The sequence below is a fragment of the Poecilia formosa genome, unplaced genomic scaffold (assembly GCF_000485575.1).
Source record: "Poecilia formosa unplaced genomic scaffold, Poecilia_formosa-5.1.2 Scaffold275, whole genome shotgun sequence".
Lineage (NCBI taxonomy): Eukaryota > Metazoa > Chordata > Actinopteri > Cyprinodontiformes > Poeciliidae > Poecilia > Poecilia formosa.
Window position 1 is genome coordinate 752713 of NW_006800214.1, and position 116574 is coordinate 869286.

The window sequence follows — 116574 nt, forward strand, 5'->3', positions numbered from 1 at the left end:
CGAGCCTCTTCTCATTCACCCGTCTTCTACTTCTCCCTCCACTGCTTGATTTCTATCAGCTTTCGTCGCTCTTTCTTTCCACTTCTTCATCCTAAGTGCTCTTTATCCCTGTATTGTTTCTCACAGCTCTTCCTCTCCACCTTCATCAGCTGTCTCCTGCTCTTTTTCATCTGATACTTCTGCCTCTCTCTCTCTCCCTCCCTCTCTCTCTCTCTCTCTCTCTCTCTCTCTCTCTCTCGTTCTTAACTTTGGCCTCCTTCCACTCCTTCTTTTCCCTTCTCTGTCACTGCCCCTCCCTCCATTCCCTCTCTGCAGCTTTCTTCTCTAGACTAGATATTTCTCTTTTGATATATTTTTTTATTTATTTCATCTTATATTTCCACAGATATTGAATGGTATCTCGTTGCAGGCGCTAATATTACACAACAGTGAATATCTGGCTGCTGGAGTGATTCAGTGTTGACAGTGTAGCAGCATATGGGCGGTGAAGGGTGAGAATCATTTAGCGGGATGTGGGCTGCAGCAGGCAGGATTACTGCGGAGTCCTCTGCATCTGTATGATGTTTGGAGGCGTGCAGCATTGTACTGGGGTTGCATCAGTGGAACTGTGTTATGTAACATTTGGGCTACAGAGAGGGACTCATGTTCTCCCTCAAACTGGCTCGCCCCCCCCTCCTCAGCCACTGCTTTAAATCATACTTCTCTTACAGAAAAAAGGAGTAACATTGATATAGGGAGTCTACTCCCTTTACTTCTTAATTAAACTTCCCTCTTTGTCCCTCCAGGCAGGCGATACAATCACCTTTTCCTTCCCTCCCCTTAGTCATCACTCCTTCATCACTTTCCATCTTTCTCTCTGCTGTCTAATATAGGATTTATATTGGACTGCTGTAGATTTGCTCCAAACACATCAGCCTGTATGTTAGCCACAGTAAAAATAAAAAATAGGGTGGATTCACACAACTGACACATTTGGTCCGCTATAAATGGAGCAGACTTTGTTTGGACATATTGTGCAGGTGTAAATGCACTCATCCTGGTGCGGACCAAACAACTGGAGCGAGACCCACTTTCTGAGAGTAGATCCATGTGGAGGTGGAATAAAATCCAGAGGAAAAGTCTTTAGTTGCATCATAGCAATCAAATCCTTTTTACTCGTTGACCAGCTGCTTCCATGTTTCTACTTCTGTTTTGATTATTTATTTTGTCAAATTTAAGCTTTAATGATATCCTAATATTTTTACATTTTTTGTATTTATTTATTTTTCTCTTGAAGTGAAATCAACCGGCTGGACCTTGGCCTGACAGTGGAGGTGTGGAACAAAGGGTTAATCTGGGACACCATGGTCGGCACCGTGTGGATTCCCCTCGGTAGCATCCGACAGTCAAATGAGGTTCGCCATGACCACCGCTGCATTCTTCAATGGTTTGTGCAATTTTCCCCCGGCCCCCCTGCATTACCTGCAATCTTTGTGTACACAGGAAGGTCCTGGAGAGTGGCTCACGTTGGACTCTCAAGTCATCATGGCTGACAGTGAGATCTGTGGAACCAAAGATCCCACTCTGCACCTGGTGCTGCTTGATACACGCTTTGAACTGCCACTAGGTGAGACTACCAAATGTGGGTAGAGTAGCAAGAATTGTTCTCACAAAAGAACAGCATTGTTTAAAAGTAAAAAGCATAGTGCAATATGTTTTTTGTAGTAGTTATTATCTACGTCTGCTCAGTGAAATCACTTGGAGTGAGTTTGGAACAAATAAATTATACTTGTCTGTATATTTTCAGTGCAGACAGTGACAAATGAGCAGCAAAAACCTGCCTGATTAATTACCCTGACCCACTTTTTAGTTGTATAGTTTGCACCAGGAGAAGTGTTTGTGTCCTTTTTCTTCTCGGTGATCAAGCTGAGTTCCTCTTAGCATTGATTAGGTGTCATTTCTATCCTGTTTCCTCTTCCTCTAATCAATAATGTACACCTGACTCCTCAATATGCACATCCTGCCTATTTATAGAGAGTTGGCTCTGAGACTGTAAGCAAAACAGGACAGTTTTAAATATAGAGTTGTGAGGTCAAGCCAAAGCATCTAGAGCTGTATTTCTGTTGTTTTAAAAAAAAAAAAAAAAAGACCATCAGAACCAGGCCAAAGTATAATTACAGCTGATGTTTTTCCACCATGTTTCAGTGTTATCTGACAGGTGATTTTGTGTGGGGTTATTCAAAGGGTTTCAGTTGGATGAGCCTTATTTTTGAGAGATTTTGTCACCTGGAGTTTGACCGAATGATTGTTTTCAGATATCCCTGAGGATGAGGCGCGCTACTGGGCCAAAAAACTGGAGCAGCTCAATGCCATGAGGGACCAAGATGTGAGCTGCCAGCCTGTTTGTTTTAACACCCCCAAATAATCCTGCAGTGCAGGCACAAGCCAGAGAGCAGGTTGCATCATACTTGCTAAAATCCTCATAACGCTTTCTTCACCTTCCACAGTGCTTTGCATAAATATTGATACCACTTAAACCTTTTCTTGACTTTCTGTAATTTGGAAAGAAAATTAGTAGCACTTTCTTTTGAAATGTCATACAAGCATGCTCAGCTTTTCCAGTTTGGAAATATTCTGGGATGCATTCTTGTTGATCCATTTCACAGTTAATATAAAATCCCAACAGAATAAATTGAAAGATGTAGACGAAATGTGAGAAAGGCTATTATTTTCCAAGATACTGTGTGCATAGCTTTATATATGACACATATTTTTGTGATCCTCAGCCAACTCCGTGTTTAACAGTAAGTTTTCATCTGTTCTGCTTCTGTCAAATGAAGTACTCATACCAGGAGGAACAGGAACGCCCTCTCCGTGTGCCGGGAACCCAGTGTTGTAAGTAACCTGCAGCTGATTGTACAAAACTGAAAATTATCCATTTACGTGTAATTAGATTGCTTTAACTCAGCCTCTGGTATTATGTTTGGCCACACATGGGTTGCTGTGCGTTAGAGGGGAAACAGGTCTTGTTCGCTGCACCATAAAGGATCAATAATCCTATCAAATGTCTGGAGTCAAGCTCCTTGAGATTGCCTGTGTTTTTCTGCTGTTGGTCCAGTCTGTGGAGTTCGCTGAGCCAGCTGTCTGAGGCAATTAGAGAGACTCTTTCCATTCACTGCCTGCATTGGGGAACATTGAAGCACCGATGGCGGGAATGCATGTTGGGAGTATGAGTACCAGTTCAGGTCAAGATCAATACAAACTCTCTCCTGTTTCTCTGCAGGTAACTGGAGTCTGTGGGGAGATCAGCAAAGTAAGTGCACCGTATTCTCTACTCAATGTTTTTCATCTCTAAATGAATATTTTTTTCATGGTCTTCTGCAATGTGGAACATAATCTGTTGACTTAGAAAGGGCTTTCAGGATGCCTCGTCAGGGTCTGACGTTCTCTGTTAATTAGATAAATCGTTACAAAGTAAAAGTCTTTTCTTTATCGCTTTTATTGCCTCACTGCATCTGAAGAATAAGTAGCAGCGATACGATTCAAAAGTAGATGCTAATTGTTGGCATATGTTGGACTTGATGGACTTTCACAAGCAGATTGCACTGCTTTGTGAATTTCCACTAAAGCGATTCAGAAGATATCTGATTAAATAATGCCTATTGAATACAGATTTATTTATTTATTTATTTTTTGATAGTTACGCAAATGCCTTTACCTACATTTCGGCCACTTATGGTTGTGAAAAATGGTATTTATTCTCCAGTTTTCACTTTATTTGATTAAACATCGAGTAGATTTAATTTTACGGGTGATTTAAAAGGAAGACAAGAAGACGCTTATAAATATTTCTTGCTCTGCCACAGTCAAAACAGAAAACTTCATAAATCTTGTGCAAAAAATGTCTGCTTTTCTCTGTCATTTCCCCCATTGTTGTGATCAGCGGATAGTGTTACATAAGTGCCTGTCAGACTCACCCACACAACTGCAGCTATTCATTTCTGTTAACTCAGAGGAAAAAAGAAAGAGCAGGGGGTAATGATAGACATTGAGCAGATTAAGTTTCTCACACATAGAGAAGGAGAGAGAGAGAGAACGATGCATGCAGGACCAGGGATGATATCTAAAACTTAGTCCGATGCCTTTTTAGGAGTCAGCAGTGGAACAGTCACAGACGCCATTTGGCTTTCAAAGTGCCAAAGATGAGGATTGATCATCATAAATGATTAATAGATCACCAGTTTGGCTTTTGACTACTTCACTCTGTACAATTGTATTAGCACTTTCCTCTGGGTCGGTAATTGTTGATCTATGAACACAACAGAAAAATAAAGCATCTCTTTAGCAAGCGCATCAACTTTATGTTCGTCATGTGTTTTACGTGTGAATGTTCTCTGTATGAAAGAGTCTCTTTCCAGTTTGGAAAATATTTGTTCATTCATTCTTTTCTCTCTTCCTTCTTTGCTCTGTCATTTGCTTTCTTTGATATTTAAGGCATATCGACTGCCATAAATGCATTGTGAACATTTATTATCTTAACCCTTTCATGCATAGTGGTCACTACAGTGGACAGCTATCTAAAAGCCATTTTCTTGTGCTTCTTGTGGATTTCTATGTCATAAATGCACACAGACCACTGAAGTGGACACTAATGCATCATAAAATACACCATCAACTACTGACCATCAGCTGGAAATGCAAGAAATATTTTTTGTTAAATCCAATATAGCCGACAGAAAAAAAAAGCATGCCGACCGACCCGGTCCCTCCTTCTACTGTAGACGACTCTGGCAGGTAAAAAAAATATTGTGACATCAGATAACTCATAAAGAACAATACTACTGATGTATTTTTCAAATAGCAACTTTGTATTTGGAGAAATTTACAATTTATCACCTAAAAATAAATAAATAAGTAAATAAATAAATAAATAAATACAAATTTCCTACCTTTTTTATGCCTTAAGAAAATCCCCAAAAAAATTGGAAAAAAAAAACCTGACACAGAGTATCATAATTCATGCATGAAAGGGTTAAAATAATTGTAAAGGACTGGAACTCCGGAAACTTGAGTCCTGAAATGTCTGAAATTTTTCATGAATAATGTGTAGAGGGTTCAATTGTGAAAGCGTGCCAACCAGTCAGAATCGGAAAGAATGGTTCGATTGGGATTAAACTCTTTTTTCATCTTCACCGTTATTATCACTTCCCTCTGCCTTTTATTTCTGTGTGTTTGAGTAGACGAGGACCCAGACAGCGCTGTTGACGACAGGGACAGCGACTACCGCAGTGAAACCAGTAACAGCATTCCACCTCCTTACTACAGCACGTCCCAACCCAACGCCTCCGTCCACCAGTATCCCATCAGCCACCAGCATCGCAGCTCCAGAAGCTTGTCGTATCCACGCTCCGGGAACAACCAAGATCTCGACTACCACCATCAAAGGACAATCAGGTTTGCGTCTTTCTTATTTAATCACATGTACTTTCATTATAACGTTTGTCTTTGCCTGTGAGAAAGGAAATCTTTTCAGTTCCCAAAATGACTAAAAGTTTGGTTAATAATTTGAAATGCAAAGTTTTGCAGAAAACATTCAGATCTGAGCTGCAATCAGGGAGAAGACTCCCACCATTCCTTATTTAATACTTGGCTAAATGCTTTACTTTTAAAAAAGAAATTAAATAATTATGTTTTATTTCATGTTTCCATCAAGTTTTTCTTGATGGAAACACTTTTGATTTTTCTCAATGATTTGCAACATGATACCTTGGTCTTAAGATTTATGCAAATATACATGAGTGGTTTTTCTACTTAATGACTGAAAGCGCATTCAAAAATAATAAAAAATAATATTTCACTGCTTTATAGGCTTCAGTCAGCTTAAAATTCAGGTTGAACCAGAGCGTTGTTCCTTAAAATTTGTTTGGTCAAAAGTGCAAAAAAGTGCAATTTTTTTAGCTATTTTCTACAAACTAAATAATGTTCACAAATTTTACTTTAATTAATTTGCATTGTTGGTCACTTAATTTCTTATTTAACAAATAGATTCAGATTTTGCAATAGGTATTCCAGGTGGAGAGATTTTTTTTTTTATCAATAAGGGTGTTAGAAAGTTTTATTTATACATTAATTTGAAAGCATTGAAAAAGTTAATTTTTGGTGATGTCAAAAGTGCATTTTGCTCAATATACTTCTACGACCATGACCTCCAAACGGCTCTAGAAGGAATGTCAATGAAAATATTATTTAGATACACAAAAAGCTATTTTTAACGTTACAAAAACAGCTGAATGGAGTTCAGTCAAAAATGAGCTTTACAGTTTCCACCTGTGTGTCCAGGTGACACAACTGAGCCTGGTTCCAATTAACAAATCCAACGGATTTGTGACATAAAACCTTATGATGTTGTCTGTTCACTGGTCAACTTTTCGTTAGCCCACCCAGACTGGTTTCTGTTTCCTTCTTAGTTATTTTCGGAGCTGTGTGATTTCTCAGCGTTTATTGATGGGTTTTTCTCTCAGACAGTGAATGAAAATATGCATCCACCTCTCGCTCCATGAATAATTCAACTGGCAGTCTAACGGTCAATACGGCACATAAGATTAGCTGCTTGTGTGAGTGTATTGGACAGGGGCTTCCCCCCTCTCTCCCCACACCTCCTCCTCTCCATCTCATCCACTCAGCTCTGTGCGCACCCTCCCTCTCTACCTTTCTTCCTTCTGTTTTGTGCCCACTGCTGCCTCCTTATCTTCTCTATCATCTTCCTTTCTCTCTATGAGCCTGTGCTCGGTTTTTTAATAACCCCCATTCATCAAGACATATAAAGCTAGTTTTTTGTTGTTGTTTCATTTCTTGATATTTCCTCCATTTTTTCTTTGTCAGCTGTCCAGCAGCATATTTCTGCTCTGCTGTGTTTCTTGCTGCTTGTCTGGTACCCTTGTACTTCCTGTGTTTTCATTGATTAGCCATCAGCAGTTCTCTCCACTGCTCTGAGATGCGCATAAAAGGTGTTTAGTGGGGAGCACAGCGTACTGGCCACAGTGCGTCAATGCAGCGCTCAATAATCATTTCTGACGTTACCCTCATAAAGAGGCTGACTGTTTACTACATGTTACTGCATTCTAACTTTTCCTTGCTGTCGTCTGTCTGCCTTTCCAGCCCTACTGGAAGCTATGCGTCTTCTGCAGAGCTCAGCCGGTGCAGCAGCCAGCTCAGTGAAGAAGACTACGGAGGAGAGTACGGGGAGAGGGACCCGTACGACGAGAATGACTCATACCACTCCTGCCACTCCTCTGTCAGCTACAGCAAAGGCTCCCCTGACTGGGACCCCGATGAGACCCAGGGGGCGTACAGTGATGAGGGCGGCTACAGCAAAGACGGAGGAGAGGAGGTCGCGCTCTACCAGGGAGATGACGGCGAACTGTATGAGGGGGAGGAGGAAGGTCTGTATGAGGATGAGGAGATGATGTATGATGATGAGGACTTGTACAACCTGGACGGGACCCTCAGTGAGGACCTTGAGCCGCCGTTCACTCCCACTCCAACATCAACCGTTCCGCCGATGCTTGAAGTGCCCAACTCCAGGCCTCCTCTGGAGAAACAGTCCTCTATACACCAACAGCCCCCAGGTAAAACGCCCAACCAAACGTCCAATCAGGCTCAGCCTCCCACAGCACAGCCCCCTGCTGCCCAACAAGCGGCCCAGCCCCCCAAACAACCCCAACCCCAGACACAACCTCAACCCCAAGCAGCCCCGTCTGCCACGTCCTTCTTCTCAATGGCCAAACCTCTGACAGCTGCAGTCACAGGCCTGGCTTCTTCGTTCCTGTCATCGGTTCCCGCTGCCCAGCCTCCACAGGCCCACCCACCAGCGTCAGCCGTTCCTCAGCAGCACCAGTCTCCTCCAGCAAACTCTGTCCCTCCTTCACACCCGGCCACCCTGGCTAATTCGGCACCCCAGCCGCCCTCCACTGCCACTGGTCCTCCATCCCAGCAGCCCCCGCACTCCGCGGTGCCACAATCACACGCCAACGATCCCGCTGCCACACAGCCAGCCAGTCTCGAGGATGTGGCACCTCCGATTGAGGAAGAGTGGTTAGAAAACGAGATGATGGAGGAGAAAGAGGTCAGTACTCCCCCTGCTCAGGAGGAGAAGCTTCCTGCAGAGCAGAAAGAGGAGCAGTATGAAGAGAGCAGACCGCTGACACCAGAAGAGCAACAGGAGGCTCCACCTGAAAGGTAAGAAATGTTGGGAATGGAAATGAAACTGATAAACTGAAATGTCAACAGATGACAGCAGTGTCTAGATTTGTGTCCGTTTAATAGGGGTGGGCGATAAGGACTTAAAGTTTTATCACAATATTTTGTGGTACTATTGTGACAGAAATAAAAGTGACAATAAAAACTATTTATTCCTTCTTGTTTTGGAACCTGTGTGGCTCTGACTGCATAACACAGCAATCGTAGCCCCACAAACAGATTCTGCTCTTGAAAAAACACACCATTTATTTGCTTCTTTTGGATACCAATCACATAAAAGTGTGATTTTTATCACTAAGCTACACACAGACAATTCAAGTAATTATATTTTTTAAATTGTTATAATTTATCAGTGGTCTAATGGAACAAACAGTGGAGAAACAAGTACAACTAATAATCCTGACGATCCAGATAGTTTGGGAGGGTTCAAACAGCATTAATGGGACTTTATTGTGACAACAATAAATATTTTTTTTATGAAATTTGAAATTTATGATGATAAATGATACAATAAGTGCCCACCTCTTCTTAATTTTTTTTCAACTGAATTAAATTCAAAGCAATTTTCAGAGTAAACCCAAGATTGATTGGGAGTATAGATAAAGTAAGATTTTAGGAGCCTGTCAGCAATCAGTAATCACAGCTCAACTAATATCCTCTTTGTATCAATCGTATTAAAAAATTAACGCATTAAATATTTAACATAACCATTAATACAGTCTACAAGAATGTAATTTCAGATGTGTTACATATACACTGACTGGTTGAGTTTCGTTAGAATAAAATTGTTCGTTGGTAGAGAAGTTTGTTGCATTTAGAGCTGATTAGTTTTGATGAACAGCCAATATTGTGAGCAGCAATTTTGTCAAAACTCCTAAATATCTCATTGACAAAGAGCATATTTCACTATCCTTCACTCTCCCTTTTCATGGCTCTTTTGTCTTACTGCAGCCCGAGCACCACGCTACGGTGCACTATTGCTTTTTCTTACTATTACATATAAAATATCCTTCCTTTAGTCCTCCAGTACCAGAGGAGCCGAAGGAGCCAGTGGATCCAGCAGCCAGAGCCAAGGAGAACTGGCTCAGGCTCTACAACAAGGTCTTAGACCAGCTTCGAGAGGTAAGCTCACTAATCAGCTTCCTGCTATTTTCACCACCATTCTTTCAAATTCAGTGACTCTGGACCCAGTTCTGTTGGTTTGATTCATTTAAGTATGCACCAGTTCAAGAGGCTCTACAAGTTTCTACCAAGTCTTTGAAATATTTATGCGCCGTGCAATATTGATGTGCAGGCTTGATATGTACGGCAACTTCCTCAAGTCTATTTTGATCCTGAGGTTTGCAGTTCACCAGGAAACAGACATGATGCCATATATCTTCTATAATTAATGCCTTTCAGCTTTCTTAAAATATTAATACTTGTCAAAAGGCAAGCTTTTATTTTAGTTTGGGCGAAGCACCACACAGCTTGATTTAGCTGAGCACTTTTCAGTTTTTGCTTGCTTGATTTTCACTTGCACATTTTGTTTAATCATTACATTTTGAATTCAGTTGTGCAAAGAATTAATCACTTGCTTCAATGTTCTGTTGATGTTTGTTTCTTTGCGTTTTATGTACATATGGCTTCCTTTTCCTTGTCTTTATTTTATTTTTTTTTGTTTATTTGTGCCGACCCACTTTGTTTTCTTTCCAGTTTCATGTCATTGCCATAGCGATACTCACATGCACTTTGCTCGGCCGTCATTGGAGCATGTTGACAGGTAGGTGCAGCCTGAACGTTTGCGAATCGGTGAAGTCCTAGTCCTGTCTGACATTACAGACGCTTTCATTTTGTTTATTCATCCTCATAGCAATTTGAATCCCTTTTGTTGTATTTTGCAAGAGCTGTCTCCACATTATCCTGATAGGCTGCATTTATATAAGAATTATTGATTAGAAATATAGATTATAAATGGAAGCTTTATTGCTTTGATGTTTGGGTAGCACAAGTAAGTAGCTAAAGTTTATATATGTAACATCTTACAGGTAAAAGCACAAAATATTTAGAAAACAAAACATATAAAAGTGGGTCTCAAGAAGCCATATATGATAAAACCCACTATAAAATATTCAATAAACATCTGGGATCAGAGACAAAAGCCCGTGCAGAGCCATCAAAGTCTTAAAAAGTGAAGGCTAAAATTTTAAAATGAACTTTGAAAGTCACTGCAAAAAGCCTATAGTGGGTATTTTGTTCTGTCTCTATGTTGTGGAAGTTAGAAACCTATCAACCTCATTCTTATTTAAATCCAAGAAAGTGTAAAGAGTTAAATGTGTAAAATGTAATCTCCTCTTCCAGGTTTGAGACAAGACTTTAAAGATTACAAATAGGAACCAAGACACAATGGATGAGTCAAAACTAACAACCAAGGTTTCCATAGTATGACTCTCCAGTTAAGCCCTGTTTGTCAAGGCGTTTCTTGATTACAGACTGGCAATATTTAGGGGCAATAATAAGACTTCCTGTCTCTTTAAATACAACTGTATTTTCAAGAAAGTGTTTAAAAAAACAAAAAAGCTAACATAAAGTCCATCTGAGGCTTTGTGTTTTTAGATTTTATATGTTTTACTGTAAAGCAGTTTGTGATTCCAACTGTGAAAAGTGATTTATGACTAAAGTTACTTACTTAATGATTCTTACAAGCAGCTGTAAGCAGCTTGATTCTGGTCAGGGCATCCATCATAAACAAAGGAAAGACGTGGTATTTAGCTCCTACGATTAAAGGAGCAATAAAGCTGCTTATTGTCAGCATGACAAATATTAAAAACGTTACTATTTCTTTGTGAGCCAAACTGTATTAGACAATGAAAAGATTACATCCCAGAGTTAAACCCTGAGAAAACCTCTAGATTCAGACTTGATCTCATCGTTTTTGTCTTTTGCCTGAAAGGTATGAATGAAACCCATTTAGAACCTGACAGGATGTAATAACCATATCATGGAGCCTGTCAATTAAGCCAACTGTGTCAAAAGCAACTGCAAGACCAAAACTGTGACATTTCTGGCTCAGCCCTGTTTTTCCCTCTTTAATAGTAACATGGAAAGCAAGTTTGTAAAATCCTGAAAAAAAGCTTTGCTATTGGATTCACACAGCATAAGGGGTAAAAAAAACAAACTGCACGGACAAACTTGAAAACAAAGTTTTTCTTTGTTTAACATTATTCTCCTTGTTCTGTTTTTGCAAAGGCTCGAGGAGAGACCTCCAGCTCGCTGTGGTTTGGCAAAGGAGGGTCAGTACTTCCTACTTATTTCCTCTGTCATGTAAAATATTGTACACACAGATTTCATATGCAATCTTGACTAATATTATATCCAAAATATATAATTAAAAAAAAAATGTTTCTGTCATTAATGAAAACGATTTAATTTGTGAAAATGTGTCTATTTTTTAGATATAGATTTCTTTTTAAATTGCATCTTTTCTCTTTAATATTCCAAGTCTGGCTTCAGGTTCAACATTTTAAGCACCAGTATTTTACTATTTTCATTACCAATTATAAAATAACACTCAAACATACACAGGACATGTCTATGAGTGTGTTTTTGGTCTTTTAGCAATTTTGAATAAAAATTCAAACCAGTGAAAATGTAGCTGTTATGTTGGGTCTAGTTTAGTATTCAAACTACTGTTTTTGAAATGTTTGCAAAAATGAAAGCCTGTCCAAATTTCGCAAGAGAGAGTTGATCTAATTTAATACAGATAATAAAAATCAGCAAAATCTTCCTTTACCACACTGTGAAATTTAAAGCTAGCTTCAGTGTTGGATTGTTTCAGACAATAAATCCCAATCAGTTCAGGAAAAATATATCATATTCAAATGTTCAAAAGATTATTAAACAATGCAAAATGTATGGGATTTTGAAATGGAAACTGTGTAGGAATCTTTTATATATATTGCAAAGCTACTCCAGTTCTATCAGCCGGGCTATTTACACTGAAGGCGGATCTAGTTGTGAAAACTGTAGATGCCTTCTGAAGAATTAACTAGTAAGCCCAAAAAAAAGCAATCATATAAAGGAATGGAGAGCTGTGATTAGTATTTGAGAGGAGGAGGCTGGGGTAATTAAATTTTCCAGTTAAGTCCTTGAGAAGTCCTCATGTTGCATAGCATTAGAAGCAGTGATTAAAAATAGATACATTAGCTTCTCAGGCTCAAACACTATTTCGTGGCTACATTGTTTTTGTTGTTTTTGACCAGCTAGAAAGAGCTGTTACCCTGTTAATGAATATATATTGATGTGGCATTGTGTTTCTACAGAATGGGAGGTGCGCTCTATAGTATTGACAGCATGCCTGACCTTCGCAAGAGAAAAGCAATTCCTCTCGTCAGAGATCTGGTGAGAAACGACAATAAAGCAAACACACAAAGCACTACATACGCCACACTTGTATTGATTAAAATCTTGAGGCAGATGGTAATACATTTTTCTTAATATTTAAAGATTTTATATTTATATTTTATATATCTATATTTTACATACTTTATATATTTAAAGAAACAGGTTTTAATCAAAGATTTATTCACATTTAGTTATGTATTTGACATTGTGTCTTTTCACAAAATCCCAGAATCTGTTCAAGGATAATCCATCCTCGCACCACGATGCTGCTACACCCTGCCTTAGTGTTGCAATCGTGTATTAAAAGTGATGAGAAGTTTGCAACACATGCAGTATGTTTCTTAATAGTCAGAAACTTCAGTACCAAGTGTCAGTTTTTCTTGATTTAATAGCCCAATAAGAAACTCTTATGTAGAGGAAAGGTTTAAAAAAATAGTTCCCCCTTCACCTCGCCAACTCTGAGCGTGTTGCCTTTGTCCTGTTTAGAATAGTTATGGGTTAAAAGTAAATCTTTTAATAATAGATTTTATGATACTCCATATAATGTTCAGTAACCTTAGTAACAAGTTTGTTGATTTTTTTTCTCGTAACTCTCAGATTGTCAGTGTGCTGTTTGTTTTTAAGTGTGTCTTGCTTTATGATATTTGAACTCTGGGACTTTTTACAACAATACAAGGAGAGTTTTGTGAATATTATGATATTGAAATTATGCTCTTAACATCTGCCGTTGAAAAAAGAAAATAAAAACAAACAAACAATTATCTCCTTTTGTTTTTCTGTCTGTGTTTCATCATGGCCTGGGCTCATTAGGCTATGGTGAGTATTTATTTATCATTTAGCATCACCCAGAAAAACACAACAGTTGTAGATATTCAGATGTGAGTTTGTGTTATTTTGCCTCCAGTCTCTGGTGCAGAACTCCCGCAAAGCCGGAATCACCTCGGCCATGGCTTCAACCACTCTTGGCAATGAGGAGCTGGTGGGTTTTCTCTCCTCAAAGCTGTTCATCACAGTTCTCAAGATTTTCCAGTAAATTATCACTGCGGGAATAAAACTTGTCCTTTCCCCCCTCCCTCCCATCATTGTGCCTGCAGAAGAGCCACGTGTATAAAAAGACCCTGCAGGCTTTAATTTACCCCATCTCCTCCACCACTCCACATAACTTTGAAGTGTGGACCGCCACCACCCCCACATACTGCTACGAATGCGAGGGACTGCTATGGGGGATTGCGCGGCAGGGCATGCGCTGCTCTGAGTGCGGCGTCAAATGCCACGAAAAGTGCCAGGATCTGCTTAATGCCGACTGTCTGCAGAGTAAGATCACACAGATATTTGCACATCAGCACACAAGTGTGCGCATCTTTAATTATGAGCATCCACCTTGTCCTCCACCCAAACTCTGCTTCCTTCTGCCAGATTGACATCCCATTATTCTTGTCCTCTATCCACTCTCACATTCTCCTCCCTCTTCCTTTCCAATTTATCTGCTGAGTAATGTGCTGTCACAACCCGGCCTCCTTTCTCCTCTCTCGTCTCCCCACAGACTTATCAAACTGTTTTTTTTTTTCTTCTAATTTTGCTCCACAACGAGAGACTTTTAAGCTGCTGCCTTGATTTTAGCGTCTTTTATGACGTGCTTAGTGAATTTCTCCTGGTTCCAAAGAGCTTGTTTTAAGATATGTTTCCCAAATTGTGCCACTATTTACAGCCACTCAATAATCAGATCTGGTGGTTAAGTGGGATAATTAGATGGTTTTGGTTTTGGAAGCGGCCAGAAGCTGCCAAAGACATTGAAATTTAATCTGTCCCTATTTAAACTCTTTCTTTAGAGAGAGTTATTGCTCTCTCTAAAGAGAGTTATTGCCTGGAAATATTGGATGAGGCTCTGTGCAAGAAATACTCACAATTGCAACTTGTCCTCCTGCGTTGCAACGCTTTTGCCACATCAGGAGCCGCGGAAAAGAGCTCCAAGCACGGCGCAGAGGACCGGACGCAGAACATCATAATGGTGCTGAAGGACCGCATGAAGATCAGGGAGAGGAACAAACCAGAGATCTTTGAGCTAATCCAAGAGGTGTTTGGATTGGACAAGACGACGCACAGCACGCACATGAAACAGATCAAACAGAGCGTGCTCGACGGGACCTCCAAGTGGTCGGCAAAGATTAGCATCACAGGTTTGTTTTAGACTCATTTGGTAAATAAAGTAACAGAAACCTGCATCTGTCTGAACAGGTGGTCCGGGTTTTAAGTCTTACCACAGTGTTTCAGTTGGATTTACGTCCAAACTTTCACCTAGCCATGCTAACTGCAGTCACGTACTCACCAACCATTTAGGATCCAGCAACTACTATTATTACTACTACTACTTTAATTGTGGGGCATCAAAATATAGATGACTGAACCTGCATGCATGCCACACATGTCAGATTTTTAACTGTGAAAAAAATTCAACATTATGTTTCCTTTTTGTTCCACTTGACAAATGTGTGATACTTTATGTTGGTTTCAGTTGTGTTATTGCCTTAGCGCTGATGTGGAAATCCACTAAAATGATACAGCAAAAAATCACCTGATTGTTGTTTTATAGTAAGACGTATCCTATACTGTCAGTGTGTTTAGCTGTGTCTTTATGGTCCCTTTCTTTAGTGGTTTGTGCCCAAGGTCTTCAGGCTAAAGACAAAACAGGCTCCAGTGACCCTTATGTAACCGTCCAAGTTGGAAAGACAAAGAAAAGGACCAAAACCATTTACGGCAACCTGAACCCGGTCTGGGAAGAGAGCTTTCACTTGTGAGCACTGCAGCGAACTATGACAGATTTAGGCATCATTCTATGCTCACTTTAAAAAGTATCGTTTTACTAGCATTTGAATTTAAGATTCCTAACTTCTGATGTTTGTGTTGCTTCGGTCTCGTCCAGCGAGTGCCACAACTCTTCCGACCGGATCAAGGTCCGCGTCTGGGACGAAGATGACGACATCAAGTCCCGCGTAAAACAGAGGTTCAAACGCGAGAGCGACGACTTCCTGGGTCAGACCATCATCGAAGTGCGCACTCTGAGCGGGGAGATGGACGTTTGGTACAACCTGGGTGAGTTACGCGCAATAACGCCGGGAGAAGATTAGAAACGGATGACAGGAGCAGTGAGTCACCAGGAGATAAGAGCCGGGAAAACATGTAGCCGAAGAGCTTGTCTGCTGTAGATCCAGGAGATTTCACCCTACTAATGAAGTGTGTGTATCTAATATTTATTTAACAGATAAGAGAACAGATAAGTCTGCCGTGTCGGGGGCCATCCGGATGCACATAAGTGTGGAAATCAAAGGAGAAGAGACTGTAGCTCCTTACCATGTCCAGTACACCTGTCTGCACGAGGTCAGAGGGACAGAGAAATAGCTTTGTTGTTTTAGCGACACCATTAAGCATGCAGCAGTAACATATTTTTTCACCAATACAACAGTTGCTACTCCTATTGTTAAAAAGAATATCTTCAGACATTAAAATGTATTAACGTTTTTATTTGTCTGCGTTCAGCACTTATTCCAGTACACCACTGAGGACCAAAATGGAGGCGTAGTAAAGATCCCAGAAGCCAAAGGCGACGATGCCTGGAAGGTGTACTTTGATGAAACTGCACAGGAGATCGTGGATGAGTTTGCCATGAGATACGGAGTAGAGTCCATCTACCAGGCCATGACGTCAGTACCTAAAGCTTATTCACACACTCAGCCACACGTTTAGTTTACTGGATATCTAAGAATAAAAAGGTGGGGAAAGAAGAGAAAATATTACTAAATGGCCTTATTACAATTTTTTCCCCAACAGCCACTTTGCCTGCTTATCGTCTAAGTACATGTGCCCAGGAGTGCCAGCTGTGATGAGCACCCTCCTTGCCAACATCAACGCCTACTACGCCCACACCACCCAGTCCTCCAACAATGTTTCTGCCTCGGACAGATTCGCTGCATCAAACTTTGGCGTAAGTCCCAGAAGAAAAAAAAAACTGCTATGGGAGATATGTGATAAATGGACGATGGTGCTTTTAAAAACTCTTTAAGAAACAAGTAAATGTGATTCCTCTCATGGTCAACCACATGTACTATGCTGCTCTTGACTTGGTTAAACTATGTTTCATTATATTTTGGTTCATAAAACAGTCAGACTAACAGTCTCTCAAATATCAATTAGTCTAATAACGTTAAAATGAATCAGAAAGATGAGCTACTGACCTTTGCATTGAGTAATCTCTGTAACATAGGAAGAAGCAAGGAAATTACAGTATATTTATCTGAATTCTCATTTATTTATTGTTTTTTAGTATTTTAAGTGTCTGGTAATCGACACTTAATTTAAAGATGGAAAAAAAATAACAAGAAGTGTATCAGTGGAACCCAGATCTACACCTATCTATTTACCAAAGATTAACAAAAAAATAAAAACTGAACAATTTCATCAAAAATAAAAATGATACATTACACTTTAAATCTACAGACTACAGCTAAAACAGAAGATTCTTGATGAGGAAACTGGATTTTTTTTTTTTATCTAAAGAGCTTAAAGAGCCTATATTTATTAATACTTTATGAATGATTAAAGAACAGGGTTTTACAGTCTAATTTATAACCTTTTGTTTATTTCGAGTGAGAAAAAGGTGACGAAATCCGCCTTTAGAACCTGCCTTGACCTGTCAGCTCTCAACCCCTGAAGCAGCACCATGAAAACAGAGGCAGCCATAATTTGTGCTAATTCATCATCTCACTCTTTACACAAGTTTGTGGGTCTGCTCACGCTGTTCCCGCCTTCAGACCAGCAGGCTGATTGTTCTGACCCGGGTCACCAGACGACTTGGGAGGGATTTCACTTTGGATCATTTGGAGAGCTAAAAAAGTACTAAGTAACCTTTAGCACCTGCCCATGACATTGAAGAAATAGAAAACCTTGAAAGAACTTGAAGCATCATGTATGATCCAAACAAGAATACTGTTTCCACAAACAAATTAGAAAAGTCCATCAGGTCTCTCTTTCTGACTCTGATGGGAAATTTTCTCTCTCAGTCTGGATTCAGCTACACTAGACGTTTGGTAGGTGGTGTCATGATGGAGCAGACTGAGTAATCACATGTGGCTTAGGATAACATCACATTAGACAGCTAAAGAAAAATCTGATTCCAGTACAGTTTCTACAACCACATTCTTTAGATTAAAAGAGACCAAAATGTCAAAAAGATTACACACTGGATATAACTCATTGCAAAAATAATTCTATTTTTAGATGCACAGTGATGCAGACTCTGATTCAATTTACAAATGTCAAAGCTCAGTTACCTTGTTGTTAATTGAAACAACAATTTAATTTAGAGGAACATTAAAAAAAAGCAGAAGTGAGAACAGCTGAAGTGCAGCCACTCAGAAAATTTGTGAGAATCAAATCCGAGGTGTTCATGTGCANGTAGCCCCACAAACAGATTCTGCTCTTGAAAAAACACACCATTTATTTGCTTCTTTTGGATACCAATCACATAAAAGTGTGATTTTTATCACTAAGCTACACACAGACAATTCAAGTAATTATATTTTTTAAATTGTTATTATTTATCAGTCTCATGGAACAAACAGTGGAGAAACAAGTACAACTAATAATCCTGACGATCCAGATAGTTTGGGAGGGTTCAAACAGCATTAATGGGACTTTATTGTGACAACAATAAATATTTTTTTTATGAAATTTGAAATTTATGATGATAAATGATACAATAAGTGCCCACCTCTTCTTAATTTTTTTTCAACTGAATTAAATTCAAAGCAATTTTCAGAGTAAACCCAAGATTGATTGGGAGTATAGATTAAAGTAAGATTTTAGGAGCCTGTCAGCAATCAGTAATCACAGCTCAACTAATATCCTCTTTGTATCAATCGTATTAAAAAATTAACGCATTAAATATTTAACATAACCATTAATACAGTCTACAAGAATGTAATTTCAGACGTGTTACATATACACCGACTGGTTGAGTTTCGTTAGAATAAAATTGTTCGTTGGTAGAGAAGTTTGTTGCATTTAGAGCTCAGACGTTCTTTCTGGCTGATTATTTTTGATGAACAGCCAATATTGTGACCAGCAATTTTGTCGAAACTCCTAAATATCTCCTTGACAAAGAGCATATTTCACTATCCTTCACTCTCCCTTTTCATGGCTCTTTTGTCTTACTGCAGCCCGAGCACCACGCTACGGTGCACTATTGCTTTTTCTTATTATTACATATAAAATATCCTTCCTTTAGTCCTCCAGTACCAGAGGAGCCGAAGGAGCCAGTGGATCCAGCAGCCAGAGCCAAGGAGAACTGGCTCAGGCTCTACAACAAGGTCTTAGACCAGCTTCGAGAGGTAAGCTCACTAATCAGCTTCCTGCTATTTTCACCACCATTCTTTCAAATTCAGTGACTCTGGACCCAGTTCTGTTGGTTTGATTCATTTAAGTATGCACCAGTTCAAGAGGCTCTACAAGTTTCTACCAAGTCTTTGAAATATTTATGCGCCGTGCAATATTGATGTGCAGGCTTGATATGTACGGCAACTTCCTCAAGTCTATTTTGATCCTGAGGTTTGCAGTTCACCAGGAAACAGACATGATGCCATATATCTTCTATAATTAATGCCTTTCAGCTTTCTTAAAATATTAATACTTGTCAAAAGGCAAGCTTTTATTTTAGTTTGGGCGAAGCACCACACAGCTTGATTTAGCTGAGCACTTTTCAGTTTTTGCTTGCTTGATTTTCACTTGCACATTTTGTTTAATCATTACATTTTGAATTCAGTTGTGCAAAGAATTAATCACTTGCTTCAATGTTCTGTTGATGTTTGTTTCTTTGCGTTTTATGTACATATGGCTTCCTTTTCCTTGTCTTTATTTTATTTTTTTTTGTTTATTTGTGCCGACCCACTTTGTTTTCTTTCCAGTTTCATGTCATTGCCATAGCGATACTCACATGCACTTTGCTCGGCCGTCATTGGAGCATGTTGACAGGTAGGTGCAGCCTGAACGTTTGCGAATCGGTGAAGTCCTAGTCCTGTCTGACATTACAGACGCTTTCATTTTGTTTATTCATCCTCATAGCAATTTGAATCCCTTTTGTTGTATTTTGCAAGAGCTGTCTCCACATTATCCTGATAGGCTGCATTTATATAAGAATTATTGATTAGAAATATAGATTATAAATGGAAGCTTTATTGCTTTGATGTTTGGGTAGCACAAGTAAGTAGCTAAAGTTTATATATGTAACATCTTACAGGTAAAAGCACAAAATATTTAGAAAACAAAACATATAAAAGTGGGTCTCAAGAAGCCATATATGATAAAACCCACTATAAAATATTCAATAAACATCTGGGATCAGAGACAAAAGCCCGTGCAGAGCCATCAAAGTCTTAAAAAGTGAAGGCTAAAATTTTAAAATGAACTTTGAAAGTCACTGCAAAAAGCCTATAGTGGGTATTTTGTTCTGTCTCTATGTTGTGGAAGTTAGAAACCTATCAACCTCATTCTTATTTAAATCCAAGAAAGTGTAAAGAGTTAAATGTGTAAAATGTAATCTCCTCTTCCAGGTTTGAGACAAGACTTTAAAGATTACAAATAGGAACCAAGACACAATGGATGAGTCAAAACTAACAACCAAGGTTTCCATAGTATGACTCTCCAGTTAAGCCCTGTTTGTCAAGGCGTTTCTTGATTACAGACTGGCAATATTTAGGGGCAATAATAAGACTTCCTGTCTCTTTAAATACAACTGTATTTTCAAGAAAGTGTTTAAAAAAACAAAAAAGCTAACATAAAGTCCATCTGAGGCTTTGTGTTTTTAGATTTTATATGTTTTACTGTAAAGCAGTTTGTGATTCCAACTGTGAAAAGTGATTTATGACTAAAGTTACTTACTTAATGATTCTTACAAGCAGCTGTAAGCAGCTTGATTCTGGTCAGGGCATCCATCATAAACAAAGGAAAGACGTGGTATTTAGCTCCTACGATTAAAGGAGCAATAAAGCTGCTTATTGTCAGCATGACAAATATTAAAAACGTTACTATTTCTTTGTGAGCCAAACTGTATTAGACAATGAAAAGATTACATCCCAGAGTTAAACCCTGAGAAAACCTCTAGATTCAGACTTGATCTCATCGTTTTTGTCTTTTGCCTGAAAGGTATGAATGAAACCCATTTAGAACCTGACAGGATGTAATAACCATATCATGGAGCCTGTCAATTAAGCCAACTGTGTCAAAAGCAACTGCAAGACCAAAACTGTGACATTTCTGGCTCAGCCCTGTTTTTCCCTCTTTAATAGTAACATGGAAAGCAAGTTTGTAAAATCCTGAAAAAAAGCTTTGCTATTGGATTCACACAGCATAAGGGGTAAAAAAAACAAACTGCACGGACAAACTTGAAAACAAAGTTTTTCTTTGTTTAACATTATTCTCCTTGTTCTGTTTTTGCAAAGGCTCGAGGAGAGACCTCCAGCTCGCTGTGGTTTGGCAAAGGAGGGTCAGTACTTCCTACTTATTTCCTCTGTCATGTAAAATATTGTACACACAGATTTCATATGCAATCTTGACTAATATTATATCCAAAATATATAATTAAAAAAAAAATGTTTCTGTCATTAATGAAAACGATTTAATTTGTGAAAATGTGTCTATTTTTTAGATATAGATTTCTTTTTAAATTGCATCTTTTCTCTTTAATATTCCAAGTCTGGCTTCAGGTTCAACATTTTAAGCACCAGTATTTTACTATTTTCATTACCAATTATAAAATAACACTCAAACATACACAGGACATGTCTATGAGTGTGTTTTTGGTCTTTTAGCAATTTTGAATAAAAATTCAAACCAGTGAAAATGTAGCTGTTATGTTGGGTCTAGTTTAGTATTCAAACTACTGTTTTTGAAATGTTTGCAAAAATGAAAGCCTGTCCAAATTTCGCAAGAGAGAGTTGATCTAATTTAATACAGATAATAAAAATCAGCAAAATCTTCCTTTACCACACTGTGAAATTTAAAGCTAGCTTCAGTGTTGGATTGTTTCAGACAATAAATCCCAATCAGTTCAGGAAAAATATATCATATTCAAATGTTCAAAAGATTATTAAACAATGCAAAATGTATGGGATTTTGAAATGGAAACTGTGTAGGAATCTTTTATATATATTGCAAAGCTACTCCAGTTCTATCAGCCGGGCTATTTACACTGAAGGCGGATCTAGTTGTGAAAACTGTAGATGCCTTCTGAAGAATTAACTAGTAAGCCCAAAAAAAAGCAATCATATAAAGGAATGGAGAGCTGTGATTAGTATTTGAGAGGAGGAGGCTGGGGTAATTAAATTTTCCAGTTAAGTCCTTGAGAAGTCCTCATGTTGCATAGCATTAGAAGCAGTGATTAAAAATAGATACATTAGCTTCTCAGGCTCAAACACTATTTCGTGGCTACATTGTTTTTGTTGTTTTTGACCAGCTAGAAAGAGCTGTTACCCTGTTAATGAATATATATTGATGTGGCATTGTGTTTCTACAGAATGGGAGGTGCGCTCTATAGTATTGACAGCATGCCTGACCTTCGCAAGAGAAAAGCAATTCCTCTCGTCAGAGATCTGGTGAGAAACGACAATAAAGCAAACACACAAAGCACTACATACGCCACACTTGTATTGATTAAAATCTTGAGGCAGATGGTAATACATTTTTCTTAATATTTAAAGATTTTATATTTATATTTTATATATCTATATTTTACATACTTTATATATTTAAAGAAACAGGTTTTAATCAAAGATTTATTCACATTTAGTTATGTATTTGACATTGTGTCTTTTCACAAAATCCCAGAATCTGTTCAAGGATAATCCATCCTCGCACCACGATGCTGCTACACCCTGCCTTAGTGTTGCAATCGTGTATTAAAAGTGATGAGAAGTTTGCAACACATGCAGTATGTTTCTTAATAGTCAGAAACTTCAGTACCAAGTGTCAGTTTTTCTTGATTTAATAGCCCAATAAGAAACTCTTATGTAGAGGAAAGGTTTAAAAAAATAGTTCCCCCTTCACCTCGCCAACTCTGAGCGTGTTGCCTTTGTCCTGTTTAGAATAGTTATGGGTTAAAAGTAAATCTTTTAATAATAGATTTTATGATACTCCATATAATGTTCAGTAACCTTAGTAACAAGTTTGTTGATTTTTTTTCTCGTAACTCTCAGATTGTCAGTGTGCTGTTTGTTTTTAAGTGTGTCTTGCTTTATGATATTTGAACTCTGGGACTTTTTACAACAATACAAGGAGAGTTTTGTGAATATTATGATATTGAAATTATGCTCTTAACATCTGCCGTTGAAAAAAGAAAATAAAAACAAACAAACAATTATCTCCTTTTGTTTTTCTGTCTGTGTTTCATCATGGCCTGGGCTCATTAGGCTATGGTGAGTATTTATTTATCATTTAGCATCACCCAGAAAAACACAACAGTTGTAGATATTCAGATGTGAGTTTGTGTTATTTTGCCTCCAGTCTCTGGTGCAGAACTCCCGCAAAGCCGGAATCACCTCGGCCATGGCTTCAACCACTCTTGGCAATGAGGAGCTGGTGGGTTTTCTCTCCTCAAAGCTGTTCATCACAGTTCTCAAGATTTTCCAGTAAATTATCACTGCGGGAATAAAACTTGTCCTTTCCCCCCTCCCTCCCATCATTGTGCCTGCAGAAGAGCCACGTGTATAAAAAGACCCTGCAGGCTTTAATTTACCCCATCTCCTCCACCACTCCACATAACTTTGAAGTGTGGACCGCCACCACCCCCACATACTGCTACGAATGCGAGGGACTGCTATGGGGGATTGCGCGGCAGGGCATGCGCTGCTCTGAGTGCGGCGTCAAATGCCACGAAAAGTGCCAGGATCTGCTTAATGCCGACTGTCTGCAGAGTAAGATCACACAGATATTTGCACATCAGCACACAAGTGTGCGCATCTTTAATTATGAGCATCCACCTTGTCCTCCACCCAAACTCTGCTTCCTTCTGCCAGATTGACATCCCATTATTCTTGTCCTCTATCCACTCTCACATTCTCCTCCCTCTTCCTTTCCAATTTATCTGCTGAGTAATGTGCTGTCACAACCCGGCCTCCTTTCTCCTCTCTCGTCTCCCCACAGACTTATCAAACTGTTTTTTTTTTTCTTCTAATTTTGCTCCACAACGAGAGACTTTTAAGCTGCTGCCTTGATTTTAGCGTCTTTTATGACGTGCTTAGTGAATTTCTCCTGGTTCCAAAGAGCTTGTTTTAAGATATGTTTCCCAAATTGTGCCACTATTTACAGCCACTCAATAATCAGATCTGGTGGTTAAGTGGGATAATTAGATGGTTTTGGTTTTGGAAGCGGCCAGAAGCTGCCAAAGACATTGAAATTTAATCTGTCCCTATTTAAACTCTTTCTTTAGAGAGAGTTATTGCTCTCTCTAAAGAGAGTTATTGCCTGGAAATATTGGATGAGGCTCTGTGCAAGAAATACTCACAATTGCAACTTGTCCTCCTGCGTTGCAACGCTTTTGCCACATCAGGAGCCGCGGAAAAGAGCTCCAAGCACGGCGCAGAGGACCGGACGCAGAACATCATAATGGTGCTGAAGGACCGCATGAAGATCAGGGAGAGGAACAAACCAGAGATCTTTGAGCTAATCCAAGAGGTGTTTGGATTGGACAAGACGACGCACAGCACGCACATGAAACAGATCAAACAGAGCGTGCTCGACGGGACCTCCAAGTGGTCGGCAAAGATTAGCATCACAGGTTTGTTTTAGACTCATTTGGTAAATAAAGTAACAGAAACCTGCATCTGTCTGAACAGGTGGTCCGGGTTTTAAGTCTTACCACAGTGTTTCAGTTGGATTTACGTCCAAACTTTCACCTAGCCATGCTAACTGCAGTCACGTACTCACCAACCATTTAGGATCCAGCAACTACTATTATTACTACTACTACTTTAATTGTGGGGCATCAAAATATAGATGACTGAACCTGCATGCATGCCACACATGTCAGATTTTTAACTGTGAAAAAAATTCAACTTTATGTTTCCTTTTTGTTCCACTTGACAAATGTGTGATACTTTATGTTGGTTTCAGTTGTGTTATTGCCTAAGAGCTGATGTGGAAATCCACTAAAATAATACAGCAAAAAATCACCTGATTGTTGTTTTATAGTAAGACGTATCCTATACTGTCAGTGTGTTTAGCTGTGTCTTTATGGTCCCTTTCTTTAGTGGCTTGTGCCCAAGGCCTTCAGGCTAAAGACAAAACAGGCTCCAGTGACCCTTATGTAACCGTCCAAGTCGGAAAGACAAAGAAAAGGACCAAAACCATTTACGGCAACCTGAACCCGGTCTGGGAAGAGAGCTTTCACTTGTGAGCACTGCAGCGAACTATGACAGATTTAGGCATCATTCTATGCTCACTTTAAAAAGTATCGTTTTACTAGCATTTGAATTTAAGATTCCTAACTTCTGATGTTTGTGTTGCTTCGGTCTCGTCCAGCGAGTGCCACAACTCTTCCGACCGGATCAAGGTCCGCGTCTGGGACGAAGATGACGACATCAAGTCCCGCGTAAAACAGAGGTTCAAACGCGAGAGCGACGACTTCCTGGGTCAGACCATCATCGAAGTGCGCACTCTGAGCGGGGAGATGGACGTTTGGTACAACCTGGGTGAGTTACGCGCAATAACGCCGGGAGAAGATTAGAAACGGATGACAGGAGCAGTGAGTCACCAGGAGATAAGAGCCGGGAAAACATGTAGCCGAAGAGCTTGTCTGCTGTAGATCCAGGAGATTTCACCCTACTAATGAAGTGTGTGTATCTAATATTTATTTAACAGATAAGAGAACAGATAAGTCTGCCGTGTCGGGGGCCATCCGGATGCACATAAGTGTGGAAATCAAAGGAGAAGAGACTGTAGCTCCTTACCATGTCCAGTACACCTGTCTGCACGAGGTCAGAGGGACAGAGAAATAGTTTTGTTGTTTTAGCGACACCATTAAGCATGCAGCAGTAACATATTTTTTCACCAATACAACAGTTGCTACTCCTATTGTTAAAAAGAATATCTTCAGACATTAAAATGTATTAACGTTTTTATTTGTCTGCGTTCAGCACTTATTCCAGTACACCACTGAGGACCAAAATGGAGGCGTAGTAAAGATCCCAGAAGCCAAAGGCGACGATGCCTGGAAGGTGTACTTTGATGAAACTGCACAGGAGATCGTGGATGAGTTTGCCATGAGATACGGAGTAGAGTCCATCTACCAGGCCATGACGTCAGTACCTAAAGCTTATTCACACAGTCAGCCACACGTTTAGTTTACTGGATATCTAAGAATAAAAAGGTGGGCAAAGAAGAGAAAATATTACTAAATGGCCTTATTACAATTTTTTCCCCAACAGCCACTTTGCCTGCTTATCGTCTAAGTACATGTGCCCAGGAGTGCCAGCTGTGATGAGCACCCTCCTTGCCAACATCAACGCCTACTACGCCCACACCACCCAGTCCTCCAACAATGTTTCTGCCTCGGACAGATTCGCTGCATCAAACTTTGGCGTAAGTCCCAGAAGAAAAAAAAAAACTGCTATGGGAGATATGTGATAAATGGACGATGGTGCTTTTAAAAACTCTTTAAGAAACAAGTAAATGTGATTCCTCTCATGGTCAACCACATGTACTATGCTGCTCTTGACTTGGTTAAACTATGTTTCATTATATTTTGGTTCATAAAACAGTCAGACTAACAGTCTCTCAAATATCAATTAGTCTAATAACGTTAAAATGAATCAGAAAGATGAGCTACTGACCTTTGCATTGAATAATCTCTGTAACATAGGAAGAAGCAAGGAAATTACAGTATATTTATCTGAATTCTCATTTATTTATTGTTTTTTAGTATTTTAAGTGTCTGGTAATTGACACTTAATTTAAAGATGGAAAAAAAATAACAAGAAGTGTATCAGTGGAACCCAGATCTACACCTATCTATTTACCAAAGATTAACAAAAAAATAAAAACTGAACAATTTCATCAAAAATAAAAATGATACATTACACTTTAAATCTACAGACTACAGCTAAAACAGAAGATTCTTGATGAGGAAACTGGATTTTTTTTTTTTATCTAAAGAGCTTAAAGAGCCCATATTTATTAATACTTTATGAATGATTAAAGAACAGGGTTTTACAGTCTAATTTATAACCTTTTGTTTATTTCGAGCGAGAAAAAGGTGGCAAAATCCGCCTTTAGTACCTGCCTTAACCAGTCAGCTCTCAACCCCTGAAGCAGCACCATGAAAACAGAGGCAGCCATAATTTGTGCTAATTCATCATCTCACTCTTTACATAAGTTTGTGGGTCTGCTCACGCTGTTCCCGCCTTCAGACCAGCAGGCTGATTGTTCTGACCCGGGTCACCAGACGACTTGGGAGGGATTTCACTTTGGATCATTTGGAGAGCTAAAAAAGTACTAAGTAACCTTTATCACCTTCCCATGACATTGAAGAAATAGAAAACCTTGAAAGAACTTGAAGCATGATGTATGATCCAAACAAGAATACTGTTTCCACAAACAAATTAGAAAAGTCCATCAGGTCTCTCTCTCTGACTCTGATGGGAAATTTTCTCTCTCAGTCTGGATTCAGCTACACTAGACGTTCGGTAGGTGGTGTCATGATGGAGCAGACTGAGTAATCACATGTGGCTTAGGATAACATCACATTAGACAGCTAAAGAAAAATCTGATTCCAGTACAGTTTCTACAACCACATTCTTTAGATTAAAAGAGACCAAAATGTCAAAAAGATTACACACTGGATATAACTCATTGCAAAAATAATTCTATTTTTAGATGCACAGTGATGCAGACTCTGATTCAATTTACAAATGTCAAAGCTCAGTTACCTTGTTGTTAATTGAAACAACAATTTAATTTAGAGGAACATTAAAAAAAAGCAGAAGTGAGAACAGCTGAAGTGCAGCCACTCAGAAAATTTGTGAGAATCAAATCCGAGGTGTTCATGTGCACTGAAACGACGTGAGGTCTAAAAAACCCAGGCTTTGTGCTTTCAGAAGGTAACAGCTGCTCTGTTTTTTTTTTTTCTCTGCAGAAAGAACGGTTTGTCAAACTGCTGGATCAGCTTCACAACTCCCTGAGGATCGACCTGTCCATGTATCGGGTACTTACTGCTGATTCTAATTTACACGCCGCTTTAAGCGGCCTCACGAGTGCAGTTGATTATCCGTCTCCCGCTGACCGCGTCTGCATGTGCTATTTTTAGGGATTCGTGTGTGTTTTTAGACTGTGATGAAAGCGTTGTGGATATTGATGCTGATGCTGCAGTTTCTTACGGCCTTTCTGTTTGTCTGCGCTACAAGAATAACTTCCCCGCCAGCAGTCCTGAAAGACTACAAGACCTTAAGTCTACTGTCGACCTGCTGACGAGCATCACATTTTTCAGGATGAAGGTGAGCACACACACACACACACACATCTGAAAGTTGCTATTTTTGCATCTTTTGAAAATATCAGCAGATCACAGCAGATCGATTTTTTTTTTTAGAAATTAGTCTGGAGAGATATATTCTGAATCAGTATAACTTTACCAAGCATGAAACTGGATCTCTACATGTCAATTGTTTCATTGAGCCTCTGGCTAAATCTACAGTGAGATAGCCTCCTGCTGAAGCGCTGTGAGTTTGACAGCTACTTTATGGCATTGTTTTGACTCCACCATATGGCTCTTCTTGTTTGTGTTCAGGTCCAGGAGCTGCAGAGTCCCCCCAGGGCAAGTCAGGTGGTGAAGGACTGTGTAAAAGCCTGTCTCAACTCTACCTACGAGTACATCTTCAACAACTGCCACGACCTGTACAACAGGGAATATCAGACAGACCCGGTGAGTTTATACATATGAAGCAGGTCCACGTTGCCCGGTCAGCGCTCATGCACATCTCTGTCCATGTTCTTCCCTCGTTGTCTTTATAAACTCCTCACGTGTGCTGCTTTTCTCCTTCATCTTTCTGTTTGCAGTCGAAAGCCGTCCCTCCAGATGAACAGGGTCCCAGCATCAAAAATCTGGACTTCTGGTCAAAACTCATCACACTGATTGTTTCCATAATAGAGGAAGATAAGAACTCATACACTCCTTGCCTTAATCAGTGAGTGTGTTTTCATTTGCATCTATTGTAGTTGTACTATGAAAAGTATTGTTAGATAGCAGCTTTATTGGAAACCGTTCACAACGGTGAACCCTCCCTAGTTTAGAAAGGAAACCAGTATAAAAAAAAGGACATTTATTTTAATATTTATGATGATTAATTTAAAGGAGCCCATGGGCTTTGTTTTAAGAAACAATGAGGATAATTGCAGCTTGTTTATTTCCTTATTCCTCGAGAGATTTTAGAGGTCTGTGGTTTCTAGAAAAAGTGCTGCTGGATATAAATGAGCCTCTTGTTCAGTAACACAGCACCATTACTGGATTTCAAGATTAAAATAGACACAACTGCTTCATTCTTATAGATTTCCCCAAGAACTCAATGTGGGTAAGATCAGTGCTGAAGTCATGTGGAACATGTTTGCACAAGATATGAAATACGCCATGGAAGGTAAGTTGTAAATATCATAGAATAGTATTTATCTCTTTGTTTCTTAAACCAAAGAAACAAAGATATGTTAATTATTAATTATACAGTGGCTTGCAAGTTACTTTGCCTCTGAAGTTTTTTGTCTTTTGTGATATAACAACCACTATCTTCAATGTATTTTATTGGGATTTTACCTAATAAACCAAGAGAAAGTTGCACATAATTGGGAAGTGAAAGGAACGTTTTAAAACATTTTAATGCATTATAATAAAAATCTGAAAGATGCGGCGTAAATTTGCGCTGCAAGTGTTACTGCAAATCTTTTGGGTTACATTTCAGATTTACCCGTTTAAACTGGAATTTTCTTCTGGGAGACTTTCTTTCACTTTTGCCAGGTCATTACTGTAAATATGAATTTGTTTTTAATAACTCACCTGGTTAAATAAGTAAAAAACTTGAAATAAAACATCTTTTGGGTTTCTTCTTGACTCGCTTCCATTAATGCCAGACAAGTAATAGTCAAATTGACAGATTTTTCCATGTGAGTTGTAGATCTCTGCAGCTCCTTCAGAGTCACGTATTTACTAATTTGTTGAATTTTGAAAGCAATTAATGGTCATGGGTTTTATTTAGCAGTATCAAATTAAGGATACTATTCATATTCCATCCATCCATCCATTATCATACATTATTGTACCTACTGGGGTCGCAAGGGTGCTGGTGCCTAGCTCCAGGGATCCTATTCATATGTTATTTATAAAAATATTGAATAACATTTTACATCTTTCTTCCGTTTCACAGTTGTGCACTGTTTTATCGCACAAAATCCCGATAAAGCACATTGACGTTTGACTGTAGCAGCAGAATGTGTAAGAAAAAGCCAGCGGGGTATAAATACTTTTACAAGACAATGTTTGTGTGAAAAGAAACAAAGCAAGGTGTGGGCTTCTCCTTATTCTGTCCTCCTGTGTGATATTCAGAGCATGAGAAGAACCGCTTGTGTAAAAGTGCAGACTACATGAATTTGCACTTCAAGGTGAAGTGGCTTTATAACGAGTACTGCAAGGAGTTGCCCACTTTCCAGAAGCACGTACCCGAATATCCAGCGTGAGTGTTTTCTATGTCGCAAGACACCTCTCCGGTCCTATTTGCCACCCTGACGGGAAGATTTATGTTGCACCCGTTTGCTCTTCGCTGTGCAGCTGGTTCGAGCCGTTCGTCGTCATGTGGTTGGACGAAAACGAGGAAGTTTCCAGAGATTTTCTCCACGGCGCACTGGAGAGAGACAAGAAAGATGGGGTAAGTGTTTCCCCTTAAAGAAACACGATGCAATGACATTTCTAGTTAATCAAACTCTAGTTTGTTTGTATAGAAAGTACGGTTTGTTTGGGGAGGTGTGAATCGAACTCTGATGCAGACCAAAACAGGGAACTCTGGTCCGCTTAAAAACCTAGGTCTCTACACGGTTACGGTGAGCTTTGGCGTGAATAAACTTAATATGTGGAGGCAAGTGGACCTCAGACAGGTCCATAAACAGGAAGCGAACTATAGGGAATTCTGGGTAAATACAAAACAAAAACTCACGCTAGAGAGAAGTGACTCGTGGTCTTTTAACTAAAGAGACTAAAGAGAAATCCTACAACCGGTAAACTCCATTTTTGATTATATATTGTGATGAAGGAAGATGCACTGAGCGTCTTCTTCTGAGGTTTCCATGTTGTTTCCTTCAGGGGAGGGGAACAGGTGGATTTGGTTTGTGTGACAACAAGCTGCACCAGCTGAAAATGTAACAATTGTTGCAACTTTGGTCCAAAATCGAACCCAGTCTACCAGTGAAAACACCCTATAATTCACATTTAAAAGCCCAGGCAAGTATCGGAAAGTAATATGTAAGTAATTTAAATTGAATTCTGCTGAGGCAGCAACTTGGATGTGATCTCCAAGATAAGTTCCCCTAAAAGTAAGTAAAGTAAAATATTCATGGTTTTCTCTTATGCAAATTCGATTCTGCTACTCCGCACATTCCAAGCTGTGAGCAACAGATTGGAGGCCTCAAGGCAATCGATGATGACTCGATAGCAAAAGCTTGTGGAAAACACTTCACCGTGGAACTCATCAGATGTTCCAGCGCCGGTTAGTGTAAACACACACGTACGATGCAATGGCTCTCGCTCGCCGTCTCACACCTACGTACCTGCACAGCAAGAAGATCGATACGACGCAGCTGAAGAGTCTCCCACATCATATGTCATAGATCCTTTGGGTCCAATTACCGTTGCCCAAGGCAGCTTCTGCTTTCCTGCGTCAGTGAGATGGTGGTCCCTGGGCTCAGTCGCGTACCATAACGCTATTCAGCTCTGGGCTAATGGTTGGGCTGCTAATGAGGGCACTTTTCCCGATCATAGCCCTTTGATTACCCACCCATCCCCTCCGTTTCCAAACGCTTTCAGAGAAACCGACCCACAAGTGTTTTGATTCCAGTCACAGCCAGCCGAGCAGGACGTAGTTTCATCATTGTTCCTGCGCTGGATGGAGGCCCTCGTGGGAAATAAAACCTCTCACTTATAGTGTTGGGAAAACTCAGATGTTACTACTGATAGCGTCCGCATCGCAAAGCAACTCCTTTAACGTTTCCCTCCAGTCCACCACCAACCTACGCCTCTTGATCTCCAGTTCCAGGTCACGTCAGAGCACGCTTTGTTCTCCTGTTCGGTGGTGGACGTGTTCTCCCAGCTCAATCAGAGCTTTGAAATCATTCGCAAGTTGGAATGTCCCGACCCTGAGATTGTCGGCAACTACATGAAGAGATTCGCCAAGGTGACTTTCTTCTCTATATCTGCTCTTTCTGAACATCTCTGTCTCAGTTTTTAATGTACCATGACTTCGTGTGGTTTCCTTCTCCTAGACTATCGGCAACGTCCTCCTTTCTTATGCGGACATCATAGCGAAGGACTTTCCAAATCATGTCAAGAAAGAGAAAGTCGTAAGTAATATCAAAATTTGGAAAAGACATAAATATATAGATATCTGATGGACGTTTGTGTAATCGTAGCTGTATTTTTAAGATGTTTGTGGTCACGTTAATTGATTTAGGTACATTAATCCACTCTTCATTTCAAGTACTGAGACTTAGCAGAGTGAATTAGGGCCGCTGTGTAATTAGCTCCAAGTGGTATACACTTGGAGGGGAAAGTACACTACACTCCCACAGAGACCAGAACCCCCCAAGAGAAGCAGTAATTACAGAAACCGCAGCTTCTTCTGCCCCAAGACACTATGCGGTTTTGCAAAAGAAGCATTTAGACGACCGTTAAAGGGACCTCAGCATGATTGATTTCAGCACATAGGTTGGAGCAGATGTGGAAATGGAAAAAAGAAACTATGGAAGAGAAGTAAGAGATGTGCATGTGTGTGTGTGTGTGTTTAGCTCTATGTGTGATGGTTTTCTTTTTTCCCTCCTTTCAGCCATGTATCATAATCAATAACATCCAGCAGCTTCGGGTTCAGCTGGAGAAGATGTTTGAAGCCATGGGAGGGAAAGATGTAAGTTTTCCATCTACAGTTTCTTGCAAAAGTTTTCAATCCTGTTGAACTTTCCCACATTTTAACCACATTACAACCAAAAAATATTTTTTTATTTCTTTTAATTTATAGGTATTTCATGTGCTAGACCAACACATTACTGAGGAATTAATAGATAGTCATACATGGTTTTAAATTTCTTTACATTTCTTTACAAATAAATATCTGCTCCTTTACTGGGATACCCCTAAATAAAATCCAGTTTAAACAATTGCCCTCAGAAGTCACATAATCTACCCGTGTGTCAATTAATCTCAGCATAAATACAGAGATCTGTGGGTTACTACACACTCAGAGTCTCAAAGTTCTGCAGAGACCCACAAACGAGCCATTATTTGATCCAGGTATATTAAAACAGAGAAGGACTTCAGCCCTCACTTTGGACACCCCTGAACTATTTGAAATCCCATCCATTCCTTTACTTCCACATCACAATCATCCACTACTATGTGTTGGTCGATTATACCAAAACCCTAATAAATACCCTGAAGTTTCTGGTTGTAATGTGACAAAATAAAAAATGTTTCAGAGATATGAATTCTTCTGCTAGGCACTCCGTACGCGTTTTCCTGTAAATGACATCCATATTGAACGTCTGTGTCTTTGCTGAAGCTCAACCTGGAGGCGAGTGACTTCCTGAAGGAGCTCCAGAACAAACTCAACAGCGTCATGGACGACCTCAGCCGTATCTTTGCTGTCAGGTGGGTATTTCTGCTTCTTTCTACATAAAACCAGCCACAAATGTTTTTTATGCCACCAACTTCAAAGTCTGTGCTCATGTTTTGTTTTGTTTTTTATATCTGGGGTGTCGTGATAGCTTCCAGCCCCAGATTGAAGATAACGTGAGGCAGATGGGGGACATCCTAGCCCAGGTCAAAGGTCAGACCGTCCCTGCAAATGGAAGTGTGGTTCAGGAGGCTGACAACGTCCTGCAACCAATCATGGACTTCCTGGACAGCAAGTGAGCAAGACTGGATTTTACTGTTTTAAACAAATAGTAGTCCTGGGACATGAGACTACTTAGGCAAAAGCTTTATGTTCAATCTAATATTTTTCATCTTAAGGAAGATAATAAAAACACTCCGTTCATTGATATACAAGATGATATATCTCAGAGGATGCCACATCTATGGCTTTCCAAAATTATTTAAAATGTTAACTTATCAGTCTGTGATCAATAACAGCAGGGTAAAGGGCTCACTTTCAGGAATTTTTTTTATTTGTTGACTTTATAACATTAAGTTACAACTTGCCATTCTGAAAGGAAAATGAATCTTTGCTGACTGTTTCCAGGATGGGTTTCTGAGTTCAGGCAGTGATTTTGACAACAGAGTGATGTGTATTTTATTTTACACAGTGCTGCCTCGGGGCACAATGTTCAATCATACATTGTTGATTGTCAGCCTTTTTTCTACTGTCTACTGAGATATTCCAGCACTCATTCTGTGTAATCTCTTCCGTTATGTAAGATTTTATTTTTGTAGCAGTAGGAAGGGTTTTCATATCAGTGCTTTCTCGTTTTATTAATACACCAAACCCTTTTCCCAGCTTGTTTCCTCAGACGTGCGACAAGAATAGAAATACAGATCTCTGACGTGTTTTGCTCCAGTGAGTTGACAGATCGTGTGATGTTGTGTTTTAGCTTGTCGCTGTTTGCAAAGATCTGTGAGAAGACGGTCCTGAAGAGAGTGCTGAAGGAACTGTGGAAACTCGTGATGAACACGATGGAAAAAACTATTGTGCTTCCAACACTTACAGACCAGACGGTATGTAAGAAACACACACTCACCTATGTCTTTTTATCTTCACCAGGACTTTGCATTGACTTCCATTTATTTTTCATTTATTTCAATAGCCTAACCCTAACGCTAAACCTGACCTAAACTCGATTCTCACTTCAGTCTTAAACCTAACCACGAAGCAAAAACAAACATCTCTGTGGGAATAGTGGGTCCTCATAACATAGTATTCATTGGAGAAATGGGCCATAAAATCTATGAAATACAACGCCACACACACAAATAAAATACTTTCATCAATTTTCCGTCTTGATGCTCTGTACATCTTAAATTCAATGGCTCTGTCAGTAAATATTCAACTATAATTGTACGGTAACCTATCTCTCCTGCCATTTTCTCATTTTGCTTCTATTCTCCTTCCTCTTAGGTCATTATAAGTATGTGTGAATAGCTTTTAAACACATGAAGAAATACTGCCTTTAACATGAACCTTCTACCTGCATGTGTAATTTCTGTCACCGTTGGCAACCACTCTCATCTTTTCTCTCACTGTTGTCTTCCTCTCTTTTCAGGGAACCCAGATGATCTTCAATGCTGCTAAGGAGTTGGGTCAGCTCTCCAAACTCAAGGTAACTCATGCAGATGGCAGCAAAACCAGTGAAATACCAGTGAAGTTTTTATATTAACGTATATATTAACTCTTTTGCCATTTTTGTCTTGCAGGAGCACATGGGCCGGGAGGAGGCCAAAGCTCTGACTCCCAAACAGTGTGCAGTCATAGAGCTGGCACTAGACACTATAAAGGTATGACACCTGTTTGGTGCTTCTTGTTCACCACCATTAAATGACAGTTAAGGGCAATTTTAAATCTCTAATTTTGAAATGCTACGAAACTCGCAGTCGTGATTTTAACCTATTCTAGTTTCGCTTGTCAGACTCTACTAAGACTGCTTTTAACACATTTCTGTCAAGCTCTTCTGCTATCGCAGGTCATATATTATTTATATCAGGATTCGAGGCGATGTCACACTCTGTGTGTGTGAGTAGCTACCGTAAAAATGAATTTCACAAGTTAAACAAAGACAAAATGATGGTAACATTTAAATTTTAAACAGTTTTTAGAATTTCGTATTGACCATTAGCACTGCTAACGTTGTTAGCGTAGAGAATATAGAGCTTCACTCCAAATGAAATATTTTCTAAAAGCTGACATTTCACATCAGCTTTGCTGCAGTTTGGTCAGTCCTCTTGTTATCTGCTGAGGTCAGATTGGATTCAGTTTCCTTTTTAACCAGTTCTTTATGAACTGATCTTTCTATCGTCGATACCTGCTATTGTTCTGAAAAAGTTGGGTGCAAAATGATGAAGACGTAAATAAGATGAAATAACCACCACTTTTACAAATAATGCATGTCAGTGTTGCCATTTCCATCAAGGGGACCTCCAGAAGAAAATAGAGTAAAATAGAATATGTACAAATGTGAATAAATAAATAGATTTAAAAAGAGAGAAATAAACAAATACTAATAAGCTGCAGGGATTTTGAATTAAAATAACTAAATAAAAATAATTCAACTTGTTGGGTGGGACAACATTTTCAGAGCTAATGACTTTTTTAAGTCATTAAAAAAGTCTTAAAACCCTTATAACAGTTTATTTAAAAAGCCTTTTTTGTGACAATACATTATGACTATGTCTTTTCACTTTAAACAAACCAAATAGAAGTGAGTCCTGGGACATGAGACTCTCATTCTGAGTTTTTGAGGCGTATCACCTGCATGTCTGTCTCAGTGCTCAGGAACTGCAGCATCAGCTCTCGCTGCATGTCAGATCTCTGTCTCCTTTGATGGATCTTTTTCTCCACAAAACACAAGAGTCCCACAGAATGACATTTTCTCTGTGACACATGCTGAGCATTGATTTTTAGAGCCGAGTATATTCCCTCCCCCCTCCTGCACTACAAATCCCCTCAACATAGACCCCTCTCTGTGTGTCGAAGTTTCCTCATTTGCAAAGGAGGCTCCGGGCTTTCCTCTCCAGCTTGTTTGTGTCTTTTCAGACATTGTCTGTCTTCAACTCAGCAACACACACCCAGCTCCTCAGCAGCGGAGAGGCACGGCTGATTTGCATATTAATGCATTCAATATTACTGACTGCAGAAAAAGAATTACATCTAACAGCTTTTAGACCCCAAACTGATGTCAAGAAGCAGCTGCTGCAAAAGGCCTCCTTCTATGTCTTATCACCTTGCCACAAACTGAGCATGGTAGACTGTCATGTCACTAAAATGACAGTCTCCCAGCGGGAAAGCCCGTCTATACCTCCACAAAAGAATGCAGCTTTTTGCAGAAAGGTGCAATAACATACATAATTCAATAATGTAAAGCGTATTAGGTTGCTATTTGATTAGTTTTAGTTAGTTTTTATTCCAAAGTCTGGACATAGCAAAAATGTTAGATCAGTTGTAAACAAAACAAAAGTTATTTACATGGTTTGCTATCTATAACTATATCTATATCTAGTACAGAGTGAACTTTCCTCAGTTCATAACCCTTCTGCACACTACAACACACGTTCCTTCTCTCTGCAGCTCATGTTGCCTTGGATGTCATTTTATCCTGTCCAGTAACGTGTGTGTGTGCGTGTGTGTGTGTGTGTCATATGTGTTAACAGCAATATTTCCATGCGGGCGGCGTTGGCCTGAAGAAGACGTTCCTAGAGAAGAGTCCCGATTTGCAGTCTCTGCGCTACGCCTTGTCCCTGTACACGCAGGCCACTGACAAGCTCATCAGGAAGTTTGTCCTCTCCCAGCATGCTCAGGGTACGACTTCAGAGAGCGACAACTCACACACAGACACACACGTAGACATTTTGGCAGAGAGAATAGCTCGCCATCAGTTTCTTCTAAAGACACTTTGAACTGCTGTCAAACAGCTCTGCTGCTTTAAGGAGTGAAAACGGATTGCTTACAGTGACGTGGAAAATAATTTATTATGCAAAATCCTGCTTGCTACATTTGTTTTTTACTGATTTTCGCCCAACTGATAAATAGTTCAAAAATATCCTTTAAGGATTCCTAACATGTTTGGATCTGCTTTATTAACAATCATGTGTGTGTGTTTGCTGATCCTTTTACTACTGTTACTCTTTACAATCTTATCTTTCCTTCCTTTCTCCCTTCAGTCCATGGAGGGAAGGGAATCCGATATACTACAAATGAAGACACCCCACCAGAGAAAGGTAGTGTTTAATCCAAACGTATTTTCACACTCTAACTGTGATCTAACGGTCAAGCTGGTCAATCCCGTCGAAGCATAAATATATGTTTACACTTCCTAGCAAAAGTATTCACAACACCACCTGTTTGTAACTTAATCTCAGCATAAATCCCGTTGTTCTGTGAAGACATTTGAGGTTTTTCTAGAGAACACTAGTGAACAAACAGCATCATGAAGATCAAGGCACACACAGAGGAAAGTTGTGGAAAAGTTTAAAGCAGGATTAAGTCATAAAACACCAACACAAGCGTTGGGCATCTCATAGGCAACATGTGGTCGTCCGCTTAAACTGACACCTCCAAGAATAAGAGTTGTAATATTTAAAGGAATGTGTGAGGACTTGCAAATTGTTCTTCTCAGATACTCTCCAGCTAATTTGATTGAGGCTGAGCTCTTTTGAAAAGAACAATGGACAAAAACAAAACCTTCAGACTGTAGATGTCCAAATCTGGTTGAGACATTCCCCAAAAGACATGCAGCTGTCGTTGCAGTGAATGGTGGCTATGAAAACGAGGGCTGAATGCAACAACATGCCACACTTTTTAGATTTTTATTTGTTAAAATCTGGAAAGCTGTCAATTCCTTCTACTTCACAATCATATGTCACTTCACTGTGTTGGCCTATTGTGAAAATCTCAGCAAAACCCAGTAAAGTTTTAGGTCATTGCATGACAAAAAGCAAGACATTGTGTCTAAGACTGTATTTGTAGAGCAACCCCCTCACACTTCTGTTTAAAATAGATATGTTGTTCGGTTCCTTTTGCAGCCTCTGGAGTGGACGCGGTCGGTGAGGTGGTCATGGGCGTGGACATTTTACCGCAGCCGAACGGAGAGCACAAGATCAGTGTCAAAGGTTAGAGGCTGTTGCCGCGTCCTGTGTCATGTGAGTCACGTTCTCTTTTGGTGCTTTTCCTTCTTTGCTCACTTCATGTTTCCGTCCAGTGGTGGCTGCCAATGACCTGAAATGGAAAGCACAGGGTTTCAGGCCTTTTGTGGAAGTCTACATTATTGGGCCTCACCTCAGTGACAAGAAGAGGAAATTTGCCACCAAGTCCAAGAACAACAGCTGGTCGCCAAAGTTCAACGAGAGCTACCAGTAGTGAGTGTCCACTGGCTTTCATCATCTTGCTTTGGCCAGACACTGAAAAAAAAACAAGCACAAAATCTAACTTAGTATTATTGGTAAATGTTCTAGTGGAAATATCTTAGGGCACTTGAGACAAAACTAACTGGGAGATTATTTAACTTATAGCTAGTACTTTTTCATCAATATTAAGGAATTATTGACTTGAATTAAGCTCCTATTTCTTGCTATAAAGTTACTGGTAGGTTAGTTTGAAACCACGTCAAAAATACTTGGTAATATTTTGTGTTTTTGCAGTGCAGATGAATGACGATGTGTGGCTGAAAATGTTGAGCGTGTTTGATGTGTTTCAGTTCGCTCGGCACCGAAGTGGGACCGGAGAGCTACGAGCTGCAGGTGTGTGTGAAGGACTACTGCTTCGCCAGGGAAGACCGCACCGTGGGAATGGCCGTGCTGCAGGTGAAGGACATAGCAAACAAGGGCAGCGTCACCTGCTGGCTGCCGCTGGGACGACGGGTCCACATGGACGAGACGGGCCTGACGGTGCTGCGCATCCTCTCTCAGCGCAACAACGACGACGTGGCCAAAGAATTCGTAAAGCTCAAGTCCGACCAGCGTTCAGCAGAAGAGGGCCGCAGCTGAGGCGGAAGAGAGCGACCACAAAAAAACAACAACAAAAAAAAACGTGTGCACAAAAACACCAGAAGCATACCCGACGAGGCATCGTGTTACGCACACATAACACCCCGCGCCTACATAGAAAACCACGTGCAATATACAAGCACACACGTGAAACTGCTCTATTGTACATATATCTGCATACATTATGCAACATCTACATTGTAAGGTTATCAATGCAAACACGGGGGAGTGAGTTTATATTTAAAAAAAAACAAACAAAGATTTTATTTAATTTTGAATATTTCTGCATCTGCACTAAGCTCTACGTTTGCCGTTACTTAATCTCCCCGACACTCTTTCTGCTACATCACACCTTTTCATATGCTGTACAATTAGTTGTGATGAAAAGCACCGCAGAACCGACAACTAAACTATGTGAATAGTTTGACCTACTTTGCACTTTTCCTTCTCTGCATCTTCAGGAGAGCCGTCCTCGTCATTAACTCCGTCTCTCTGCCCGTCTGTTTGCTCGTATGTCTGATTGTGTCGTTCGCCATCCCCACCTCCCGCAGCGCCATCCGTGCCGTTCGCTCTCCACAGTCTTCCTAAAATACAATGTGGTATGTGAGACGTTTCTGCCGAATAAACACCCCCCCACCCCAAAAAAAAAAAGAAAACACAAATCAGTGTCGAGGGGCGACATGTTTATTAGTCTTTACCGTAATGTATTAACGTCCTGCATGTTGACCCCAGAAACACTGTGACTCACCTCTCTATAACCGCAGCCCACCTCCCCCCAGTCCTCCGATGTGCTATCTGTTTTGAGCACAGTGCATATAACCCTGAAACAGCAAAGGTTTCGACTAATGCTCATTGTTGCAGAGAGGACAGGGAAACGGTTCTGAGCCGGAGCTGTGATGTGTCGAGTGAAGCAGAGGTTGTGGCCAGAAAGCGCATCACGTTAAACGGAGCAATACCCCAGACACCCTCCCCGTCGCCCCCGAGTGCACATTATCCCCCTCCTAAAAAAAAAAGAAAAAAAAAAGGGCTATAAGATCTGTGGACTGGATTGTCATTTTCACTAAAACATACTGTCAGTGCTTCTTTTGGCCAACTGAACACAAGATTAATCTCAGCTGCAGAACCTTGCATAGGTATTTATACACATTGAACTTTTTAGTATTTTTTTTATTCACCCACAATATTTAATGTATTTTTATTACAATTTGATGTCACAGATCAACACAAGTTAGCGAATAACTGCAAAACTGGAAAGAGATGGAAATGAGTTTTCTGCAAAGACGTTTTGAAACCATGTATCCTCTTTTCCTCCCACCTTACAATTCTTGCAAAGTTTTTTTTTTTGTTGTTGTTGGTCCATCCTCCCGATGAATACCAAGGAGTTTGAGAATGCAAAGTGACAAAATGCAAACATTTTCAAGAGGTTTAAATAGTTTTGCAAGGCGCAGTAGCTGCAGCAGGAAACTGCTTCGTAACACCATCCAATAAGGCAATACTAGTTTATGTATCCATAAAAGCACGAGAGCAAACCCTCTGTTCACACTGCTGTGTCTTCTCTTCATGTGTACATGCATGTGTGTGAAAGCGTTAGCGTGTCTGTCCGGGCGGATTGTCACTCCTACTATATGGGCTCTCTGATAGTGAGCAATATCTACACGCCCAAACTGTATGCGCTGTCAATGTTAGAAAACTACAAGAGCACCAAGGGCACTATCCACATCAAAGGAATGGGAAACTTATGATCACATCTTTTTTGTAAATCACTGGGATATTTTCTTTACGGACTCATAAACTCCCATTCCTGATGGAAGTGTATAATCTTTTTTTTTTTTACATTCTTGCCTAAGGAAAGTGTCTTGATTTTGCATTTTTCTTTAGGAACAGTACATCTCCAAGAACCAGAGCTCTTTAAAAAAAAAAAAAGAATGAAGCCATTAAAGTCACCGCCAAGCATTTATAAAGTTCATTATTTTAAGTCATAATGGTTGATAAACCGTTACCTTTTCTTGCAAAAAAAAGAAAAAAAAAAAAAAAAAAAAAGCAGACACTCATAGCCATAATCAAGCTCGTCTTGCAGTCTCTTTGTATCTCTAAATGTCAGTGACAGTGACTAAAGCCACCCACACATTGGCCTGTTACGTGTTGTCTTTACTTTGAGGCTAAAATCGACCAAAAATAAACCCTGTGAATGTCACTTGTCCTCAGCAGAAGCGTTTTCTCTCTGCTCTTGTGAAATCGAAAACCGTGACTTGCTTGGAGACACCGACTCATGCCTTTGATTTAAGCCAACCGATTCCACTTGACTCATAAGAATACAAACACCCCACTGGGTTTCTCTGTGAATCTTTGGCAACGCTTAAAGGAGAACTCCACTGATTTTTACACATCATAAACCTTTCCTGATTACCATATGAGAAAATGTGTTACATCCTTGTCTTTGGGATTTTTAAAGTGAGGTGCTGGTAGTTTGTTACACAAATCCAGATTATTTGGATTTGCGTAGGCTAAAGCTAACGGCTAATCCAAGAGAGACTAAGACCGAAGCCTGCTTCTACCTTCTTGAAATAACGTCGTACTGCCTTTAGCAAACAATATTTATCGAACCTTAAAGCCTTTTTTATGTGGGGATTGGTTGTTTGCAACACAAGAAGTGGAGGTAAGAGAAGATTCACCAGGAATCATCTTCCTATGTGAAACGTGCCAAGAACTAAATACGTTATGTAAATTATTTCTACTCAAAGTACCTGTTTAATATCCCCATTTTTCCTAGGTTCCCAGGATGCTTTGCAAGGATTTTCTTACTGGTTCTCAGACCATTTTTCTAACATGGAAGCAAATGGTTTCTCACAGAAAAACAAAAACAGTAGGAAAATCAGCTTGTTCGCTTTAAACTTGTATAGTTTCATTCTAATTACTGGTTCCTCTTCTAAAGACTGGGGAGAATGACATGAAGCAATGGAAAAATGTAGCGTCCACATTCGTATTGCTTCCTTCTCCATGGTAATCCAAAGGAAAATAATACACAGTTGAAAAGAATAATCATGTTTCGCTTTGAGTGCATGTCTAACACACACCTACTCAAGGCAATGGTGATTATAGGTGCAGCTGCAAACAATCAAACAGTTGGCATGTTTAGTTAAAGAGTCAAGAAGTTTAGCAAAAATGTAAACTGGTAAAAAAAAAAAAAAAAAATTAAAATTCTCCTCACTGCCTACAAATGGCTTCTGGTGGCTTACTGGACTTTGCAAACACAACCTCACAGCCAACAGGACAAAGGTGGATTAAAGTGAAGCATTAAAAAAATAAATCAGACATATTCCAATGTTTAAGTGAACGCTATTTCATAGATGTTTTACATTGTTTTATTATGTCTTCATATGCGTTTCACTCAGGAAGATCCACGGTGGTGCACCGCCTCCTACCTCCATTTCCTGTTTGTTTCCCTTTGTAAATAACTTCCCCATCCAAATGTGGTGACAGTTTAAATCTTTGAGAAATAGGATACATAAGTATGAGCCACATTTTGAGACTATAGTTGTTTTAGAAAGGTAGAAGTTGCTTTAGAAAAACTATTCTTATTGGAATAGCCGTTAGCTTTCCTCTCCATTTATGCTACACGATAAAACTATCACTTATTTACTGCAGTGACCTCTTACGTTTTAACACAACCTCACCTAAAAAATTCTGAACCTTTACTGTAGAGTTAGATTTTTTATTTATTTTTTTACCTCATCTTCCAGAATTTCTAACATTTGTCAAACTAAATTGTTGACTAAATCATTGCTTTGTTAGTCATGGGAGAAAAAAAAAGAAAGAAAAAAGAACCACAAATGATATCTCTGCTCTGCTACATCAGCTTGAATCATTTTTATTAATTTCTTTTCCTGTTTGCACAGCAGAAAACAAAACTAAAGTGCAGTGATAAATCGGTGGAGTGCTCCTTCAGGAGTCCCAGCAGGTTGCACTGTTGTCATGTGTCGTGTGTGTGATCTCAGGGCTCAAGACAAAACCTTTTTTCAGTCTGGATCTGAAAAACCAACAGCAGCAGCAACAGGCCTTCTCGGCTGACATGCAGACGACTCCTGCACACCCACACGCACAGACGACACACACACCTGCACACCGATCTCAGCTCAAGCACAAAAATGGGCACGTGAGACGACGACACATGCATGCATGCATGCACGCCGACACAACTCTGTGGAGACCAATGATGCCCACCCTGTGAATAAAGTCAACTAAAATTGCATGATGGGAAACTTAATTGTGCCAGCACGTGTCTCTTTGATGTTATTTGACCTTTTTTTTTTTTATTTTTGCTTACTGACTTGGTCTTACTTTCCCAAGCTGTGTAATAAGCCATCTGTGTGTTTTGTTTTTCAAAGAAAAAAAATGAAATCATGTTTTCAATTTGAATGTAGTGTGAACACAGAACTCGCATGAGAGAATTATTTTCTACTGAGGATGTTTGTAATTTGTTTCTTATCGTTATTGTTTAAATGAGGACGAAGCGGAGCTGGAATGCAGCCTGATTGTGATCTGCTTCCTATTAAAAGGATGTTTTTGTGTCACAAACTAAATGTCTCCCTGTGCCTTTACTTTAAAGCTTTTTTTTTTTAATGATTTTACATCTCTAAAGTGAATGGTGAGGGAATGCTAAATGCTGCTTCCCAGGTAAAATCTGTTCAAGTCAGAGAAAGTAACTCCATATTCATATTAAAATACATCTTTTAAAATTATTTAATAAGAGTTCTCCCTCATCGAATTGAAATACTAAGTTAAATAACCTTTTTACACGAGTCATATTTCTTAAAGCTTCAGCCATATCTTAAGGCTAATGAAGTGCTTCTGCAGACTACACACCCCTCCATTACACAGGCTTTGGTTTGGCTGCAGCTGTGCGTCTGCTGCCACCGTGTGGTTAAAGCTGCAGCTCGACGCTGGCGCGCCTCCACCCAACCGGCCCACGTAGAAATAAAGACAAGAGACGCGAGCTGGTATTTTTACAGTAAAAAAATGAAACCAAAAAACAAGACTTTATTAAAGAAGCATAAAAAATAAAACTCTTGATACATTTCTCATAACCGTTAAGTCAGCTCAAATTATACGATTATACAATTTCTCCGGCTCACGGTTAAAAGGTCCATAAACTTTCAAATAAAATATATTTCAATTTTAAAATTTCTTCAATAATTTTTCTCATTTTGTTATAAATTGCCTATATGTAGTACACAGGAAATAAAGGAAAACAAAACAAAACAAAAAAAAAGTGGAAAATAAAAAATAAAATTTTTTGAAGTAATAAAAAGGGTCACATTATTGTCTGGGATATTTAGGTATGCAAATAAAATCGTAAAAAATAAAACATGTAAAAACTTTTTTTTGTTTTTCATCTTAAAAATTATTAGCTAATGCCGGGTGGCTTTGAAGACATGCAGATGGTTAACTTACAAATAATGATACATGTTCTTTAGAAACTACACTTATCTTCAATTAAGTCCTTTTTGCTTTTGAAAAACAAGATCCTGTTGATTGTATCCAGGGTATTTACACACACAGGTTAGGCCTGAAACCTAGTTCGCCGACGGTTTAAACGTTTTGGTTCTGCATACAAAGAGAATTAAAGCAAAAATAGGAGAGAGCAGGGGGCTCGAGGGGAGTCTGTTACCCCCTTCCCTGGCACGGCTCTCTTAGCATCCCCCCTCTAATCACACACAAAAAAAGGTCAGAGGTCACTGACTAGCATGCCTCAGGAAACCCTGTTTTCAAACCTTAAAGGAAGGAATTGGGGGATGGGGATACAATTACCTAAAAAAAAAAAAAAGAAAAGAAAAAAAAAGAGAAAAAAAACAGTAAAAAGTCAATCTGAAAATAAAAAATTTGTACCTTTTTAACATTTAAAATTACTGTACATCAACCCTAACATTTGCTCGTTGGCCAAAAAAAAAAACAACAACAAACAAAACAAAACAAACCTCGAAGATTTAACATGAAAGCCCATCTGGCAGAATACAACAATTTATTCTTCAACACGTCAGCCTGGACAGTTTCAAAGGAAGGGCCTCAACAGACTCGCACCAGTCATCACAGATGTGCTCATTCAGACAGCCCGGCATCTGGTCCCAGTTTGAAGACGCGAAACAACAGCAACGGATCCGACAGGAAGGTCGGGAAAAGGAGCGGGGGGCGGGGGGGGCTTGTTTTCGGTCGGAACGCAACGAGAACGAGCGCGGCAGAACTGTCGGGTCTACGGTGCACCCAGGAGGGGGGCATCGGGGTGGTGGTGGTGGTTGTTCTGAGAAGTAAATGGCGGCCCCTCGCTATAACGAGCGGGTTTGTTCGTCTCTGAGACTCAGTAGGGAGTTGCACCAAAAGCACCATGGATGAGTCTTTGTAGAGACTTAGCAGGTTCCGGCTCCCGGGTTGCATTTTCTCCTACAGTTAAACAAACAAACAAAAAAAAACAAAACAAAAAAAAACAAACGTATATATAAATGTGAATGCGAACCTTTCGAAAAGCAGCAAAGAACTGCAATCACGCTGAAACTAACTGGAGCACCAAAAGCATAACTTGTATAAATCACTGTCGTCTCTTAAAAATAAAAATGTAAACCCTGCAACCCGTCCTGGTCAGTGGGGAACGTCACACTTACACACCGACAGGACCCGAATGAGATGAGCGCGCAGGGACGTCCGGAGAACCGATTAAACACAAAAACAGCAAAAAACATTCTGCAGCTGCTGGGATTGGAACACAAGAAGTGTCTGGAAGCCCTGGATGACCTAGCTACTAGCTGCCATAAAGGATAAGTTGATTCTTCCTATACGGTGTGAGCCTGAACATGTGTGATTATGTGTGTGTGTGCAGTCAGAGGAAGCCCTTGAGAATGTTTATTTTAGTTGTCATGGCTTGTCTCATTCTATGAGAGAGAGAGAGAGAAAGAAAACCAAAAAAAACAAAAACAAAAGAAAGGGGGCCACCGAAACAGACTCCGCCGCCTGAAATGCAGCGATTTTAACACTATAAGAGGCAGTTACTGCAAACTTGTTGAACTTTTTTTTTTTCCACCAAAGGAGGGGAAAAAAAAAACAAACACACACAAAACAGGACGTGCCTGCCTTATTAGAGTAATGCTATGAAACACAGGACGACTCAAACTACTAACTATATAGTGCACTACATTTTGTGGAGAGTACAGCGCTGTATAGATAGATTTAACACATCCGGGTACTTCGGGCCCCTTCGGGGGAGTAATGGAAAGTCGATGGGAGTCGAGGAACTTCTGGGGTCCAGGGTACAATAAAAGCATAAAACAAACAAATATCTTTTAGTTTTAGGTGCTTGGACACCATTTCAGACGAGGTCAAACATACTAGAGTGCTTCTTGTTGCCATTTGGTAACGTTACATTCATCACTTCAGCCAGCCTCCATTGAGGTGAACCAGTACATTGTAGGACTCAGCATTTAATATTTTTTTAGTTGTCATTTGTTCTAAATTGTATTTTTAATTCATGAGATGTGCAAACTGTAAAATACAATTGTTAAGCATGAAATATGCCAGTGTATATATTCTTTTTAAACTCAATGGGTTTCCTAGTGTTTTCTCACCGCTTTCTTTTATCACTAACTAATGTTGATCGTTCTAAATCACATGGAATATTAATTACCTGGAAAATACATGACGTTATGTCTACAAAGTCTCAGTTTCTAAAATACGAGCCATGAAGGCAGACCATTTTTTATTTTTTAAAAAAAAGCAGAGATAAGAAAAGGAGATACAACTTATCTTGGGTTTTCTATGGCTGTCATGCATGTGTAGTCAGCGGAGAGTTGGCTCCCCCTGGTTGCCGCTGAGAGAAGGGAGACCAGTCACATCCTTTGTGGGGGACTCCCCTCGAAATTAGAGGATTTCCTGCGTTTTGATTGGCTATGTGGCGGCAAGAAGATGAGCTCACCCAAGGCGCCATTAATGCAAGAGCTGCTGGTAGATATGAAGCTTCGATACTCCTTTTATAGACTTCAGTCGAGGCCAGCTACAGTCACGATATTTAGACCTGTTAACCTAAAAGGTTTTCTGTACGGAACTGCCAACCTACGTCTCCGAAGACGCAACACCTAAAGCCAACATTCGACATTTGTTTATTTTTACACTTTTATCACTATACAAGGCCCAGAAGAGATCCATTTACTCCCATTCAAACCGTTTCATCTCCGCCGCCAGCGCCCCCAAAAGGGGGAGGAGCCATTTTGCGGGAGAAGAAAGTGGAGTGACGTTGAATCCATCTATATAATTGCAACAGTGTCATCTGAGAGAGACAGCTTTGCTGTCCGAGAGGGGTGGAAGACGGAAACGAAAACAGTAAGAGCCGTTTCTCTTTTTTTGTTTTTCTTTTAACAAAGGGATTACAGTGCGCGAAAACTAAAATTCAAGCCCCTTGTTCGTCTTCTCTCCTCAACCGTGTTGGACTTAACATTCTCATGTGACATCAAAGCCCTGTCTCGTCGTAGAGTTCAAAATATGTCTTACCCACACACTACACAGACAAGAGTCATAAACTACTAAAAGAAAAACAACAACAACAAAAAAAAAAAACTAAAAAAACGAGTAGATCTAAGTGTAACAGACACGATTTGGATCAGACGAATGAAACGGCGCCCTCTCCGGGTGACGACGTACTGGTGCGATTGGGCATCACACCAACACAAACACGAGATGTGAAGGGATTGTCAGGCAGTCTAAACATACAAACCGACCACAATCACAGGCCGTCAGCGTCGCTAAAAATGGTACATTTCTCACTTATTACAGAATAATAAACAGCCGCACTAATTATGCGGCGAGGACTCATCCAAATTTCACCCAACGTGTTACCAAACTGAATCGAGGAGCATGTTCCCAGTAATCATTTGGCTTATTTATCGGATGGCTAAGTATTGTGTGGCATTGAGAATTCATCCTGAAGAGGTTCCTCGAGAAGTGTAGTGTTTTCCAATAGGTGCCTGACAAACATGCCAACCTAAAAGTAAAGAATAAGGATGTTCCAAGAACCATTTCCACTTTGTGTCACAAAAGGAATAAAAAAAAAATTTTTTTTAGCATGAGCGAGCGAAAGAGCGCGGAGGACAATCGGGGAGGAAGGAGGGGGGTCGAGGGCGTTAAAATGAGGAGTAGAAAAGTGCAGGCCTCGTTGACAGCTTTATCGAAAAATATCTGTTAAGTACAAAAGTGTCAAAAGGAAAAAAGGCTGTGAGACACAGAGAGAGAGAGAGAGCAAGAGAGAGAGAGTGAGAGAGAGAAAGAAAAGCAGGCAGAGATCTGAAGAAGCCAGAATGAAGACGCGTGGAGACGAACAGGCGGGCAGGCGGCCCGCGGAGGGGCCACTCCACGTCGAAATGAAGGCCTGAAGAGATATAAGACACTAGTTTCCTTCCATAAGTTCACCGCTGAGAGACAGTCTGAGCCCCGACTGTCTGCAGACAAGTTTCAATCCACTTCCCTCGGAAAATAAGTCATTATTATTATTATTATTATTGGTATTATTCATCTTGACAGTTATCAGCAATATATCAACATCCGTAAAGTATCATCATCTCTATTAATGCATTTAATATGGTCCATCATCTGTGTGAAGGTTATTAGTGTGATTCCTTCCATTTCCTCCACCACAGCTGGTGCCCGTCTGCCTCCCCACCCCTACCCCGCTACCTAACCCCGCTCCACCCACTCAGCTGCCCGTGGCATTAGGAGAAGATGCGGATGCACTGTGTGGTCGGAGTGTGGCAGACGGGGCACTCGGGTTCGGCCGACTGGCAGATTTGCCCCGCGCACTCCATGCAGAACAGGTTGTGGCCGCAAGGCACGAGGGCCGCCGTCACCTCGCTCTCAAAACACACAAAGCAGTCCCTGTTGACGCCGGGGCCGACGCCGACGCCGACAAGTGCCGCCACCCCGGAGCTGCCTTTGAGGCGGCTCAGCATCCCGGAGGTGATGCCCACGTTGCTGCTGCCTCCCTCGGAGTCGGTGGGCGAGCCGCCGGGCAGGGACGAGGCCGAGCAGGAGGAGTAGCCGGTCGACGAGCCGCCGGAGCTGGAGCTGGACGCGCCCGAGAAGGAGCTGCCGCCCGTGCTGCCAGACTGCAGCCAGGAGAGAGTGCTGAGGGGGTCGCTCTGGGCGCGGCGGGCCAGCGGGTGGTCCAGCGGGCCCACGCCCGTCTCCTGAGGCAGGGTCGGAGACAGCCGCGGGGTGATGGCGCCGCCGCTCAGGCCGCTGCTGTTGCGTCGCAGGGGCTGCTGCGGTTGAGAAGACGCGGAGGTCTTGCTCCCGGCTCCGCCGTTGACAAAAGGCGCCCAGATGTTGGAAGCACTGAACTCGAAGCCCAATTCGTCCGAGGAAGCGAGTCCCGGGGTGGAGTCGCCTCCGAAGGTGAAGCCGCCTCCAGCGCTGCTGGAGCCTGTGCTGAAAGGACTGGTGGGGCTGCCGCCCTCGGCGGGCTTCCTGTTGGAGCTGAAGCTGTCTGAGCTCATGCCGCCGTTGTGCGTGTGATAGGCGACCGAAGAGGACATCTTCCGGCTGGAGGAGTGGTGCATGGACATGGGAAGAGATGGCGGTGGGGAGGGAGGGGGAGGAGGAGGGGCAGGGTGGTGGCTTGTGGCTCTGGACCAGAGAGACGCCCCGAGACCCCCGCTGAGGGAGCCGAGGCCTTCTAGACTAACGTCGGTCCCGTTGGTGTGGAAGTCGTTGTCTCCCTGAAGGTCGACAAAGGTTCCAGTTCGGAGGGTAATGTGGGTCTCGATCTCCTCTCTCGCTCTGTCCACGTTCTCCGGCATTCCCGTCACCTCGAAGACGGGGTCTTTCTCTCGGCTAGGGGTCACGATGTAGGTGTGAGTCTGCTGCTGGATGCGCTTGATGGTTGCTCCTTTCGGCCCCACGACTAAACCAACCACTCTGTAGGGGACCCTCACCTGGATCGATAGAGAAAGACGTTATTCCCGGCCTCGATTTGAGCCGTTTCTGTTCTCCAAACCCCGGACGGATTCTGTACCTGTATGGTGGTCTGTCCCGGTAGGTGAGGAGGGCCGGGCAGAGAGCCTCCTCCGCCTGGCCCTCCAGCTTTGCAGCGAGACGCCCGGATCATGGAGAAATGCTCGGCTGCAGATACAATTTCACGCTTGGCCATTTCCACATCCTCCCTGCGCCCCGTCACGATGAAGACCGGATCCTCTCCTCTGACTGGAGTCTTTATGTAGGTGTTTGTTTTGGCACGCAGGGCCTTGATCTTACAACCTGAAAAAGAAAGAGCCACACAAACTTGTTTTAGGCCCACATTTCTCCTTGACCTAATGTATCTTTAACATATAACAAAACAACAACCTGAAGTAATAAATGACACAAAGTACTTGCTGAAACAGGGCTTAGAGTCTCAATCACATAATCTAAAAAGATTATTTTATACAATTATCTATGCACACATGAATAATTAAAAAAAAATAAAAAAGCTCAATGAAACTAAAACAAGTTGCCATACTGCAATTAATGTGATCCAGGCATTTATGACTTCTTCAACAGATGTCAACATTAGGTTACTTTCGTTTCCACGAGCACGAACCTACATCGAGTTTATTGCAAATCCAAACACTACAGGCAGACTTTTTCTGTCAAATACCAAACCGGTGAAAAAACAGAGGCCTGAAAGGGTGATTTGTCTGATTTCCTAAAAATAGGTTAAAGAGAGACAGTACAATGAGACACATTAATTAGCATCTTCAGAAGGATAGTACAATATTAACTGGCAATTTAGTCTGAAGCTATCAAAAATTACATCAGTAAAAGCAAATACATCACAGCATAAACACACTGTATAAAACACAAGTATTAATAACTTGTGTTTTTTTTTAAACAAAGGTTATAATAACATGCGTTTTTTTTTTCCAGGTCCATGTCTACAATTGCTCAATAAAAGCAAACAGTTTAAAATGTAAATTGCAATAATTTCAACATTATATATATTATATATATGTATTTCCTAATATAAGTGCTGAACGTGTTGATAAGGCTTTATACACTAGTGTTACTAGAAAACAACACCTCTCTAAAATATGCCTGAAGTAAAAACAATACTGATAATCATTAAAAATAGTTAAATCAGTAGCAACAGTGATGCTAATAAGGCGTTTAAGTTGACTTGCTCACACTGCATTAATGGCTTATATAAAAAACACATGCCTGCTTCCCCCCCTCTCCCCCAATTCATGTGGAAAATGCTCGACTTCCGATTGTTTGATTGGATACTAGACTTCAATCAGGACTACCTGCCGTCTGCCTTGTTTATATCCTGCGCTGTCTAAAACCGGCCATTACTGGCAATCAAATGGAGCAAGGGCGATCATGGCAGCAGGTATTCTAGCTGTAAGTGAGGTAAAGCGGGTAGCTGCAGCAGTGTCTGTCATGTAATGTTGGCCTCGGTAGCTCCGCCGCTGCTCTGTGTCTTTAAATGCGAGGGCTTCACTGTCGGCGACCAATGGGACGCACGGAGCGTGATGTCATTCTGGGAAGCAGAAAGCATGGCTTTTTCAAACAAAGAGAACAATGCCGTAACGCTGGCGCGGCTGCGACGAAAATACTGAGCCCGAAACACACATCCAGCCTCACTTCAGGTTACATGTTGATTAAAAACCGTAAAGAAATGCTTGGTTTGTGGGGGGGAAAGGGGGCTCGGCTCGCAGGCGCTCGGCAGCATCGGCAGACAGCGCTGGGTGCAGGGCGTTTACACCGCCCAGTCCCGTGTTTGTGCGCCTGCTTTGCCCCCGTTTGAGCTTCAAATCCGCGCAGAAATCGCGATAACAAGACGACACGGACACGTTTTCGCGTTCGAGGTGCGATGTCTGTGATGAAAGCGGCCACTTTTTATGCGCCACGCACAAGCGGAGCGGGATTTCGCTACGTTTTCTTTGTTTGGTGCAGGCTTCTAGACACGTCCAGACTCCCGACAATCTGCCGCTTTGTCTGACCCTCTTCCACCCCTCCCCCTCCATCCTCCTCATCAGCCACCCTCACTCTCCCACTCTCTTGTCAGATTATTGTCAAAATATTGAGGAAAAATAACGGCGGAAAACAGCCCAGATGTGCCACATTATGCTCGCTATTAAAAACCAAAACAAGGCGATCGGAGCAGCATGCTTAAAGCTCTGAGGGGGTTTAAGTTCAGGGAGCCCCCCTCTCACCAGACAGCCACCCAAACAAAGAGCCAGCCAGACTCCGGCACAAACACAAACACGCAATAATTATAATTATCAATCAGCATTCTTACCTTGTCTCCCCACTATTTCAGCGACATGCTCGGAGCTGGGGACAGGCACACATTCAGTCATGTTCACGCTTCTTTTCCTGTTGCAGAGGACGGAGCTTTGTTCCCCGTGGAGCATGGAGTGGGACCCGGCCATGTGGTACCCGCCAGAGCCGTAGTACTCCGGAGACGGAGAGCAGGACGTCGGCGAGTCCCGGGACCCGCTGGGATGCTCCAGCATCTGCAGATCCACGTAGCCCCCTCCGCCCACGCCATTGCAGCTCTCAGAGCCCGGACCCTGGGTCCCGTCCAGAGTGTCCACAAGCCCGTTGCCTCCACCGCCGCCGCCCCCACAGTCCACTTTATCCATGGCCATGAGTGACAGCTGGTCCAGGGCGAAGCGGAGAACTTCTTGGTGGTCCTCATCCCGGGAGTCCTGGTCCGTCTCCCGGGGCAGTGCCACGCCACTGTGCTGGCTGCTGATCACCACGTCGTGGTCCATTATCTCGGGGTGAAATAAAGGGCTAGGCATAGTCTCTCCGTGGATCTCACATCAGATCACGGATGCCAGTTTGTTAGGAGTGATCTCACCTTCAGCTGAAAAACACACACACAAAATAAAATGCATTAAAAGGGGGGTGGGAGGAAAATAAGGAGCTTCCAATAAATATATAAAACACGCGTGAAAGGGAGTACCAATCAACAGCAGCGAGCTCTACCAGTGTTGATTTGAGCGGCTTGCTTTGTCTGTTGTGGCAGCTTGTCTGACAACTGAGCCCATCCAGCAGGCTGCTTGTTGTCTTGTCCCAACACAAGTGAATTAAAGTATTTCTCAACATTAATGAAACTAGGAATTGTAGCCGTATCATCTGTCACTAACGCACGTGTCAGAATAGTTAAAATAAAAAGTAGAGAATGAACAGACGCTGTTTTTAGCATAAAGAAGAGAGCTAACAAGCTAGCTCCACAGTCGGCTCACAGTCACGTTGTCGACCCCTTTGTTTGGGAGCACCGCGGCTAGCTGCTTTAGCTCTGCTCTGCCAGTCGAACTTGTGTTCAATATAAAAAAAAGCCGTGTTGTTTTTTAAAATTAAACAAGCGCGGAAACATCACAAACTTACTTTATCTGACCGCTGATATCCTTTCTTCGCCTGTCGTTCAGTCTTGAGGGAAAGACGAGAAGCAGCAAGAAAGGAGGAGGAGATCAGTGCAGCGCAATGAGCTTAGCGCGACAGCTAACTAGCCAAGCTAAATGGGGGGCGTTGGAGAAGGGGAAAAAACGTTAAAAAGCAAAAAGGGGGCACCGATGTTGTTTTGTCTTCCCGGACGGCCACAGCACGCTCCTAGGAGGGCCGCTGAGTCTTCATTCTCCGTCTCGTCAGTGAGAAGCGTGGCTGAAACCCGAGGCTGGGAGTTCCCTTTGAGTTATAAACCAGTGATTCTCTGCTCCGCTCGGTGCTGCCGCCTGACCCCGCTCGCTCCGCCGCCTTTGTCTCACCAGGCGTACGCCGCTCCGTCTGCCGCACACACGGCACTGACGTCAGCCGCGACACAACAATGGGTTCAGAGGCCACATGCAGCATCGATGCGCCGCTCGCTGCCGCTCCGGCTCCCGATATGCGACACTCTGATTTAATTTGTTAGGGAATTTGTGTTTAACGCGTCCGGTTGCAGCGCGGGCAGATCAGAAAATGAATAGATTGAAATAAAAGTATATGGTCATGGTTGGGTGTGTTCATCATGGCTACCAATGAGGTGTTTGGGGTGGTCCAGTTACACCTCCGAGTGATGCTCATGCTCAGTGGTATTGTTTGCTTCATCGCTTATTTTATAACAAGAAGCATAACTTGGCAATGTCTGATTACTGACCTTAAAACACACCGAAGAGACCATTTATATGTATATATATTAAAAAAAAAATATTTGTCTCAAATACAACCCCATGTGTGCGTTGAAACCACACGACTCATAAATGAATGCTACGATTCCAGACCATCAATGCCTTTAACAATTAATCATAAATAGCAATTGAAATAATAAAACACTTGAGCTAAATTGTAATAAAGGATGGACCAGCAGCAGAGGGCGTTCCTCTACACCCTGATATAAATCTCACTGGTTTCCACTTTTTTCTTTTTTTGATGACCTCACTTAAGGTGAAACAAGGAGAGTTGATTCTGGGTAAAAGATCTTAAATATACCATCTCATGCAGTAAAGATATTGTTGAAAACATCCCTTTCTGCTGCTTCTGTTCGATTGATACATCTTATTTCATAATTTGTTAAGTGCTGTATGGGTGCTTGCTGCAAAAAAAACATTAAATGCAACATTTCAACACATCAACAATTACCTTCCACAGGATATATTGTTGTGAATCCCCAGTTATAGTTTATGGAGAAGGCACAGATCGAGGATTTTAGATTCCTGATCAATTATTGGTCAAAATACTCTAAATGTCCTACTATATATATATATATATATATATATATACACACACATTATTCTGACTAGTAATTAACAAATAATTACAGTGCCTTGTGGAAGTATTCACATCCCTTGAAACTTGAAGCTATGAAAATCTGAAAAAGGATAAAAATATTATTACTCTTTGTATTACTGTTTGTGTTGAAAGAAATAACTTGGAAGCCCATGGTAACTCTGGAGGAGCTGCAGAGAGCCACAGCTCAGGTGATTAGATATTAGACAAATCTGGCCTTTACAGAGGAGTGGTCTGATCCAGCATGTAAAATAATAATAATAATAATAATAAGCTTGTGGTTGCAATGTGATAAAATGTAAAAAGCTTAAGGTTTATGAATATTTTTGCACTGCATTGTCAGTGAAACAAACTCACGAGTTATAAAGAAGCTGCATTTATTTCACAAACAAAAATAGCATAAGGATGTACAGTACATCAGTGTTGTACAATTTCACTTGTCTTTCCAAATCTTTAACGTTACTCTCTAAACTTTAATGTTGTTGGCAAAAGAACACAAACAATGCAAATACGACGACTCAGGCTTAGTATCAGGAACAAAACTAACCGTAAAACTTGAAGAAGACAGCCACACGAGTGCTGTGTTCGTATAAAAATACTGCAGCTTTTCTACGCTTTCAGAAAACACACCGTATAACAAACCACCTACAGTATCGGTAAAATATAAAGCAACGCAATCTGGGAGAACAGTTAAAAATATACAGCCTTTGCAGAACCCACATTGACATTATAAAAAACACACGAATTCACATATGTGAGGTTTGTAACTTCAACACTGAGGTTAAAACAGCTGGAAACTAATGTAACTGCATTGTATTGAGCACCTTCCACAGCTGCCTTACATTAGTAGAGGTAAAACAAAACAAACAAAAAAAAAAAGCACCCTTTTAGGATTACATTACCAAGTGTAAAAATATAAAACAATAAAGATGACAGTCTTTGTTTGGGTTAGGGAAAATTTTAAGATCTATTTTTTTTTTTCTGCATTCAAAACAAAATGGAGTCTTTTTTTTTTTTAGTACATGGAGTTTATCAGCAAACCTGAGAAGAGATGAGAAAGAAATGCGTTACTCACTCGGGAAAGTAATACAGTCTATATTTCTGTAAACTACATGAATCAAATGGCTCTCGTGCTGAGTTTCCGTCTACCTCGGCTATAACTCCTCGTTCTCCAGCGGCTCGGTCTTCTTCTCCACTTTGTCGTCGGCTGCGTCTGCGGCAACATCTTCTATGTGAGCAAGAGAGTCGGCCATCAGGGCCTCTTCAAGTCGTCTCCTCACATTCTGCACCAGATCCTCCTGCCTCCTGCACACAGACACACACACACACACACACAATGTCAAAGATGACATGTTGTGGCTCTAAAGTTGCACTCCATCCCCCACGACGCTGTCAGAGACTGGCAAAATGTAAACACTTTCAATCCACCACAAAACATCCATCTTGTATATAAAGGTCTGTTGACTGATTAATCATGATTAATCGCACATTAGCCATAGATATCTTGTGATTAATCACAAATAACTGCATTTTAAAATATGCTTTAATGTACCTTAGCAGAATGTTTGTAGTATTCTTATAAAAATAATTAAATATAAATGTTCTTATATGGATTGAGATGGATTTACTTGTTTTATGCAAATTAATGTTTCTTTTATAATTGCAGCAATACCAGAAATGATAATTGTAAAGACTATTTTACAGAAAACTCTATAAAAGGTACTTTCTCTGAAAGATTTGTCAGAAGTACTCATACATGTACTCCTGCACAAGATAACTGCGCAGCAGTTCGGTTATTTTGTACAGTTAATTTTACTCCTGTCATGGAAGAAAATTTACAAAGGCAACAGATTTTAAATGGGATTATAAAAAGGAAATAAAGAGCAATGAATAAACTACAGCGACACGGAGTGTAATACAGAACTGGAAGCCATCCCATAACGGGCTGTTAATAAGACTTATTTTTGGGAAGTTCCTCCATTTGATTGACGGAAACCCCTAAAAACATCAAAAAGCTGTTATGGAGGAAATGGATCCATGAAATCGTGACAAGTTTTTCTTTCCTGAGGAAAATTTATTAAGAAGAGCTGATTAAAAACAAAAATCCCTGGAGTTGCCTCAGAAGTGAATGGCTTGCATATAAAACAATGCTTTGCTATGGTTTGTTTACAGCAGCCGAATAATTCTGGGGTTCTTCACCGATTCTCTGCCTCTCTGCTGTGAGTGAGGCTCACAGCTGTTGCTCTGCGCGCAGCGCTCAGAGCCGAATGAGAGGAGAGGTGGACAGGAGGGGAGAGAGAGTGGAGCTGTTTTCAGAGACAACTTTCCTAAGAAACGGGAGACCAGCCCCACAGCTGAAACAGAGAAAGAAATAACTTCACTCCACAGCGCAGACGAGGTTTACATAAAAAACCAGGCCTTAATCGTGTGTTAAACATGAAGGAGTCTTCTTGTTTGGTTAAAGTCGCTTGACCGGAGTCGCAATGTAGACTTGTAAATTTAAGAGGTTTTATGGTTTGTTTTTTAGGTCTTTCTTCACCACAATAGACCAGAGAAGCGTCCATGTTATTGCAGACAAACTCCAATCCATCTATTAATGTGCCTCCTCCCATCATCACACAGAGACATGGCATCAAGATCCCTAAACTCCTCAGTTTGAGTAGACTAGTCCTCAAGTTGAGCCTTTTCACGTTTCTGCCAAGTTATCACTCCAAACTTCAATGTGTTTTAATGGGATTTTATGCAAAAGATCAACATAATTGTGAGTCGAAGGAAAATGAAGTATGGTTCTCAAAAAAATCTTCAAAACAAACGCCAGAAGTAGTCATATTTACAGTTTGCTACAAAACATGCAGGAGACACAGCAAACATGCTTAACAGGGTGATCTGGCAAAATGAGACAAAAATCTAACCTTCAGACATGCTAGAAAAGGAATGGCAGAAACCGACTCTGCACATCCCTCTGAACACACCATCACTACAGAGAAACACGGTGCCGGCAGCATCAAGCTGTGGGGTTGATTTGTTCAGCAGGGTCAAGGAATTTGATGAGCATTGATAGGAGGATGGATAAAGAAGCTAACTGGTTGAAGAAAATCTTCTAGAGACGGCAAAAGGCAGGCCTACTCTAGACTGGCAGTTTATCTTCCAGCAGGATAACAAGCTGGAGCTACAATGGGATGATTTAGATCAAAGCACATATTTGTGGCCAAGTCAAAGCCCAGGCCTAAAAATACTCCACAATCTATGGCGAGACTTGAAAACATCTGTTCATGGACCCATCATCCAATATAACTGCACTGCAATAGTGGCGGAGCCAAACTCCAGAAGCAGTTAAGGGGTTATTTGTGGCCAATTATGATAATTATGATAAAATGAGTAAAAGCAAATGAAAGTTGAAGCTAGACTGAAGTAAATAACATGAGCTGAAACCAGTCAGACCACAAACACACAGCAACCTACACAGATGAGAACCACGGAGAAAAAGAAGCAATAATGACTGGAAACACAGAAACTAAGCAGCTGAAAATATAATTTTCAAATTAATTGCACAACTAAATCCAATTTAGAAATTTTTTTTTCATAAAATTTATTAACACTTCATCTATCCACTCTACAGTTTTGCTATAGAAGACCAGTAGGATTTTTATTTTTTTTTTTCCTAAAAAGGTTGAAATACTCAACGGCTTTTATCCCGGTTAAAAAAAAAATCTCATCGGTATAACTGATTTTTTAAAATTATTTTTGTTAAAAAGAATGCCTTTAAAAATGTTGCCAGGGTCGATTATGTTTAAGTGTATTGTTTTAATATAAATTTTCAGTTAGAAATGTGATCACTATGGCAACCATAGACAGAAAACACCCTTCTATTAAAACACCCTTCTATTGATCACTTTTGTTTCACGAGTAAAACCAGAGATTCAGTTTGAACCTGAAATTAAATCACTTTATTTTCCCCAAGATACTATTAGCCATTCATACGAGGACACTTTTTTTTTTTTTGACAGAGCTCAATATTTAATGGGAAGTCCTAATTTTACACATATCTTGTAATCATAAACTAGTTAGAAGTTGGAACAGTTTTCACCCTCTGACCCCAAACGGACAACCCTTAGCAGCACCAATACAAAAACAAGAATCACCTTTGACACTCCAAATAATCTCTTTGACTGAACTATTTTCTATGAAGGAAGCCAGAAACAATGGGTTCACACAAATGATCTGTACTTTGAGCTCTAACTGATCCTACCTGATGTCATCATCAGTCACCACAAAGGCCTTGCAGAGAGGCTGGGCCGTGTTCAGCCAGACTCCCGGGTTTTTCTCCACCGCAGCAGTGAGCTGGCCAGTGATGGGCGCTGGGCTGGTGTGCAGCGCGCTGGCAATGGCAGACAGCAGCGTTTTATCAGAACACACCGGCCCGACGCCTGAGGGGGGGGGGGGGAGAAGGAAAGAAAAAGAAAAAAAAAAGGATGGGTCAAGTCAAGCTACAGAAAATGCTAATTTTGAACTCAACCTTCTCCGCATCTCGGTGGTGCTGTCCTCACCCTGCAAGCCTTTGGGAAGGTCCATAGTTTTCACCAGCTCTTCTGCTATGTCGAATGCATTTAACCCGCTCAGCTTCCGCTCCCAGAACAGCTGACCAGAGAGACAGATGTTAGACTTTTAGCCGGAAGCGAATATGCTCTTTTATTCAGGGCAACATTAAAAACAGCGTCATGACTTTTTTTCTCCATCCTCCAACTCACTTGCTTTGGTTGGTCCACCGCCTTCTGAGGGTCTGTTTTCACCTTGTTGTTGGGATGATTAGTTATCTTAGTCACGGGCTGTTTGAAGATGGAAGCAGTCTGTCGAACTGGGAGTGTTGTGTTTAAATCAGGCTTGACCTGGAGAAGAGACAACATGACATAAATAAACCAAAAACAACAGCTTAATAAGCGCAGGCGTATTTGGTAGAATCGCTGTTCTATTGTTTGTTTCGTCATTAGCAACTTAATTGTGGTGAAGTTGATTAAAACCTAGATGTTGCTTTATGAGCATTACAAAAAAAAACTCTTAGTATTGTTATGCAAAGCAGGAAAACGATAGAAAAATGTAGATATTTGGAGTTATTACACTTTTAATCTGCCTTTAGTTCCCGTGGTTGCAGTTGCGCAAAATCATGTAGGTTTATCGCCAAGCGAATGATCATCGATTACACCAAACAGGTGCTAAAAATCATCAATACTCCACACTTGTTGAGGCAGAAAAAGCTGACCATTACAACTGAATGAGGAACAGAAAAAAAAAAAAAAACTCTGCTGCCAAGCAGGTCAATTACCATGGCAACAAGATCAAACTCAAGGTCGTCACAGTATCTCACAAAAGTGAGAACACCCGTCACATTTTTGTAAATGTTTTACTATTATATATTTTCCATTGGACAACATGGAGGTTATGACACTTTGACAAAATGTAAAGCAGACGACATGCAGCTTGTATTACTGTGTAAATTTGTCATATAATAACAATAACTGAACACATACCCAAATAATGTCTAATCAGCTGGGAACAAAAGTGAGCATGCAAGCTATTTTTTTCTAATATCATGTGACTTGGTAGTGTTACAAGGTCTCAGGCGCATTAAATTTGGTGGCATCGCTCTCGGACAAAAGATTTTAAAGCAGACCAAAATCTCAAGATGCGTTATTCCAAGCTTCACAATCACAAAGAAGCTGGAAGCCTTGAAGATGGATTTCCAAGGAAAACTAATGCAGCAGACAAAAACACAAAGTACGTTTCCCTCAGGAATCAGAAGATATCCCTCAGAGCTGGTAGAAAGCAGCACCAACTGTCCAGAGAAGTCAGTCAGACCAGGACTGATCTTACTGGAAGGCTCGTATCCTGGAAGCCATCACACCAAAATGAAACGAAGCTAAGGGACTCAAATTTGTGCAAAAATGACAGCGACTCTGGACTGACGAGTCAAAAAATGGGAAATATTTTTGCTGAAAGCAGAAGGCATATTGTTATCGGGAAGGCTGGAAAGTTGAACAATAATGTGTTTCTGCAGGCTGTGAACGGAAAGAAATGTTCTTTACAAGCTTGGCGTTGCTTTTCTGCATTTAATGGAAGATTACATGAGACAGAACGCTACAAGGATGAAGATCCGATTAGTTCTGCAAGATCTTTGGAACAACAGAGGGTAGACACAACAAGAAAGGATAGATTTCCCTTTGCTTTGTTCACAGTGTTTTTTTGTGTGTTTTTTTTCTTTCGTTTTTACAACTTTGGCACAGAACTCTGAAAAGTGTGAGACGTTTTAAAAGTACCTTTTATCAGTGACTAATGTAAAAACGCAACACATAACCGGAGAAGGCCCTACTAGATACACACAGGATTTAAAATTTAAAATCATAAACCCCTTCTTTTTGCTACTTGATGTACACTTAAATAACATGCAAAGTCTAAACATGGAAAGGCTATCAAGCTTTGTATGAACAAAAGCATTAAAGTTTTCAATAAAAGGGGAAAATCCCTGTTGAAAATTGACCAAAAAAAAATTATCTTGATAACTTATTTAATGTTAGTTTCTGGAAGGTTGTTGTCTTCATATCCTGCACAGTCTGCTGTTGATCTCACCTTGAGCTGATGGTTTACGTCGTAGAGATTCTTGTGCCTGCTTCTCTGCACTTTGGTCTGCAGCGATCGTCCGGCCCGCGGCTGGCCGGTGTTCACATCGGTGCGAAGGTCACTGCGGAAAATCTGTGGCTTATTGAGAATACGCTTAACGGGTAGGCTGAAAAAGTAAAAGAGAGAAAACAAAAAATAAATATGATGAAGTGTTTTTTCAAACTGTGCATGAATGCAACATGAAATGGAACATTTAAGTAGGTTTACTAAAGTGGTGATTTACCAATATCACTTGGCTATAAATACTCTATAATGCAAAGAATGTTTTTTTTTTTTTTGTTTTTTTTACATTTTCTGCGCCCCAGGCTTGTATTACTCAGCTCCCTGTGGACGTCCACCTCCAATAGATGGAATGACAAACATCAAGCACATTTGTGTCTTATTTCTATTGATTTTTGGAGGTAAGGGCCGGCGAGTAAAAGGTCTGTGTAGATTAGAGATGCACCAGTCAGATGTTTACAGGCTGATGCAGATTTCCAGAGATCTGGAAATCATATCAGGTTCGGCTACAGTTTTTTGTCTAAGGACTATTAGACATAAACCTAATTCCCAGCAACTTTATTTTACGTCTACAATTAAAACAAAAAGTTGGCCATAAAAGAAATGGATGCTGGTGGCCTCTTTACATAGGTGGTAGAAACTACCCAATTATTCCTATGAATGCATAAAAGCACATGTCTATCATCTACCAGATTTTACAAAACTCAAAACAAACCTCAACAACAAACATGCACATTGTTAGTATGTTGATAGACTGAAAAAAATAGGATTTTTTCCCCCCATTTTGATGCATTCACAGAGCCGGAATCAAATCAGACATTTCGGTTGTTGACGTGATGATCAACGGATCAGAGAATTTGAAAAAAAATATTGTCTGATTTTGATAATAGGCAAGTTGATAAGGGTGGAGCATTCCCCATTGTACTAAAGAAAAGACCTGATGGGATTTTTATGAGCTGCAAGAGAAGTGGATTAGAAAAAAAAAAACTAACTACCTAGTAGTGTAATCTTAAAAGCTTAAAAATGAAATGCACATCTAAATTCCAAAAAGTAATCTGTAAAAAGGCAAATTTTGTATCAACATTTTAAAAGATACAAAAAAATATTCGGCATTTGAACCGTTCGACTGTTATCAAGAAAGGCATAACAGCAAAAAGTGGTCAATAAGAGGGTAAGAACTATCACCACATCAAACCTTTTTTCTATATTACAAAATACAGTAAATGAGAGTTTCATTACTGAATTAAAAACTATTGTAAACCAACAAATAAGTCAGTTGCATAGATGGGGCCCCAACATCCTTCCTCTTTCACGTGTGGCTCAACACAGAGGTGACTGGATAGACTGGTAAACGACAAGCCAGGAAGTTACAACAACCAAAAGTATTTTTTTTATCCTTATTGTCACTAATAATAATAATGAAGAAGAAGAAGAAGAAGAAGAAGGCTTCTGAATAATTTTACTCAACTACAAATAACATATTTAAAAAACAACAACCAATTAGTTCATAACTAACGGAAAAATACACTTAAAGAAAAAAAAACTTAGCCACATATAGACACACCGTAAACAATTAATGCCAACCTGTGCACTATTCCTCCCATTCCTTTTTATTTTTTGTAAATGAAAAGTTGCAGTGTGTCTTTGGCAGCAGGAAGTCGTCATAAGGTCCCAGAGAGGAGGGGGTCGCTGAATGAAGTGCAACACCGGGCCCTGCACCCTCGCGACTCAAGCGTGTGTAAACAATGAAACTTAGCTAGCTAATCAAGCTAGCGCTCAGCGGAACAACAACAACGACCCACACAACGTACCTACCGCTTCCAGTCACACTAAACCATAAATTCAACGGACCCATAAAATACCAATTTGTTTAAGACGGTGACAGAGAATATACATAACTCCGACATGTCCACATGCTAATGAGTGTTTAACTACACAACGAACGCGTGCCTGCACATCTTGTTTAGAACAACTCAACTAGCACGCAGTTCAACGTCTCACCTTTTTCTCTCCATGGTCCCGTTTTGTATCGCTGCGTTAACTGGATATTCTGCGAAGAAAGAGGGGAGAAAAAGTCCGCTATCTACCTGTCCTAAATTTACAGTGTTTAGCTGTCGAATCCTGCTGTCAGGACTTTTTAACGCCTGCAGATCACTCCGCCTGCTGGACGCGCAACATAATCTACTGTAATGCATGCGCCACACAACACTGTAAACTAGTCCGACTCTGACTCTCCATCTCTGCTGCTCTAAACGTTTTCGCTTACACAATCAGAAAGCAGGAGCAGCTCCCACCTACAGGCGACTTTTTTTATTTATTACATAGAGACTGCTTTCATACGTTTCTAGTTTTAAAATTAGTTGCAATAAAACGCCTTTTATTGCACTTGGGAAAAAAATAATAGTACACATTGGACTACTACACACATATTGAAATAATAGAATAAGAATACAGCTTTGGATATAGGAACTATTTTTTTGCTCACCCTAAAAACTGTTTTAAATGATATCGATCTTAATTTATAAACCTAATTATCCACATACATCATATGAGTTGATTTTAGGGCTTATGTTGACCTTTAACTTAAGTTTGTGATAATTTTCTATAGTGAAATATAAATATATAAAGTAGCTCAACCAAATTTACTCCCCATAAGAATAATCATCTTTCACATACAACTCAGCTGATCCTCATTTCGTGGTCTCTTAAAGCAAGTATAAAGAGAGCTTTTTTTTCATAAAGGCACATTCCAGCCAATCAAAGATCTGATTCAGTCAATAGTCTATACCACAAATTCCTCCAGGAATTGAATTTAGTATGTAAAAAAAACACTTCACTCCTGTTTTTAGAAGTTTTCAATTGTTTGGTAAATGCTCATTAAAAAATACACACAAACACAAGTTAAAATACATACTTTACTTCTTTTTGAAGCAAAATCAAAAATCTATTTTGATCCACATAAAGTGATTTAAAGAGAAAAAAAAAACATCCTCAGACTGAGCAGGAAGAGAGGAAGCAGCAGAGATGACATTGGTTTTCTTTTTCATTCGTTCTTTTGTTTTACAGTGGCAAAAAAAAAAAACCCAACAAAGACGTCAAACGCCTGGACGATTCCACTTAAAGTTGATGAAAGCAGTTCGGTGTTGACTGAGGTGTTAGTGATGGGCTCTGCAGTGGGGGCCACAGTCCGATGTGCAGGCTGCAGCGGCTCATGCTTGTTCTGAACGTCTCAGCATCAGTAACAAGCAAGAAACCGAAACCAACCTGGGAAAAGAAAATGACAAATTGAGATTTTTTTTCATTCAAATCAACAAGATTCAAGCACTTTCCATCAGCCTCATGAATGGAGGTGTAAGACCAAAAGTAAAATCACACACACATGTATTGATGTAAGGGGTTAATTACTTCATAGTAGACATTTTTATTTTTATTTTTTTTTTGCAGGGTTCAACATCATCCTGACATTTAAGCTGAGTTATTGATTGTCTCAGACTTTTGTTTCGTCCTACCATGACCAAACGTAGAGACTTGTTGCTGTCCAGGGACGGAGTTGTTCTGCGTTTGTCTAAATATATAAACTTTTATCAGCAAATTCCTCACCTCCAGTCCTGGGAATCCTCCTATAATTACCCAACCATCATAACTGAGTTCTGTCTGAAAAATGTTCTTACCTCTTTATTTTATTTTTTTTACTTTTCCCCTCAGAAAAAAAAAAGTTTAGCCATTCTAATAATCGAAAACAGTTACTGAGCAGTCAGAAAGCAGCTTCGTTTTATGCAGCCCAGAAGACGTAGTAAAAAAGCTAAAAAGTGTTATTATTGCAATTTAAGTGTGCGTGGTGAACCTAAATACATATAATCACACTAAGGCAACGCAATCTCAGAAAAACATGACTTTGGGATAAGACATTTGTACATTGTAAAAAGAATATCAACTCCAATCGCCACATTTTCAACACTGTGTGTTTTCCATCATCATAAAATCACTCTCTGAGCCTTAGCATCTTGGTAAGTAAGGCTTTGCTCACACTGCTGGAGAAACTGTTTTTTGTTGTTGTTGTTCTTGCTGCTCTTACCGTCATGTCACATTTCACATTCAGTTTTTACATGAAGTATTCTAAACTGAAATTTACTTTTGTAAACACGGCACACAATAAACTGTTAAATATAAAATGCTAAATCTACAACAACAACAACAACAAAAAGGATTAAGCATTTCCCTGTGAACACAGCCTAAGATTATTATCAAGTGTGATCATAAAGCTCAATAAGAGTGTACCCAACTGTTCAAATAAATCAACCTGATAAATATTGCACTCAATACATCTATTGTGAATGTGCCATGACAAGATGAAAGTGCAAATTAGACTAAATGTATTTTACAGATGTAAAATGTACCCATGAAAATGATCCGGACATAAAAAAAAAAGTTTTTCGCACATTTTCTTACTGTATAATAATAATAATAATAATAATAATAATAATAATAATAATAATAATAATGACTTGGACATAATATAATTTAAGAAAACATATGAAACACCAAAAACAAACAAACAAACAAACAAACAAACAAAAAGAAATTGAATCATCATCATCATCTTGCTAGCAAGCAGAAAACAACAGTCTTCTTTGAAGGTCAAAGCGATACCTTTGCCTGACGAGACTGCCCCTACTCGTCCTTCTTGAATTTGCCGTTGATGTAGGGAACATAATCCAGAATCACACGCCAGTCTGTGAAGTAGACCAAGGCCACGCCTCCAGTTGTTCCCCAGAAGGTCATAGTGGGGACCCTGGAGAGAGGAAGCAAATCACTCTGAGACACACAAGAGAGCCAAAAACCAATCTGAGTTTAAGGAAACCACATATTAAGGAAAAAAAAACAGCTAAACAGATGAAAACAAGCATAAAGAATCATGTCAGTCAAGCCTTACATCAAACATTGTACAGTAAATAAACACAGAATAGAAATAAGGTAGTCTCATTTCCAGAGGGAAGAGCAGTAGGAAGAAATGGAGGTTAATTGAAAGATAATAAACAAATCCACGTCTCCCCGGGGGAAGTTAGGCAGCTTGTCGGGAAAGCTTTAGCCAGGCTAGTGTCCAGCTTATAGTGATGGGAATGCAGCACAAATTTTATCACAAAGTTACTACACATTTGTCATTTCAAAACACCAGATACAATTTTTTTCCTGATTTCTCACTCAAGTTATCACACGTTTGAAATAAGCAAACACAAGAGATTATTTTAAAATTATGGCATATAGTTCTACATGGGTCAGGTTTCTAATAACTTTCAAAATGATTTTTTTGATTCAAATATTTGTCTTGAAGACAATGGAACAAGGAAAATGGTGAAATCATATTCGACATTTTCATATATCCATTTTCTTCTTCCATACTTACACAGACCTGGAAACTACTTAAAGAATCTAATTAAATTGCTTTCCAAACCTGTCAAGATTGTGTAGGAACTCAGTTACTATGATCCCAGAAAATTATGACTGGTTTACTCAACTTATTAAAAATGAATGGGCAAAACTATCATGTAAAACATTCGTAGTAGTTCATTTTCCAGTTCAGATGCTTGTACATATTAACATTTTAAGGATATTTTCTTTCCAATCTCATATGTAAAAGATTGGCATATTGTAAAAAATGCTTCTAAATAATTTACCAGAATATCTTGATTCCTGTTTTTATTTTAAGTATTTGACAAATAAAGCCAGTTAGCTAGTTGCTCACCTTAAAATAACACTTAATTACACTGTACAATATTCCCAATGCTATATCGTAATCGGGAAAAATAACAAACAAACAAACAAAAAAAAAATAGAGGATAATGCCTTAATGTAACATATATGCAATTTCACGGGTTTTTGACCCAGAATCGAGCTAATAGCCTGAATTCATACCTATGCCCCCATTGCTATGACCTCGGCTAGGCTAACGGCTAATTTTAGGCAGGACTAAGCAACAACTCCAAGCTCCAAATGTCAAATTTATTCAATTACTTGCCCACAAAAGCAATATGAAAGCACATACCACGACTTGGCGATGGCCATATACTTCTGACCGATCAATTTACCAATCATTTTAGCTGACAGATGCCCTTCTACCTACAGGACGCGCTGTTTTAAATGGTAAGAACTTCCGCTACGACACACGTTAATTACTTCCGCTTATTTACAAAATAAAAGTTGTGGATTGTAGTGACAAAATAAAAACAATCTCCTGTTACATCCCTCCCAAACGTCTATGTTTTCTTCGTAGACTTCCAGAATATGTTATTACTTTAAGTATTTAAATTATTATTTTTATTGACCCTGAATGACAACAATAATAATGTGTCTCAGTTTGTTTTCATTTGCTACTTTTTCTTTGTAGAATATTATCTGTATTTGTACTGATGTCAGTTTTTTTTTGTAACTACCACTTCTTCTTGTAGATTTACATATGATAAAAATTAAAATGGACTACCAATGAAAGCATTAAAGAACATTTTTACTGGCTCTTAGAACCGATACGTTAGCGGCAGGCCATGTTGTGAGTGGCAAGGTTGCCGCATAAAGCAAGCAACACAAGAAGGGCTCTATTTTATTTTATTTTTTCATGTTACAGAGCAGTAATAATTACGTCCTATTCATTTTAATTATCACTTAAACAAAAATGGACATCTTTATCTTCAACATTTTTAGCAAACACCAGAACATTTGGTTCCTTAAGACTACAACAAATTCACCAAGAAGCTTTTGGCCACAATATTTGAATAGCAAGAAAATACTTCTGTCTCCCACTACTACACTTTACTTGTAATCTTGCTGAACACAGTGGCTTTATAAACCCGCACATGTGGAAAAAAGGAAAAATCACAGTAGGTAGCTTTTTTCTTCCAGGTTGACCAGATTCATATTTATTTATTTTCCATTTTAACTGTGCAGAATAAAAATCACATTATATGTGGGAAAAGTTTTAAAAAGACTTTTCATTCATAGTTGTACTTTTTACATAACAAAAGTCTATGTGAAAGTTTTTGAGTGAGTGAATGAATATGAATATGTAAATATAGAGGAGGATCTACACTTTCTACAGAATTCAATTCAGTTTAATTGTCAGGACTAAAAAAAACAACAAACTGAACAGTTTGAAATGAGGTTTATGTAAATCAAAAAAATATCCTGTTCCTCTGGGTAAAAATGAATTTCTTCTTAGAATTTAAAGGTCTTAATAACAACAGAGAGAACAATGTTATTAAAAATGGCACATTTATTGCTACATCACTGTTATATACACAACAGTTCTCAATATCTACTTTATATATAAAAAATAGGAAACTGGAGGCACTTTGAGGACATAGCCTACGTAGATAATGTCCCCAAACATGAGAAGACAGAAATCTGTGGCAGGTCATTGTTCACTGAGGACAGACAGGGTCTGTTAACAAACATATCAATTGTACATTTTGAGACAAAGTTACTGCAGAAATATCCACTGACAAAAGAAAATCTTTAAAAGTGGCTTTCCAAATTATACAAAGTCTTTTTTTTTTTCCCTTGGGAAATGTTTGAGTAAACGAGGCTCGTCCACAGGGCGGGATGAGTGACAATATGACAAATACTGTTCCCTATCAGTGTCGGCTTCCAGTGATAAAGTTGACATGGGTACGTCTTGCAGCTGTACATAAATATCACATGCCAGTTCTAAGGCAAACATCTTAGCAACACGAGAACGTGAAAAAGGAGAGATTTCGATACAATTTTCAGCTTCAAAGTCGTAGATCAGGTAACGTCTCATTACACGCCAAAGTCAGCGTCAAGTGTAATACCTCACATGACAGATGTTACTAAAGTATTCATTTTTATTGCAAGAAGATACAAGTTATAAAACCTTGAAAGTAACATCATCCACTGTGACGCAATGAGGCACTGGTGAGTAACCATTATCCAAGCTCCTGAAGTCAGGAAAATGGCTAAGGCCACCTTTTTTTTTTTCTTTTTTTTTATCTATTTGAGGATTTCTTACTATAATGAAACTGAATTTTGTTGCAGCCCCCCTACCACTGCATCACATTAATCAACAAGCTCATTGCAAAGCTGGATATTAGGGAAGAGGGAGGTGTGCAAAAAAGAAAGAAATCAGTCATTTCTTGTTCAAAAGGAAAAATTAAAAAAATAAAAAAAAACTTTTGCAAATTACACCTCACCAACAAGGTTTGGTGATTTCAAACAAGTGTATACTTAAAAAAAAAAATGGACCAATATCACAACATGTGATGTCACAGCGGGATAATTTGTCTTCTCCAAGCACCTGGCACCAAAGATAAAAAAAAACCTCACTTTGTTCATGGAATCTAAACTTTAGTTGTCTTACATTAAAACAACGTAAACAAAAAGGAAAAGCATTCCGGACAAAACAACTATATTACAACGTAAAAAATAAAATACAAAAACAAAGACATAGTATATGAACTCTACAACAGGAAGATCCTTATAACAGGCCTCACAATTGTTCAATAAGGGGGCGGGAGGGGTTGTGTTGAGAACATCCGACGCTCAACACGAGAGCAACCAAAAAAACATGTCAGTCAACGGCAAAAGAGGAAATTGTCTTAAAGGTAGCAGTAACACTCATGATCCCTTTCAATACTTAGCAAATTGTCTACAAGCAAAATGTTATTAATCACAACACAAACTGCTCCGAGACATAAAAGAGCTCACCGTGTCGTAACAGTGACCTCGTGTAGGTGATGATACGGCTGGCTTTAACGTGGCGAAGGTCGCTTGGGACCGACGGCTAAACCGAACCTACATCGACCTAAGCGTGTGTGTGTTTGTGTCTGTGGTGGGGGCCTCTCTCTGGCAGTCTTTCCATTCCACTTGCATGGCAGTGACTAACAGATGTACACGACTTAAAGAGATTAGAGACTCTGGGCTCCGCAGTTCTGGGCCAAGAAAACAAAAGTAACCCAAAGTCCAAGTGCGCAGTCAGCGACTCTGGCAACCTTCTCAGCCACTGAAATAAAGTTAAGAAAAAGAGCCTGAAACAGCAACAGGATAAAGAAGCCAGTTTTTTTTTTCTCCGACAGATCAGGCACAATGCCCTGGAAAAGTATTTAGTCCCCTTGAACTTGTTCCCCGTTTTGTCACTCAGCAATCACAAACTTCAGGGTATTGTTTTTGGATTTTTATAGAATAGCAATGATAGTAGTGCAAATAGTCGATTTACAAAGGAAAATAGCAAAGCAGTCAGCCTCCACATGTAGGTCGGTATCGTCACTGGAAGTTACTTTTCACTGGTCTAACATGTATAGAGTCATATTTAATAAATTAAATAGTGTGTTGCGATAAGGCTCATTTGTCAGATTAAGAAAATTCATTAAGTCCACATTTCTGTGTTATTGCTTTTATTGCTCTGATGTAATATTCTGATCTAAAATGTCATGTTTTCATTAGCTATAAGTGGAAAATCACCATAATTAACATAAATAAAGGCTATAAATATATGAGTCTGTATCTATTGTGGGTTACTGAATAACTTGGGGAAAAAAAGAAATCTAATAAATGTATTGAAAGGGTCCATACATTACCAGCTGTAATATATAATAAAATATTGGTTTCAAAAGTGTAAAGTAGAAAACTGATATTTGAAATACTGTATTTCTTTTTTTTTTGTTGAATTTGTAGTAATATGATTGACTTTCCTTCATTTTTTTTTACTTTGTTATTCAAATCTGGCACATATTTTTATTTATTTTTCCTGTATGGTTATTAAATAATTTCCCAACTTAAATCACATTTAAAATTAGTATTAAAGTACTCAGTACCTAAGTAGCCTTTTTTTTTTTTTTTTACCAAATTACCAAATTTGGTTGACTACTTTTCACTTCAACTTAAATAAAAAAAAATATTGAAGTCATGCTTGGGAACAATATTTGGCAACTCTACCCAACTCTGGATATTTCTTGGAAAAAAAAATTCCAATTTCCTTTCGTCTCACGTAAAATCTCCACAAAATACAGTGAACGATGTGGTTCCAAAGTGACAAAATGTGAAGAAGTTCACAGGGTTTGAATGCTTCTGCAAGGCAGAGTATCTCCATTTTTTCTGTAGTTCAGCCATCGTGACCCAACACTGCACATGAGGTGTGATAAAGGCGTGATGAAACAGACTTTTGTTCAATCGTCAGATGTATAAGTCACCCCTCTCAACTTGTGAAGAATGTAAGACCTCTTTTTGACGGGAATACCAATAACTACTCAACAAGAAAAAGCTCAACTTCACTCAGAGCAATTGATCCAAAAGTGTTTTTTGATCCAAACAGGTTTTGCTCCCAATGTGTAAAGCAATTTTTGACAACGTCCTGCAAAAAAACACAAAGCCCAAACATTATCATAAGAGCATTTCTTTTTTGTCCATTATCCACTGTCTCCGAAAGCAGTGTGTTCAGTTCCAAGCACTGTCACGTAAAAGTCAATAAAGTTGTATTCTTTTACTGTATCCCGTGTGCTTCTTGTAATTGTTCTCATCGTCAGGAATGTGGCCACCTATTATTTTGTCAGTAATGAGGTGTTTGCATGATTATCACACACTGAGATGGACGACAATGATCGATAAGGCCACGTGTTTGTTCGTAGGGCTGGACAATCAACAGGAACTGGAAGAGAAAGGAGGGAAGACGGTTAACATTCAAAGAAAAAAACAGCAATAAGTAGGGATGATAATTCTCTCAAATAACCACGAATCCCACGGCAAGTAGGCTTAGATAAATTTCAAGTTTTAAAATTTTACCCAATCACTGTCACGTATTTAATGGACCAGTTAGTGCAATATTTGGAGAATCCGAGAGTATCTGGGAGGAAAGACCAGACTTTGCTATTTGTTTTCGAGCGGAGCTCCACAGGGAGGCAATGGCCAGGCTAATTCAGAGCAGTAATTAAGCCAAAACTTTACAAAAAATTTAAGATCAAAACATCTTTGTCTTTAAATATGTTCAACCCACAACTCCAAAAGCGGAATAGTTTTAGCTTCACCTAATTCAAATTCACGAGAGGAATTTTTGTTAACGTTTATTTTTTTATTTAAAAATTTAATTGAATTGTTCATTTATGACTCTTAATGTATTTCCGATAGTGTATAAAAGAGGCTTAATTGTTTACACTAGTTATCAAGTAATTGTCAGAATAATCGATAGACTAACTGATTACTAAAATAGTTGTTTGTTGCAGCTCTATGACGGTGTTGAGAAACCGCATACACGTGATACTGAAGGTTTTAAAGCACAGCTGTTCTTCCTCACACTTTATGTTTAACTGATAGAGTTCAATACCAGTTTAAGGTGTAGATGTACCAAAGTATTGGGGAGGTAAAATGAAAAAGCGAGCCAAAAAAGACCCACACGCCTCTATTATATCTCAAAAAACAATCCCCTTTTCATTTTGAACATAAACTCTCCTCTGACTGAAGCTCAGATTAACTTTAAAACCCATTTTGTAAGGCTGGCAGAGGCCAAAAGAAGCTGTGAAATGGTCCCAGTTTTTATTTCTGAATGAATGGAGCTCAGATTTGTCCAGATTACAGCATATCCGATAAAAAAATGCAAACTCAAGTGTTTTTCTACAGTCTCTCCCTCTCTCTCTTTTTTTTATTTTCAGGCTTTGAAAGACAGTAGTGAAGCTTCGGCAGACGTACCTGAGTATTACATATGGCTCACGGGGTTGTGCCCGTCCCCTCCCAGAGCAGGGTGACCCCCGCCCAGCTGCAGCTGGTGCTCCAGCCCTGGAACTTTCTCCTCCTCTCGCCTCTTGAGGCAGGCGGCTTTTGGGTTTAAATTACGCTCTAAAAAAGACAAGCGGAAAACAAACGTCAAACGAATATTCATCTCCAGGTTACAGAAATGGCAAAGTAAGCTTTTAAACACTTTGCGAGAGGGCGAGCAAGACAAAGGGATGGAAAGCGAGGCGAGCTGTGCAAGCATTTGGCAGAAAGCAGAGATTTACTTCTTTAAACGTTCTTCCTGTTCTCCTATGTTTGTGTGCTGCCAGAGAGCCGCAGAGAAGAGCCAAGTGAACACCAAGCGGTAAGTGGAGACAAAGTCGTACGAGTCCGGCTCTAGCGAGAGAAATCCAGCTGTCTAAAGTGGATCGCACCTGCTTGCACTCGGCTGACCTACCTCGCACCTGCTTCTCCAGGCTCAGGATGACCTGGACAGCCTGCTGCAGGATGACGAGCTTGGTCTGGGCCTTGTCGCTCTGCAGGTGGACCTGACACATCCTGCCCAGCTCTCTGAAGGCTTCGTTTATGTCGCGAACTCGCACTCTCTCCCTGGCATTGTTAGCTAGGCGGCGATCGCGCTCCCTCTGCTCCTTCTCCTCCGCAGTCAGGTTCTCGTCGGTCAAAGAGACGAGGCTGCAGCCGGGAGGAGAAGTAAGGGGTGGGGAGAGGGAGGGAGGGGTGGAGTGATTTTCATCTAGCAGTGCTTGGCAATTTATTTATTTATTTCCCCCCAGCCCCTCCACAACAACTGGTGAACAATCCCAAATCACAACCCTCCTGAAATCTGCTTGAACAATCTAAATTTGTAACTTCAATGAAGACTTTTCACCCTGTTTCAGTAATTGCTTTTCGTACTTGGAAGTGAATTAATCTGTGCAGGTCAGAGTGCTTCTAAGCTCTTGAGAAAAACCTGAAACATTTAAAGAAGACCTGAGTGGAGACGCACCATAGGTCCGCTGAAACATTTATGGACCTCTACTTTCTTTCTGGGTGCATTTTTGAGCAGTTTGAGAGCACGGCGCAATCAGGACAAAGTGATATCAAAACACAAGTCCTGAGCGTTAAGTTTGGTCATTAGGGTCCAGAATGGAAGCTGGGGGTCAGAGGGAAGATACGGACACCGAGTTATGAGAAAGACAGGAAGCGACACCATCTGCCAAATGCAATACACAGAAAGAGCTACAGCAGGTTAACTGTGTTAAACACATCAGCAGGCGACGTATTCATTCATTTCAAAGCGAGAGAGACGTCGGTCTTTGTTGCCGTCTGCAAACGGAAAGTGAGAGGAGGTAAAGCAAAAAACGTAAAGGGTTAGAAAAGAAGGAGAGGTTTAGCGTTCAAAAGGCCGAAGCGTGCAGAACAAAGAGTCCAAACATGAAGGAATGTTAATTCACAGCACACAGCTCGGCTTTGAGGCAACTAAGGCTAATTTGGTAAAAGGTTATAAAAAAATAAATAAATAAAAAAAAGACATTAAATTAAAATCACAGTTGTTCAAGTCAAGCATAACGAGCAATTGTGAAAGAAATGACTAGATGAAAGCATAAAAAGTGATTACTAAAGCCAAAAAAAAAAAAGTGAAGCAGACAGACAACCAAGCTGTGAGCGAGGCAGCGGAGTGAATTAAAAGCAACGACAGACCCGTTATGAGAAAATGGAAACCTTCAGGGTGAACAGGAGAATGGCCACGTCCTAAAACTGTGACACAGCTTTATTATTTTCTAATCCCCATTTTTTTTTTGTTTTTGTTTTTAGAACATTTTAGACTCCAGAACTTTAAAAATCCAAACAGCTCAGATATGTTTAGCAGATATAAATATAAGAATTAGCTCCCGATTCTTTTGCAAACCACGGTGGATCAACGTAGGAGAAGCTCAAGCTGTGTGCGAGTTTTAATCTGGGAAGAGGCCCCTCCCCCTCCGCTTCCTTTCTCTCTGGACACCCACTGACCTCGAACTTGCTGCTCCAGGTTGAGTATAACTGTAACGGCCTGTTGCAGAATGATCAATTTGGTTTGGGGTTTCTCATAGCTGAGGTGGAGCTGACACATGCGACCCAGCTCCTTAAAAGCCTCATTGATGTCCCGCACGCGCAGCCGCTCGCGGGCGTTGTTCGCCAACCTCCGTGCTTTCTCCCGCTCGGCCTTTATCTCCACCGGCAGGTCTTCGTCGTCATCCTCATCATCCAGACTACTGATGAGTCGGTGGCAGATAAGGAGGAAAGGAGACAATAATATGGGTATAGCTCATTTGGGCAAGGATCCCACATGCAGTTGTCAGGTGTTTATATCCACTTATCACAGGGACGACTGTCATCATTTTTGGGCTTTTATTGGTTTATCTGAACTGTTTTTTTTTTTTTTTAAATCAGGTTCTAACGATTGTACAATGTACATTTGACAAAATTTATGCAAAGAGGCTACAAACCACACCCTGGCTGATATTTTGACTTTTGGCCTTCAGTAAGCTGCAGAGAAACCACACACTTTATGTAGTCATCAGTCCTTGCGTATTACTGGTTGGACATTTGACCACTCTTCCTGGCAAAATTCATTCAAATTGGTTGGCTCCCTGGAACGGATCTCGCTTTTAATTGCAGTTTATCGTTTTTCGTGATGTAGGGCTGAAGTCAGGACCATCAGCTCAGTGTTTAGCCTGTGTTTGTGCCGGATGTGTTTCACATCACTGTCTTGTTTAACTTGCTTGTGAGCTGAAGTGAAGCAGAAGAATTTGGAGATTCTGCAATGAACTCAACCTTGTGAAACCAATTCCAGTCTTTAAAAATCACTAGTTATTTTCTTACTTGAAAAAAAAGATGGTTAAAATATAATTAAAAGCCCAAAATGTTTATGACATTCATGCCTCTAAAAAGTGCATGCAAACTTATGACCAGAGCTGTACCTTGCTAAGTAATTTTCCTAATTTGTGCTAGACGTTTAAGGGACTATCACAATAAAAAGCACCTCTAAACAATGGCTTGTTTTTAATCACATAACAGAAATCGAATTAGCTGGTAAAACACTCTAATTGCTATTATATTATCAACATTATGCCCGAAGAGTTGTCTAGCATATAATTATTTTTCTAATTCTGCTGCTGCAAATATTCTACTTCTATATAAATTAAAATAAACATTATGGTGCAGTTATGATTTGGACACCTTGTTCGAAGGCGAGCCTTCAGATCTTTTCTGTCGTCCTCTGACTTGTCTGTAATTGAGCAATTCTCATCGTCCTCTTTGTCTTCTCGCTTGATAGCTGTGCCGCCGGAACGATTCCCGCTTCCGGGCAGGCCTGCGCGCACACACACACAACAATAAGGTGCTAAGCAACACTTTTACTTATTTATGACCTAAAATAAAGATTGCAATGAGAGCAGAAAAATCCACCTGTAAATCCATCCTGCTGAGAGCCTAAATGAACAGATGCAGGGCCGTGATGCAAAACTCCTCCACTAGAGGGCAGACCAACTGAATCCTCAAGGTGGCTGGAAACCTGTAAAGCAGTTGTTTCTGTTAGTGCTGGCTTCAAAGCAGAATAATAAGTGATGTGGGCAGCATGACCCCCTCGGTGACCTGTGTATAGCATTTTAACTCTCTTCCTGAATCTCACCAGTCCTTGCAGGCGACTGGCCAATCCGAGAGCTGCACTGTTGAAGCCCGGTGCGATCCCTAACCCAGCCGACAACAGGCTGTGCATTTCAGCAAGTCCCGGCCCTCCCTGTCCGCTGGCGTGCCGCTGAAGGACATTGATGGCTTCGTCCAGACGGTCCTCCAGTTTACTCTGCTGGGGAGCGGGGAGAAGGGTAACACATGTAAGATTAAGCGTCTTATATGTAATCGCGCCCTGTTTTTACGTTAAACGTCACACAAAGTGGCTCACCATGGACTGAATTCCTCCCTCAAAGTTGGGTGACGGGGTGGCCTGGCCTGAGGACCGAGTCCACTGTGATGCAGAACCTTGAAAAAGAAAAACAAAAAACGGTAAGAAGGTTCATTCCTATAGATCAGACAAGTGTCTACAAGACAGGGAGGAGATTTATTAATGGAACGATTTGCTGTTAAAGTTCAGAAGCAAGGAAAGGCAATTTTATCTTTACAGGACGTTTTCAGCAACAATGAAATTCGCAGTGTTTCATATGATTAGAAGGAAAATGAAACAACAAACAAGCAGGAAGCATTACACTGCAGAGGCAAAGTAAGGGAAACAATAACAGGTTAAAATTTTATGACGTCCCAAATGTTATTAATCAATGTGGCTCTAAACAAATTCATCTTTAGCTCTGAGGATTCGTGCAATGATCGGGATTTTTAGATTTGAAGTGCATGATGAAAATAAATGAAGCGATTTGATCAAGATGATGTTGAGAGCCACAACAAATTTCCAGAGCTCTCAGTCAATTTATCTAATTTTGTGCAAATGCAAAAAGGCTATGATTAATCTTTGACAGATATTTCTATAGTGATCATACTTTAAATATGGAACATGAAAAAAAAAAAAAAAACAGGGAGCGGAAGAAAAACGCCAATAAATGAAGGAAGACAGGAAAGAAGGAATAAAAGAATGAATGACAGGAAAGAAGAAAATAATGATAAAGGAAGAAAGGAGCTAAATGAAAAAGATAAAGTAAGGACAGAAGGAGGAAAACAATGGATAAAGCAGTGATAAAAATAAGTAAGAAAAAACAGAAACTAAGATAGAAAAAGAAGAAAATAGTGAAATGAACCAAGGACAAAATTAAAGGGGATAAATAGCAGACAAATGGATGAATGGAGACAACTTTTAAACAGGAGGTATGGGAATAAAGTCTTGAAACACAAGATCTTCCCATACTCTACTTTTTCTATCTTTACCCAGTATAATAAAAAAAAAAAAGCATGAGTCATGTTCCACGTTTTTCCACATTGTGTAAAAACCCTGAAATGTGCTCATGCACACAATAAGCAGAAGTTTTATACTCGATCAGACTAAGGAGAGCCGGCCGGTTTTACATTTTACAGTCTGCGACTTTTACCTAAAGCATCACACAAAGAGCGAGCGTAGAAATCAGGACTATGTCAGTCAACCTGAAGAAACGGGCAGAAACGTCGTGACAGTCGTTTGCAGATGTGCTGCGTGAGCTCTTGTTCAGAGGCGGAAAGAAACAGACAAAGTTCGGGCCAGCAGTTATGAAAACTGAAGAAAGCAAAAGCGCGTAATCGGCCCTCAGACGTCCCAGATTGTGGCAGGTAGCCATCGGCTCAGAACGTCCAGACACCGCCAGGACCCTGGTACACCCACCTACAGTCTGGAGACGTCTGGTCGCACAAGCCAGAAAACATTCTTCTGACGTGGAAACAAAGCCAAGCTGACAGTGGGTGCTTTGGTCTAGCAAGTCAAAAAAAACAAAAAACAAAACTGAAACGCTCGCCTTGAACAGAAGGCCGTTTTGATTGACTACTGTCTGAAACAACAATGCAGCACTGAGGAGTGCATTGGCAAAGGCAGATTCGGTGAGGCCGTTTCCAAATTTGTCAACGTGCAGATTGAAAACGATCCAAACGGGGATTACAAACTGTGATTTCAGCCACCAGAAGAACAAAAGGTCGAGCTACAGATGGTATGAAAAGCATAAAGCTCTTATTACGGGATTACACGCGGAAACTGTCAAAATCTACGGATGAACTGCGGCAAACTCCTCCAAGATGCCAAAAAATAAATAAATAAGCTGCTTCCCAACACGTTTTGAAAACCGAGCAAGGAAAACAACCATTTCAGAGAAGTTCTCACTTATTGCCGTTATTGTTACCAAGTGATTCAATTTTGCAGTATGCCACTTTTTGTTATTAATAATAATAATAATTAAAAAAAAAGAAATTCAACACATCAATTTCCAGAAGCCACCCCAACACTTAATGGTTATTTTTGTAAATCTAAAACACATTTGTAAATACAACTTTGCGTTTTTCAGGCAATAGTTCAAATTATTTTCTTAACTTTTGCATCGTTTCACTACTTTGTTACCCCCCCCAGTCTTGTGACAGTACTTTATACACACAGGGTGTCATGAGTTAATGCTTGGATTGATTGAAGAGAAAAAAAGGGAAGTGACCCCACCTTGTTTTCATTTTTACTGTATTTTCCCTTCCTCTCTCGTAAGCTATATCAGGCTGGTGAGCGTACATGAAAGTTACACTGTGGGTGGAGTGGCTTTAAATAAACATGAAATCAAGAGAAATGCTGCTTTTCTGCTGTAAAAGTAGTTTTTTTTTTTTTTTTTGGAATAAGTTAGAATCATAGAGTGAATTTCTGATATTTTCTAAAAAAAATTTTTTTTACTACTTTGCTATTTCCATCTTATTTATTCACATTAAATAAATCTCCAATATCTGATAAGATGATTTGTTTCAGTAGTAGTTTTTGTTGCACAGTTGCTAAGTTCAGACTTTACTTATAAGCTTCTAACTTTGCACATGGTTGATGTATTAGATACATTTGGAACAGCATTTTACTGTCGCACAAACGCAAAACTTTAACTTGACATGTTTTCAGTCCGTTTTGCACCCAACATGTGGAGCTTCTTCTTCAGATTGCACGTTTTCCACTCACCTGACACAGCCTGTGGTGAACCGGAGGGAGTAGACGGCGACGGAGGGAAAGCGTTACTGTTGGGGTCTGAAGGATAAATCTGAACAAAGAAGTTCTGATTTTCACTCAAAATAAAAATGTGTATTACTTCCATTTATATTGCCTCAGAAAACAACAAATAATCTGTAGAGTCCTGTGTCACTAACAGTGTTACTTGATTATAAATATGTACTCTACAGCTACTTACTGATGCCAGGGCTTTTCCAATCTCGTCACCCGAACTTCCTGGTACAGCACCACGATTTGCTTCATAAATAAAAGCAGAAGATATTAATTGGTTTCGGTGTACAGCGTCTTGCAAAAGTATTCATACCTGTTGAACTTTTCCCACATTTTGTCATATTCTAACCACAGACTTTCATGTATTTTGTGGGAATTTTAGGTTGTAGTAGTGTGAAAATACGGCACAACTGTGAAGCGGATGGGAAAAAAAAGAACATGTAATTTGCTTTTGTTGTCTTTTTGTGGTTTAGCAATTAAAACCTTATAAAAGTGTGGCACGCAAATGTATTTAAATGCTTTAGAAAATGTTTCAGTCACTTTTTTTCTACATCTAGAAGCTGACATTTTCCTCTATCCTTCTTTGCATAATAGAACACGGTCAATTAGAATGGATGGAGAGCTCAAGTGGATTTAGGTCTGGATTTTGACTAGGCCACTCTAACGCTCGAACATGTTTCATTTTAAACCGTTTTCATCACAGCTCAGACATTTTAGGGTCGTTATCCTGCTGAAGGAGCCTCAGGTCTTTTTCAACCTTTAATCCCTGTTAAAGAAAAAAAAAAAAAAAAAACATCTCCCTCTGTGGCCAGATTTTGTAGAGGAGCTGGATTAATCAGCCTACTTGTGCTTTTCTCTTTGTATGTGTGTATCCTGTTTTGATTTGTCTTTCTGTGTCCTAAATAACACACATGTACGGTATATACTACTGTGCACAAGTGATTTTTGTTTTGTTTTGTTTTTCTTCTTGTTCTCCCATACTGTCCTTATATACTTTATTTTTATGAATAAGAAAAAAAACGACGGCATATGATCAGAGTACATTTCTGCTCTTTGGGTTGCAGACTGAAAAAAAAATGAAAGAAGAGCATCTCCACAGCATGATTCCACCACCACCGTGTGATGTGAAAGGAGCTTAAAAAACTTGAGACTGGAATGTAAAGTAAAACGCTACTGTCCCTCCCCCACTTGTTGCTGTAAACCGCAAGACAAGTTTTCAGCTGAAATTGAAATGAAAGGTGGCCCATTCAAATTACACTTCAAAGTTACGCATTATTTTGTGTTGGCCAATCAGAAAATCTAAATAAATTACTTCAAATCTTCCAGTCGTAATGTTATAAAATGTAAAAAGAATCAAGGGTTCTGACACTTAATTTGGTACCTATATAAATATATTAAAAACAAAATTACTCTGACATTTGAAGCTGAAATGGCACACAAATGACTTACCCATAATCGTTTCAGTGCCAGCGATGGGGGGTGTGTGGCTGGGGACTCCGAAGCTGCTGGAGCCTGCGTGGAAGCTGGTGGGATGAGCTCCGTTCACTTCGCTGCCATGCAGGGGGTAGTTCTGGGGTGAGAGGGGAAGGGGATGCCGCTTCTTAAAAGAGAACATCACATACAGCGTTAAGGACGCAGAAGCTTTAGTGGAGAAAAAAAAAGTAACAAAAATTAAGGAGGGGAAAAAAAAAAACTGAACACACCATTCTGTCTTGAGGGTTTATGGCAGTGAATGGACCGTGCTGGCCCAGATGGGGGGAGTTCCCCAACACGGCAGAGTATCCAGGCTGAATCATCGACCCGGCAGAGCCCCAAGGATCAGAGGGCGGGTGGGCATCTGTCAGGGGGAATCCAGCAGAGAAACATGGAAAATAAGGCAGAGCCACAACCAGACGCAGGAGAGAAGACAATGAAGGCCACATATGAGCCGTGTCATATCAGCGTGATGACTGTATTCAACCGTGATTCACCGTTTGACCCGCGGGGCTGTCGGTAGCCTACAACCACAGCACCTACGGCTCATCTGGACAATATCACAGTAAAGGAACCGACTCTCCCAGCTGTGCTGGCTTCAAAGGAAAATTCCAGGAAACTGCCGTCTTTGCCAGACTAAACTTTTCATCTAAACACAAAGAACTAGGAGAGACTCCAGAGGAAAATATTGTTTCAACTGACCTTGCATGTAGTACGCTGGTTGGTAGACATTTCCTGCTTTGGAGGCTGGGAAGCAAGTGGTGTCCCGATTAAAATCCTCTCCTGTGGCTGTGGGGTAAACCTACAAATAGAAAAGTGAAATGATGACCAAGTCTGACAGAGTGAGCTCGAACCACATGTTTCCATACGCTGTACAAATAGACAAATTACCCCAAATGATCAGACTAATGTTTCTCTCTTTTAGATTGCCCAAATAATTTATATCTGCTGAATGCCAGAGTAATTTCTACAAATCCAACAGCTTTCTTACATTTTTTCCTAATATGTACCAGAATTTCCTTTGAGCTGTTTAACTTGGTTCAAACTGTTTTGGTCTCCTTTCACAAGCTCATATCAACGACTTGCTGGAATTTTGTCCCATTCCTCCTGACAGAACCGGTGTCACTCAGTAAAGGAGCCTTTCTACGCTATTATTTTCTTTCCTCAAGATGCCATCTATTTTATGAAGTGCACCAGTTCCTCCTGTCGCAGGCCACCCCACAGCACGACGCTGCCACCACCATACTTCACAGTTGGGATGGTGTTCCCAGGCTTATTGACCCTTTTCATCCAAATGTAATGATGGTCATGATGGTCAAACGGCTCCACTTTAGCTTCATCAGACAGTAAAACTCGAAAAAATGAATGTTTTTGTCCTTTAGTGCATTTTTAAACCGTAACCTTGCTTTTTGTGTTGCTTTTGGAGCAATGGCTTTTGTCTCTCTGCGTTGCCTTTCAGCGATGTTGGTAAACAGAATGTGTTTCGCTGTGGATAGTGACACTGTCTCACCATCTTCAGCCAGCGTTTTCATAAGGTCAGCCCCTTTGTTCTAAGGATGATTCACAGATTTCAGACCAAAACTCATTCTCTTCTGGGACGCAGCCGTCTCCTTCGTGATTACTGAGATGACTGTTCATTCAAAAGGCATTTAGACTTATTTGTGATTATTTGAATGGACTGCACTTTCACATATTTGGGAATTGTAACTAAGAATGAACCAGACTTGTGCAGTTTCACTATTCCCTTTTTCAACTTGGCTGATTTTTTTTATTTTATTTTATTAATCCTTGATGTCACACAAGGTACCCGTGTTTTCGAGGTGTTCATTTAACTCAAATGTCGTGAATGAACATGTCAGAAGCTTACAAAACTATTATGTTATCATCTGGGTTTTCCCTGATTGCTTAAAGGGAGAATAATATCAGTTCTCTCTTTAAGAAAACCATTTTTAAAAAAATAGCAAATATAAGTAATTTTGGTCATCATAACTATATAATTCATTATTAGATAGTATAAAAAGTATTTTCGATATCGTGTAATATTGTTACAAAAGAAATACACTTTTTTGAGTTTGCATAAAATCTTTTTCGTAAAGCTTTTACTACAACACGCTTAGCTCCGTGTACGATCGAAATCTATTTCCTTTTGAAGCTGAAGTGCTACTCAGGCTAACATGGATTTTACTATCTGGATGAAATGACGTTTCTTTAGATTTGAAACTAAAGATGAGACAGTATGAAATGTAAAGAGCCAGACTCCTTTTCGAGCCCATAAACATATTTCAGTGTATTACGCTGTTAAAACACAGGCATGGAGTTCAATCTCCTTAACAAACAAAGTTTTGATCAATCAAATACAATCTTCATATTGAGGTGGGAATAAAGAAGCCACTGTTCTGTACCACCTCCGTCCAAAATGAGAAAATCAAGAAACCAAGTATGTCTGTAAAACTCTGATCATAGTAGGTCTGAAGTTTTCTTCTGTAATTTGATTAAACAGAGAAAAAAGGAAGAGGAAAAGAGAATGAAGAGGAGAAGAGGGAACAGGGAGATGCACTCCTAATTACTGAACCATCTGCCGAATCCTGGACAGCAGCCAACTCCGCTGGCAGCTGGGATGGAGGGATGGGGGAGGGCTGTTGTTTATGGTTGTAGAAGAGGAGAGAGAGCGAGGCTGTGCGAGGTGGGGCAGCGAGCAAGAAAAAAAAAAAGAGGAAACAGGGTGTCCATAGAGGGAAACATTGAGGGAGGGAAAGAAAGAGAGGGACCAAAAACCATCAACCCCCTCCAGCACAAAATCTCCTCGGCGATTTGATGAGTACACTTGGCAGAGAGGACGAAGTGTGGCCACAAAGCCAAGGGCCCACAAGTACAACATACTATAAATATATGCTGCAAATAAGTGACTGGGTGAATAAGTGGCTTGCCCCCACTGTTGCCTTTTGACTTTGGCGCTGAAGAAGCACAGATGTTCGACCTAAAAGGCCCGCGCCGCTCCTATTATACCGCCCGAGAGCCAGAGGAAGGGCTCCAGATGCAAAACTAAACGGGAACATTTTCGTTCGGCTTAAAAACTGAAACTTTTGGCATACATGGAATCAACGTTACAGACCGAGGTGTAGCACAGGGGGAAGGTTTTCTGGAGGTGTCTACTTACTGAGGAGGGCAGGCCAGGAGGAACCTTGCGGATCTTTTTTGGCTGCGGATTTGCTGGGAAAAAGACAGAAAGGAAACCTCATAAAAATGAAAAGATTGATATCTAAAGACAAAGCCACTACACAATACGTAATAAAGGTTTTCCTTTTAGACCTATCAGCCTTTGTGCAGCCTCATAATTCCTGCACAACCAGAAAAAAGTTCTGTGTAGTTCTGTGTACTGAGCAGGAGGTAATGCTACTTTCTCCACCAAATAAGAAGGAAGAACTCAAAACCACGTTTTAACACTTACAATAGAAGTGGTGGAACCCACAGATGTAAATATAGATCAGAACGGAGACATCATTTGTAAAACAAAAACCAGAGGAGACAAACGTACGTCTGATGAAAAGAAAAAAAAAAAATGCACATGCCTTCATTCTTACCAGTGAGGTCCTGTGCGGGTCTCTTCCTCTCATAGGATGAATAAAACTGGGAATTGGACTTGGCAGAAGGCGGAGAGAGGCTATCAGGACTGGGCAGGGGTATCTCACTTGGCATAAAACCAGGCTACAGACGGTTTAAAGAGAAGAGAGGCAAAAGCCCGTTCAAACAGCAGTATGAACATGTAGAGAAAATTAAGGTTATCATTGATATGTATCTGTCTTAAAAATAACCTGTTTGTTGTTATAAACTGAGAGCTCAGTTGATTTCTGGACTTAGACGTGAAGGACAGCTTTAATTGTTAGAGTAGATTAGTACTCAGAGATAAAATCAAGACTATATCACAGCAAATTGGAAGGTGAGGAAGTTCTGAGTCTGGTCCAAATGATATTTTTTTTTATCACAGATGCAAAATATATATATTTATTTTTAACATCTTTGGCTTAATTACTGCACTGACTATGTTGCTTTGCAGCAAATTGCCTTTTTTTGAGCCTCTGTATTCCAGTTAACAATTAATCAGTTACTAAATTCTTTGACAACTATTTCAATAATCGTTTAATCACGATTAATCCGATTAATAATTGCAGCCCTATTTGTATCCACAAATCCATTGCGACAGTGGTATGCTTGCATGAATTTATTTTTGTGTTAATCTGCAGGTTTCCCTTTGTCACGTTGTTGCTGGTATGACTTTATTTTCTTTGAAAGACTCACCTGCGTCCCAAATGATGAGTATGACCCTCGTTCAGCTTTCCCTGTTAAAATAAAGAAAAAGATTTGAGGATCGTTAAAAGGCAAATGTTATGTATGTAATCACACTGCCCTGTCATTCATCGCATTTGCAAGGTGAATGTATATGCTGCAGTGTTTAAATGAACCAAATAGACTCATTACAAATGCTCCAGGGGCAATTGTATCCAAACTCTGCCCCCTCCGCTGACAGTTAAACAGAGAAGCGCTATAGTCCACTGTTTTCCCCAGGGAGAGCCCTGTTTGTGCATGGGTGCCCTCCCTTTACACCCCCCACCCCTCCCATAGCGAACACACACAAACAAAGCCCTCCTCCACATCCTCCCCGTTTGCCCTGCTCCCCCTCATCCTGAAACATGCGCTGCCCTAAACTGCCACATGAGTGCCGGACTTGTGAATGGCTGCTCTGAAAAACAAACTGCTTGTTGTTCTGTTCAGTCACACTGTGCATTGATGTACGAGTCTGAGTGCCAGTTAACACATTCCTCCATCACTTAGTCCGACACTGACAATTTTTTTTTTACCAATTTGCAAAAATGAAAAAAAAATAAATAAATAAATTTAAAAAAATAGAAGGGATGATTTGAAAGTGGTGATGTCTGTGCTTCGAGAGCTCAGATTGAATTAAAATCTTCTTACCAGCAATGCCTGGTCCAAATACGGGGGTAGAGGCCAGACTTTCTCTCTCACTGTAAAGGCCCTCTTCGAAAACCTGAGAGAAAGAGACGGAATAACACTTCATTCGTAGTTGCATCAAAAATAAGCAGATGGCATCGTTTGATTTTCAGTTAATCTGCATCAAAATGCAACAACATAATATATTAATTATAAGACTAATTGGATTAATTGGATTCATCGTGATTAATTGATTATTGAAATAATCGTCAACGAATCTAGGACTTGATTAATCGTTAACTGGATTTCACAGACTCAATGAAAGGACATTTGCAGAAGAACATGAAGTCAAATATATATAAACATATTCATTTGCATTAAAGATGTTTTTTAAATCCTTTGTAAATATGTTCCGCCTAGAACTCCTCATGTGGCATAGTTATAGTTTGACAATTTTCAAATTCTGTAAAAAAATAAAATAAAATACATTTTCTCTCAAGCACCTTTTGATATTTTACAATTCTGAATTGGTTAATGCAAAAATTAATCATTTTGATCAAGCATACACTAAAAGAAGGCTGTGTTATTGCACTGTTGGCAATAAAATGTTTATTTTGTTATTTTAAAAAATGCATTGAATTATTTGTTCATTTGCATATTTTAATATTATTTCTAATATTGTGTAAAAAAAAAAGGCTTAAGTGGTTAAATGAAACATCTACACAATGTGATAATCTTTTTATGCAATTAATTGTATGAATAATTGGTTACTAAAATAATTGTTAGTTGCGGCCCCGAATTTTACTATTTAACTTTAAGCACGAATGTAATATTACTGCATACTTTCAAAGTCACCTGCTATTATTTTAATAAGTTTTTTTCTATGTTTTCAATCAACATGTAATTGGAAAATAACAAATTACACTCTTGTTTAAGCCCAGGAAGGCAGGTCACAACCCAGCATTAATCATCGGCAGCACTGGTAATGCATAAGTGGTCAAATCTAGAGCACTTCATAATGTTGCAGTCTGTGTGTAAAAGAGGTATAAAGCAATAAATCACGCAACACGTGAAGAATAACACAACATCTGCTGCACTCTACGGCCGAGGCTAAAATAAATCATACCCTTCCCTGGTTGAAAGATGGACTAGTCTGCTCCCCTGGTCCCCACGGACTGGACCCTCTCCTCTCATCTACACCTGTTGGGACAAAAAAAAAAAAAAACTCCGTTAGCCAAAAGGTAACAGCATTATGATAACAGATTTATGTCCCCGTCTTGCAACAAATGTGTCACTTGAGAAAGTGACGACTTGCTTTGATACAGGTTTTTCAGGCTCCTTAATGCAACCTACATTGAGAAACTTCAAAGCTCACAGAGCGAGACAGCACTGTGACGGCGCTGTCACATAGTCTGGATTTTGAGCTGTAGGAAGTTTGAATAATTAACACCCAGTACGAGGCTTCCAGAATCATCCTCGACATTCCTCGGTCTCCCACACTCCACTCCTTTACGCTTTTTCCATGGCAACACTCATTCATAGCCCATTTGTTCCCACACGCTTAGGCCCACACCTTCACCTTAGCGCGAGGCTCACCGTCCAAACTCACACGGCTGGCATGTGCCATCGCTGGCCGGAGCAGCTTTAAGGAAGGGATGTTAAAGATTTGTGGAGCAGAAATCTCTGCCCAATCCCCTCGCTCTCAAATCTCCTCTCGTACTGCAACACAGCATCTCTTGGGGAAATCTGAAGTTTAATTGCACTCGTATTTGCATAATTGTGCATATTAATGAGGCTGAGCCCTATGAATATTCATATTTTTGTTTTGTTGTCTAATTAAAAAGCTAAGGGGGGAAGGGGGGTGCGAGAATCCTGACAGGATCAGCAGTAGAACAGAATAATGGCTCCATAGTGCCAAAAGCAGCTAGATTGCAGTGACAAGTGTGAGCTACACGACACCAGCGGAATAAGAGATGAAGGAGGCAATTTCACGTCCCCTCTCCATGTCTGACTGCCGCTCTGCCTGTCAATCAAAGCAAAACTTACACGTTAGACATTTTAGCGTGTTGTCATCAGCAAGCACCTTCAATCAAAAAAAAAAAAAACAAACAAAAAAAAAACACCAACAACTTCTGATATGTTTTAGATTTGAAACTTTCTCTGCTTGAGTTAAACACATGAACAGCAACCAGATGGAAGTAAATATCGTTCTACTCATCGGGCGTTCTACTGTCGGCATCAACATCGGCATCGGCCGATGTTGATGCCGATACTTTGTGCATCCCCAACAACCCAAGATGCATCAACAACAAGCAACAGTTAGATACAATTCAATTCATTCGCCAACCAAGATTTACTCTAATCCTAGTTTTTGACTCAATAAAATACAATCTGACGCTATTTACCATAACACATCAAGATGAACCAAGTGAATAGCGCTTTTTGAGTGTTTGAGAGCAAAGTTTATTAAAAAAATAAAAACTTCTTTAGCAAGTAGACTTGTGTCATAATTCTACAATAACCCCAATTTCAGTATGGAAATTTTAACTACTCAGCATTAGGCGGGTTAGATTAACAACAAAAACACTTGTTAAAATCGTAAAGAAGTGTGTTTACATCTGCTCATACTTGTGAATGGTTTCACTCAGAGACATTTAAAGGAGGGTGTAACTGTGAAATAACAATTCAGATAGTAAAATTACTTAACACTACAGGGACAATTTGAAAAAAAAGAGACTAAAATAATCCAACAATAATGGCAGAACATTTTGCTGCCGATTAGGATAGTGGACATTAAAAACTGCATGTTTTTTTTAAAGCGTGTTTAATTCAAATCACAGACAATAAGACATTTAGTCAGGAACATGTTGATCTACATTATCACGATGAGCCACTGGACTCATTATAAAACCCTAGAGTCAGTCACAGCTACAATTTTTATTTGAACAAATCAGATTATAGTCCAAGGTTTCGTCCAAAAACTGCAGCTACTCTTGGCTTCTTTGCGGTTACACTTGCGCTGTGCATACTGCAGAATGAATCTCAGTCAGCTGAACCTAAAAAATGTTCCTACACTTTTCACCAAATCTTTCCACATCAAGATTTCTTACAATGCTTCAATTCATTTAGTTTAATGAGTGAATATTGATTCCTACAGCAGCTACAGCAGACCATACTGCTGATTGCTAGTGAAGCATGACACTAATATTGATTTCGAACATACTAAGTTTCATTAGTCCTACAGAACGCCATGCCAAAATCACAAATATCAGCTCAGACAGGCTACAATATCTATAAGCAGGAAAAGGAATAAGAGGGTGAGTAACAGAAAAATTCTCCCGAGAACCCCAATGCACTTTTCCTCCCAGCATGCAACACCCCTTTAAGGTTGGCTGGTCTATAATTACACAGCACAGACAGAGCTATCGGAAACAGACAGACAGCCTGAGTCACCGACTTCGTGAGCGAAACGCAGGCAGATATATTGACCAAACATGCAGGCATGTCCTGGTTTTTACTGGAACGCTGCCCCAGGCCAACTACAACCGAGCGCTCCGTTTGTCTGCGCGACTTCTTCCTTTCCCTGGAAAAGTGAGTCACGCAGACACAAAGCGTGATGTCAGATACGATCTCAAGAGAGAAAACACTGTTAATGAAATAATGAACAATGTACAATGACACAGGGCTGACTTTTTAAACCTGTTAGTCACAGGAGACTTCCTAAGTGCAGGACAATGTGACATACTATCCTTTAAACGCACGCAGCTTACATTCGACTGTTCTCCAGCGATAGTTTGGATCTTTTTTTTCTTTTTTCTTTTTTACAATTTTTACAATAATAAGCAGCGGATCGTCAGACTTTACACAACAGACCTTCATGTAACTTTCCCACCTGAGTTTTTCAAATTCAGTTTCACATCTGCTTGAAACAAGGAACCTTTTCATGCAAATTTATATCACAAGCCAGTCAGAATTTCTACCCATACCACCCTAAAAATACACGTTAGGAGTCTCGGTTTCTTGTGAACTAAAAAAATGAAAGCACACGCAAAAAAAAAAAAGAAAAAGAAAAACAGTGGACTGGATTGAACAGATATGAAAATCACTGACAGCTCAGAACAAGAGCACAAAAACACATGGTAAAGTTTCACATTTAAACCATATGAATTGTGAGGGGAAAAAAAACATGTAAATGACTCTACTTTAGAGCCATATGGAAACTTTTAAACCCATCAGGTGTCTCTCATGGTGCCATGTGGGCAGGTATGAGACTAATGAGGAATGATGATGACCTCACGTAGTAGGACAGTTTCATGGCATCACCACACAGTAAAGCCCAAAAATATTCATAACTCTGGCCCATATCCAACTTTTTTCCAACCAAGAAGGAAATTAGACATTCATCTCATAATAAATAATAAAACAATGTAGAATCAGTTTAGAAAAATTAATGAATCTGTTTTTAATTTAGATTTTATTTTATTTTTTTAAACTTTCATGTTAAAAATTACTTTACTTTTCACAAATGTTTGTGGTTTTGAAAGGGTAACTTTAAAAAAAAAAATCCTTGGCATACCTTGGCAGCAGTAACCAGCCCACGCTTAATTCAGTATGTGTGTAAGACTAATGACTGTTACATAATTACTCATCAGGAATCAAGAGTTTGGAGCTTTGATATTAGACATCAAACAGCACAGCTCATTTCAGTGCCAGGGGTGTGTGCCTAGGGTGTCTGGATTTCCGCTGAGCCTCTTATATCCTCTGCTAAAACAACTCCCTAATTTGAGCTAAGTAGCTAAAAGTCACTTTATAATTTTCTTTTGTTGGGTGCATTTACTTATTTTATTGCTGCAAAAGGTCCGACTCTGAGGTAAGCACTAAAAATAAACAAGTTGTTCAAACTCTTGAACAAGAGTCTCAGGAATACCTGCTAAGCTCAGTTCAGGCATTTCAGATGCAGAAATGAGGAGCGACCTGTTCGAATAGCTCAAAGAGCCCTGGTACGGTTCCTGTGGGCCGTAGGTGCCTCATGAGAAGCCGTTAGGATTGATAACATCTACATGCCTCGTTTGTAAGAGCGCGCCCGATCCTTACAGAAGAACAACACAAGTGGCTTTCTTGTGAGTAGATGAAACAGAGCCCCTGAAAACCCCACCCAGCAACCGAACGTGCCGTCTTTGATCTTCCCCTTGAATATCGCGTTGCTCTCTGATGCTTGTTGAAAGACTTAATGCACCTCCAAAAAACACAATGGTAGCAGAGAACTTTGTTTTGTCTGCGACTATTGGGTCTGGTAGAGCAGGGAAACGGCGCCTGGGGTCGGCATATAAAACTCCAGCAGACATACAAAAGCACCACCATCCGATTTTTGGAGTGTCCTGGTTATTATTTGACAACATTGACGTTGCATGCATGCTTTAATCGCTAATATGAGGGTTGGATTTGTGCATCTGATGATGAATTCTCAATTTATGAAAACTAAAACAAGGAAACGGGAACAATGTATTATTCTATTACAACTGGAAAGAAAGCAAGAGAGTAAAAATGAGGTAGTGAGACTGGAGATGGGCTCTAATAGATTTATTTTTAGAAAGTCACAGAAGCATTACCAAGCAATACGGCCACTGACTACAGGTGAAGGAAAGGCAAACAAACCGTCTCTTTTGTGTATTATCTCTTACCGGGACCTCCAAACTGGCTGCTGGCGAGAGTAGTCGGCCCATTCTTTCCATTCGAAACTGGAGGTTCAAACATCTGAAAGGAGAGCAATAAATCAGTAAAAACCACGGCAAGGCAATAAAACATTTGAATGTTCCCTCGACGTTTATGCAAACGTTGATCAGAGCGTAATCCAAACTGTCCTACGTGCTTTTGCGAACAACTGCAATAAACACAGGGCAACCCGAGTCTTTCAGCTATGATTTGTGACAAAACAATAAATAAATAAGTTGAGCCAAGACAAACAGAGCTTTATATATATAAAAAAAAAAAAAAAGCATGGCTGCTTAAACACATTTCTTCCTCATTGAGAATGAATCTCATTCATTCCCATTTCGAGGTACTCGTCACCAGGTTTGGTGCTTATTGTTAAAATGAAATGGATTACGAAGGCAACAATGAGGCTTAGCAGGGGCCTTACCGCACTAAAATCCAGCAAGTCGCTCAGCTCCTTGTCGTTTTCCACTGTAGCCATTCTCTGATGCTGTTCACTGGGCCTTTACAGTCTCAGCTACAGACTACAAGGACAAGCACAAACAACACGACGTCATTTTGCGTCAGTAACTCGATACTGGTTACATTAAATGCATTGATTAAGATTACCGTTTTCTGCACTGTGTATTTTAGTGTAGAGAGCTGTGTAAACGCTGCATTCCTCCTTCAAAACATCAGCCATGCTGACAACAGCAAATGTCGTTTAATCTTTAAATGGAATATTAAAATCGAGCTTCGTTAGAAGAAAGATGAACAACGCCCGATTATTTGCTATCACTAATTCCCAAAGAGGATCGAATTCTCCCTGTGCCGCGCAGCTGGAAATGCTAAAGGTGGATCGCCAAAAAAAAAAGAAAAAGAAATCATTCAGTTCATTTAAAGCAACTGGTTTCAAACTCGGCTAAAAACAAACGTGTGAGGCCAGCCCCAAACAACAACAATGTCAGTAAAGACAGATTAATCGTTGCCATGTCTCTGCTCAGAAAATAAGAACTGACGCACAAGCAATTCCATTTATACAGCTATTTCCATATGTGAGTTGGTCTGCTACGCTAACTGACTTTTACACAAATACATTAAGGAAGAAAAAAAAAACACAACTACTTAATGAATGAGGAAGCTTTTAATTGTGGTTAAAAAAAAGATACAAAAAATAAGTTCTCACAAGTCAATCCCTCTGAAGATGATTAATAAATGAGTGGATAAAGTTTGTATTGCTTCACACGGCCTTTCGTCCATCAGAATAATTTATGTATGTTAATAAGATTTGGTTTTAGTCACTAAATTTATAAATCTTTGATTTATAAATCAAAGATTTATAAATCAAATAAATCTTTGAATTATTTCAAAAAAATTAATTATTTTTTTTGTGGCAGAAAAAACATATGAATTTATTTACTTGAATGATCTTAGCTTTATGTCTGTTTAATAATAAAAAAAAAACATATATTCATATTAAACGTACAAAAGGACACTGTGCATAGTTTGTTTAAGGGCGTTTTGTTTTCATAAGAAATCATAAATATCTTATCTGATTATTTCAGGACTAAAACAATCAAATACCGGACTAATCAACTAACCAATATCTGCATCCCCGCTTTAAACTGAACTATCTTTATACCCTCACATCCGACAATTTAGTCAGAGTTCTGATCAAGTAGTGAGAAAAGTAAAACCAGTTCTAAAAGTAGCCCACATCAAACCATGGTTCAGCCACAGGCCACGCTGCATTTGGTTTTTAGTCAGCCCCTGGACTTGGGTGCTGACTCCACATCAAAACCCAACTGTGTTTTTAGCATCTCTGTGCACTGAAGTCTACAGAGTGATAACACAGCATGCTGGAATCCTAAAGTGGCAATTTATGGCCAGCCAACATCAACACAAATGTTCCATGTGACTAAAAAAAAAAAAAAAAAAACATCTTTTAAAACTACAATTATGGATTTGGTTTGAGGAAAAAAAAAGAGGGTTTTGATGTTCTCTTAGGTCATAACCAATTATTAAATATGAACTTAATTGTTTTAACTAATGGAGAGTTTTGAGTTTATTGTTGCATTGGAGCTTTTGACCATTTGAGAAACATGATCGCTTTGGTTCAGTGGCTTTTCCTGAAATATATTACAAAATTTGTACATTTTTTTTTTTGTATTAAGAATATGAACTATTTTTTTAATTATGCAAAAAAAAAATCAATAATGTAATGAAGTGTCCTAGTTAAGTTCTCTTTTAGATTGTTAGGCGCAACTCTTTCATTGTAAGCTGTCTAGCTAAAAGAGTGGAAGAGAAAAAGCAGAATGCTACAACAATCATCGCATTACGGTTAGAGATTTGTGACCTATTAAACTTCCTGTGCTTTCCAGACGTAACTGATGTGACTCCAAAAATACCACCTGAATAACTCATTTATTTTTATGGCCTCGCCGACGAGCTGCGTTTTAAAATAAAATAATCACAAGGGAACAGCATATAGGCTTCCTACAAACCTCCATTCAGTCCCCAAATGAATTTATTATAATGATTATTATTATTATTTATCAATCAGTTTTGTTTAACAATATCCGGGACAATTGTGAACAAATAAAATTTTTAACTAGTGAGGTTTAGTGAGCTGCATGCTCCAGAAATCATGAAATGACATGATGCAGAAGTTTTCCTCCTCTTTTATTGCTTTTTGGCTGTTCCAAAAAATGTGTACAAAATCAAGACTTTTAAAATCTGGACAGGATTATCCCACACCAAATGGAGATTCTTTAAATTAGGAGGTGGTCAGTATTTAGTTACTGACCTCCTCTCTCCCCCCCCAAAAGAGAAATATATATCAGAGTTCAAGGCTTTGCTTGAGTGGCATCTAAATCAGGCTCAGTGTGACAACCATATATATATATATATATATATCACAGTAAGGATTGTTATTTTTGATCTATGAACTATTTTGCCACTATTGATTCGATGAGCTCTTCAATATTATTTAATTCAGTAATTGTCTAACGGGTAGCAGAGTGGTTACAGTGCCAAATACAACTATTGTAATGAAGTGGCCTATCTGATATTGAACGACTTTTTCTGGCCATTTGCAGCGATACATTTACAGCCAACAGACGGGAAAAAAAACAACACAAAATATCTATATTTCTTGCTCTTATTATGTATGTAAATACTTGTGTCTCTTGGCATGTCATTGGGGTTACAAACCAATTTATGTTGCAAATTATAGAGAGGGATTTGGGAGGAGATAAACAAGAAGTGATGTGATGAATATTAATAAGTTGTGGAGAAAGGGTGAGATTTTATGCACTCGCCCTTTCTTCTCCTTAACGTCATCATTGTATAGTAACTGCTCTGCTTTCTCTGCATTAGCATGTCTAAAATGAATAAACACTGCAGCGGTGTAACGACCAAGAGGCTGTAAATAGGGGTGCATGCGCGGAATGCGACCAAAGAACAATACGCTGACAGCACATAATCTAGCAATTTCTGTCTCTCAGCAAGCCGAGGTCAAAATGGGGGATAAGTGCTTAGCCCCTCCTAACAAATGGAAGTTGCATTACGCTTGTCTTGAGCACCCCCACCTTTTGGCCAGCGGCGTTTGGGGGAAAGTTACATGGCAGAAATAGCTGCAGAAAACAAGAGCTCCTGGCTGGCGTCAGAAAACACGGATCCAGGCTGTTCAGTGTTCACCGGAGTTTAAATGTCTTCACCTACGGGCCTGGAAATGCTGCGGGACGTTTAAAAGGATCTGAGGGGGGGGGGAAAAAAACCAAAAAAAAAACCTGTTGCCTGCCCTCTCACATCGAGATGAGCACAAAGACTGAGTCCACAAAAAGTTTAATGAATATTAATCGATTGTAATAAACCACTTCACTTTTTATTATTACAATTATATTTTACTGTAGCTAGTTTACAAGTGTGTGGGAATTACAAAGTACTGCATTAAGAGCTGCAAGCGACGGTTATAACGGTAGAAGGCTGGGTGGAAGAGAAGGGGAAAATACCCAAGTTATTTTCTGCTGTTATTTTTACACTATGCGCTTATTTAACAGCGATTTTGGGCACAATTGAATATTAAACGTAACTGAACGTAAAACAGGCTCGCGTTGGTCATAAACGCAACATGAGTGATATAAAAAGAAGTCAACGGCTTGCGTTCAAACGCAAACCCACATATAAGTGCCGAGACCCCAGGGGAGCTAACTCACTCCGGTAATATGCTAATAACGTTATAGCTCACAGAAGTGAACAAAGAAGTGTTTTCCATCACACCCAGGACTGCTAAATGCTGTGTAACCACACAGTGGACCTCGGTGAGACCGAAAGAAGGGAGGAAAATCCAACACCCCGCTTTTCTTTTCCCCGGCTGTAGCCCTCCAACAACTTAATCGCTGCGCTTAAAACTTAGTTATTACCCAGAAATCAACGTAACAATACAACTCCAGCTTCGCATGAATGAGTTTGTTTTGAATACGTTCACATTTACCTGGAGTCAGCAGTGTAGCATCCAGCAGCGAGTAGGGATACGACAATATATAAGAGAGGAAAAACAAAGTTAGGGATAGAATCCTTCTCCTGTGGTCCCGGTCCGTGGGCTTGATGAAGCGCAGGAAAGACAATATAAAACGCTCCTTTGTTGTCTCGCCTCGTTGTTTGTCTTCGCTATGAAGCCGACCTCGCGTCTTTAACGCGGACCATAACTCTTGCGGTACTCTGTTTCCTTTCACTTGGAGAAACTGCAATCATTTCTTTTCCCAAGTAGACATTTTCACAGCCTCCACATTGTCGGTTCCAATGGAATATCACTCCGCAGCGCACAACCTACGGGAGGACATGGGCGCTGAAACATCAGCGGTGTCAGGTTTCAAATAAGGAGAAGAATCCAAATCAGGCAGCTTTTGACAGTTTACGTTTATGCGCAGCGTTTAACAGACGCGCCGTAAAATGTCAAGGCTCTAAAATCGTGAGCGAGACACAAAATGGCCCAGCCACAAATTTAGGGGATCTACGTCAACTCGCGGATGAGGACAACAGAGTACGCGACCGCAAGATGGAACGATAATATCGTGAGGGAGGACCAATAGGATGCCGCGAAATTTTGATTGACGTGCAGGACGTCCAAATATATTCCAGCGTCACTCTCAAGTGCGGTGTCAATTTGCCAAAGGGTTTTGTAGCGTTCTAGTGTTCTTGCAGGCTTTGCTACGAAGTAAAAAAAAATCATAACACTTAGACAAGACACGAGGGTTGGTGCTCGGGCATGTCACTGGATAACATAATTAAAAAGTTTTCTTTAAAACACCCTCTTGGTTGAATTTATTCCTAGAGTTTGTAAGTCACAAGATGACTTGTAATAGCTACCCTGCTTTGAAGAAGTATTTACTCCCACTTAAGTTTTTTTTTTGTTTTGTTTTGTTTTCACATTTTAGTACCTTGCAACCACACGCCTAATATGTCAAACCAGCACGAGTTGTGGCCGTGCATTTGTCTTCAGCCCCCTTTACTCTGATTTCCCTAAACAAGTTGTAGCTGTGAGATGACAAAATGTGAATAAAAAAACCTAAAGGAGGTGAATACTTTTGCTATTTTCTTTGTATCTGCTTTGTCTGTGTCCTGTTTGCAAGTCCTCAATATACCGTGTTGAATCTGTGATCTCATGTCAGCTCACAGGAAAAGTAAGCAATTTATTTATTTATTTATTTTTTTTTTTTTTTACAAATTAAAACATTTTAAAACTGCAATGTCTGGCAGGCATTGTACTCAAATTAAAAAATATAATTTACATTGAGCTTATAAGTACTGTTTATGTTTGTAGTACCTGTGACCTCATGCCATTTCTTGCATGTTCATGTCCTAACATGTCTTCTGAAAGCCAAAGCATAACTTTTGCAAAGGATCCAAAGAAATCATGCGAGAAAGGCTGGAAAATGTATAGCATCGCCCACAGTAACCTACATAAACGGCCATGCTGGTGTTGTTGTATATCAAGAAATCTATTTTTGTCATTATGAAAACAAGGTTGCAGGATGCAGACACATGTTCTAAAGAAAACCTCAACTGCTTTAGGGGGGGGAAACCTAAGTGACATCTGTGCCGGCCTTTACGAGAAAAGCCAGCCATCCACTTTGTGGTCTGCAAACATGCACACGAACATTTATGAGGCATGCACTGCACAAATGCAGCTCTGGCACACACACCTGTATGTGATTAACTGAGCAGGTCTTGTTATAATCTCACAACATGGTCAAGCTTTCATTAAACTTCTAATATACACACTGTTTTTGTTGTTTTATTTCTTTTAATTCTAAGATTTTTTTTAATTCTAAGAATTATTCTGATTTGCCTCTGCAAATATCAAAAATATTAACATAACTATTTTTCTAAAATGCTGCACTTAGAGTCGTAGAGCAGCTTCATTGACAAAAGGATGCAAGAGTGCTGCACAGCTTGGGGGTTTTGCAACAGGGTGAAGAGCGTTCAAGTCTACTTCAGCACATCAACCTCATTATGACAAAAAGGGTTTTATGTCACAAATTCAGTGTGACGCTCCAACAGTACACCTGGGGAAAGGTGGCGCACACGTTCACATGGAAGCGATCATATCACCGCGTTCCACGGAACATCAAAGATCATTTGCTTCGTTGCTTTTTTTGAAAGTAGGACAACAAGACTGAGGCATCGTAACGTCGAGGTTCTATGTCAGAGTGCAAGACAGAAATGAAGTCTATATTTAGAGTGGAACTCCATTTTCCTAACCCCAAACCTATGCACCCTCCTCTCCACCCACTCTTTCCTGGGCTCTCTCCTCTTTTAAGCATCAGCTCTGAAAGGTTTTGTAAATGGGTTACCCCCATTGCAAGCCACCCACGCATCAGGTACAGTATCAAAACCTGGGGCATCCTGTTATGACTTCTGGTTTCCTGTTTCCTGTAAAAAAAAAANACAGATTTATGTCCCCGTCTTGCAACAAATGTGTCACTTGAAAAAGTGACGACTTGCTTTGATACAGGTTTTTCAGGCTCCTTAATGCAACCTACATTGAGAAACTTCAAAGCTCACAGAGCGAGACAGCACTGTGACGGCGCTGTCACATAGTCTGGATTTTGAGCTGTAGGAAGTTTGAATAATTAACACCCAGTACGAGGCTTCCAGAATCATCCTCGACATTCCTCGGTCTCCCACACTCCACTCCTTTACGCTTTTTCCATGGCAACACTCATTCATAGCCCATTTGTTCCCACACGCTTAGGCCCACACCTTCACCTTAGCGCGAGGCTCACCGTCCAAACTCACACGGCTGGCATGTGCCATCGCTGGCCGGAGCAGCTTTAAGGAAGGGATGTTAAAGATTTGTGGAGCAGAAATCTCTGCCCAATCCCCTCGCTCTCAAATCTCCTCTCGTACTGCAACACAGCATCTCTTGGGGAAATCTGAAGTTTAATTGCACTCGTATTTGCATAATTGTGCATATTAATGAGGCTGAGCCCTATGAATATTCATATTTTTGTTTTGTTGTCTAATTAAAAAGCTAAGGGGGGCAGGGGGGTGCGAGAATCCTGACAGGATCAGCAGTAGAACAGAATAATGGCTCCATAGTGCCAAAAGCAGCTAGATTGCAGTGACAAGTGTGAGCTACACGACACCAGCGGAATAAGAGATGAAGGAGGCAATTTCACGTCCCCTCTCCATGTCTGACTGCCGCTCTGCCTGTCAATCAAAGCAAAACTTACACGTTAGACATTTTAGCGTGTTGTCATCAGCAAGCACCTTCAATCAAAAAAAAAAAAAACAAACAAAAAAAAAACACCAACAACTTCTGATATGTTTTAGATTTGAAACTTTCTCTGCTTGAGTTAAACACATAAACAGCAACCAGATGGAAGTAAATATCGTTCTACTCATCGGGCGTTCTACTGTCGGCATCAACATCGGCCGATACCGATGTCGATGCCGATACTTTGTGCATCCCCAACAACCCAAGATGCATCAACAACAAGCAACAGTTAGATACAATTCAATTCATTCGCCAACCAAGATTTACTCTAATCCTAGTTTTTGACTCAATAAAATACAATCTGACGCTATTTACCATAACACATCAAGATGAACCAAGTGAATAGCGCTTTTTGAGTGTTTGAGAGCAAAGTTTATTAAAAAAATAAAAACTTCTTTAGCAAGTAGACTTGTGTCATAATTCTACAATAACCCCAATTTCAGTATGGAAATTTTAACTACTCAGCATTAGGCGGGTTAGATTAACAACAAAAACACTTGTTAAAATCGTAAAGAAGTGTGTTTACATCTGCTCATACTTGTGAATGGTTTCACTCAGAGACATTTAAAGGAGGGTGTAACTGTGAAATAACAATTCAGATAGTAAAATTACTTAACACTACAGGGACAATTTGAAAAAAAAGAGACTAAAATAATCCAACAATAATGGCAGAACATTTTGCTGCCGATTAGGATAGTGGACATTAAAAACTGCATGTTTTTTTTAAAGCGTGTTTAATTCAAATCACAGACAATAAGACATTTAGTCAGGAACATGTTGATCTACATTATCACGATGAGCCACTGGACTCATTATAAAACCCTAGAGTCAGTCACAGCTACAATTTTTATTTGAACAAATCAGATTATAGTCCAAGGTTTCGTCCAAAAACTGCAGCTACTCTTGGCTTCTTTGCGGTTACACTTGCGCTGTGCATACTGCAGAATGAATCTCAGTCAGCTGAACCTAAAAAATGTTCCTACACTTTTCACCAAATCTTTCCACATCAAGATTTCTTACAATGCTTCAATTCATTTAGTTTAATGAGTGAATATTGATTCCTACAGCAGCTACAGCAGACCATACTGCTGATTGCTAGTGAAGCATGACACTAATATTGATTTCGAACATACTAAGTTTCATTAGTCCTACAGAACGCCATGCCAAAATCACAAATATCAGCTCAGACAGGCTACAATATCTATAAGCAGGAAAAGGAATAAGAGGGTGAGTAACAGAAAAATTCTCCCGAGAACCCCAATGCACTTTTCCTCCCAGCATGCAACACCCCTTTAAGGTTGGCTGGTCTATAATTACACAGCACAGACAGAGCTATCGGAAACAGACAGACAGCCTGAGTCACCGACTTCGTGAGCGAAACGCAGGCAGATATATTGACCAAACATGCAGGCATGTCCTGGTTTTTACTGGAACGCTGCCCCAGGCCAACTACAACCGAGCGCTCCGTTTGTCTGCGCGACTTCTTCCTTTCCCTGGAAAAGTGAGTCACGCAGACACAAAGCGTGATGTCAGATACGATCTCAAGAGAGAAAACACTGTTAATGAAATAATGAACAATGTACAATGACACAGGGCTGACTTTTTAAACCTGTTAGTCACAGGAGACTTCCTAAGTGCAGGACAATGTGACATACTATCCTTTAAACGCACGCAGCTTACATTCGACTGTTCTCCAGCGATAGTTTGGATCTTTTTTTTCTTTTTTCTTTTTTACAATTTTTACAATAATAAGCAGCGGATCGTCAGACTTTACACAACAGACCTTCATGTAACTTTCCCACCTGAGTTTTTCAAATTCAGTTTCACATCTGCTTGAAACAAGGAACCTTTTCATGCAAATTTATATCACAAGCCAGTCAGAATTTCTACCCATACCACCCTAAAAATACACGTTAGGAGTCTCGGTTTCTTGTGAACTAAAAAAATGAAAGCACACGCAAAAAAAAAAAAGAAAAAGAAAAACAGTGGACTGGATTGAACAGATATGAAAATCACTGACAGCTCAGAACAAGAGCACAAAAACACATGGTAAAGTTTCACATTTAAACCATATGAATTGTGAGGGGAAAAAAAACATGTAAATGACTCTACTTTAGAGCCATATGGAAACTTTTAAACCCATCAGGTGTCTCTCATGGTGCCATGTGGGCAGGTATGAGACTAATGAGGAATGATGATGACCTCACGTAGTAGGACAGTTTCATGGCATCACCACACAGTAAAGCCCAAAAATATTCATAACTCTGGCCCATATCCAACTTTTTTCCAACCAAGAAGGAAATTAGACATTCATCTCATAATAAATAATAAAACAATGTAGAATCAGTTTAGAAAAATTAATGAATCTGTTTTTAATTTAGATTTTATTTTATTTTTTTAAACTTTCATGTTAAAAATTACTTTACTTTTCACAAATGTTTGTGGTTTTGAAAGGGTAACTTTAAAAAAAAAAATCCTTGGCATACCTTGGCAGCAGTAACCAGCCCACGCTTAATTCAGTATGTGTGTAAGACTAATGACTGTTACATAATTACTCATCAGGAATCAAGAGTTTGGAGCTTTGATATTAGACATCAAACAGCACAGCTCATTTCAGTGCCAGGGGTGTGTGCCTAGGGTGTCTGGATTTCCGCTGAGCCTCTTATATCCTCTGCTAAAACAACTCCCTAATTTGAGCTAAGTAGCTAAAAGTCACTTTATAATTTTCTTTTGTTGGGTGCATTTACTTATTTTATTGCTGCAAAAGGTCCGACTCTGAGGTAAGCACTAAAAATAAACAAGTTGTTCAAACTCTTGAACAAGAGTCTCAGGAATACCTGCTAAGCTCAGTTCAGGCATTTCAGATGCAGAAATGAGGAGCGACCTGTTCGAATAGCTCAAAGAGCCCTGGTACGGTTCCTGTGGGCCGTAGGTGCCTCATGAGAAGCCGTTAGGATTGATAACATCTACATGCCTCGTTTGTAAGAGCGCGCCCGATCCTTACAGAAGAACAACACAAGTGGCTTTCTTGTGAGTAGATGAAACAGAGCCCCTGAAAACCCCACCCAGCAACCGAACGTGCCGTCTTTGATCTTCCCCTTGAATATCGCGTTGCTCTCTGATGCTTGTTGAAAGACTTAATGCACCTCCAAAAAACACAATGGTAGCAGAGAACTTTGTTTTGTCTGCGACTATTGGGTCTGGTAGAGCAGGGAAACGGCGCCTGGGGTCGGCATATAAAACTCCAGCAGACATACAAAAGCACCACCATCCGATTTTTGGAGTGTCCTGGTTATTATTTGACAACATTGACGTTGCATGCATGCTTTAATCGCTAATATGAGGGTTGGATTTGTGCATCTGATGATGAATTCTCAATTTATGAAAACTAAAACAAGGAAACGGGAACAATGTATTATTCTATTACAACTGGAAAGAAAGCAAGAGAGTAAAAATGAGGTAGTGAGACTGGAGATGGGCTCTAATAGATTTATTTTTAGAAAGTCACAGAAGCATTACCAAGCAATACGGCCACTGACTACAGGTGAAGGAAAGGCAAACAAACCGTCTCTTTTGTGTATTATCTCTTACCGGGACCTCCAAACTGGCTGCTGGCGAGAGTAGTCGGCCCATTCTTTCCATTCGAAACTGGAGGTTCAAACATCTGAAAGGAGAGCAATAAATCAGTAAAAACCACGGCAAGGCAATAAAACATTTGAATGTTCCCTCGACGTTTATGCAAACGTTGATCAGAGCGTAATCCAAACTGTCCTACGTGCTTTTGCGAACAACTGCAATAAACACAGGGCAACCCGAGTCTTTCAGCTATGATTTGTGACAAAACAATAAATAAATAAGTTGAGCCAAGACAAACAGAGCTTTATATATATAAAAAAAAAAAAAAAGCATGGCTGCTTAAACACATTTCTTCCTCATTGAGAATGAATCTCATTCATTCCCATTTCGAGGTACTCGTCACCAGGTTTGGTGCTTATTGTTAAAATGAAATGGATTACGAAGGCAACAATGAGGCTTAGCAGGGGCCTTACCGCACTAAAATCCAGCAAGTCGCTCAGCTCCTTGTCGTTTTCCACTGTAGCCATTCTCTGATGCTGTTCACTGGGCCTTTACAGTCTCAGCTACAGACTACAAGGACAAGCACAAACAACACGACGTCATTTTGCGTCAGTAACTCGATACTGGTTACATTAAATGCATTGATTAAGATTACCGTTTTCTGCACTGTGTATTTTAGTGTAGAGAGCTGTGTAAACGCTGCATTCCTCCTTCAAAACATCAGCCATGCTGACAACAGCAAATGTCGTTTAATCTTTAAATGGAATATTAAAATCGAGCTTCGTTAGAAGAAAGATGAACAACGCCCGATTATTTGCTATCACTAATTCCCAAAGAGGATCGAATTCTCCCTGTGCCGCGCAGCTGGAAATGCTAAAGGTGGATCGCCAAAAAAAAAAGAAAAAGAAATCATTCAGTTCATTTAAAGCAACTGGTTTCAAACTCGGCTAAAAACAAACGTGTGAGGCCAGCCCCAAACAACAACAATGTCAGTAAAGACAGATTAATCGTTGCCATGTCTCTGCTCAGAAAATAAGAACTGACGCACAAGCAATTCCATTTATACAGCTATTTCCATATGTGAGTTGGTCTGCTACGCTAACTGACTTTTACACAAATACATTAAGGAAGAAAAAAAAAACACAACTACTTAATGAATGAGGAAGCTTTTAATTGTGGTTAAAAAAAAGATACAAAAAATAAGTTCTCACAAGTCAATCCCTCTGAAGATGATTAATAAATGAGTGGATAAAGTTTGTATTGCTTCACACGGCCTTTCGTCCATCAGAATAATTTATGTATGTTAATAAGATTTGGTTTTAGTCACTAAATTTATAAATCTTTGATTTATAAATCAAAGATTTATAAATCAAATAAATCTTTGAATTATTTCAAAAAAATTAATTATTTTTTTTGTGGCAGAAAAAACATATGAATTTATTTACTTGAATGATCTTAGCTTTATGTCTGTTTAATAATAAAAAAAAAACATATATTCATATTAAACGTACAAAAGGACACTGTGCATAGTTTGTTTAAGGGCGTTTTGTTTTCATAAGAAATCATAAATATCTTATCTGATTATTTCAGGACTAAAACAATCAAATACCGGACTAATCAACTAACCAATATCTGCATCCCCGCTTTAAACTGAACTATCTTTATACCCTCACATCCGACAATTTAGTCAGAGTTCTGATCAAGTAGTGAGAAAAGTAAAACCAGTTCTAAAAGTAGCCCACATCAAACCATGGTTCAGCCACAGGCCACGCTGCATTTGGTTTTTAGTCAGCCCCTGGACTTGGGTGCTGACTCCACATCAAAACCCAACTGTGTTTTTAGCATCTCTGTGCACTGAAGTCTACAGAGTGATAACACAGCATGCTGGAATCCTAAAGTGGCAATTTATGGCCAGCCAACATCAACACAAATGTTCCATGTGACTAAAAAAAAAAAAAAAAAAACATCTTTTAAAACTACAATTATGGATTTGGTTTGAGGAAAAAAAAAGAGGGTTTTGATGTTCTCTTAGGTCATAACCAATTATTAAATATGAACTTAATTGTTTTAACTAATGGAGAGTTTTGAGTTTATTGTTGCATTGGAGCTTTTGACCATTTGAGAAACATGATCGCTTTGGTTCAGTGGCTTTTCCTGAAATATATTACAAAATTTGTACATTTTTTTTTTTGTATTAAGAATATGAACTATTTTTTTAATTATGCAAAAAAAAAATCAATAATGTAATGAAGTGTCCTAGTTAAGTTCTCTTTTAGATTGTTAGGCGCAACTCTTTCATTGTAAGCTGTCTAGCTAAAAGAGTGGAAGAGAAAAAGCAGAATGCTACAACAATCATCGCATTACGGTTAGAGATTTGTGACCTATTAAACTTCCTGTGCTTTCCAGACGTAACTGATGTGACTCCAAAAATACCACCTGAATAACTCATTTATTTTTATGGCCTCGCCGACGAGCTGCGTTTTAAAATAAAATAATCACAAGGGAACAGCATATAGGCTTCCTACAAACCTCCATTCAGTCCCCAAATGAATTTATTATAATGATTATTATTATTATTTATCAATCAGTTTTGTTTAACAATATCCGGGACAATTGTGAACAAATAAAATTTTTAACTAGTGAGGTTTAGTGAGCTGCATGCTCCAGAAATCATGAAATGACATGATGCAGAAGTTTTCCTCCTCTTTTATTGCTTTTTGGCTGTTCCAAAAAATGTGTACAAAATCAAGACTTTTAAAATCTGGACAGGATTATCCCACACCAAATGGAGATTCTTTAAATTAGGAGGTGGTCAGTATTTAGTTACTGACCTCCTCTCTCCCCCCCCAAAAGAGAAATATATATCAGAGTTCAAGGCTTTGCTTGAGTGGCATCTAAATCAGGCTCAGTGTGACAACCATATATATATATATATATATATCACAGTAAGGATTGTTATTTTTGATCTATGAACTATTTTGCCACTATTGATTCGATGAGCTCTTCAATATTATTTAATTCAGTAATTGTCTAACGGGTAGCAGAGTGGTTACAGTGCCAAATACAACTATTGTAATGAAGTGGCCTATCTGATATTGAACGACTTTTTCTGGCCATTTGCAGCGATACATTTACAGCCAACAGACGGGAAAAAAAACAACACAAAATATCTATATTTCTTGCTCTTATTATGTATGTAAATACTTGTGTCTCTTGGCATGTCATTGGGGTTACAAACCAATTTATGTTGCAAATTATAGAGAGGGATTTGGGAGGAGATAAACAAGAAGTGATGTGATGAATATTAATAAGTTGTGGAGAAAGGGTGAGATTTTATGCACTCGCCCTTTCTTCTCCTTAACGTCATCATTGTATAGTAACTGCTCTGCTTTCTCTGCATTAGCATGTCTAAAATGAATAAACACTGCAGCGGTGTAACGACCAAGAGGCTGTAAATAGGGGTGCATGCGCGGAATGCGACCAAAGAACAATACGCTGACAGCACATAATCTAGCAATTTCTGTCTCTCAGCAAGCCGAGGTCAAAATGGGGGATAAGTGCTTAGCCCCTCCTAACAAATGGAAGTTGCATTACGCTTGTCTTGAGCACCCCCACCTTTTGGCCAGCGGCGTTTGGGGGAAAGTTACATGGCAGAAATAGCTGCAGAAAACAAGAGCTCCTGGCTGGCGTCAGAAAACACGGATCCAGGCTGTTCAGTGTTCACCGGAGTTTAAATGTCTTCACCTACGGGCCTGGAAATGCTGCGGGACGTTTAAAAGGATCTGAGGGGGGGGGGAAAAAAACCAAAAAAAAAACCTGTTGCCTGCCCTCTCACATCGAGATGAGCACAAAGACTGAGTCCACAAAAAGTTTAATGAATATTAATCGATTGTAATAAACCACTTCACTTTTTATTATTACAATTATATTTTACTGTAGCTAGTTTACAAGTGTGTGGGAATTACAAAGTACTGCATTAAGAGCTGCAAGCGACGGTTATAACGGTAGAAGGCTGGGTGGAAGAGAAGGGGAAAATACCCAAGTTATTTTCTGCTGTTATTTTTACACTATGCGCTTATTTAACAGCGATTTTGGGCACAATTGAATATTAAACGTAACTGAACGTAAAACAGGCTCGCGTTGGTCATAAACGCAACATGAGTGATATAAAAAGAAGTCAACGGCTTGCGTTCAAACGCAAACCCACATATAAGTGCCGAGACCCCAGGGGAGCTAACTCACTCCGGTAATATGCTAATAACGTTATAGCTCACAGAAGTGAACAAAGAAGTGTTTTCCATCACACCCAGGACTGCTAAATGCTGTGTAACCACACAGTGGACCTCGGTGAGACCGAAAGAAGGGAGGAAAATCCAACACCCCGCTTTTCTTTTCCCCGGCTGTAGCCCTCCAACAACTTAATCGCTGCGCTTAAAACTTAGTTATTACCCAGAAATCAACGTAACAATACAACTCCAGCTTCGCATGAATGAGTTTGTTTTGAATACGTTCACATTTACCTGGAGTCAGCAGTGTAGCATCCAGCAGCGAGTAGGGATACGACAATATATAAGAGAGGAAAAACAAAGTTAGGGATAGAATCCTTCTCCTGTGGTCCCGGTCCGTGGGCTTGATGAAGCGCAGGAAAGACAATATAAAACGCTCCTTTGTTGTCTCGCCTCGTTGTTTGTCTTCGCTATGAAGCCGACCTCGCGTCTTTAACGCGGACCATAACTCTTGCGGTACTCTGTTTCCTTTCACTTGGAGAAACTGCAATCATTTCTTTTCCCAAGTAGACATTTTCACAGCCTCCACATTGTCGGTTCCAATGGAATATCACTCCGCAGCGCACAACCTACGGGAGGACATGGGCGCTGAAACATCAGCGGTGTCAGGTTTCAAATAAGGAGAAGAATCCAAATCAGGCAGCTTTTGACAGTTTACGTTTATGCGCAGCGTTTAACAGACGCGCCGTAAAATGTCAAGGCTCTAAAATCGTGAGCGAGACACAAAATGGCCCAGCCACAAATTTAGGGGATCTACGTCAACTCGCGGATGAGGACAACAGAGTACGCGACCGCAAGATGGAACGATAATATCGTGAGGGAGGACCAATAGGATGCCGCGAAATTTTGATTGACGTGCAGGACGTCCAAATATATTCCAGCGTCACTCTCAAGTGCGGTGTCAATTTGCCAAAGGGTTTTGTAGCGTTCTACTGTTCTTGCAGGCTTTGCTACGAAGTAAAAAAAAATCATAACACTTAGACAAGACACGAGGGTTGGTGCTCGGGCATGTCACTGGATAACATAATTAAAAAGTTTTCTTTAAAACACCCTCTTGGTTGAATTTATTCCTAGAGTTTGTAAGTCACAAGATGACTTATAATAGCTACACTGCTTTGAAGAAGTATTTACTCCCACTTAAGTTTTTTTTTTGTTTTGTTTTGTTTTCACATTTTAGTACCTTGCAACCACACGCCTAATATGTCAAACCAGCACGAGTTGTGGCCGTGCATTTGTCTTCAGCCCCCTTTACTCTGATTTCCCTAAACAAGTTGTAGCTGTGAGATGACAAAATGTGAATAAAAAAACCTAAAGGAGGTGAATACTTTTGCTATTTTCTTTGTATCTGCTTTGTCTGTGTCCTGTTTGCAAGTCCTCAATATACCGTGTTGAATCTGTGATCTCATGTCAGCTCACAGGAAAAGTAAGCAATTTATTTATTTATTTATTTTTTTACAAATTAAAACATTTTAAAACTGCAATGTCTGGCAGGCATTGTACTCAAATTAAAAAATATAATTTACATTGAGCTTATAAGTACTGTTTATGTTTGTAGTACCTGTGACCTCATGCCATTTCTTGCATGTTCATGTCCTAACATGTCTTCTGAAAGCCAAAGCATAACTTTTGCAAAGGATCCAAAGAAATCATGCGAGAAAGGCTGGAAAATGTATAGCATCGCCCACAGTAACCTACATAAACGGCCATGCTGGTGTTGTTGTATATCAAGAAATCTATTTTTGGCGTTATGAAAACAAGGTTGCAGGATGCAGACACATGTTCTAAAGAAAACCTCAACTGCTTTAGGGGGGGGAAACCTAAGTGACATCTGTGCCGGCCTTTACGAGAAAAGCCAGCCATCCACTTTGTGGTCTGCAAACATGCACACGAACATTTATGAGGCATGCATTGCACAAATGCAGCTCTGGCACACACACCTGTATGTGATTAACTGAGCAGGTCTTGTTATAATCTCACAACATGGTCAAGCTTTCATTAAACTTCTAATATACACACTGTTTTTGTTGTTTTATTTCTTTTAATTCTAAGATTTTTTTTAATTCTAAGAATTATTCTGATTTGCCTCTGCAAATATCAAAAATATTAACATAACTATTTTTCTAAAATGCTGCACTTAGAGTCGTAGAGCAGCTTCATTGACAAAAGGATGCAAGAGTGCTGCACAGCTTGGGGGTTTTGCAACAGGGTGAAGAGCGTTCAAGTCTACTTCAGCACATCAACCTCATTATGACAAAAAGGGTTTTATGTCACAAATTCAGTGTGACGCTCCAACAGTACACCTGGGGAAAGGTGGCGCACACGTTCACATGGAAGCGATCATATCACCGCGTTCCACGGAACATCAAAGATCATTTGCTTCGTTGCTTTTTTTGAAAGTAGGACAACAAGACTGAGGCATCGTAACGTCGAGGTTCTATGTCAGAGTGCAAGACAGAAATGAAGTCTATATTTAGAGTGGAACTCCATTTTCCTAACCCCAAACCTATGCACCCTCCTCTCCACCCACTCTTTCCTGGGCTCTCTCCTCTTTTAAGCATCAGCTCTGAAAGGTTTTGTAAATGGGTTACCCCCATTGCAAGCCACCCACGCATCAGGTACAGTATCAAAACCTGGGGCATCCTGTTATGACTTCTGGTTTCCTGTTTCCTGTAAAAAAAAAACAAAAAAAACACAGCCCCCCTCCTAGCTGTCGTTCTCAAACACACTTCACACCCCGCAACCTGTCAAAAAAGCAAACAGAGCAGAGCTGGGATCAGCTTTAAGCAATCCGCTGCAAACAGAGTAAATTAGTTGGAGAGCTTCCACTTTCAGTTCTGGCTCAAGTATGTGCTGGATTGTAATTGTGTTGTTGTTTGTCTTCTTTTTCGCTCCACAGAAGACTTGATCTTGTATTTGTTGCAAGCCTAAGACAGAAATGTTTAGCAGTCAACATTTGAGAAAAATACACAGTGTCTCTTGCAACTTTATTTACACCCCTGGAACTTTTGCACATTTTGTCACATTATTAACCCTCAATTATTTTTATCGGGATTGCACGTCACGGATTAACCAAAAGTAGTGCGTACTTGGTTTTCAGTGTTTTTCAAACTGAAAATCACAATGAAGTTTGGTGTGTTCTTTCCTGATACCCTTAAATAAAATCTGATGCAACCAAGTGCTTTCACAAGTCATCTAAGTAGTAAATAGATCCCACCTTATTCTCAGTATCACTCAGCACCTTCTGTGAAGGCCTCTGAATGTTGCTCGAGAACATCAGAGAGCAAACAGCAACACAAAGACTTAGGACCAGTTAGGTCAGAGAAAAAGACGTCTAGATCTGTAAATCAGTGTTGGGTTCTAAAAGTAGATATTAAACACTTGTGAGGCAAACTAACACCACACTTAAACCCTGACCACAACATCCGCAGAGTGAGACACGGTGGTGGCAGAATTATGCTGCAAGGATGCTTTCCCACAGGATGAAGGGAAGCTAGAGAGAGTTGATGAGAGAGTGGACAGAAAAGCTGAAAAAAAAAGTTATTGAATGGGTTTAGATCAACCCACTTCCACAAAATAATCTGTAACTCTAGCAAAAAAAAAAAGGTGGTTCTGTGAAGTATCAATTCTGGAGTGTGGTGAATAGAAATGCACACAATGGTTTTTAGATTTTTATTTGAAGAAAACGACTTTGTGTTGGTCACAGAAATCTGAATTTCAGCATTGAAGTTTATGGAATAACATGACAAATACTTGACTAACGCAATTGTAAAGAAGTCACTGAGCAAGGCTGTGAAAGGAGTCGCTGCTTCGCCCCACTGCATTTAATTTGTCCTTATTTCATGCCTTCATACATATTGTGCCAAAGACGAGGATGTACATGTGTCAAGGGACCATTTCCACAGCAAAAACAGCAGTGTGTGCTTTTGTGTGAGCTATTGGTCCCCGTTTGCCAAGAAATGTTTAAACAAAAAAACAAAACAAAAAAAAAAACCCCACAAACACTACACCATAAAACACAACATGCCGCCGCTGCACATCCCCCTCCATGATACCTGAGCATCTCTCACAACAGGGGGTCAGACACATCACTCTTAATGAGCAGAAATCTCACCGACTTCCTGCAGTGGCTCTAGCCCGCCATGCTGAATGCTTGGTGATAATGTGCATGGTTAATTGTCAAGAGTGCAAACTCACCCTCATGTGTCGAACTGTTTGCTGATGCCAGTGCCGAATTTTGGGAGACTCGCTTAATGGTTAGTTTTGTTTTCATCGTCCCACCTTCGCAACGATTTGACGTAAATCAATAATCTTTTATGGTCACGGCATTGTATTGGTCACTGGCATCTTTTTGTGCCTTTATAGAAAAAGGAGGCAAGCACAATGCCGTTCTGTTCCTTTCCCTCGTTTTCTGCTCCCCTCCCCCTTTCTTGCAGATTGGAATTCATTAGCAATCAAAGAGCCACTGACAAACGCCCAATCTTAATTACCCCCTCATTTGCATATTTGCATATTAATGATTGCAGACTTTGCTGTTTTTCTGCTGCAGTTCTCCTCCTCCTTTCATCACTACTCTCTCTCACACACACACACCGCCATAACACACACCACATTAATTTTTTTGTTGTTCTCAAGGCTCATCATTTTTTGATTTTTTTTTTTTTAAATTATTATTATTCTGGAGTTGACAGGCCCACAAAGAAAGATATTTTCTTATCTCTCGAAAGATGAATCTTATAAATTCCCACTTAATTACAAGTTGAAATATGAACGGATGTATCAGCAGAGCCACAGCTTTTATTTTTGAGTGTTTTGTTAGCTAAACAAAACACTTGACCAAAACATATTTCGATATCATATCCTGGAATATGGGTCTGTTCAGTTTAAATGCTCTACCTGGAGCTCCTCAGTGATGTACTTCAGGTGCTGCCCCCTTCTGGCCTAAGACGTGTACAACCGAAAAGCGTGTGAGACCCTTACGGCCAAAGAACTAAATCAGCTACAGATGATTCCATTTAAAAATGGTAATTTCTCTTTGCAAAAAGGAAGAAAAAAAGTGGGAAAAAGGGAGAGGCTAAGACTTGGAAAAATCTGACACAAAACCAAAGACATTGGGAGAAAAATATGCAAAATATGCAAGACGGTCCAAACAGGAAGCACGTGGCAAAGTCATGTCCTGTTGTTTAACATGCGGTGTGTACGAAACAATGACCATTTGTTGCAGCTGAGTTTGTTTACATAGCCATGATGCAAAGTTCCTCATATGACAAAATCTTGGTGCTTTGAAAAAAACTAAAAATAAATAAATTCATGCCCATTATTGTTGTATTACAGCAATAGACATCAATTTATCTCATTTAGATTTTACACAATAGAGCAACACAACGTACCATGTATTTATGAACTGGAATGAAAATGAGAGAATGACTAGAAAAGGCAGAAATTGCACCATTCATCCTTTGTATTCAGCCACCTTTGCTCTGATACAAAGATAATAGCCAAGACCTCAGAAGTGACCCAGTTAGTAAGCACTTTCAGGATAGATTAAATTACACCTGTGCATAATTTAATCTCAGTATAAACACTGCTGTTCTGTGAAGACCTCTGAGATTTCCTAGAGAACATTAGTGAATAAACAACATCACGAAAGAGCACAACAGACAGACGAGGGAGAGTCGGGGACACATTTATAGCAAGGCTAGATTATAAAACAATATTCCAAGATTTGAACGTCTTAGAGTCACAGTTCAGCATCTGAAAATGAAAAGAGTGCGGCACAGCTGTCAAGCGACCAGAACCTTTTAGTCTACATAAGCTGACCGGTTGGTTAAGGATAACTGGCAACAGGGTGATGATATTTGGATCTTACTCTGTTCTCTAGGAACTCCACTTTTATGAAACAGTGGCACCAAGCAAGCCATGTTGAAACAAAAGTATAAGCCAGGACTTCTACTTTTTGGTTTCACCAATAAAGTAAGCATTTCACAAATCAATAAATTGTGTTTCAAATAATCCGTTGGTTTTAGCTGAACCAACGGCTCAGCTAAAAGCCGTTGGTTCATATAAGTATTTCTAAGTATACTTAGAAATACTTATATTTCTAAGTATATAGAAATATAAGTCTATATTTCTATATACTTAGAAATATAGACTTATTTCTAAGTCTATATGTGTGGCATTTATCACGTTTGCCTAAATTTAATGACAATCCTAATGCTAAAATTATAATAGAAAGGGTCCCATTTTCTGGTTTCACCAAGTGAATGCTAACTTTGGCAGTGCTGGCAGCCAAAACAATTAGCCAGTTATCTTATTCTCCCAATACTTTCAAATAAATTGCATCATATCTGTTATTCCTGACTTTTAAATTAAAGTGTATATCCATGGTCTATCAAAACAAACATAGGCTCCAATCAATCAATCAATCAATCAATCAATCAATCAATCAATCAATCAATCAATCAATCAATCAATCAATCAATCAATCAATCAATCAATCAACTTCATTTAAATCATGAGATAGATTTAGTTAACTTGAGGAAAATAAGCTTTCCTGTCAAATAGAAAATTTGACAAATACATGCATAAAAAAACCCCAACAATAACATGATCAAAATTGACCATGTACTCAATAGAGTAAGATATTAAGCATAAAAACAATAAAATAGAAGCACATTGACTTAAATACAGTGTCCTCATTTGAACAAAATCAGAAAAGAAAAAGAGAATAAAATGTTAAAACTATGCTAAACTAATTTTTTGAAAACAAGAACAAAATTGTGTCCAAATTGGTCCACATGTAAAACTACATTTCACATTTGGAAATCAAACATCTGTTCAGAGGTTCTGAGGATGAGACACGTCTTTTCAAATAAAAGTAGATAACCTCTGCACTTGCTGTAAAAACAACCCTTGCGGCAAGTAACCCGTCAGCTTACTGGATCATTTTACTCTTTAGTTCGGACTACTTATTTTCAAGAGCTAGACAACAAGAAGTGGTTGTACATACTGAGTCCAAGGTTTAACAGTGGAATTAGTAAACAAAACCATTTAGTTTAATCTTAATGTAACTGAGTTTTATTTATTTTTGTTAACCATTTGAAAGGTTAATCCAGATAATCGCATTCTTTAAGCAAAGCCTATTATGCCCGACCAATCTTTTGAGATCTGAAAAAGAAATAGTTCAACAATTCGTTGCAGATGTTGAACCACATGTATTCCATTTTTGGAACACACCTACGCTGATGCAAACATTTTATCAGGACGAAATTGTAGACAGCAGTGTATCTACAATTTACATTTTTCACATGCAAAGTATTATTCATTTCTTGCAAATTACTGCTGTATACATTTAATATTTTGTGTGGATGTACATTGTATTCAAAACAAACGTGAAAGTCTCTTTCACATGTATGAACAACTTGCAATATGTCCTTATTCCATAGATGCTGATTTTCTCTTTCAGTGCACAGCGATCATGTGAGACCAGAAGCTCTACATCTGATCTGTGTCCTCACTGCAGACTGAACTATCGTATAAATGTGGTTTCAGTGTTCAAGCATCAGGTGTGCTTGAACAATGAAATTTCATTGTTACTAAGTTTGTTTGTTAGGTTGAAAATGTTGTTCACAGCAACATCTGAATCAGTAAAGTAAGAAAGAAAAAACTTTTCAAAACGCAAAAATGTAAACTTTAATTTAAAAATACTGCAGAGAGAAGACAGAGTTAGTGATACGTACAACAAAATTCAATAAGTTAGAATATTTTTGAATATTTCAGCAACTCAGTTAACAAAATAAACACGTTACATAGAATAATTGCAAACAGGGTGATATTTTTACATTTTTTTTATCTCTGTTTGTGATGACATGACAAGATTAGAAAAGATTGCATTAGATTCTCCCTACATTAGACGAGTAAGACACACACAGATGCCAAGCTTGATAATCTTTTGTTACACTGAAACAATGTGCATCCTGTCCGTCTTGCTCTCTCAACCGCTGCATTGCGTTTTCCTTTCAGCAGGTGGCGCTCCTGCTCACCATATGAGTGTTTATAGCGTGTGTAGCTGCATCTCACTGATCCGAAGAAGTTTCCTCTTTACAATGCAGAAGAGCAAAGTAGCAGAGACAGAGAAAGGACCACATATGCATTTATAAAATTAATACCAAAACTGTATCTATTTAATTTTTTTGCCTTTTTAGTGTTATTTCTATTTTTAATTTGAATATTTTATTAAAGTTCATAATCATCAGGTAACTCTTAAAATCATTATTAATCTGATGGTTAAATTTAAGGTGTTTCCTTTGATGGTAATAATAATAGTAATAATAGTAATAATAATAATAATAATAATAATAATAATAATAATAATAAT

The 116574-nt window shown here is 39.7% G+C and overlaps 5 protein-coding genes and 1 long non-coding RNA gene across 18 annotated transcripts in view; 1 reads left to right on the forward strand and 5 right to left on the reverse strand.

Moving 5' to 3' along the window:
- LOC103151245 (protein unc-13 homolog A-like) overlaps window positions 1–42769 on the forward strand; it is a 49718-nt gene extending 6949 nt beyond the window's left edge. Inside the window, exons 4-42 of the mRNA XM_007571189.2 lie at window positions 1277–1394; window positions 1483–1606; window positions 2295–2365; window positions 2820–2874; window positions 3263–3292; window positions 5220–5433; window positions 7138–8217; window positions 9258–9360; window positions 11467–11510; window positions 12540–12618; window positions 13432–13437; window positions 13526–13600; window positions 13716–13935; window positions 14571–14798; window positions 15271–15412; window positions 15542–15711; window positions 15881–15996; window positions 16156–16319; window positions 16447–16600; window positions 27797–27865; window positions 28065–28154; window positions 28448–28582; window positions 28717–28844; window positions 29206–29291; window positions 30251–30377; window positions 30473–30569; window positions 31944–32087; window positions 32176–32253; window positions 32736–32813; window positions 33465–33553; window positions 33670–33813; window positions 34495–34618; window positions 35164–35220; window positions 35315–35395; window positions 37265–37412; window positions 37775–37831; window positions 38636–38722; window positions 38812–38968; window positions 39307–42769. Of these exons, the coding sequence (XP_007571251.1) occupies window positions 1277–1394; window positions 1483–1606; window positions 2295–2365; window positions 2820–2874; window positions 3263–3292; window positions 5220–5433; window positions 7138–8217; window positions 9258–9360; window positions 11467–11510; window positions 12540–12618; window positions 13432–13437; window positions 13526–13600; window positions 13716–13935; window positions 14571–14798; window positions 15271–15412; window positions 15542–15711; window positions 15881–15996; window positions 16156–16319; window positions 16447–16600; window positions 27797–27865; window positions 28065–28154; window positions 28448–28582; window positions 28717–28844; window positions 29206–29291; window positions 30251–30377; window positions 30473–30569; window positions 31944–32087; window positions 32176–32253; window positions 32736–32813; window positions 33465–33553; window positions 33670–33813; window positions 34495–34618; window positions 35164–35220; window positions 35315–35395; window positions 37265–37412; window positions 37775–37831; window positions 38636–38722; window positions 38812–38968; window positions 39307–39595 (5458 nt within the window). The 3' untranslated portion in view covers window positions 39596–42769. The remainder of the gene's footprint in view (window positions 1–1276; window positions 1395–1482; window positions 1607–2294; window positions 2366–2819; window positions 2875–3262; window positions 3293–5219; window positions 5434–7137; window positions 8218–9257; window positions 9361–11466; window positions 11511–12539; window positions 12619–13431; window positions 13438–13525; window positions 13601–13715; window positions 13936–14570; window positions 14799–15270; window positions 15413–15541; window positions 15712–15880; window positions 15997–16155; window positions 16320–16446; window positions 16601–27796; window positions 27866–28064; window positions 28155–28447; window positions 28583–28716; window positions 28845–29205; window positions 29292–30250; window positions 30378–30472; window positions 30570–31943; window positions 32088–32175; window positions 32254–32735; window positions 32814–33464; window positions 33554–33669; window positions 33814–34494; window positions 34619–35163; window positions 35221–35314; window positions 35396–37264; window positions 37413–37774; window positions 37832–38635; window positions 38723–38811; window positions 38969–39306) is intronic.
- Window positions 42770–46649: 3880 nt separating this feature from the next.
- LOC103151246 (RNA-binding protein MEX3B) lies at window positions 46650–54573 on the reverse strand. Its single transcript, XM_007571190.2, has 4 exons — window positions 54002–54573; window positions 52905–53477; window positions 50640–50881; window positions 46650–50559 (listed from the first exon to the last, which is right to left on the reverse strand). Exons 2-4 carry the CDS (start codon window positions 53410–53412, stop codon window positions 49339–49341), a joined length of 1971 nt encoding a protein of 656 aa, XP_007571252.1. The 5' UTR covers window positions 53413–53477; window positions 54002–54573; the 3' UTR covers window positions 46650–49338.
- A 1165-nt stretch (window positions 54574–55738) lies between these two features.
- Window positions 55739–64296, reverse strand: LOC103151247 (methyl-CpG-binding domain protein 3-like). The gene is made up of 7 exons (XM_007571191.2): window positions 64052–64296; window positions 62000–62156; window positions 60127–60264; window positions 59926–60016; window positions 59628–59805; window positions 56528–56683; window positions 55739–56419 (listed from the first exon to the last, which is right to left on the reverse strand). The coding sequence occupies exons 1-6, from the start codon at window positions 64243–64245 to the stop codon at window positions 56533–56535; spliced, it is 909 nt and encodes a 302-aa protein (XP_007571253.1). The 5' UTR covers window positions 64246–64296; the 3' UTR covers window positions 55739–56419; window positions 56528–56532.
- Window positions 64297–65095: 799 nt separating this feature from the next.
- LOC103151248 (cytochrome b-c1 complex subunit 10-like) lies at window positions 65096–68219 on the reverse strand. The gene is made up of 3 exons (XM_007571193.2): window positions 68094–68219; window positions 66701–66842; window positions 65096–65314 (listed from the first exon to the last, which is right to left on the reverse strand). Exons 1-2 carry the CDS (start codon window positions 68141–68143, stop codon window positions 66722–66724), a joined length of 171 nt encoding a protein of 56 aa, XP_007571255.1. The 5' UTR covers window positions 68144–68219; the 3' UTR covers window positions 65096–65314; window positions 66701–66721.
- A 3925-nt stretch (window positions 68220–72144) lies between these two features.
- LOC103151249 (transcription factor E2-alpha-like) lies at window positions 72145–97592 on the reverse strand. Of its 13 annotated transcripts, none has more exons than XM_016681283.1 (22): window positions 97051–97592; window positions 93004–93100; window positions 92546–92618; window positions 87991–88064; window positions 86889–86961; window positions 86214–86254; window positions 85499–85622; window positions 85075–85127; window positions 82620–82719; window positions 82148–82281; window positions 81894–82044; window positions 80632–80690; window positions 80406–80484; window positions 79098–79184; window positions 77700–77776; window positions 77430–77603; window positions 77207–77312; window positions 76979–77111; window positions 75940–76008; window positions 74217–74452; window positions 73736–73882; window positions 72145–72701 (listed from the first exon to the last, which is right to left on the reverse strand). In XM_016681283.1, the coding sequence occupies exons 2-21, from the start codon at window positions 93055–93057 to the stop codon at window positions 73743–73745; spliced, it is 2037 nt and encodes a 678-aa protein (XP_016536769.1). In that variant the 5' UTR covers window positions 93058–93100; window positions 97051–97592; the 3' UTR covers window positions 72145–72701; window positions 73736–73742. The 13 variants fall into 13 exon arrangements, with proteins under 13 accessions (XP_016536769.1, XP_016536771.1, XP_007571257.1 ...); XM_016681285.1 differs by having other exon boundaries at window positions 75940–76011; window positions 80406–80415; window positions 97051–97591; XM_007571195.2 differs by having other exon boundaries at window positions 75940–76011; window positions 77430–77600; window positions 97051–97591.
- A 6307-nt stretch (window positions 97593–103899) lies between these two features.
- On the reverse strand, window positions 103900–108972 carry LOC103151250 (uncharacterized). Its single transcript, XR_477625.2, has 3 exons — window positions 108435–108972; window positions 104388–104484; window positions 103900–104002 (listed from the first exon to the last, which is right to left on the reverse strand). It is a non-coding gene; the product is annotated as an uncharacterized LOC103151250 (long non-coding RNA).
- Window positions 108973–116574: the final 7602 nt, after the last annotated feature.

Bases quoted from the DNA above. Each gene is read 5' to 3' on its own strand.
- LOC103151246 (XM_007571190.2), bottom strand. From the start codon at position 53,412: ATGCCTAGCCCTTTATTTCACCCCGAGATAATGGACCACGACGTGGTG. The intron at 50,882-52,904 runs GTAAGAATGCTG...TTTCTTTTTCAG, and splicing joins TGAAATAGTGGGGAGACAAG to GTTGTAAGATCAAGGCCCTG. The intron at 50,560-50,639 runs GTACAGAATCCG...CTATCGATCCAG, and splicing joins CGGGACAGACCACCATACAG to GTGAGGGTCCCCTACAGAGT.
- LOC103151247 (XM_007571191.2), bottom strand. From the start codon at position 64,245: ATGCATTACAGTAGATTATGTTGCGCGTCCAGCAGGCGGAGTGATCTG. The intron at 59,806-59,925 runs GTGAGGACAGCA...CCCCCCCCTCAG, and splicing joins CCTTCCCAAAGGCTTGCAGG to GCGTCGGGCCGGTGTGTTCT. The intron at 56,684-59,627 runs GTAGGATCAGTT...GTCTGTGTGCAG, and splicing joins GTGACTGATGATGACATCAG to GAGGCAGGAGGATCTGGTGC.
- LOC103151248 (XM_007571193.2), bottom strand. From the start codon at position 68,143: ATGATTGGTAAATTGATCGGTCAGAAGTATATGGCCATCGCCAAGTCG. The intron at 66,843-68,093 runs GTATGTGCTTTC...TCCTCTCTCCAG, and splicing joins ATGGCCATCGCCAAGTCGTG to GGTCCCCACTATGACCTTCT.
- LOC103151249 (XM_007571194.2), bottom strand. From the start codon at position 93,057: ATGGCTACAGTGGAAAACGACAAGGAGCTGAGCGACTTGCTGGATTTT. The intron at 86,255-86,888 runs GTAAGAAGATTT...TTATTTTAACAG, and splicing joins ATTTGGACCAGGCATTGCTG to GGAAAGCTGAACGAGGGTCA. The intron at 73,883-74,216 runs GTAGGTCAGCCG...TGTCTTTTTTAG, and splicing joins CCTGGAGAAGCAGGTGCGAG to AGCGTAATTTAAACCCAAAA.